Here is a 117308-nt window from a genome sequence, read left to right on the forward strand (position 1 = left end):
AGAGGTTTAGTCCACTTTCATCATAGCAGGAAGAATTGCAGGCATGGAGGCAGACATGATGCTGGAGAAGTTTCTGAGAGTTCTGCATCTTTATCCAAAGGCAGCTAGGAAGAGACGGTCTTCCAGGCAACTAATGGGGGGGGGTATCTTCAGCACTGGTAGTACTTTCAAAGCCAACCCGACAGTGATGCTCTTCTTCCAACAAGGACACATCACCTCAATGCCAAATACTTAACGTGGCATATTTAAATTTCTACATTCCACTGCCTGGCCCTCATATGATTGTTCAAACACATGAGTGTATAGGGATCATGCTTATACATAGCATAATGCAGAATTCATGAGCTCCAACTTCAAAACGCATCATCAAAAATGTTAAAAGTCCAAAGGTCAAAGACTCTTCTGAAATTAATCCTATCATGTAACAGTAATACCCTATATTTTTGTAAACAAAAAGCACAACATATACCTTGAAATTCTGATGGTGTACGTCATAATTCTTTAATGTAATCATGAGGAAATACTGGACCTAGAGAAGATCAAAGCCAGCTGAGCAATCTCCAAACTGCATCTCTATGTCTGATGTCACAATGTTCTTCAGATCTCCAACTCCTTTCCACTGAAGCACAGTTCATTCTCTTTGACTGGTTTTATTCTATTCCTGAGCAGGTATCATACAGTTCTAACATATCAAGATATTGGGGTCTCCATGGTAACTTCAATATCGCAGCTTCTTGCTTCAATGCCCGGGATCCACACATGATCTTCACTGCTCCTTCAAAGCGATTGGGTCACTTTTCCAGTTCTGTCCTCTGTATCACTTTAAGGTCTGGTTGACTGCACTCTAGTGCTACTTTCTTGCTGTTTATCCAATGGTGCATGCATTTTTAGTATACTGGGTCAGTCTGCTGCAACTAGGCTTGACCCATACCCTCCCTAATGCTCAATCAATGACGCCAAGATTCAGCTGCTCTGCATGACAACTTCATGCATTCAAAATCAGTACCACCTGGGTTATTCTTAGACATTACCAATTCCACCTGCATCACTAAGTCCAATATTAGTGATATGTATAACTCATCTTCTTTGTCACTCAGAATTTCACCTCAGTGATGATTTCTTCTTCATCCCCTCTAATTTCTTATCTATATCTAGCAAGCATCAATTATCTCAATACTTCGTTCTATTCTTACCTATGTAGGCAGAGCCACATGGACAAAGTTGCTGAGTTTTCATGTTTGATGTGGCTGAAACCTGTCCCTTTCCAGTACATTATCACCCATTTTTCGTTTTAAAAAACTTCATTGCCTAAGATTGGTGGTCCTGGAAATTGCTCATTAGATTAACCTTGATCTCATAGATCTGAAGGGCTCTGTCTCTTGTACTCTGGGATAAAAAGAATGCAACATCATACTGGAACTAAGCTTTTCCTTTTAGATCTAAAATTGAAAATACAGAATAGTATTCAAAATTCTTCTCTTGTCAGTTTGACACATACTTGTATCTTTGTATATCAACATGAAAACGACAATCAGGTAATAATAATTCCTAACATGATACAGGTCTCTTTCATACAATTGCACATCCTTATGTTTAGCTGGAAGTAATCTTGTCCTAACTTACACATTCATTTAATGTCATTGATCCCAGGATTTAGTTCATTCGACTGCCTGGTGACACTTTGTACTTTGAAATCTTTATTTTGTAGTTTTTCTTTTGAGGTATACTATACTTGATCCAAACTGTCAGGCCAAATTCTATGTGGGGATTTTTGAGATTTCCTTTGTTAATGCAATTAATATAAACCTCTTTACCCAAACCACAAGGAGACTCTTCAAACAAGGGTAAAAGTCATGAACATTCTTTGACAAAGCATCAACAGGCCAATCTCCAGAGCTGAAATAATCGTAAGCACCCAGCTCTTTCATATTCCTAACCCAATGGCCTCTTACCTTCCATTTAAATCATGATTATATTCATTAGAATTCTCTCCAGCATGTGTTCTTTTATGTTTTTGGAGACTTCTCCTTTGTGAATAGGCTTTACCACATTGATTACATTCATACAGTTTCTTTCCAGTATGTGTTCTTTTATGATAATGGAGACTACTGTGACATGAAAAGGTTTTGTCACACTGATTACATTCATAAGGTTTCTCCCCAGTATGTATCCTTTTATGTATTTTTAAATGACTGGGTTTTGCAAAGGCTTTATGACATTGATTACATTCAAATGGTTTCTCACCGGTATGTGTTCTTTCATGATATTGGAGAAAACTAGGTTTTACAAAGGCTTTACCACATTGATTACATTGATAAGGTTTCTCTCCAGTATGTGTTCTTTTATGACATTGGAGACTACTGTGACATGAAAAGGCTTTACCACATTGATTACATTCATAAGGTTTCTCTCCAGTATGTGTTCTTTTATGACATTGGAAAGTACTCTGCTGTGCAAAGGCTTTACCACATTGGTTACATTCAAAAGGTTTCTCTCCAGTATGTGTCATTTCATGTCTTTGGAGATGATAGCGTCTTGCAAAGGCTTTACCACATTGATTACATTCATAAGGTTTTTCTCCAGTATGTGTTCTTTTATGGCATTGGAGATGACTGGGTGCTGCAAAGGCTTTACCACATTGATTGCACTCATAGGTTTTCCCTCTACTATGACTTCTTTCATTCCTGCAATGATAATTAGCATATGTCAAATATTTACCACATTCATTACTCTGACCAATCATGTGATCAATATGAATTTTGCTTACAATTTGGTCTAATGGTAAAAAAGCATCAGATCTTAAGGTTTCAGCCCTTTGTATATTCATCAAGAGTTGTTCAAGACACCTGTGATGATTATTACAGAGCTCATATTTATAATATCCTCTTTTTATATGGATTTATATGTGATGTATTTCAGTTATCTGAAGAAAGTTTGAAAAACTCTGATATTTATAACACTGTTTGCATTCATATATTTTCCCTGTAGTGTGAATTACACCACATTTGACTGTGAACCAAGACACACAGAAAAATTTCCAAATTTCTAGTAACCATAATACGTTTTTACACTATTAGTTTAGGGATATTCCCCATGAAACTAGAAAAACAATTAACTGCAAATGTCTATCATATCCCTAATGTCTATCAAAGGCAGAATTCTAGATATCTTCTCATTGTTTTAGCGCAAAAAACTTTATGTTGATTCTTTCAATATCCCTATGGTCACATGGTTTTTATCCCTTGTGACACATATATACCTAATAAAAATGGATGACAAAATGAAAGGTTTACAAATTGCATTCACACTGTTTCAATTTTTTCTTATAGCATGTGCAATATAGACTAATGTTTCTCCACAACAACATTCTTGCTTCTTATAAAATGTCCTCTCATCAAACTTAAGAACATTGCTACAAGAATATGAGTATCACCAATTTTGCTATAGACTATTTGCTTATTAGAATGCTTTGGATATGAATTTATCAATATTCAATGTACAATTTATAAGTACTATGAGACTGTACAGATTTGCAGGTGCCCAGCATAGCTTTAAGGAGCTTTATATCAGATGGATATACTAATAAGATATCAGATCTTGAGTTACATAGTTTTGTAACAATATTATAATCATAGCTACACTTGAAGAACTGTTATTTTACACTTTTGCTTTTCATTGGAGATTCCAAAAGATATTAAAATTCCCTCAAAGGCAAATTTGTATCAGCTTGCATATGAAAATTACCTTTCATGTTTTCTACTACTTTGACAATTTCCTTCAAGATGATGGTCTTCCTGATAATGACCTAAAACACAGTACCAGAAAATTAATGATATGCTATTGAAAATTAGGCAAAATTCAAGGTACTGTGAATTTTCACTGTAGTATAAAATTTACAGTGAAAATTCAGTGAAACTGAGTTATTCAGCTCAGTCTTCATTATTCACAATCAATATAATAGAAGATCATCAACAACCAAAAAACATTTGTTTCCATTAGAAAAAAATGAGTCTTACCTACAGTTTTGATGCTCAGGTTGCTTTCCAACATCACATCATTGCAGAGATTCTTCTGGGAAGGATCCAGCAAATTCTGCTCTTCCCCCGTGGTGTTAACATGCACATCATCTAAAGTCACTGCATCCTAAATATCCCATATACGTGTACAACACAAAGCATCATATTAACAACACTGGAAAGGAATTATATGCTTACTTGTAAATATATTCACTCTTCATGAGGGTCATTCAACATCGGAAGCAGCTTTCCCTATAATTTCAAGCTATCTTTGGAATCTGTTCCCTTTACTGGGCTGCCATGACTTAACTCAGTGGGAAAGGAAGCATTTCAGAGAGTAGCTCAGCATAATTGTCCTCTGAGATTCTCCAACCAACACTTGACTGAAACAGATGCAGAGACCCACAGACTAACTTAGGACAGAGCCCAAGGGATCTTTTGGAAGACTTGGGGAAAGAATTGAGGGCCTCCATAGGAAGGGGAAGTCCATAAGAAGACCCTCAGTGTCAACTAACCTAGACACTAGGAGACTCTCAGACTTTACGAGCCTCCAACTTAAGAGCATGCTCAGGATGGACTGAGTCCCTACCATATATGTAGTATGTGAGCTATTCTGTCTTCATGTGCTTCCCCCAATGATTGGAGCAGGAGATGTTCTTTATGCTGTTGCCTGTCAGTCAAAACTGTTCCCCTAACTTGGCTTCCTATTCTGATCTCAGTAAGAGAGGTATGCCTAACCATGCAGAGACTTGAAATGCCATGGTTGGTGGATACTCCAGTAGTCCCCATGCTCCTTGGAGAGATAATAGGAGTTAGGGATGAAGGACAGTGTAAGGTGGAACAGAGAGATGGGAGAGAGTAGAATTTAAATTAAATAAATAAATGATGAATAAATAAGTGGGGAAAATGAACAAATACATATAAATAGAGTGAAAGTATAGAAGTAAACCCAATAATTTAAAATTTTACCTCACCCAGTATTTTGGGGTGTAAGAAAAGGAGAAAAGATTTTTTTGTCAAAATTTCACACAAATGACCTCTCATTAAAATTTAGTGTCTATTTTCCTCTGAAATGCTATGATTTCAATTTCCTCTGGCTGCATACTGTCAACACTCCAATCTCCCAAGTAATATGAGAACAACTGATTAAGCTCCATGAATGTCTTTTGATGACTTTTGCCATCACAATTTCTAATAATTTCCACATTCTTTCAAAAGACAACATAGATTCTATACAGCAGCAAAATCACTTATTGATAATGCCTTTATGGTTGTTTTTATTTTTCTAACTTGTTACTCTACCTCTGTGATGGAGTCCTCTGAGGAAACGCATCTCAGGTAATAAACGGATGTTTTGAATGTTTTTTTCAGATCACAGTTCATGATGTTGGGAATTTTGAGTAGAAACTGAAGCTACAAAGTGAAGGCAAAAGCATGGACGAACAATACATCCTGGTGTGCTCTCCTGCTTGGGCAGTCTTCCATGCTTAGGTAGCTCTCTCATCCAGCCCAGATCCACTTGCTTATTAATATTTTCACCCTCAGTGGAAGACCTTTCCCACATCAATAATCAACACTATCTCACACAGACTTAGCAATCAGCCATTCTGATGAGAGTTCACCCTCAACTTAGGCTCCTTATGATGACTGTAGCTGTGAAAATTGGAAATGTTGGCAGCTTCAACTCTCTCTTGACTATATCTCATTGTGCATTGCTAAGATTTTCTTTTCCTGCCCACTTCCTCTCCTGGGTTTCAACATTAACCAGCAATCTCTATTGAACAAAACAAATAGGTCAGTAAAAGAGGCAACACTCAGGCAACACTATGAAAATCTAGACAGTAAACTGTAACACAAGAATAAAACTCCCAAATAAACAAGACAAACTGAGAAACCAATAACTAGACCTATAATCACCACAAATGCAGATGCATAGACACCAGCATAGGAAGATAATGAATACGAGCCAGGAAAATAAGTCACCATCCAGACGTTCTCGGTCCTCTTCTTTCCCAAAACCCACCTCTTTTGTATCAGATCTCTTGAGAGATTTAGGTTCTTAGGACATGATAGAGAAGAAGTGGGGGAGGAGGAGGACCAAGAGGAGGAGGAGAAGATAAATCAGCATAAATGTCTAGAAAAATTTTCCAATAAAATCACAAATGAAAACTTTCCTTAACTAAAGAAGGTACCTGTTAATGTACAAGCATCAAAAATACCAAACAGATTGGGAAAAAGTCACTTTGCCACATAATATTCAAAACACTAAACATGCAAGTTAAAGAAATATAAAAAAACTACAGCACAAAAATAACAAATTAACAAAACAAAAACTAGTAATGTATGAAATCAGACTTATTAGGTTCATATCAGTGTTCTTTTTTTTAAACAATTAATTCATTACTTATACAATGTTCTCCCTGCTTGTATTCCTTCAGGCCAGAAGAGGGCACTAGATCCCATTACATATAGTTGTAACAAGAGATATAACCTGTGAGCCATCTATCCAGGCCTATTCCTGCCTTCTTAATATATATTATAAAAGACAAAATGGTTTGGACACAGGTGCTGCAGTCACAGAAACTTCTACAAGACAGCAACTGTTCTAGATGTTTTTAATAGAATTGCAATCAATCATGATATTGAAGTTATTAAGATGTCATGGCCTGAACTAGAAGGTAAGAAGCACCACTGGAACCCTCAGAGGAAGTCACATCTGGCTGATGCATCCAATCCAGCCCATTGAGGACCCAGCACCCCAGCATCTATTGTTTCTTCCCATTCCTCCCCATTGTGTGCAGATATCCTGTACTCACCATGTCTTGATTTCAGAGCTTCCCTGAGGTCCCCTAACAGCACCCAACAGCAGACCTCAGAGCAGGACACAGAGAACCATTGAAGCTGAACAGCCACAGTAAACACACAGAAATGCACCCGGAAGATGCTGATTCTTTGACTGGCAGGTCTGTCTGGATGCATTGATTGGCCAGTGAGATTTACTCCTCCTCAGGTTAAAGCATGTTTCCTATCCAGGGCCGGACCTTTTCCAAATCTCAGGAGTGCTTTGTACTCCAATAGCATTTGAAATAAAATTCCGAGAGGAATCTAACTCACCCAGGGCTGGGGGAGGTCACAACATTCCAGCTCAGGCTGGTCAGCTGCCTGTTCCTCTCCTCTGTTGACCATGATGCTGTGCTTAGCAGGATCTGACTTCTGACCTTGCCTGATCTTGCATCAAAGAACTTGTCTTTTCCCCATAATCAAGATGAATAGCTTACCTAGACCATTATTTGATGTGCATTGGAGGAACATATTTGACCCAGGAAAGGATGACCTAATTCATGGCCCAGGGTATTAACATTAAAAAGGGATTTTTCCTAATTAGAGTTTTAGCCTGGCAGTGGTGGTGCACGGCTGTAATCCCAGCACTTGGAAGGCAGAGGCAGGTGAAGTTCTGAGTTCCATGCCAGCCTGGTCTACAAAGTGTGTTCAGGAAAGGCAGGGCTACACAGAGAAATGCTGTCTAAAAAATAAAAATAAATTAAAAAATAAATAAAAAATAAAATAAACCAAACAACAACAACAACAACAACAACAAAAACCCAAGAGGTTTTTTTTTTTTTTTTTTTTTTTTTTTTATGGCTAAATGCTGGGATCAGGAAAAGCAACGCTCCCTTCATCGGATGACAGATATCGATCAACCCCAGGAGAAAAGACAGCAACATAATGGAATCACAGTCAGAACATTTCATCAGTGACAAATTAGTGAAAAAAGACAGTTATGTTAGTACAGATTTTCTAGATAAGCCTATCTCAAGTCATAGAGAAAACTAATCTTTCTATGTATATAGAAAGGGTAGTTAACAGAATGTCTCAATAAAGGCTGTGAATCCAGGGAAGTTAGAAAAATCAGGACTTTTTGATTTCATGTTGCAGAATATTACAGCTTGTCTTAATTATATACCGGAATTCTTAAGAAATAAGCACTTCCTAATGCCACTTGTAAAGTAAAAAAAAAAAAAATCACACAAATCACCTTTATTTTGTACAATAAAGTAGTACAAATTAAAAATAAAACCTTTCCATATGTAAGTTGTGAAAAGAACCTATAGCCTAGATCAAAGGTGGATCAGAACATCTCAAAAGATCATGATTAACAAAAGAGTTTCTCATTTCAAAAAGTATAATTAAGAAATATCCCCCACAGTAACCAGGGTTAGAGTTAGGGGATTAGAGGGTTATGGTTAGGATCAGGACAAAGGTTGTTAGAATTAAGAAGCTTAGGGAATTAAGACATTAAGATAGCATTAGAGATTTAGGATAAGTACCAGGGTTAGGCTCAGGGTTAGGGTTAAGGTGGTCACCATTATTCTTGATGGACCTACTGAATGAATAACATCCCTATTACACAAAGAAGAAATGCCAGGGTTAGGGTAATTATCAGGATTTGGTCAACAGATTTGTGTGTTTTGCTATGTGAACTCAGCTTCTATCTTTTCTGTCATCTGCCTTCCCTGTACTCTTCTTCATAATATCAAAATCTTCGTTCCTGCCCCAATGAAAGTTGAAAGTGAGTTATTCAAGAGAAATATCTTTCCATTATTATGGGACCCAATTCACATGCAACAGAAGAGTAAATATGACCCACAACAACAGTTTTCCCAAGCTCACAAATACACTGCATTTATAGAAATTCTCAATTTTGTTAAAGAATGGCAGTACAATGCCCTTGTTATTAGTTAGTACTTGCTGATCAATTTATTTTCTACTCTGAGATCAGAACATACCACATCCATCCCCAGGCTATGCAGATCTTCTTTAAAAGCAGAAGTCTAGCAGGTGAGTCACGCATACACTGCCACCACCACACACATATCATTGGGCACTTGTAAACCAGGAGACTGCAGTGAGTTCCAGCCAACATAGAAGACACAGTGAGTTCTAGAGAGGCCTTAGACTTCACAGCAAGATCCTGTCTTAAACACTCAAGTTAATAAACACCGCACAATACATGTATCCTCCTCAGAGGACTTCAGTTTGAGAACAAAGTTTGCAGGCAACATTAAAAATGACAGGAAGAAACTTCAATGCAGCAACCTCTGGACATGGGACTTGGACTCCTTTCTCACTGGCCGACCTTACACGTTTACAGTGATAACTGAAAACACAGTTTAAAAAATGGGCCAGATGTTTCACCACTGAGCTATAGGCTTGGCTGCTGAAGGCACCACCCATCTAAAACCCTCACGTATCCCTACTGCTTCAACTACACAGTAGGACAGCAAGAACAGGTTTGGCACTTAGCAATTGCCATGAGGTTTTAGGACTCGGATGGCTCTCAGTGTTAGTCTATGTCCTCCCACATTTAAAAAGAACCAGATGAGCCAGTCAGTGGTGGTAGCCAGCTTGGTCTACAGAACAAGCTCTAGGGACAGCTAGGGCTAATGATGAAACCCTGTCTCAAAAAAAAAAAAAAAAAAAAAAAAAAAGAACAAACCAAACCAAACAGACAATCAAAACCCTTAACAAGCATGAAAAATGTCCCACCTGTCTCAAACAAGCTCCAAGGCCATCCCCTTACCCATCCATTGATGACCCATCCAGATCAGCTTCCCCCACAGCCTCATCTCCCTCTGACAAGTCAACAGCACTTTAACTCCCAGCAAGATCACTGCCTGATGCCTTAAGACTGAGCCTCAGGAGTCACACTTCTCCATTTGATAGCAAGGAAAATTCCACTTCCAAATATATATTTGTTTCTTAAAATTATATATACTATTATATATAATTATATATATAATTATATATAATTATATATGTATTATATATATATTTATATATATATATATAATATATATATATATACACTTTAAGGATTTAGTTTTTGAATTAAATGCTACTCATAGTATGTCTAAACGTCAAAAATTATATCTTTGATTTTCTAGACATATGGGACATTCACTCATTTTTATTTTAAGTTAGTTCTCATTGTTAAGAGGAAAAACTGGCCTATTTCCTGTAAGAAATTTAATTTTAGGGTCTGTCAACATTTTAAACACACTGCTGTTATTTTTAATATATGCATGCATACTTGAATAAGGCCCAGCCTAAGCTTTCCATATAACCATTCCCTAGGCACTCGGTAACTGATTAGATGCCAGGCTCCTTGTTTAACACCTCAACTCCCTACCTCATTTGTTTTAACAAACAAACTCTCATCATCTCTTCCACGCCAGGCATAAGCAGCAGCCATGACAGTTATCAAAATGATATCTGTACCGGTTACTGGTGCTGTATGGAATCCCTAATGAGTAACACACATGTGCTACCCAGCTTAGCCCATGTTACTGTCAGTACAGTCATCCATCATCAATGCTGTGGGAGCTGAAGGGTCTGTCATGTGTTGTAGCACAACAGGGAAAGCCCTTATTAAGTGATGTCAACTCACATTCCTTTCTACAGGTAGATGAACATTATCTAAACCACCCAGATACTTAATTCCCATCATAACTGTAACTTAAATTTCCCCAAACATGATGATCAGCATGCCACTAAAAAAGTGAAGTGCCTTCCTCCTGAACTCTTAAGCCTGGTGGTGGTGGTGGTGCAAGTGTTTAGTCTCAGTACTCTGCAGGCAGAGGCAGGCAGATCTCTTCTGAGTTCAAGGTCAGCCTGGTATACAGAGCAAGTTCCAGAATAGCCAGGGCTACACAGTAAAAAAAAAAAAAAAAACAGTCTTAAAAATCCAAAATAATAAGAATGACGATGATAAAGTGCTTATAGACATTTTTTTCCACTGTTTTGAATTCCAGACTCAAAGGATGGGCAATTCTAGTTTTTTTGTTGTTGTTGTTGTTGTTTTTGTTTGTTTGTTTGTTTGTTTGTTTTAAAGAAATAACAAAGCCCTTCAATGATCCACCACATTCCCAATGGCAAAACTGTGTTTTGAAATTTCTCCAAAATCGATGAGAGGACAGAAAGGAAGAATACATGCAGACATAAAGAATGGTGAACCTCCACGATAAGACAATAGAAAAAAATGGGTAACTGGATCAGAACTAGCATATTCCCCCAACACACACACACACAAACACAGAGCTCTGCAACACCCAGCTTCACTTTAAAATCTCTTCAGTCCTGAAACTTCGACTGTCCCTGTGTCTTCACCTCTACACTGATCTTTCCTGGACTCTCATACTGGCAAGGCTCAACTGCTATTCATTTTCATTACCCCTTGTCTTAGTCAAGGTTTCTATTCCTGCACAAACATCTTGACCAAGAAGCAAGTTGGGGAGGAAAGGGTTTATTCAGCTTATATTTCCATGCTGCTGATCATCACTAAAGAAAGTCAGGACTGGAGCTCAAGCAGGTCAGGAAGCAGGAGTGGATGCAGAGGCCATGGAGGGATGTTCCTGAATGGCTTGTTCTCCCTGGCTTGCTCAGCCTGCTCTCTTATAGAACCCAAGACTACCAGCCCAGGGATGGGACCACCCAAAAGAGGCCCTCCCCTCTTGATCACTAATTGAGAAAATATTCCACAGCTGGATCACATGGAGGCACTTCCACAAATGAAGCTCCATTCTCTGTAATAAATCCAGCCTGTGTCCAGTGGACATACAAAACCAGCTAGTACAATTGACCCCTGGTTAACTTGACACACACACACAGACATCACTATTAAGCCTGACAAATTATTTTCTTATTCATCCTCAAGATCTTAAGAACTTTAAAAGTTCCACAGACTTTACATATTAAAAATTCAAATGGTCCAAAATCTTATGAATTCATAGTCATTTAGAAATTCAAATTTGCTAAATATAGACTCCACTAAAATACTTTCTTCCTTTAAGTAGGAAAAATATCAGGGCACAATCACAGTCAAAAGCAAAACTCAAACTTAAAAGGTTCAATGTCTTGGATACAACTGAAGAACTTCCAGGCTTCTCTGAGGGCTTGGGTCACTTCTCCAGCTCTGCCCTTTGTAGCACACAACTTGTCTTCTGGGTTCCAGCTGCCTGTTTTCCATTGCTGCTGCTATTCTTGGTGGTCATCTCATAGCACTGGCATCTCCAAAACACTGCTTTTTTCTGCCATAACTAGGATTCACCAATAGCCTATCATAGGCTCTCGTCATGGTGCCAAGCCTCAAGTCCTATGCATGACCCCTTAAGTCCTGGGCCATCAAGTGCAACTGAGATTGTAACTTCACCAATAGCTTTCCGAAGCCTCTCACAGTGCCAAGCCTCAGCTGCTCTGTATGAGCCCTTCATGCCTTCGAAACCAGTACCATCTATGTGACACTTACACATTACCTACTAAAACCACAGCACAAAGAACGACTGTGGTTATCTCTGGAACTCAGCTTCTGTGCTCTCAGAAAACACTTCCCAGATGATTTAACCCAAGTGGTGCTGGTCTCTTCTTAATCACAAGTAATTTCTTAGCTCCAGCTCAGAAGCCATAAATAGTCCCAGTAATGTAAAAAGTTTTGCTTTAGTGATTCTAGTATCTTGTTAATCACAGGTGATTCTTCATCCCCAGCAAACCTAAACCACAGAATCTACACAATCAAAACAGCAACAGCCCTAAAAAGAGTCTTAAATTTTCCCTCTGAAATTTAACAAGCCAGGCCATCATTTTCTGCACAGTTCTCAACATTATCATACAAACTCCTAAAGAACATTCCACAGAGCTCTTAACAACCAATGGCTCTTCTAGACCAAAGATCCAAAATACTTCCACAGTTCTCCCCAAAATAATGGTCAGATTGTCACAGGGATACCCCACTATGCAGGTACCAATTTACCTTAGTCAGGGCTTCTATTACTGCACAAACATCATGAACAAGAAGCAAGTTGGGGAGGAAAGGGTTTATTGAGCTTATACTTCCACAGAGCTGTTGATTATCAAGGAGGTCTGGACTGGAACTCAAGCAGGATCCAGTCCAGGAGGGATGTTTCATACTGGCTGGCTTCCCCTGGCTTGCTCAGCCTGCTCTATTATATAACCTAAGAATGCCAGTCTGGGGATGGTACCACAAAGAATGGTCCCTCACCTCTTGATCACTAATTGAGAAAATGCCCCACAGCTGGATCTCAAGGAGGCACTTCCCCAACTGATGCTCCTTTCTCTGTGATAACTCCAGCATGTGTCAAGTTGACACAAAAACGAGCCAGAACACGGGTGCTCTCACTTGGCTGCCTTGTCTTACTTCAGTAAGAGAGATATGCTTAACCATGCAGAGACTTGAAATGCCACAATTGGTTGATACTACAGGGGCCTCAGTGCTCCTTGGAGAGATAAAAAGACTCAGGGATGATGGACTCTGTAAGTTGGGGGGAGAGATGGGAGAAAGTAGAATTTAAATTAAATAAATAAATAAATAAATGTGGAAAGTGAACAAATACATAAAATTAGAATGAAAAATTTGAAATCAGCACATTCTTTTTAAAATATACCCACTCTACATTTCAGGTGTAAGACAAGGAGAAAAGATTTTTTGACAAAATATCACACAAATGACCTCTCACTAAAATTAACACTGTATCTATCGTCCTCTGAAATGCTATGATCACAATTTTCTCTGGCTGCATTTCTCTCAACACTCCATTCTTGCAAGTCCTATGTGAACAACTGATTAAGCCACTTTTACAGATTTTTATGTCTTCTGTCATCTCAGTTTCTGATATGTTCCTCATAAAAGGAACATAGAATCTGTCCAACAACAAAATCACCTATCACCTATTGATACCAGTCTTGTTGTTGTTGCAGTTGTTGTTGTTCTTACTTGCTACTCGTCTACTGTGAAGCAATCCTCTGAGAAATAGCCTCTCATGTAGCAAATGGTTATGGTGAATGGTTGTGTCAGATCACAATTCATCATTCTCGGAGCTTAGAGTAGAAATTGAAGCTACAAACTGAAGGCTAAAAAATCGGAAACATTGTCTCCTGGCTTCCTTCCATGCATGGTCAGTGTTCCATGCTCAGGTAGCTCTCCCATCGATCCAGGCCCACTTGCTTATGAATATTGTCACCCTCAATGGAAGAGCCTTCCCACCTCAATCATCAACACTATCACACACTATTGGCAACCAGAGTATTGGTACTCTGATGAGAGTATACCCTCCAATGAGACAACTTCACATGACTGTAGCTCTGAAATGTTGAAATTTTGGAAGTTTCACCTCTCTCCTTACTGTGACTCTTAGTGGATTGCTAAGATTTTCTTATCCTGCACACCTCTCCTCCTTGCATTTAACATTAAACAGCAATTTACCTTGAATATAACAAATAGATCCATCAAAGAGACAAGACACAGCCAACACTCTTAATGTCAAGACAGAAAACTGTAACATAGGATTAACACTCACACACATACAGGACAAACTGAGAAACTAGTACCTAGACCAATAATTACCACAAATGCAGATATTTAGACAACAGCATAGGAAGATAACAATACCAGCCAAGAAAATGAGTCACCATCCTCTGGTACTCACTCCTCTTCTCTCCCACAAGGAACCTCTTTTATGTCATAGCTCTTGTGTATTTTACTTTCTCAGTATATGTTAGAGAAATACGAGGAGGAGGAAGAGGAGGAGGAGGTGAAGAAGAAGAATAGGAAGAAGAAGAAGAAGAAGAAGAAGAAGAAGAAGAAGAAGAAGAAGAAGAAGAAGAAGAAGAAGAAGAAGAAGAAGAAGAAGAATCAGCATAAAGAAAAACTGTCCAAGGAAATCACAAATGAAAGCTTTCCTTAACTAAAGGAAGGTACCTGTTAATGTACAAGAAGCATCAAAAATACCAAACAGATTGGGAAAGAGATTTTGCCACATCATAATCAAAACACTATACATAATAGTTAAAAAAAACAACAAAAATTACAACAGAAAAAAATTAACAAACCAAGCAAAACAAAAACTAGCAATGTTTGAAATTAGAACTGTTAGATTCATATCTGTGGTCTTTTTTTAAGGAATGAATTCATTACTTATACTATATTCTCCCTGCATGTATTCCTGCAGGCCAGAAGAAGGCACCAGATCCCATTACATATGGTCATGAGACACCATGTGGTTGCTAAGAATTGAACTCATGGCCTGGGTAAGAACAACCAGAAGTCTGAACCTCTGAGCCATCACTGCAGGCCTAGTTCTATCTACTTAATGTATATTGTAAAAGACAAAAAGCTTGGGCACAGGCAAGGCATAGTCATAGAAACCATGCTTCTACAAGAAAGCAACTGGTCCAGATGTTTGGGACAGAATTACAATCAGCCGTGATACTGAAGTTATTAAGAGATCATTGCCTGAATTAGCAGGTTAGAAGCACCACTAGAAACCTCACAGGTGGTCACGTCTGGCAGATGCTTCCAAACCAACGCCATAGTGGACACACCACCCCAGTGCATACAGCTCAGCCACATGTTCCTCCCCATTGTGGGCAGATATCTTGAGCTCACCATGTCTTGATTTCAGTGTTTCCCTGAGGTCCCCTCACAACAAACAACAGCAGAGCTCAGAGCAGGACACAAAGAATCATTCAAGCAGCACAGCCACAGAGAACACACCAAAAGGTACCCGGAAGATCCTGCCTATTTATCTGACTGACAGGACTGCCTGGCACCCTTGATTGGCCAGTGAATCTTAGCCCTCCTCAGGTTAAAGAGTGCTTCCTATCCAGGGCTACACCTACTCAAGATCTCAGGAGAGGTTTGCACTCCATTAACATTTGAAATCAGATTCCAAGAGGTATCACACCCCACCCAGACCTGCAGGAGGGACAACATTCCAGCTCAGGAGGGTCAGCTGCCTGCTCCCCACTCTCTGAGCCAGGACTCTGCACTTACCAGTACCTGTGCCTGAGCTTTCTTCAAAACATTTGTCTTCTTCCCATAATCATGATGAACAGCTTGCCTAGACCATTACTGAAGGTGCATTGGACATATCAACCTGACCTAGGAATTGATGACCCAATGTATCACCCAGGTTACTAACATTAAATATGGATATTTAGAAACAACAATTTTAACCAGGCAGTGATTGTGCATGCCTGGAATCCTTGCACTTGTGTGGCAGGCAGGTGAATCTCTAAGTTCGAGGCCAGCCTGGTCTACAGAGTGAGTTCCAGGTCAGCCTCTGCTATACAGAGAAACACTGTCTCCAAAAAATAAAATAAAATAAAAACTAACAAAAACAAACCAATTTTTTTTTTTTTGGTCTAAATCCTGGGCTCAGGGAACCTGAAGCTCCCTTCTCAAACAACCTCATAAGAAAAGCTAGAAACATAAGGGAAACACTGTTGAGCACTATTACTAGTCAGCACATTTTCAACAGTGACAAATTAAAAAACAAAATACAGTTGGATTAGTACAGATTTTCCAGATAAGCTTATCTCAAATCATAGAGAAAATGAAGCTGTGTCCTCCCATATTTAAAAAGAACCTGGACAGACAAGCAGTGGTGGTATACACCTTTAATCCCAGCTCTTGGGGGGACAGAGGCAGGCAGATCTCTTGTGAGTTTGAAGCCAGGCTGGTCTACAGAACAAGATCTAGGGACTGCAAGGGCTAATGATGGAACCCTCTCTCAAAAAAGACAAAACAAAACAAAACAAAACAAAACAAACAAACAAACAAACAAAAAACAGAATAAGGGCCAAATGAACAAAAATCCTTGACAAGCATGCCAAATGTCCCACCGGTCTCAAACATGCTCCAAGACCATCCCCTTAACCATCCACTGAGGACCTATCCAGATCATCTTCCCCCACAGCCTCATCTTATCCTGACAAGTCAGCAGCACTTTAATTCACAGCAAGCTCACTGCCTGATACTTTAAGACTGAGTCTCAGGAGTCACACTTCTGCATTTTATTGCAAGGTAAATCCCACTACCAAATGTTTGTATTTTAAATAAAAAATATTTTAAGGTTTTAGTTTTTAATAAAATGCTATTCATAGCATGTATATTATGGGGGCCTTTAAGGAGAAAAAATGTCAAAACTCATACATCTTTATCTTTTCTAGTCATCTGGGACATTCATTCATTATTATTTTATTTGAGTTCTCAAAGTGAATAGGAAAATCTGTCCTATTTCCTGTAAGAAATTTAATTTTAGGGTCTGTCAACATTTTAAATGCACTGTTGTTATTTTAAAAATATACACATGCATACTGGAATAAGGCTCAGCCTAAGCTTTCCATATAACCATGCCCTGGGTACTTGATAACTTACTAGATGCCAGGCTCCCTGCCTAACACATCAACTCCACCATATCTCATTTGTTGAACAAATAAACTCTCATCACCACTGCAACACCAGGCCAGGCATAAGAAGTAGCCACGACAATTAATAAAGTGATTTCTGTACTAGATACTGGTGCTGTGCGGAATCCCTAATGCCTAACACACACAGGTCATCCAACTCAGCCCATTTTACTGTTAGCATGGTTTCCAACAGCAATGCTGGGGGAGCTACAGAATCTGCCATCTGTGGTAGCACAACAGGGAAAGCTTTATTAAGTGATGTCAACTAACATTCCTTTCTACAGGTAGATGAACATGATCTTAACAACCCAGATACTTAATTCCCAACTTTAAATTAAATTTCCCCAAACATGATGATCAGTATGTCACCAAAAAGTGAAATGCCTTCCTCCTGAACTCTTAAGCCTGGTGGTGGTTGTACAAGTCTTTAATGCCAGCACTTTGTAGGCAAAGGCAGGCGGATATCTTGTAAGGTCAAGGCCAGCCTGGTCTACAGAGCAAGTTCCAGAACAGCCATGTCTACAAAGAAAAAAATGTATTGAAAATAAATAATAGTAATAATGATGGTGATGATAAAGTGCTGTTATACATTTTATCATTGTTTTGAATTCCAGACTCAATACATAAGCAATTCTAGTCCTGTTTTGTTTTGATTTTTTAAGGGAAAGCAATGAAGCTCTTCAATGATCTACTAAGTTTCAACACCACATTTCCAATGGCAATACTGTGTTTCCAAATTGCTCTGAAAGCGATCAGGACATGGAAAGGAAGATTACATGCAGAAATAAAGAATGGTGAACCTCTAAGATAAGACAATAGAAAAAGAAAATGTGTAACTGAATCAGGACTAGTATTTCCCCTGACACACACACACACACACACACACACACACACACACACACACACACAAAGCTCTACAAGACCCAGCTTTGTTTCAAAATCTCTTCAGTCCTAACTCTTCAACTGGCCCTGACTCTTCACCTCTCCACCGACCTTTCCCGACCTCTCTTACTGTCAAGGTTCAACTGCTACTCATTTTTATTACCCTTTGTCTTAATCAAGGTTTCTATTCCTACACAAACATCTTGACCAAGAAGCAAGTTCAGGAGGAAGGGTTTATTCAGCTTGAACTTCCATGCTGCTGTTCATCACTAAAGGAAGTCAGGACTGGAACTCAAGCAGGTCAGGAAGCAGGGGCTGATGCAGGGGCCATGGAGGGATGTTTCTTACTGACTTGCTTCCCCTGGCTTCCTCAGTCTGCTCTCTTATATAAACTAAGAATACCAGTCCAGGGATGGTTCCAATCCACAAGAGACCCTCCCTCTTATTCAGTAATTAAAAAACATGGCCCAAAGTTAGATCTCTTCGAGGAAATTCCCCAAGCTAAGCTCATTTCTCTGATAACTCCAGCCTGTGTCAAGTTGACACACAAATCCAGCCAGTACATTTGACCCCTTGTCACTTGACACACCAACATACCACTATTAATCCTATACCCTTATTTTCTTATTCACCCCTAATAGATGAATAAGATCCAAAAGATCTAAATAACTTTACAAGTCCTGTACTCTTTACATATTAAAAATGCAATTCCTATAAAAGGTCCAATATCTTTTAAAATGGAAAGTACTTTAAAAATTCAAATTCTCTTAACTGTGGGCTCCACTAAAATACTTACTTCCTTCAAGAGGGAAAAATAGCAGGGCACAGTCACAATCAAAAACAAAACTCAAACTTAAATGCTTCAATGTCTGGAATCCAACTCAAGAACTTCCAGGCTCCTCTGAGGGCTGGGGTCATTTCTCCTACTCTGCACTTTGTAGCACACAACTTTTCTTCTAGGGTCCAGCTGCCTGTACTCCACTGCTGCTGCTCTTCTTGGTAGTCATCTCATGGCACTGGCATCTCCAAAACACTGCTGTTTTCTGCCATAACTAGGCTTCACATATAGCCTCTCATAGGTACTTTTCATGGTGCCGAGCCTCAGCTCCTATGCATGGCCCCCCTTAAGTCCTGGGCCATCAATTGCAACTGAGATTGCACTTTCACCAAAGGCTTTAGATGGCCTCTCACAGTGCTGCGCTTCAGCTGTTCTTCTTGAAACCTTCACACATTCAAAACCAGTACCGTCTGTGTTACATATATGCACATTATCAATTCCAACCACAGCAAAAAGTACAACTGTGGTTATCTCTAGAACATAGCCCCTGTAGTCTTAGAAAACACTTCCCAGAAGATTTCAGCTCAGTCGTGCTGGGCTCTTCTTAATCACTGCTAATTTCTTATCTCCAGCGAAGGAGCCATCAATAGTCCTAGTAATGCAAAAGGTTTTGCTTACATAGTTCTAGTATCTTGTTAGTCTCAGCTGATTCTTCAGCTCCAGCTAACCAAAATCACAGAATCTTCACAATCAAAACAGCACCAGCCCTGAAAAGAATCTTAAATTATCCTTCTGAAATTTCACGAGCCAGGCCATCATTTTCTGAACTGTTCTCAACGTATTATCATACAAGCTCCTACAGAAAATTCCACAGAGCTCTTAACAACCAATGGCTCTTCTAACCCAAAGTTCCAAAATCTTTGCACATTCCTCACCAAAACAATGGCCCAGGTTGTCACAGGAATACCCCACTACACTGGTACAAATTTCTCTTAGTCAGGGTTTCTATTCCTGCACAAGCATCATGGCGAAGAAGCAAGTTGGGGAGGAAAGGGTTTATTGAGTGTATACTTCCATATATCTGTTCGTTACCAAAGGAGGTCAGGATTGGAACTCAAGCAGGTCAGGATGCAGGAGTTGATGCAGAGGCCATGGAGGGATGTTTCTTACTGGCTTGCTTCCCCTGGCTTACTCAGCCTGCTCTCTTATATAACCTAAGAGAACCAGTCCAGCGATGGCACCACCCAACATGGGTCCTCTCCCCATGATCATTAATTGAGAAAATGCCCCACAGTTGTATCTCATGTTGGCACTTCCCCAAATGAAGCACCTTTCTCTGTGATAACTCCAGTCTGAGTCAAGTTCATGCACAAAACCAGCCAGTACACTCTTCCACTCACTTTGCTGCCTTGTCTAAATTCAGTAAGAGAACTATGCCTAACCATGCAGAGAGTAGAAATGCCATAGGTGTTTGATAGCCTGTGGTGCCCATGCTTCTTGAAGAGATAAAAGAGTTAGGGATGACAGACTGTATAAGGTGGAAACGAGAGATGGGAGAAAGTGGAATTCAAATTAAATAAATAAATAAATAAATAAATAAGTGGGGAAGTGATAAACAAATACATATAAATAGAATGAAAATTTAGAAATCACACCATTATTTTTAAAATTTACCCAACTCTATATTCAGGTATAAGACAAGGAAAAAGGATTTGTGGCAAAATATCACACAAATGGCCTCTCACTAAAATTTACAGTTTCTGTATTCCTCTGATATGCTATTTTCTCAATTTTCTCTGGCTGCATATTGTCAAGACTTCCATCTTCCAGGTCCTATGAGAAAAAATGATTAAATAACATCTACAGATTTCTATGACTTTCACCATCTCAATTTCTGATATATTCCATATTCCTTCAAAAGAGAACATAGATTCTGTCCAGCAGCAAAATCATATATTGATACCATTTGTTGTTGCTGTTCTAACTTGTTATTCTGCTTCTGTGCTGGAATCCTCTGGGCAAAAGGATCTCAGGTAATAAATGGTTTTTGTGAATGCTTCTGTCAGATCACAGTTTACCATTTTGGGAGCAGTGTAGAAACTGAAGCTACAAACTGAAGGTAAAAGCATGGAAAAACATTGTCTCCTGTCTTGCTGTCCTGCTTGGTCAGTGTACCATGCACAGGTAGCTCTCTCATGCATCCCAGACCCACTTGTTTATGAATATTGTCACCCTCAGTGGAAGAGCCTTACCACATCAATCATCAACACTGTCTCACACAGATAGAGCAACCAGCAATTATGGCAAAGGCACATCTTCAACTGAGGCCCGTTCAGATGACTGTAGCTCTGGAATATTGAAATGTTGACAGCTTCACCTCTCTCCTGACTACATCTCGATGTGGATTGCTAAGATTATGTCTTCCTGCCAACCTCCTCTCCTAGCTTTCAACATTAGCCAGCATTCCCTCTTGAACATACCCAACAAACAGAGAAGTAAAAGGGGAAACACTCAGTCAACACTCTGTGATAATCTAGACAGCAAACTATAACCCAGGAATAATTTCCCATCCAAACTAGACAATACTGAGAAATCTTACCTAACCTAAAATAACCACACACATGCAGATGCCTAGAGAGCAGCACAGAAAGATAAGGTATTCCAGCCAGGAAAATAATTCAACATCCTCCAATTTTTAATACTCTGCCTCGCTTCATACAACCTCTTTTGCATCAGTTAGTTTAGTTTAGTTTCTCAAGAAATATTAGGGAAGGGGGAGGAGAAAGAAAAGGAGAAAGGAGATGAGGAGGAGGAGAAGGAGGAAGAGAAGAAGAAGAAGAAGAAGAAGAAGAAGAAGAAGAAGAAGAAGAAGAAGAAGAAGAAGAAGAAGAAGAAGAAGATCGATAAACATAATGGTCTAGAAAATATTTCCACAGAAATCATAAATGAAAACTTTCCTAAACTAAAGAAGATGACTGTTAATGTACAAGAAGCATCGAAAATAGCAAACAGATTGGGAAAGTGTCTCTTTGCCACGTAACAATCAAAACACTAAACATAATTTAAAGAAATAAAAAAAAACTACAGGAGAAAAAATAATAAACTAAACAAAATAAAAATAATGTATGAAATCAGAACTATTAGATTCATATCTATCTTCTTTTTTTAAGGATTGAATTCATTATTTATACAAAGTTCTCAGTACATGTATTCCTGCAGGCCAGAAGAGGCCACCAGATCCCATTACATATAGTTATGAGCCACCATGTGGTTGGTAAGAATTGAACTCATGGCCTGTGTAAGAATAGCCAGAGCCCTTAAACTTTGAGCCATCTCTCCAGCCCTAACCCTGCCTTCTTAATGTATATTATAAAAGACAAAAAGGTTTGGACCCAGGTGCTGCATAGTCACAGAAAGCACCCATGCTGCTACAGGAAAGCAACTAGTCCAGATGTTCTGGACAGAATTATAATCAACCATGATACTTAAGGTATTTAGATGTCATTGCCTCAATTAGCAGGTAAGAAGCAGCAATAGAAACCTCACAGGAAGTCACATCTTAATGATGCTTCCGACCCAACCTCATAGAGGATCCACAACCCCAGCACCCACTGCTCAGCTGCATGTTCCTCCCCATTGTGGGCAGATATCCTGTACTCACCATGTCTTGATTTCAGAGCTTCTGTGAGGTCCCCTCACAGCACACAACAGCAGAGCTCAGAGCAGGACACAGAGAAGCATTCAAACTGCACACCCACAGGGAACACCTCAGAAGGAGAAGGTGAGGGCGAGAGTGAAGAAGATCAATCAGCATAAATGTCTAGAAAACATTTCCAATAAAATCCTAAATGAAAATGTCCTAAACTAAAGAAGGTGCCTGTGTAAGAATAGCCTGAGTTATTATAAATATATAGCCAGAGTTAATGTAGAAGCATCCAAAATACCAAACAGATTGGGGAAAAGTCTCTTTACTGCACAATAATTGAAACACTAAGCATCTAAAGAAAAGCAATTAAAAAAAAAAACTACTACAGAAATAATTAACAAAACTAAACGGGGGGGGGGGGGGAAAGCAACAACAAGTTACCCTGGGACCTAGCCCCGCCCATTCCACAGCCCTTGACCCTAGCCAGCTGCAACGTGATCATTAATGTTCCTAGGGAAAGCACCAGCCCAAACCTCTGTAAACACTACCAGGTCTTTGTCTTTTCTCAGCCCAGCCTGTGTCATTAAGGAACAGGAAGCAGTTTATTGGCCTGTGAATTCCCTACCTGTCTCACTAGCTCACAGCCAGAAGCCAGGGCCGGGCGCACAGCCCAGCGAGCCATGGCGGCCAGGCTTGGCTTCTGTTCCCACAGGAGGGTCGTGCTAGGAGGCCACTGTGCCCGCCTGGAGGAGCACAGAGAGGGTTTGCAAGCTGCCCCGCTGCAAACTTTCCAGAGCAGGAAGCCTGCGCCTTTCCCTGCCACTGTCCCCGCCTGGAGCACAGAGAGAGTTTGCACTCTGTCCCCATGCAAACTTTCCAGAGCAGAGCTGGAAGCCCATGCCTGGCCTGGCCATTGTCCCTGCCCAAAGGAGCACAGAGAAGGTTTGCACTCGGCCCCACTGCAAACTTTCCAGAGCTAGAAGCCCACACCTTGCCCGTCCACTGTCCCTGCCCGGAGCACAGAGAGTGTTTGCACTCCGTCCCCCTGCAAACTTTCCAGGGCGGGAAGCCCGGGTCTTGCCAGGCCTCTCCAAACTCACAGACCACATCGGCCGAGACGACAGGGGATAGCGTGGAGTTACTCCAGAGCTCACAGACACCCACAGCATGGAGCCCTATCTTCATCTGAATGCTCATGCGAATGCGGTCCCATTCTCCAATTCCAGGTTGGGCTGCTCAGAGCCCGGGAAGCTCAACAATCCCAGCAGCTGAAAATGCGCGCGCTCACCTCCTTCCCGCCTCTGCCAGAACTCTGACCAACGTGCACATTCAAACTCCCACCCCACTTTCATTCACAAAAAATTAAAGACGGGAAATGACGACATTCCAGGAGGCTGGATGCAGGGCGGGCGCTGCGGTGACATTAGAGGTGGGGCCAGCGGTTGCCGGGTGACAGGGACGCCAACATGGCTCCTGCCAGGGGCTGAAGTGCACTGTCATGAGGCGGGGGCGGGGCTCCGGAGACGACAGGGGGCGCGGCCAGCGGTTGCTGGGTGACAGTCAGGGAATCCAACATGGCTCCAGCCCTGGGCTAAGATAGATGGGCGAGGGGCAGGGTTGGTGTGACGTCAGGGGCAGGGCCAGCAGTCTCTGAGTGACTGACAGTGATACCAATGTTACATTTTCACTGAATTTGAAGAAATATATAAATATGTGTGTTAAAATTGAAGAATTTGATGTAAAATAATACACATGAAAGTGTGCACATAGATAATACATCAAAACTGCCTGACAAACCATGTAATAAAATTCTAAACAAATTGATGGATTTCATGGAAAATACTTCTTATAAAATTGAAGAAATATACAGAAATTTTATTTAAAATTAAGATTTGTCATTGAAAATAAATACACATAAAAAATTGACAAAGAAAACTAAATGTTCAGGCAAACTCAATTTTAGGAAAAAAATGAAAAATAAAGTGTTAAAATTGAAGAATATGTTGGAAAATAATAATGGTAAAAGATAAATCATCTTTACTAAATCAAGCACTTACAAACATTTTCTTATTAAATTAATGATTTTCATGGAAAATATTTCTGATAAAATTGAAGCAGTGTATAGAAAAGTAGTGTTAAAGATTTTTCATGGGAAATTATTCAGATAGTATATTGTGTACATAAAAACATCTCTAAATAATTGAAACATTAAATAGTAATATTTTCTGTTAAAATTAAGGTTTTTCTTAACTAATATTCAAGTAATATTGAAGAAATATATATAGATATGTGTTAAAATTGAAGAATTACTTGGAAAATAATAATAGTAAAATAGTAAACATAGAAAATATACCTAGAACATTGTCCAAGAACCTAGAAACAATTTTAATAAAATTGAAGATTTTGATGAAAATATTTCTAATACAATTGAAGTAATATACAGGAAATATATTAAAATTTAAGATATCAGAAAAGATAATACAGATAAAATATTAGACATATAAAATATTTCTAAACTAATTGAAAAAGGTAGTAGAAACTTTTACTGAAAATATTTGTGAAAAATTAAGTAGAACTTGAAATAGTGAAGGTTTTAATTGAAAAATAATACAGATAAATGGTAGGCATTGAAGGGATCTAGGATTTCTCAGAATCCATAGTTGAGGCAGAAGGCAGACTTAAAGCCTGGGCACACTGGACAAGCTTGAAGCAAGGTTGTGATTGAGTCATTCCACAAACAGACTGGACATAAAAGGTAAGAGGCATGCTTGGGAAAACTCCTATGGGTCATACACCATCTGGACTGGAGTCTCCTGTCTCCTGTCTCTTGGATGCAGTTTACTAATGTCGAAGTGACCTCCAGCTAACAAAATAAATCACCCTCTTATATTGCTGATGGCCCAAGCTGTATGTATGCGAAAAAGCCCCCTCTGCGCGCCAGAATCCCCCATCAATGTTTGGATCAGCAAATCATGTGCAACCACTCCAAAACCCCTTGACTTTTCCTATATAAACCCCTAACTTTTGAGCCTCAGGGTGGACTCCTCTGTCTCCGGTGTGAGATACATGTCGGCCCGGAGCTCGGATAATAAACTGCCTCCTGTGTTTCCATCAAGTTGATCTCGCATGTTTCCTTGGGTGTACGCTATCCCGAGAACGCAGTGGGGAACTCCCCAAAAGGGAGGTCCTACAATTGGTGGTCCGTACGGGGATATAGGTGGCACCCAGGAAGACCCCCTTGGAGGTATGCCTGTATGTGTGTGCTGGCAATGTTTTTGTTCTAAATGTCCTGAGTGTCTGAGTGTGGCACCTCTGTGTATGTGTTTTGGTTTCAGTTTGTTAACAGATAGGGGTGGAAGCAGAATTCCACTCCACAGTTTGTTTGCAGCTGCTGCTGTGGGCCGTAAGGACCCAGCTGCTGTGGAGGGAGACATCCTAGAGTCCTGGAGGCTGCAACCTTGGAGGACTCTCCAAGAGTGAGGGACAGTCAGGGGGACCTGACTGTGGTTTTCAGGAATGAAGGAGACAGAGTGCTTCTAAGGAGAAGGGAGTGGAAGCAAAATCCCACCCTGTCAGAAGTTGCGTTTGGCTGTTTAAGTCCAGACACGGACAAATGTGCTTGGACATGCTAGTGTTTATTGTTTGTGTTTGGTTCTTTTACCTTTTGTTTTTTGGTTTTGTCATGGGGAAGACAGTGACAACCCCTTTGTCTTTGACTAAGGACCATTGGATGGAAATTAGGGCAAGAGGACAGAATTTATCAGTAGAAATTAAGAAAAAAACATGGCAGACCTTTTGTGCCTCGGAATAGCCTGATTTTGGGGTAGGATGGCCAACCATAGGAACTTTTGGTTCGCCTACCATTAGGACCTTAAAGGCCGTTGTTTTTCACAAAGAACTGGGATCACATCCAGAATAACAGCCCTACATCACGGTATGGGAGGACTTGGCATGATCCCCCCCTCAGGGTGCCCAACCATTCCTCCCACCCCATTGTTCTGGCTCCAGGTTCCTGGCTGCCAGAGGAGATGCTGCAGATAAGAAAATGAAACTGAAGCCTAAGGAGGGGGCAAGCACAGCACTCAACTAGCACCTGTTCCTAAGATTTACCTTGAAATAGAAGAATCCCCTGAGTGGGCTGCTCCCCCACCCCCACTTTACCTTGCAGCCCCACTACCAGAATCCCAAACCTCAGCTCCGCTGGCCCCCCTTCTAGCTCTAGTCCCTAGGGCAGGAGGAAGGAGTCCCGTTGCAGGGACAAGGAGTCGACAGGGAGCCACCTCCGAAGGATTGGTCGACTCCACTGTAGCATTCCTGGGTATGGCGCTTCCCCTTAGGGCTGTTGGGCCACCTCCAAATCCAGATGACCAGGATGGTTTACAACTTTTACAGTATTGGCCTTTCTCTTCCTCTGATTTTTATAACTGGAAAGTTAATTCCCCTCCCTTTTCAGAAAACCCTGCAGGGCTTACAGGTCTAATAGAATCTCTGATGCTTTTGCATCAGCCTACTTGGGATGACTGCAAACAACTTTTACAAACCTTGTTCACCACCAAGGAGAAAGAAAGAATTTTCCTCGAAGCTCAGAAGAATGCCCAGGACAATACCGGATGTCCTGTCCAGACTCCAGCTGGGATAGATGAAGGATTCCCCTTGATGCGTCCTCAATGGGACTATAACATGGCACAAGGTAGGAAGCAGCTGTCCAATTACCATCGGACTCTAGAGCCGGGTCTCAAGGGTGCCACACAAAGGCCCACAAATCTGACTAAGGTAAGAGAGGTCATGCAGGCGCTGACTGAACACCCTTCAGTCTTTCTGGAGAGGCTCATGGAGGCTTACAGAAGGTACATCCCTTTTGTCCCCATGTCTGTAGGGCAGCGAGCCTCTGTGATTATTGCCTTTATTAGGCAGTAAGCTCCTGACATCAGAAAGAAATTGCAGCGGATTGAGGGATTGCAAGGTTGTACTATAAGGAATGTGGTTAGAGAGGCTGAGAAAGTGTACCACAAGAGGGAGACAGAGGAAGAGAAACAAGAAAGAGAAAAGAGGGAGAGGAGAAAAGAGAAAGCAAGAAAAGACTTTGATTAGAATACTGGCTGCAGTAGTAGACAGAGATAAACGAGACAGGGTTTGGCAGTCAGGGGACCTAGGAGACAGAAATTGGCAGGGGACAAGGAGACCCAGAAGAGATAAACCGCACTTGGAAAAAGATCAATGTGCACACTATAAAGTCAAAGGGCACTGGGCTCAACCTTTTACTCTATGGTAGTGTCTGTCTTTGTCACTGAGGTGTGTTTCCAGTATGCAGCAAAAATGGTGGGGATTGTTTGCATATCCAGTGCATTAGTCTGTCTTTTTATCGGCCATTGATATTAATAGACATTAAGGAACAGTGATTGCTGCTTCTTGTTATTTTTATGTTTGCATGGTTATCTTATTTTGGGCTTTTTGAAAGTCTACTTTATTGCTTTTTCTAGGGTGGAGTTTCAATCCTTATGTTGGCATTTTCCTTTTATTATACATTTTAGGGCTGAATTTGTGGAAGTATATAGTGTACATTTGTTTTTGTCATGGAATATGTTGTTTCTCCATTTATGTTAATGTTAAGTTTTGCTATTTATAGTTGCCTGGCCTGGCATTTGTGGTCTTAGGGTCTATATGACAACTGCCTAGGATCTTCTGGCTTTCAAATTTTCTGATATGAAGTCTGGTGATATTCTGATAGACCTGTGTGTATATGTTACTTGACCATTTTCCCTTACTGCTTTAAATAGTCTTTCTTTAAATTGTGCATTTGGTGCATTGATAATGTGAGAGTAGAAATTTCTTTTTTAGTCCAGTCTATTTAGAGTTCTTTAGTCGTCTGGTATATTCATGGGCATCTCTTTCTTAAGGTTAGGGAAGTTTTCCTCTGTAATTTTGTTGAAGATATTTACTGGCCCTTTAGTTTGGGAATTTTTGCTCTCTTCTCTATCTATTACCTTAGATTTGGACTTCTCATTTTGTCCTGGATTTCCTGGATATTTTTGGTTAAGAAATTTTTGCATTTACATTTTCTTTGACTTTTCTGTCAGTATTTTCTACAGCATCTTCTACACCTGAGATTTTTTTCTTCTCTTTCTTGCATTCTGTTGATGTTTGCCTCTATGACTCCTGATCTCTTTCCTAGGTTTTATATCTCCAGGGATGTCTCCCTATATGACTTCCTTATTGTATCTATGTCCATTTTTAGATACTGGATGGTTTTGTTCAATTCCTTGCCCTTTAATAGTTGTCTTTTTTAGAAAATCTTTAAGGGATTTTTGTGTTTCTCTTTAAGAGATTCTGGCTCTTTTCCTGTGTCCTGTATTTCTTTAAGGGAGTTATTTATGCCCTTTTTAAAGTCCTCTATCATCATTGTGAGATATGATTTTAATTTAGAGTCTTGCTTTTCTGGTATGCAGGGGTATCCAGGACTTGGTGTGGTGGGAGATCTCAATGTTGATTATACCAGTTTGCCTTGGGTTCTGTTGCTTATGTTCTTACACTTGTGTCTTGCTCTCTAGTTATCTCTAGCGTTAGCTGTTTTGTCTCTGACTGAGGCGTGTCTCTCCTGCAGACTTGTGTGTGTGTCAGTACTCCTGAGAAATGAGATCTCTAGGGGTAATTTTGGTATGGAAAGCATTGGCACATAATCAGCTAGCTCCAAGTTGCAGACACAATCCAGAAGGATCCTGTCCCCAGCTGTTCCTTGGTTCCTGTGTCCTGATGGCTGTGGGTGGTTCCCTCTTGGGCCTGGTATTTGAGCAGAAGTGGAGGTTGTACCTATGCTTACAGTGTGATGGAATTCCTGGGAGATCAGCTCTCTTCCCACAGAATTTGGATAAGAAGCACTGTGGCACAGTATCAGCTCTGGGATACTGCAGGAGGATAATGGAAGGGTCGTGTCCCAGGCTACTTCTAAGTTCATTGACGTGAGTGCTCTGTGGGGGTCCCTTTGTGCAGATGTGGTAGTCTTAACTGTAATCACAGGATTGCCATCACTCTTGGAAGACCCTCTCTCACACTGCAGTATTTGAAGATGGAGAACAGTGGCACAGAATTACCTCTCACATTTACTGTTTTGATTACTATGTGACATGAGAATTTTACTTTTGGTCTAAATTTTTTGGGGTGCTATAGGCTTCTTGGATATTTATTGCCATACTCTTATTTAGGTTTGAGAAGGGTGTTTCTTAATGATTTTATTGAATATTTTTCTAGTAGTTTGAACTAAGTGTTGAGGGATTGAAACATGATATTAGAGAGAGAGGGATAGAGGAATGGGATGGGCATTTTTTGGGATTGTGTACCATGAGAGAGGTAAGAACTAGACAAAAATATGAAAGTAATAAAAGAGTTAGAAGGTAAAAAAAAAAACAAGACTGAAAAATCTCCCATGTTCAAGGATATAGAGATTTAACAATTTTTTTCTGACATTTCAAGGACAAAGAATACAAATAACATCAAGGAAAAGTGTTCTAATAGCACTGTGGTTGCAGATCTCAGATGAACAGCTACGTGGTGCTATTTTATCCTTAGAAAATGGCTGGTTTTGACTCTAAGGAGGCTGGTTCCAAGAATGTCCACAGCTGTGCCTAAATCCAGACCAGAAGGAGTCCATTTTAACTAGCCCTGACTGTGCTCTGTCTCATGACTAAGTCAGCACTATAGTCAATTCCTTTATAGTTTCATTTTTATGTGCATGGATGTGTTGCATGTGTATATCTGTGTGCAATACCTGCAAGGCCAAGGAACATCAGATCCCTTGGGACTGTATTTACAGGACTTGATTACCTACCAAGTTGTTTATGGCACTGAACCTTATCTTCTTTCAGTTCACAATCTTCTTCACTAGCATGCTGCCTGTCTACCTGTGATTTTATTGAAAAATGATTTGACATTTTAATTGAAGTATATCTCGTTATACATTATTCTCTCTCAATGCCTTCCCCACTTCTTCCCTTCGAAGTTATTCATTTTCAGTATGTCTTAGAAAGTATGTACAAATATGAGGATACACTATGATGAGTGAATTTCTATTGGCCGTGTGTATGTGATTCAGGAATAAACACTTAGATGAACATATGAATTGGTACGCAATTTGAAAAGTCTCTCTGCCTCAGGCTAATTCTCCCAATTGCAAGACACTTGCTGTGTTTCCACTTTCATGGTCAACCTATATCCCTCTGGAATCATAAACCAAATTATAATCTCTCAGAGGTAACCTTAGACATTATAATTTATGATTACAACATAAAAGGCACTAGTACACACCATAAATTTTTACAACTGCAAAAGATCTTTCATGTAACTTAAGAGAATTGTGAAATGCATAAAGGTTTCCTTACTGTTGCCATCATGTGTCTTTTCTCAATACATGTTTACACGTGCAAATAAAATCGAGGGGCATCATAAACTCTAAATGGATTCTTGACATTTGTCACAGTTTTTTAACAAAAATAAATATTCTTGAGTGAAACAATGTAAGTGTGTTGATTCAGATCTTGACAAATTCTTTGTATTCACAGAATACATTTGGTATTCTTGATTGTTCTCAAAGACTATTGGAATATGTAAGGGCTTTAGTAGATTGATTGCATACCAAAGAGTTTCTTCTTGTACAAGGATACCAGAAAGTGCAAAACATTAACCCATCGTCTATGTTTATGGGATTTATCTGATTTAGGACTTTTTCTTATGACTTTTTCATAGTCTTTTTCTAAGACATATATATATATATATATAAATGTTGGGAACAAGCAAAATGAAATTTGTCCTAAGGACTGCCTTTTTTGTTAACAAACAACACTCATTTAAACGTAAGTTCAAACTAAATTTAAGTGCCAGGTGATAGCTGACCTTAGTACTTAACAATATCTATGTAGCTTTCATTATCCATGTTTTGTTCCCCAAAACATAACAACTATTCCTAACCATAATTTCCATTACTCTTGTTTTATTCTTCAAAATATAATGCCTGTTCCTATCCACAAAAGAACATATGATTATGATAGGAGAGAACATAACATCTATATTCTGTATTAGTTGAAATACATTAAGAATAGAAAAATGTAGTGATTGATTGGAAAGTGTAGATATAACTTGTCATTGGTATTTGTGGATTTCAAGAATTGAAGCTATATAACTTTCAGACTCTGTGTGGATAGGAGTAGAATATTTCAGATAAGCATGGGAGTGTATTTTTCTCACCAAGATTTATCAGTACTGACTTGATTACAATAATTTAATATCATTTCCATTCTTCTGATGGTTGAGTTGTGATGGATTTCAGGGGACACACAACATAAATGCTATACCACATTGCTGTATTTCATATAATTTCTCTCCAGAATGCATAATTTCATAATGATAAAGACTACAGATTTTTGCAAAGCCTTCACCATACCAAATATATTCACAAGGATTATCTGCAGTGCGAATTCTTACATGATGAAGACTGTAGAATTGTGCAAAAGCTTCACCAACCTAAATTCACTCACTTTATTTCTAAATTAGATTTTAATTACTAAGAATAGATGACATGATCAATGCAACATTTATAAAAGAAAACATTTAATTGGGGCCATCTTTCAATTTCAGAAGTTTAGAACATTTTTCCCATAGGAGGAAACATGGTACGCATGCAGGCAAACATAATGCTGGAGAAGGATATAAGAGTTCTGCATCTTGATCCAAAGACAGTTACGAAGAGACATCTTCCAGGGTGCTAAAAGGAGGGTTTCTTCAGCATTGGGAGGCTCCCCAAAGCCCACCCCAACACTGTTAAACTTCCTTCCAAAAAACCACACCTGCTATTAGTGCCATTCCCTCTAGCCCATAAATCATACCTACCATATTCCACGGCCTGGCCCCATATGATTATTCAAACACAGGAGTGTATGGGGACCATACGTAAAGAAAGCATATTGCAAAATCCATGATCTCCAATGTCAAAAGGCAGCATCATCCATCAAAGTCTCAAAAATGTTAAAAGTCCAAACATCAAAGACTCTTCTGTGATTAATCCTAACATGCAAGAGTAATCCGCCATATTTTTGGAAACAATAAAGCACATCATATACCTTGAAATTCACAGTATATACTTTATTAATTCTAAAGGTAATCATGAGGAAATACTGGACCGAAGGAAGACCAAAGCCAGAAGAACAGTCTCCAAACTCTGCAACTCCATGTCTGATGTCAAAGTGTTCTTCAGGCCTCCAACTCCTTTCTGCTTTGTTCACTGAAGCACAATTTGTTCTTTGACTGGTTTGATTCAATTCCTCATCAGGTATCATATAGTTCTAACATCTCAAAAACTTGGGGTCTGTAAGATAACTTCAATTTCACAAGTTCTTGTTTCAATGTCCTGGATCCACATATGATCTTCTCTGCTCCTCCACTGGGTCACTTTTCCAGCTCTGCCCTCTGTATCACTTTAAGCACTGGTTGAATCCATTCTACTGTTCTTTTTGTTCTTGATGTTCATCACATGGTACTTCCATCTTCAAGATGCTGGGTTCTTCTGCTAGAACTAGTCTTGACCCATAGCCTCCCTTATGCTTGCTCAGTGGTGCCAAGCCTCAGCTGTTCTGCATGACAACTTCATGAATTCGAAGTCAGTACCACCTGGGTTATTCTTACACATAACCAAGCCGAGCTGCACCATGAGGTCCAACCTTGGTGAGCTCTAGAACACACCTTTTTGTCACTCATAAAATACTAGTCAGTTTTCACCACAGTGATGCTGATTTCTTCTTCATCACCTCTAAATACTAGCTAGCCCGCATCAATTGTCTCAGTAGTTCCTTCTATTCTTAGCACTTAACACCGAGCTGCTGAGTTCTGCTGCTTACCGTGGCTGGAACATGGCTCCTTCTATTCCATTATCAGCAGCTTTCAATATTTCAAATATATAACTGCCCAATCTTGGCTTTCCTGGAACTTGCTTAGAGATCTACCTTGATCTCAAAGATCTGCATGACTCTGTTTCGTGAATGGTGGGTTAAAAAGCATGTAACACTGTGCCTGGAACTAAGCCTTTCTGCTTATATTTTAAATTCAGAACCCAGAATCCAAATCTATCTCTTGGCAATTTGACACATAATTGTATCTTCATGTGTCTACATCAAAACAGTATCCAGGTAATAATAATTCCTAACACGATACAGTTCTCTTTCATACAATTGCAAATCCATATGTTTAGCTGAATGTAATCTTGTCCTAATGTAACCATTCCATTAATGCCATTGAATGTCCTTGATCACAAGATTAAACGTCATTCAACTTCCTAATGATGCCTTGTATTTTGAAACTTTTTTTTTTTTAATTTTTCCTTTCTTAGTTTTTATGCTCGTTAAAACCTTTCAGGCCAAATTCTATGCGGTGATTTTCATGACTTACTTTGCCAATACAATTAATGTAAACAGCTTTACCTTTAACCTCAAGGAAACTCTTCAGACAAGGGCAGCAAACTTCTTTACAAAGGAATCAAAAAAAAAAAAAAAAAAAAAAACAACCAACTCCAGAGTGGAAACAATCCCAAGCACCCATGTCTATCTTATCCTACTATATCCTAATTCCAAATTAATTCATGATCATATTCATTACGATTTTCTTCAGCACACAGAATTTGGAGAATTATCCCTGGTGAAAACACTGTACCACATTGATTACATTAATAAAGTTTCTGTCCGGTGTGTATTCTTTTATGATACTGGAGATGACTGGGTCTTATAAAGGCTTTACTACATTATCTCAAGAAAACAACAACAAAAAACAAAACAACAAGAACAACAAGAAAAACAAAAACAAAAAAATCAGAGTACCCCCTGGGAGGGGGTACTGGATACTGAGGCTACATATGGAATATAAGTAAATAAAACAATTAAAGAGACAGACAGACAGACATAGAGCCAGAGAGAGAATGTGAGTGATGGAGAGAGAGAGAGAGAGAGAGAGAGAGAGAGAGAGAGAGAGAGAGAGAGAGAGAGAGAGAGAGAGAGAGAGAGAGAGAGGGAGAGAGAGATGTATGGAGGGCTACCTTCATCCAGCAAGTCTTTCCATGAGACCCTCATAGATGGAGAATGACATAGCTCCTCCTCAAACCCAGGAACATATTTGGCAGAGACATTAACAGCCTGGGGCCTAGCCCTTGGGATATTTACTCTGGCTAGGATCTTGAGCACTATATTGAACAGATATAGAGAGAGCAGGCAGCCTTGTCTGGTCCCTTATTTCACTGGGATTGTTTCAAGTTTCTCACCATTTATATTCGATGTAAATTTTCTATTGAAGGGAGCTAGGATGTCTCCGAATCCATAGTTGAGGCAGCAGGCTGACTTAGAGCCCGGGCATGCCGGAGAAGCTTGAAGAAAGGTTGTGATTGAGTCATTCCACAAACAGACCGGCCTTAAAATATAAGGGGCGTGCCTGGGAAAACTCCTATGGGTCATACACCAACTGGACTGGAGTCTCCTGTCTCCTGTCTCTTGGATGCAGTTTACTAATGTCGAAGTGACCTTCCTGCTAAAAAATAAATCGCCCTCCTACATTGCTGATGGCCCAAGATGTATGTATGCCAAAAATCCCCCTCTGCATGCCAGAATCCCCCGTCAATGTTTAGATCAGCAAATCATGTGTAGCCACGCCAAGACCCCTTGACTTTTCCTATATAAACCCCTAACTTTTGAGCCTCAGTGTTGACTCCTCTGTCTCCGGTGTGAGATACATGTCGGCCTGGAGCTCTGATAATAAACTGCCTCGTGTGTTTCCATCAGGTTAGTCTCTCATGTTTCCTTGGGTGTACACTATCCCGAAAACGGAGTGGGGGACTCCCCAAAAAGGAGGTCCTACATTTGGTGGCCCGTACAGGGATATAGGTGGCACCCAGGAACCTCGAAGACCCCCTTGGAGGTATGCTTGTGTGTGTGTGTGTGTGTGTGTGTGTGTGTGTGTGTGTGCTGGCAATGTTTTTGTTCTAAATGTCCTGAGTGTCTGAGTGAGGCACCTCTGTGTATGTGTTTTGGTTTCAGTTTGTTAACAGATAGGAGTGGAAGCAGAATTCCACTCCTCAGTTTGTTTGCAGCTGCCACTGCAACCTTGGAGGACTCTCCAAGGGTGAAGGACAGTCAGGGGGACCTGACTGTGGTTTTCAGGAATGAAGGGGCAGAGTGCTTCTTCTACCGAGAAGGGAGTGGAAGCAGAATCCCACCCTGTCAGAAGTTGCGTTTGGCTGTTTAAGTCCAGACATGGACGAGTGTGCTTGGACATGCTAGTGTTTATTGTTTGTGTTTTGTTCTTGTACGTTTTGTTTTTTGTTTTTGTCATAGGGCAGACAGTGACAACCCCTTTGTATTTGACTAAGGACCGTTGAATGGACATTAGGGCAAGAGGACGGAATTTATCAGTAGAAATTAAGAAGAAACAGTGGCAGACCTTTTGTGCCTCGGAATGGCCTGCTTTTTGGGTAGGATGGCTGCCCGTAGGAACTTTTGGTTTGCCTACCATTAGGGCTGTGAAGGCCGTTGTTTTTCATGAAGGACCGGGATCACATGCAGACCAACAGCCCTACATCATGGTATAGGAGGACTTGGCGTGATCCCCACCTCAGTGGGCCCAACCATTCCTCCCACCCCGTTGTTCAGGCTCCAGGATCCTGGCTGCCAGAGAAGATGCTGCAGATAAGAAAATGAAACTGAACCCTAAGGAGGGGGGCAAGTGCAGCATTCCACTGGCACCTGTTCCTAAGATCTACCCTGAAATAGAAGAACCCCCTGAGTGGCCTGCTTTCCCACCCCCACCTTACCTTGTAGGCCTACTACCAGAACCCCAAACCTCAGCTCCGCTGGCCCCCTTCTAGCTCCAGTCCCTGGGGCCGGAGGAAAGGGTCCCACTTCAGGGACAAGGAGTTGACAGGGAGCCACCTCCGATGGACTGGCCTACTCCACTGTAGCATACCTGAGTGTGGCGCTTCCCCTTAGGGCTGTTGGACCACCTCCAAATCCAGATGACCAGGATGGTTTACAACTTTTACAGTACTGGCCTTTCTCTTCCTCTGATTTTTATAACTGGAAAGTTAATCCCCCTCCCTTTTCAGAAAACCCTGCAGGGCTTACAGGTCTAATAGAGTCCCTGATGTTTTCACATCAGCCTACCTGGGATGACTGCCAACAACTTTTACAAACCTTGTTCACCACCGAGGAGAAAGAAACAATTCTCCTCGAAGCTCAGAAGAATGCCCAGGACAATGCCGGATGTCCTGTCCAGACTCCGGCTGGGATAGATGAAGGCTTCCCCTTGATGTGTCCTCAATAGGACTATAACATGGCACAAGGTAGGGAACAGCTGTCCAATTGCTGTCGGGCTCTAGAGGAGGTTCTCAGGGATGCACACAAAGGCCCACAAATCTGGCTAAGGTGAGAAAGGTCATGCAGGCCCTGACTGAACCCCCTTCAGTCTTTCTGGAGAGGATCATGAAGGCTTATAGAAGTTACACCCCTTTTGACACCATGTCTGTAGGGCTGCGAGCCTCTGTGATTATTGCCTTTATTCTGCAGTCAGCTCCTGACATCAGAAAGAAATTGCAGTGGATTAAGGGATTGCAAGATTGTACTGTAAGGGATGTGGTAAGAGAGGCTGAGAAAGTGTACCACAAGAGGAATACAGAGGAAGAGAAACAAGAAAGAGAAAAGAGGGAGAGGAGAAAAGACAAAGCAAGAAAAGGCTTTGACTAGAATACTAGCCGCCATAGTAGACAGAGATAAAAGAGCCAGGATTTGGCAGTCAGGGGACCCGGGAGACAGAAAATGGCAGGGAACAAGGAGACCCAGAAGAGATAAACCGCACTTGGAAAAAGATCAATGTGCACACTATAAAGTCAAAGGACACTGGGCTCAACCTTTTACTCTAAGGTAGTGTCGGTGTTTGTCACTGAAGTGTGTTTCCAGTATGCAACAAAATGCTGGGTCTTGTTTGCATATCCAGTCCCTTAGTCTGTCTTTTTATCGGCTATTGATATTAATAGATATTAAGGAACAGTGATTGCTGCTTCCTGTTATTTTTATGTTTGCATGGTTATCTTATTTTGGGCTTTTTGAAAGACTACTTTATTGCTTTTTCTAGGGTGGAGTTTCCCTCCTTGTGTTGTAATTTTCCATTTATTATGCATTTTAGGGCTAAATTTGTGGAAGTATATTGTGTACATTTGTTTTTGTCATGGAAAATGTTGTTTCTCCATTTATGTTAACACTGAGTTTTGCTGGGTATAGTAGCCTGGGCTGGCATTTGTGCTCTCTTAGGGTCTGTATAACACCTGCCCAGGATCTTCTTGCTTTCATATTTTCTGATATGAAGTCTGGTGAAATTCTGATAGACCTGTGTTTATATGTTATTTGACAATTTTCCCTTACTGCTTTAAATAGTCTCTCTTTGAATTGTGCATTTGGTGCATAGATTATGTGAGAGTAGAAATATCTTTTCTCATCCAGTCTATTTGGAGTTCTTTAGTCGTCTGGTATATTCATGGGCATCACTTTCTTAAGGTTAGGGAAGTTTTCCTCTGTAATTTTGTTGAAGATATTTACTGGCCTTTTAGGTTGGGAATTTTTGCTCTCTTCTCTATCTATTACCTTAGATTTGGCCTTCTCATTTTGTCCTGGAATCCTGGATATTTTTGGTTAAGAAATTTTTGCATTTACATTTTCTTTGACTTTTCTGTGAGTATTTTCTATGGCATCTTCTACACCTGAGATTCTTTCTTCTCTTTCTTGCATTTCATTGATGTTTGTATCTATGACTCCTGATATCTTTCCTAGGTATTCTATCTCCAGGGTTGTCTCCCTTTATGAATCCTATATTGTATCTATTTCCATTTTTGGATCCCAGATGGTTTTGTTCAATTCCTTCCCCTTTTTATTTGCCTTTTTCTGAAAACCATTAAGGGATTTTTGTGTGCCTTCATTAAGGGATACTGGATGTTTTCCTGTGTTCTGTATTTCTTTAAGTGAGTTATTTATGCTCTTCTTAAAGTCCTCTATCGTCATCATGAGATATGATTTTAAATCAGAGACTTCCTTTTCTTGTGTGTTGTGGTATCCAGGGCTTGCTCTGGTGGGAGAACTAGATGTTCATGATACCAATTTGCCATGGGTTCTGTTGATTATGATCTTGCCCTTGTGTCCTGCTCTCTGGTTATCTTTGATGTTAGCTGATCTGTCTCTGATTGAGGCTTGTCTCTCCTGCGAATCTGTGTGTCAGTACTCCTGAGAGAACAGTGCTCTCCAGGAGAAATTTTTATATGGAAATAATTGGCACATAATCAGCTACATCCAAGGTGCAGACAGAATCCAGAAGGATCCTGTCCCCAGCTTTCCCTTGCTTCCTGGGTTCTGATGGCTCTGTGTGGCTTTCTCATGATCCAGGGATTTGAGCAGAGGTGGAACTTACAGGTGTGATGGAATTTCTGGGAGATTAACTCTCTCCACATAGAATTTGGATATGGAGCACTGAGGCAGGGGATCAGTTCTGGGTGCAGGCAGAGAATAAAAGGATCATATCCCAGGCTCTTGCTCAGTTCTTTGCAACTGAGTGCTCTGTCGAGGTCCCTTTGAGCAGAAGTGGTATTCTTACCTCTACCCACAGGCTTGTCAGAACTCCTGGGAGACCCGCTCTCTCACTGCAGTATTTGGGTCTGGAGACCTGTGGCACAGGATCAGCTCTCACACTTAGTGTTTTGATTGTTATTGGTCAAGAAAATTTTATTTTTTGGCTGAAATTATTTGGGGAATCTATATGTTTCTTATATATTTATGGCCATTTTTTAATTGAAAAATGATTTTTAAATGATTTTATTGAAGTTTTTTTCTAGTACTTTGAGCTGTGTGTTGGAGGGTTGAGACATGCTTTTGGAGACAGAGTGGAAAAGGAATGGGATGGGGAATTTTGGGATGGTGGACCAAGAGAGAAGTAGCAAGTGTAATGAAAAAATGAAATAAATAAAAAGATAAATAAATAAATTAATAAATAAATAAGACTGAAAGATCTCCCGTGTTCATGAAAACATAGACTTAACAAAACATGCAGATGTCAGATGAACAGCTGTGCTGAGCTATTCTATCCTTAGAACATGGTTGGTTTTGACTCTAAGGAGGCTGGTTCCAAGGATGTCCACAGCTGTGCCTAAATCCAGAACAGAAGGAGTCCATTTTAACTAGCCCTGACTGTGATCCATCTCAGGGCTAAGTCAGCAGTACAGAGAATTTCTTTTTAGTGTCATTTTTATTCTATGTGCATGGATGTGTTGTCTGTGTATATCTGTGTGCAGTACCTGCAAAACCAAAGGTGCACCAGATCCCTTGGGACTATATTTACAGGGCTTGATTACCTACTAAGTAGTTTCTGGGAATGAAAGTTGTCTTTTCTCTTTCAGTTCACAGTGTTCTTCACTAGCATGCTGCCTGTTGACCTGTGCTATTATTAATTTATTATTTGACCTTTTAATTAAAGTATATTTTTTATGCCTTGACCTCTCTCAATGTCATCCCTTCTTCCCTCCACGTCATTCATTTTACGTATATATTAGAAAGTTTGTACAAATATAAGAATGAAATATGCTGCATACATTTCTGTTGGTTGTGTGTATATGATCCTGGGATGAACACTTACATGAACACTTGCATCAGATATCCAATTTGAAAGCTCTCTCTGCCTCAGGCCAATTCTTCCTCTTGTAAGACATTTGCTGTGTTTCTATTTTCATGGTCAACCCATGTCCCTCTGTAATCATAAACCAAATTAAACTCATTCAGTAGTTGCCTTAGACATTATATTTTATCATTACAACATAAAATACACTAGTACACACCATAAATTCTTCCACCTGCAAAAGTTTTTTCATGTAACATAAGAAAATTGTGAACACTAAAAAGGTTTCCTTCCTGTTGAATTCATGTGTCTTTTATTGATACATTTTTACAAGTACAAATAAAATCGTGGGACATCATAACATTTGAAGAGTATGTTGTCACTTGTCACAGTTTTTTTTTGTACAAAAAAATCTTGACTAAAACAGTGTAAGAGTGTTGCTTCAGACCTTGCCAAATTCTGTGTAGTCACAAGTTACTTTTGATATTCTTGAATGTCTTCAAAGACTACTATAATATGTAAAGGCTTTAGTAGATTAATTGCATACCAAAGAATTTACACTTGTATAATGATACAAGAAAGTGGAAAACATTAATACATCATCTATGTTTATGGGGTTTATCTGAATTACAACTTTTTCTCATGCCTTTTTCAAAATCTATTTCTAAGACTACTGTAATATGCAAAGGCTTTAACACATTGCTTATGCACAGCATTTCTTTCCAGGGTGAGTTCTTTTATATATTCATAGAAAATGTGCTATGAAATAGTTTTATCACATTTATTATATTCCTAACACTTCTTGTCAATATGTGTTTGGTTGCAAATTTAAACATCACTATGATATTTAAATGTTGGGATGAAGGAGAATAAATTTGTCGTAAGAACTGCTTTTTTGTTACCAACTTCAATTTAATTATAATTTCAAACTAAATTTAAGTGCCAGGTGATAGTTGACCTGAGTACTTGACAGTATCGAGCCAGCTTTCATTATTCATGTTTTGTTCCCCCAAACTTAACAACTGTTCATAACCATAATTTCTGTTACTCCTGTTTTATTCCTCAAAATATAATGCTTGTTCCTAACCAGAAAATAACATATGGATATGATAGGCTAGAACATAATAACTATATTCTGTATCAGTTGACATAGATTATGAATACAAAAAAGAGTGATTGAGGGGAAAATGTAGATGCAACTTGGGACTGGTGTTTGTGGTTTTCAAGATTAGAAGCTCTATAACTCTCTGGCACACTGTGGGTAGGGGTGGAATGTTTCAGTAAGCTTTGGAGTATATTTTTCTGGCCCTGATTTACCAGTACTTACTTGATTAAAATTATCAAGTTAATTATTAAGATAATTATTAAAAATTATCTTATTTGCATTTTCCTGATGTTTGAGATGTGTTGGAGCTCAGTGGACATCATAACACAAAGGCTTAGTCACATTGCTGTAATTCATACAATTTCTCTCCAGCATACATAATTTCATAATAATAAAGACTACAGAGGTGTGCAAAGCTTTACCATACTAAAAGCATTCACAAGGTTTCTCTGTACTTAAATAATGAAGAAAACTGCAGAATTGTGCAAGAGCTTCACCACCCTTATTTGACTCACTGTGTTTTCAAATTTTATTAATTTTATTTTCTATGTTTCAACAGCTTCCCGGCCTATGCTTGGCAGTCCTGGACCTTACTTTGTCTATGAACCTTGAACTCCAAGAGCTGCACAGCTCTGTCTCCTGAACCCCAGCATCAATGGAACACTTGGCCTGCGGCTGAGCTTGTCTTTTCCTAAAATCTGTTCTGGATCAGGATAACGTGAACCTGAAGTCTACTGGACACTCCTGTCCTTGGATTAAAATGTCGATGTCACATAAGCGTGTTCCTCCTCGGATCTACATGCAAACAATAGGCATGTAATAATAATGAGAGGTTAGAGAGGGTGGGAGGAGTCAGTGTGTGGTTAGCATATTCATGAGGGGGCGGGCTCGCCTGCCTCGTTTACATAGCGCTCTTGCTCAGATGTGAAGCGGACTGATTTGCATAGATTTGAATAGAAATGCATAAACCATTTCTATGGAGACTCCCCTGTGCTGAGCACTGTACATTAGCATATTCCTGAAAAGTCATGGCTCACCCGCATCCTTGGCATAACTGAGTCCTGGGAAACCATCGAGCCGATTTGCATAAATATAAATCCAATGAAATAAATCATTTCCAGGTGAGAGCCGTCACGATTAGCATAATCATGAAGGGCTGGGCTCGCCCGCCTCATTTGCATAAACCTCAGCCTCAGAAACAGCAAGCCCGGCCGATTTGCATACACACAGCTTTAAAATGTGAATCTATTTGGAATAAATTATGATGTAATGGTGACGTGTGACATCACACAGTTCACTGCAGCTGCAAATTCATTTTATATCTTCGATCCCCGGATTCGGATTCTTATTTCCTGCTTCGCCTTTGCGCGTCAGAACTCACAGTTTGTTTTATTTTATGTCTCCTAAGATGACCACGTTTCATCCAAACAGACATCTTTAGAGTAAATTCTTGCTCAGCCCCGCCCACACACCTCCCTGTCAGTCACCCAGGCCACGCCCACTCCCACAGTAACAGCCAGTCAATCTTAGCCCCACCTACACTCATCCCGCCCACACATGCCAATACTAAGGGTCAGTCATGCTAAGCTCCGCCCAGCTCTCCCCTGCACACCCCCCCTTCAGTCACTCTGGCCCTGTCCACCTCCCTCTGTCATTTGGGCCATGCCCACGCGGAAAGTAACCACCAGTCGCGCCCTACCCACAGTAAAGGCCAGCCTTGCTAAGCCCCGCCCACGCTCCTCTGATTTCATTGCCATTTTGTTCATCACAGATAGAAACTGGAAAAGACTGCAGATTTCCTTGCAGGAAAATACAGATGTGTAAAATACAGTCGTCCACATGATGAAGTTCACTTATCAAAATCAAGGACATCGTGAACTTTTCTGACAAAAAATAATAATAATAAAATCAATAAATAAAACAGTAAAAACAACAAAATCAATCAATCAAAATAATATGAGTAATATAAAGAAAATAAAAAATATATAAAATGCAAAAAATAAATATAAAAATATAAATATGAATCTCCCATCTACCTAATTGGCTAGACTTGCATTCTCCTGTCCCTATTTAATTATTCCAAAATATAGCATGGGGCCTGAAACTAAAAGCATTAACCAAAGCTGAATTCATGCTGCCACTAAAGAGATTTTAAAGTAATCTTTAATTGTGTGTAGAGTGATTTCTCCCAGGGAAGGCATATTAATTCTAAGACAGCTGTGTCTTCAGCCTTTTAGAAAACAGTTTCCAAGACAAGCTATGGAGACTCAGGTCAATTTGCTGCCCATTTGTTTATCCCCAGAAAATGATCATGTTTTCCTCTTGATTAAAATTCTGCAATACTTCAGTTTAAAGACTGTGGCACCACGGAGTTTTACAATTCCCCACTGGAATCAGTTCCCCAATGGAACTGTCCATTGCAGCAACAGGAAGTGGATTTGCATGTGAACCATGGCTTCTGCCTTCAGTCTAGAACATGAGGAACATCAGGGTGGACAACACACAGTGAAACATGAGAGGCAACAGCTACATCACAGATCAAAATTTAAGGGGGTCAGTGGCAGGGGACACAGTTATGAAGAAAGACCTGATACAAGCCGACTGTGTGATTTTGTAATTTCCCACTTTGTATTAATTCATCTATGTGAAGGAAAACAGAACAGATTGTGGGGGTGTACAATTTGGGTAGGTAGGTTTTCTTGAGCCAGTGAATAATGAATTTCTAATTAGGGGATTCTCTTGTAGAGATATGTGGAATGCTCACTGATATAACTAAGTCAGCACAGACATTTGAGACACAAACCACTGGCTGTGCTGTGATTGTCCAGTTACATTTCCCATAGGGACAAAGTCAAAAACTATCTTCTTACTGTCATTCCATCTACAAGCGAATGTCTGTTCTATTACAAAGTTAGTATATCTATCTGCCTCTTTTAAACATATTTATCTTTTTTAAAAAAAATCATTGGTTCCTATTACTTTTTGACTTTCATTTTCACTTAGAGGTGTAACTTTTTTAATCACTTGTTTCTATTCTCCATAGTAACCACATCATTAAGACTTTCATTCCTTTTACTCAGAGGCTTTGTATTTGATTTTTTTTTTTCAGCTTAAAGCAGTGTGTTCTGTAGCTGAGACTTGGCTTATCATATGTAAATAAGACTTGCTTTGAAGACTTAATCCTGCATCTTCTGCACTGTGATTTCCTGACAGTCATTCACCTCCCCTAAGGCTGTGCCCTACTGCACACTGTGAATGAAAAGACATTAGTGAATGAGTGTCCTCTAACCTCCATATATTTTTTTAGGAATCACAAATACTCAGAGCTATGTGTCTTCTTAGTAGTACGTTCATTGTGTGTCAAAGGTTTGTGTATGTTGTGACTCCATTTTCATAAAATTCAAAAAAGTCTTTAATATCTTTATTACTGCCTTGAACAAGTTATCACTTAGTAGTAGGGTCTTGTTCAGTTTCCATGTTCATGTGGGATTTCTGTTTTTGGTTTGTTCCTTTCTTTTTGTTGTGTTTTCAAACCCTGCCTAAATCTTTGGTGATGTGATTAGATGCATGGGATTATCTTCAAACATCTTGTATCTGCTGAGGCCTGTTTTGTGATTGATCATGTGGTCAAATGTAGAGAAAGCACCACGAGGTGCTGAGAATAAGGTATATTCTTTTGCTTTAGGATGAAATATTCTACAAATATCTGATAGATACATTTGGTTCATAACTTCTATTAGTTTCACTGTTTCTGTTTCCATGATCAGTCCATCTCTAAGAGTGGGTTGTTGAAGTCTCCCACTATTATTGTTTGGGGTACAATGTGTGCATTGAGCTTCAGTAAACTTTCTTTTATAAATGAGGCTTCCCTTTTATTTGGAGCATAGAGGTTCAGAATTGAGAGTTCATCTTGGTAGATTTTTCTGTCCTTCCCTATCTTGTTTGATAACTTTTGGTAGAAAGTCCATTGTATTCACTATTATAATGTCTACACCAGCTTGTTTATTGGTACCATTTGCTTGTAAATTATTTTCCAACCTTTTACTCTGAGGTAGTGCCTGTCTTTGTCATTGAAGTGAATTTCCTGCAAGCAATAAAATGCTGGTTCCTGTTTGCTTATCCAGCCATTGGTGTTTTTATTGGCCATTGATGTTAAGAGATATTAAGGAATAGTAATTGTTGATTCCTGTTATTTTTATATTTGTATGGTTATCTTCTTTTGGATTTTTTAAAGATTAATTTATTCGCTTTTTCTAGGGTTGGAATTTTCTTCCATGTGTTGGCATTTTCCATTTTGTAGGACTGGATTTGTGCTAACATATGATATACAATTTTTTTTCTGTCACGGAATATTGTGTTTTCTCCATTTATGGTTACTGAGAGTTTTGCTGGGTATAGTAGTCTGGGCAGGCATTTGTGTTCTATATGACTCCTGCCCAGGATCTTCTGGCTTTCATAGTTTCTTTTGTGAAGTCGGGTATAATTCTGAGAGCCCTGCCTTTATATGTTACTTCACCATTTTCCCTTACTGGTTTAAATATTCTCTCTTTGAATTATTAATTTGGTGCTTTGATTATTATGCTGCAGAAGGAATTTGTTTTCTAGTCCAGTATATTTGGAGTTCTGTAGGCATTTCTTTCTTTAGGAAAGATTTCCTCTGTAATTTTGTTGAAGATATTTACTGGCCCTTTAGGTTGGGAACTTTTGCTCTCTTCTCTATCTATTACCTTAGATTTGGCCTTCCCATTGTGTCCTGGATTTCCTGGATATTTTTGGTTAAGAACATTTTGCATTTTTCATTTTCTTTGACTTTTCTGTCAATGTTTTCTATGGCATTTTCTACACCTGAGATTCTTTCTTCTCTTTCTTGCATTTTATTGATGTTTGCATCTACGACTCCTAGATCTCTTTCCTAGTTATTCTATCTCCAGGGTTCTCTCCCTTTATGAATTCTTTATTGTATCTATTTCCATTTTTAGATCCCGGATGGTTTTGTTCAATTCCTTCTGCTTTTTATTTGCCTTTCTCTGAAAACCATTAAGGGATTTTTGTATGCGCTCATTAAGGGAGACTGGATGTTTTCCTGTGTTCTGTATTTCTTTAAGAGAGCTATTTATGCTCTTCTTAAAGTCCTCTATCGTCATCATGAGATATGATTTTAAATCAGAGACTTCCTTTTCTTGTGTGTTGGGGTATCCAGGGCTTGCTCTGGTGGGAGAACTAGATGTTGATGATACAAACTTGCCATGGGTTCTGTAGCTTATGATCTTGCCCTTGTGTCCTGCTCTCTGGTAATCTCTGATGTTAGCTGATCTGTCTCTGATTGAGGCTTGTCTCTCCTGTGAGTCTGTGTGTCAGTACTCCTGAGAGAACAGTTCTCTCCAGGAGGAATTTTTGTATGGAAATAATTGGCACATAATCAGTTATCTCCAAGGTGCAGACAGAATCCAGAAGGATCCTGTCCCAGCTGTCCCTTGCTTCCTGGGTTCTGATGGCTCTGCGTGGACCTCTCATGGTCTGGGGATTTGAGCAGAGGTGGAGCTTACAGGTGTGATGGAATTTCTGGAAGATCAACTCTCTCCACACAGAATTTGGATGTGGAGCACTGAGGCAGGGGATCAGCTCTGGGTGCAGGCAGAGAATAAAAGGATCATGGCCCAGGCTGCTGCTCAGTTCTTTCGAACTGAGTGCTCTGTCCGGGTCCCTTTGAGCAGAAGTGGTATTCTTACCTCTACTAACAGTCTTGTCAGAATTCCCGTGAAACCCAATATCTCACTGCAGTATTTGGGTATGGAGACCTGTGGCACAGGATCAGCTCTCACACTTAGTGTTTTGATTATTATTGGTCAAGAAAATTTTATTTTTTGGTTGAAATTATTTGGGGAATCTTTATGTTTCTTATATATTTATGGCCATTTTTTAATTGAAAATGATTTTTAAATGATTTTATTGAAGTTTTTTTCTAGTACTTTAAGCTGTGTGTTGGAGGGTTGAGACATGCTTTTGGAGACAGAGAGGAAAAGGAATGGGATGGGGAATTTTGGGATGGTGGACCAAGAGAGAAGTAACAAGTGTAATGAAGAAAAAATGAAAGAAATAAAAAGATAAATAAATAAATAAATAAATAAATAAATAAATAAATAAGACTGAAAGATCTCCCGTGTTCATGAAAACATAGACTTAACAAAACATGCAGATGTCAGATGAACAGCTGTGCTGTGCTATTCTATCCTTAGAATATGGTTGGTTTTGACTCTAAGGAGGCTGGTTCCAAGGATGTCCACAGCTGTGCCTAAATCCAGAACAGAAGGAGTCCATTTTAACTAGCCCTGACTGTGATCCATCTCAGGGCTAAGTTAGCAGTACAGAGAATTTCTTTTTAGTGTCATTTTTATTCTATGTGCATGGATGTGTTGTCTGTGTATATCTGTGTGCAGTACCTGCAAAGCCAAAGGAGCACCAGATCCCTTGGGACTGTATTTACAGGGCTTGATTACCTACTAAGTAGTTTCTTGGAATGAAAGTTGTCTTTTCTCTTTCAGTTCAGAGTGTTCTTCACTAGCATGCTGCCTGTTGACCTGTGCTTTTATTGAAATATTATTTGACCTTTTAATTAAAGTATATTTTTTATGCCTTGACCTCTCTCAATGCCATCCCTACTTCTTCCCTTCCAAGTCATTCATTTTACGTATGTATTACAAAGTTTGTACAAATATAAGAATAAAATATGCTGCATATATTTCTGTTGGTTGTGTGTATATGATCCTGGGATGAACTCTTACATGAACACTTGCATCAGATATGCAATTTGAAAGCTCTCTCTGCCTCAGGCTAATTCTTCCACTTCTAAGACGTTTGCTATGTTTCTATTTTCATGGTCAACACATATCCCTCTGTAATCATAAACCAAATTAAATTCATTCAGTAGTTGCCTTAGACATTATATTTTATCATTACAACATAAAATGCACTAGTACAAGCCATAAATTTTTCCACATGCAAAAGTTCTTTCATGTAAAATAAGAAAATTGTGAAAACTAAAAAGGTTTCCTTCCTGTTGCATTCATGTGTCTTTTATTGATACATTTTTAGAAGTACAAATAAAATCGAGGGATATCATAATATTTGAAGTTATGTTGTCACTTGTTACAGGTTTTTTTTTACAAAAAATAATCTTAAGTAAACAATGTAAGTGTGTTGCTTCAGATCTTGCCAAATTCTTTGTAGACACAAGCTACTTTTGGTATTCTTGAATGTCTTCAAAGACTACTATAATATGTAAAGGCTTTAGTAGATTAATTGCATACCAAAGAGTTTACTCTTGTATAAAGATACAAGAAAGTGGAAAACATTAACACATCATCTATGTTTATGGGGTTTATCTGAATTACGACTTTTTCTCATGCCTTTTTCAAAGTCTATTTCTAAGGCTACTGTAATATGCAAAGGCTTTAACACATTGTTTATGCACAGCATTTCTTTACAGGATGAGTTCTGTTATATATTCATAGAAAATGTGTTATGAAAATGTTTTATCACATTTATTATATTTGTAACACTTCTTGTCAATATGCATTTTGTTACAAATTTAAACATCACTATATTTAAATGTTGGGATGAAGGAAAATAAATTTGTCCTAAGAACTGCTTTTTTGTTACTAACTTCAATTTAATTATAATTTCAAAGTAAATTTAAGTGCCAGGTGATAGTTGACCTGAGTACTTGGCAATATCAAGTCAGCTTTCATTATTCATGTTTTGTTCCCCCAAACTTAACAACTGTTCATAACCATAATTTCTGTTACTCCTGTTTTATTCCTCAAAATATAATGCTTGTTCCTAACCAGAAAATAAAACATGGATATGATAGGCTAGAACATAATAACTACATTCTGTATCAGTTGACATAGAATATGAATAGAAAAAAGAGTGATTGAGGGGAAAATGTAGATGTAACTTGGGACTGGTGTTTGTGGTTTTCGAGCTTGGAAACTCTATAACTTTGTGGCACAGTGTGTGTAGGGGTGGAATGTTTCAGATAAGCTTTGGAGTATATTTTACTGGCCCTGATTTACCAGTACTTATTTGATTAAAATAATTTCTTATCATTTGCATTTTCCTGATGTTTGAGATGTGTTGGAGCTCAGTGGACCTCATAACATAAAGACTTACTCACATTGCTGTAATTCATACAATTTCTCTCCAGCATGCGTAATTTCATAATGATAAACACTACAGAGGTTTGCAAAGCTTTACCATACTAAAAACATTCACAAGGTTTCTCTGTACTTAAATAATGAAGAAAACTGCAGAATTGTGCAAGAGCTTCACCACCCTAATTTTACTCACTGTTTTTTCAAATTTTAATAATTTTATTTTCTATGTTTCAACATCTTCCCGGCCTATGCTTGGCAGTCCTGGACCTTACTTTGTCTATGAACCTTGAACTCCAAGAGCTGCACAGCTCTGTCTCCTGAACCCCAGCATCAATGGAACACTTGGCCTGCGGCTGAGCTTGTCTTTTCCTAAAATCTGTTCTGGATCAGGATGACCTGAACCTGAAGTCTACTGGACTCTCCTGTCCTTGGATTAAAATGTCGATGTCACATAAGCGTGTTCCTCCTCGGATCTACATGCAAACAAAAGGTCTGTAATAATAGTGCGAGGTTAAAGAGGGTGGGAGGAGGCAGTTTGTGGTTATTCATGAGGGGGCGGGGCTCGCCTGCCTCATTTGCATAACGCTCTTGCTCAGATGTGAAGCGGACTGATTTGCATAGATTTGAATAGAAATGCATAAACCGTTTCTATGGAGACTCCTCTGTGCTGAGCACTGTACATTAGCATATTCATGAAAAGTCATGGCTCACCCGCATCCTTTGCATAACTGAGTCCTGGGAAACCATCAAGCCGATTTGCATAAATTTAAATCCAATGAAATAAATCATTTCCATCTGGGCTCTCCCAGGTGAGAGCCGTCACGATTAGCATATTCATGAAGGGCTGGGCTCGCCCGCCTCATTTGCATAAACCTCAGCCTCAGAAACAGCAAGGCCGGCCGATTTGCATACACGCAACTTTAAAATATGAATCTAGTTGGAATAAATTATGATGTAATGGTGACGTGTGATATCACACTGTTCACTGCAGCTGCAAATTCATTTTATATCTTCCATCCCGGGATTCGGATTCTTATTTCCTGCTTTGCCTTTGCGCATCAGAACTCACAGTTTGTTTTATTTTATGTCTCCTAAGATGAGCAGGTTTCATCCACACAGACATCTTTAGAGTAATCTCTTGCTCAGCCCGGTCCACATACCTCCTTGTCAGTCACCCAGGCCTCGCCCACGCCCACAATAACAGCCAGTCAAGCTTAGCCCCACCTACACTCATCCCATCAGTCAACCGGGCACCGCCCACACACGCCCATACTAAGGGTCAGTCATGCTAAGCTCCGCCCAGCTCTCCCCTGCACACCCCCCTTCAGTCACTCTGGCCCTGTCCACCTCCCTCTGTCATCTGGGCCACGCCCATGCGGAGAGTAACCACCAGTCATGTCCCGCCCACAGTAAAGGCCAGCCGCGCTAAGCCCCTCCCACGCTCCTCTGATTTCATCGCCATTTTGTTCATCACAGATAGAAACTGGAAAAGACTGCAGATTTCCTTTCAGGAAAATACAGATGTGTAAAATACTGTCATCCACATGATGAAGTTCACTTATCAAAATCAAGGACATCGTGAACTTTTCTGACAAAAAATAATAATATAAAATCAATAAATAAAACAGTAAAAACAACAAAATCAATCAATCAAAATAATATAAGTAATATAAAGAAAATAAAAAAATATAAAATGCAAAAAATAAATATAGAAATATAAATATAAATATGAATCTCCCATCTACCTAATTGGCTAGACTTGCATTCTCCTGTCCTTATTTAATTTTCCAAAATATAGCATGGGTCCTGAAACTAAAAGCATTAACCAGATATGAATTCATGCTGTCACTAAAGAGATTTTTAAGTAATGTTTAATTGTGTGTAGAGTGATTTCTCCCAGGGAAGGCGTATTAATTCTAAGACAACTGTGTCTTCAGCCTTTTAGAAAACAGTTTCCAAGACAAGCTATGGCGACTCAGGTCAATTTGCTGCCAGTTTGTTTACCCCTAGAAAATGACCGTGTTGTCCACTTGATTAAAATTCTGCAATACTTCAGTTTAAAGGCTGCTGCACCACGGAGTTTTACAATTCCTCATTGGAATCATGTAGTGAACTGTCCATTGCAGCAACAGGAAGTGGATTTGCATGTGAACCATGGCTTCTGCCTTCAGTCTAGAACATAAGGAACAGGTCAGTGTGGACAACACACAGTGAAACTTGAGAGGCAACAGCTACATCACAGACCAAAATTTAAGGGGGTCAGTAGAAGGGGACAAAATTATGAAGGAAGACCTGATACAAGCCGACTGTGTGATTTTGTAATTTCCCACTTTGTATTAATTTATGTATGTGAAGGAAAACAGACCAGATTGTGGGGGTGTGCAATTTGGGTAGGTTATCTTGAGCCAGTGAATAATGAATTTCTAATTAGGGGATTCTCCTGTAGAGATATGTGGAATGCTCACTGATATAGCTAAGTCAGAACAGACATTTGAGACACAGACCACTGGCTGTGCTGTGATTGTGCAGTTACATTTCCCATAGGGACAAAATCAAAACCTATCTTCTTACTGTCATTCCATCTACCAGCGAATGTCTGTTCTATTACAAAGTTAGTATATCTATCTGTGTCTTTTAAACATATTTATCTTTTTTTTTTTAAAAAAAAATCATTGTTTCCTATTACTTTTTGACTTTCATTTTCACTTAGAGGTGTAACTTTTCTAATCATTTGTTTCTATTCTCCATAGTATCCACATCATTAAGACTTTCATTCCTTTTACTCAGAGGCTTTATATTTGATATTTTTTTCTGCTTAAAGCAGTGTGTTCTGTAGCTGAGACTTGGCTTATCATATGTAAATAAGACTTGCTTTGAAGACCTAATCCTGCATCTGCTGCACTGTGATTTCCTGGCAGTCATTCACCTCCCCTAAGGCTGGGCACTACTGCACAGTGTGAATGAAAAGACATTAGTGAATGAGTGTCCTCCAGCCTCCATATATTTTTGTAGGAATCACAAATACCCAGAGCTATGAGTCTTCTTAGTAGTACTTTCATTGTGTGCCAAAGGTTTGTGTATGGTGTGTCTTCATTTTTATTAAAGTCTAAAATGCATTTAATTTCTTTCTTTATTTATTCCTTGGCCAAGTTACCATTGAGTAGGGTGTTGCTCAGTATCCATGTTTGTGTGGGATTTCTGTTGTTCTTCTTGTTTTAATGACTTCTTTAATGCATCTATGGACATTTTATGATGTTGTTCAATTCCTCTACCATTTTAGTTTTGTTTTGTTTTTTTCCTGAAAATGTGTAAGGGAATTTTGTGTTTCCTCGTTAAGGGATTCTAGCTGTTTTCCTGAGTTCTGTATTTATTTAAAGAAGTAATTTATGCCCTTCTTAAAGTCTGCTATCATCATAATGAGATATGATTTTAAATAAGAGTATTGCTTTCCTTGTGTGTTGGGATTTCCAGGGATTACTCTGGTGGGAGAACTAGATTTTCATGATACCAATTTGCCTTGGGTTCTATTGCTTATGATCTTGCCCTTGTGTCTTGCTATCTGGTTATCTCTGGTGTTAGCTGGTCTGTCTCTGCCTGAGGCTTGTCTCTCATGCAAGCCTGTGTGTCAGTACTCCCGAGAAACCATTTTTCTCCAGGAGGAATTTTGGTATGGAGTTCATTGGCACATAGCGCCAAGGTGCAGGCAGAATCCAGAACAATCCTGTCCCCAGCTGTTCCCTGGTTCCTGGGTTCTGTTGGCTCTGCATGGGTTTCTCTCTGGCCTGGAGTTTGAGCAGAAGTGGAGTTCTTACCTGTAATCACAGGTATGATGATACTTCTGGGAGATTAGCTCTCTCCGGACAGAATTTGTGTACTGTGGCACAGGATCAGCTCTGAGTGCAGATGGAGAATGGAAAGATCATGTCCTCAGCTCTTTTGAACTCAGTGTTCTGTAGGGGTTCTTACCTGTGAGCAGAAGTGGTATTCTTGCCTGTACTCACATGCTTGTCAGAACTCCTGGGAGACCCTCTCTCACACTGCAGTATTTGAGTATTGAGTGTTTTGAATTTTGTGTGACAAGAAAATTTTATTTTTTAGTCTAAATTGTTTGGGGATCTATAGGCTTCTTGTATATTTATGGCCATCACAAGGTTTAAGTCGGAGAAGGATTTTTTAATGATTTTATAGAAGATCTTTTTCTAGTACTTTGGACTGTGTGTTGTAGGGTTGAGACATGCTATTGGAGACAGTGGGGAAGAGGAATGTGATGGGGAATTCTGGGATAGTGTGTAGGGAGAGAAGTAACAACTGGACTGAAAAAAATGAAAGTAATAAAAACAAAAATAAATAAATAAATTAAACTGAAAGATCTCCCATGTTCAAGAATATGTAAACTTAACATAATATGAGGTCAGCAAACTAAAAGCAATCAGCAGATTTAATACAAGCCCCCTCAAAATTTCAACTCAAATTTTTGTATACTTTTCAAGGACCATACTCAATTTCATAGGTAAAAACAAACAAGCAAGAAAACAAATATCTCTCGGATAATTATAACATTCCTGGACTATATATAAATGAATTCCAGGAAATAAGACCATCTTTTATTTTAAGCTTTCTCATGTCCCTGAATGGATCTTTAAAAAATGATGCAGTTCAGATTGAATGTCTACATTTCGGAATGATGCAAACATGTGTATGATACTAAATTAATCTGAAGTCTATGTGGTTCAAAGATCTTAACAGCAATGTGGTAGAATAAATAGTGGAGAACAAACTTCCACTCACTGCCACAGGAAACCAGTTTCTGAAAAGGACACTAAGACTGCAGGCACTAAGAACACACACAGGCAAGTCCTCTTACTCTGCTCTGAAGGCAGAAACCATGCTCCACATGCAAATCCTTCTCCCATGACCAGTTTATATGATTCAATAGGTAAATGAGTGCTGACAGAACCATTTAATCTAAGAATTTATTTAGTTTAATTAATATAAATGCACAGTCATTGACCTAGGTTACAAAATTGTGGAATCAAGGCCTCCTGAGCCAGCCAAATATAGGACACCTTGTCTCAGATTCATTTTTCTAAACTGATGCAGGTATAGCTGTTCTAGAATAATATCCCTACTCAAGTAGAAATCACTGCATGGTGGCTTGTGCTTTTAATCTCAGAAGGAGGGAGTCAAAGAAACAGAGACCTTTGAAGTGGTAGTAATCTTGGTCTACAAAGTGATTTTCAGAACAGCCAGGGTTACACAGAGTAATACTATGTGGTCACTATTCTTTGTTGTCAACTTGATTAAATCGCAATTTAAGCAAAATCCACAACTTGAGGACACACATTCAAGGGATTTTGTTTAATTTGTAGAAAGTTATCAGTGGGGTTAGACAGTTGGCTCAATGGTTAAGAGCACTGACAGCTCTAATAAAGGTCCTGAGTTGAAATCCCAGCAACCACATGGTGGCTCACAACCATCTGTAATGAGATCTGACAGCCTCTTCTGGAGTGTCTGAAGACAGCTACAGTGTACTTACATATAATAAAGAAATAAATCTTTAAAAAAAGCAAGAACATTATTAGTGTCTTTGAAGTAGAAAGACTAAACTTAATGCAGATATTTTTGAGCTTGAAAGAAACAGACCTTAACCCAGACTCAAAAGATGAATCATGGTATGCACTCACTAATAAGTGGATATTAACCTAGAAAACTGGAATACCCAAAACATAATCCACACATCAAATGAGGTACAAGAAGAAAGGAGGAGTGGCCCCTGGTTCTGGAAAGACTCAGTGAAACAGTATTCGGCAAAACCAGAACACGGAAGTGGGAAGGGGGGGTGGGAGGACAGGGGAAGAGAAGGGAGCTTACGGGACTTTCGGAGAGTGGGGGGGCTAGAAAAGGGGAAATCATTTGAAATGTAAATAAATGATATCGAATAAAAAAAATTAAAAAAAAAAAGAAAGAAACAGACCTTAATCTGGATATAGAGCAAGAAAGCCACAGATTTTTGTTATTATGGTTATTGTTGTTGTTGTTGTTGTTGTTGTTGTTATTGCTATGAGCCAGTATTTGTCGGTAAATACCACTGGCTCTCCCAGAACTCACTTTGTAGACCAGGCTATTCACAGAGATCCACCTGCATTATTCACTCTCAAAATGATTGGATTAAAGGTCTGAGTCACCACACGCAGCAGAAGAAACTCACCTTTAATCCAGAGATTAAATCTGAACACACACCTTTAGGTTGAGCCATGCCTTCTTCTTGAGAACTATATAAGAACACAGAGGAAGAAAGTTTTCACATTGCCTGCTTCATCTCTTCTAGGTAGCAAGTCTTATTACTTTGTGGGCATCCTTTAGAGTTAATTGTATGTGATTCCATCTTCTACTGAAGACCAGTTGAGATGTCCAGGCTCTGGGACTGATAACTTCAGGATTCTTGGATTTTGCTTCCAATCCAACTGTTGTGGAATAAGGCAGACTGCATTCTGTAAGTCATTCTAATAAAATCCCCTATCAGAAAAAAGACACTGAGTGAGAGACCATTCTACACGATCTTTTAATCTCTAAAACAAGCACTCCAAATAGATTTGCTGTTCCATGAGCACTTTAACCTTTTCCTGTCTCATAAGTGCACTATAATGTTTAGTTCCAGACAAATGCATCCAGAGTAATAGCATCTTATGTTAAGGTGATTCACTCTTTTATTGTTTGCTTGTTTTGTTCTTTGAGCCTAGGATTTCCTGTGTAGCACTGGCCATCCTGAAGCTAAGTCTGACAACCAGGCTTGCCTTGAGCTAGAGAACCACCGACCTCTGCTTCTGTGCCTTTCTGCTTCTTTCCCTAGCATTCTGAGATGAAAGTTTTTTGCCCTTAGATTGTGTAGAATCTTGCCTCTATAGGTAATGCAAATAGATGCTAGGATTGTGAGAGTGTAAGCTGTGTTTAAACCCCAGTTTCCCACCGTGTATTTGTTGGAAAAGGCCATGAAGTATAGAGTATAATCCACTAACTAGAGTCTTCTCTGAATCAGAAGGTCGTAGACTAGCCCACCGAGTTCCATGGATAAAGCCAAGGAGATGATGCAGTCCTCTCCCAGTTTTGTCAAAGATACATCAGATTCTGAAGAACATGCATTGCCAAGTGCACCTTGTATTTCCAGCCCTGAGTACAAGGTGTTCCAAGTCTGAACCACATTGTTTCTGTGGGAGTCAAGCCATTGCTCTGAGGATGGCTTGTTTGAAGATTGGGATCTCTACTCCTTTGTGTATTTGAGAGCTTCAACTACCTGAGATACTACCCAAGATTGAACTGTGACATGAAGAAGGGCACAGAAGTTTTGAAGAATGAGATTCAGAAGGGGCCACATGTGGCTTCTGGAGATTTGGACAACAATCAAGACAAAGCTATAGAGGATCCAGATCAACCCTCATTCAGCTTGCTCAGTAAGAAAGGGCTGGAACATGAGACCTGTGGTGGTGGAGATTGCCCTGACCAGGATCCTGCTTCTGACAGTCCCTGGAACCTAGGATGCTGGGCATTGCTTCAAAAGCTTTTGGCCAAAAGAAGTGAACAAGTCCCCCAGAAATTTGTTTGGAATCCAGGAGGTCTGATGCCTACTAAGACCTGCAATTAGGGGATCTTCTGTCAGCTCCTCTATTAAAGCAAATGCAGACACAAGGAAGTTGTATCTTTCCAGCCATGTAGTGTTTGTTTGGTGTTTCTGTAAATCTTTCTTAACAAAAGTGTTAAAAAGCTGGAAATTTGTGTTCTTATTGTAGTTTCCCAAGGGAAAATATGTGGGCTAGAGTGGACCTAGATGAGGATATTCTAATCTTTCCTACCTTCAGTTAAAGGAGTAACTGTTTTTTTTTTTTTTTTTAAGTCCTTAGGAGACTTTGACATGCTGGTTTTCATGTGTGCTGGGAAATAAAAGAATGAGAAAATGGTGAGCAACCTTCAACACTTTGGTAAACCACTCTGCTTAATCAACATGGTTGAGGAGTGATCTACCCAGTGCTTCCTTTACAAATTAGTCTAGGGGCCACCTGCAATTTCCATTTTACCCCTTCTTCCTTCTATGTAGACCAGGCTAGCCCTGAACTCAAATTTGCTTTGCGATGTCTCTCTAGTATGGGGATTAGAGGCCTGTGCCATGAATCCTGCACAGGAGATTCTATTTTCAACAATTCCCTTTGGAAATTTCTGCTTCACAAGGGAACTCACCTGCAGAAACCGGACAGGCTAAGTTGGAAACTCAGTGATGGCCCTGACACAGAAAACCCAGCTCCCTATCCTCTAGAGTGTGTCTTTTAAGTGCTTCCAGTCTTAAGATATCCCCTACCGTACTTTATGAGTATATGAAATAATATGTTCTTCCATGTCTCACAAATAATATTCCATAGCTTCTGTTTAGTTTGTGGTACCTTTATTTTGTGTTGATATCAGATATCTGATTCCATGTTGTGCTATGTGGAAGATGAGATAGTCTCTACCCCATTTTCATTTCATAGAATAATCTCTAAAGTATGGGTGGTGTAATCAAATATAATGTTTGATATTCTGTATTAGTAAAACCTTCTTGCACTGTTTGTTTCCCATTAATCAGATACTGGTCTTTGTTTCTTCAGTCATTTGAAACAAGGTTTGATGTGGCACAGAAATGTGATTTATTCCAGGCATTGAAGCAGTTTTGAGATCTGCATTCATCACTCTACATGGATGTAAAGACTCTGCACATCTCTCATGTCTCTTCCAGATTTTGATACTGTTACCCTTATTTACTTCTCACCCTTTCTCACTCCCTTGTCCCACTCAGCCAGTCGCGCTAAGCCCCGCCTACGCCCCATCATCCATATCAATCCGCAAGGGCAGTGAGGCAACACTGCCTGATCTGAATGAATCAATGCTGTGATCAAGACCACCCAATATTCGGGCTTTACCAACTGGAAGTTCCATGAAAGCACTGACCACTGCGACATAGTTATTATTTAGTAATGGTTTCCCATCTGGAAGGAATGGATATCCTGTCTGCAATCAATGGGAGGTTGTGAGTGAGGAGAATGCGGAGGAGAAAGCAGACAGATAACACATAATCCTTACACACACATATTTTCACATATATACTAATATCTGTGCAATTAGGAGACTTCTCTACCTACTATCAAGAAAGCACACAGCGTGAGCCCGGGCTGCAGCCTCAGATGGGCGGGGTTTGAAGACAGAGGAGGCGGGGCTGGGGCCGTGTGGGCAGGGTTTGGACCCGGTGGGCGTGGCATGTTCTTAGAGTGGCCCAGAATTTGCCTAGACTAGTGCTAATCCCCGCCCACTCACCTCCCCTTCCGAATAATGCATAAATGCATAAATGAACAAATGTAAGAATGAACACATAAATGAATAAATGAGTAAATGCATAAAATGCATAAATGCACAGATGTACGATGAATAACGAATAAATGAATAAGAGAATAAGTGAATAAACGAATAAACGAATAAACGAATAAACGAATAAACGAATAAATGAATAAATGAATAAATGAATAAATGAATAAATGAATAAATGAATAAATGAATAAATGAATGAATGAATAAATGAATGAATGAATAAACGAATAAACGAATAAATGAGCAAATGAATAAATAATGAATAAATGAATAAATGAATAAATGAACAAATGAATAAATAATGAATAAATGAATAAATGAATAAATGAATAAATAATGAATAAATGAATAAATGAATGAACGAATGAACGGATAAGCGGATAAACGGATAAATGGATAAATGAATAAATGAATAAATGAATGAATGAATAACTGAATAACTGAATAAAGGAATAAATGAATAAATGAATAAGCGAATAAGCAAATAAGCAAATAAGCGAATAAATGAATAAATGAATAGATGAATGAATGAATGGATGAATGAATGGATAAATGAACGAATGAACGAATGAATGAATGAATGAATGAATGAATGAATGAATGAATATGTGAATATGTGAATATGTGAATATATGAATACATGAATATATGAATACATGAATACGTGAATATATGAATACATGAATGTATGAATATATGAATGCATGGATATATGAATACATGAATGTATGAGCACATGAATGCATGAATACATGAATACATGAATACATGAATGTATGAATGTATGAATGTATGAATGTATGAATGTATGAATGTATGAATGTATGAATGTATGAATGTATGAATGTATGAATATATGAATATATAAAAATGTGAATGTGTGAAAATGTGAATGTGTGAATATATGAATATATGAATATATGAAAGGATGCGTAGATGAGTAGATGAACAGATGAACAGATGAATAAATGAATACATGAATAAATGAATAAATGAATAAATGAATAAATGAATGAATGAATGAATGACATAGAGGCTCAGCTACACATGTAGCAGAAGATGACCATTTCAGACATCAATAAGAGGAGAAGCCATTGGTCCTGTGAAGGCTCTATTCCCCAGAATAGGGGAATGCACGTCAGGAAAATGGGGCAGGGCAGGGGGTTGAGTAGGGAAATGGGGATGGGACAGGGGGTTTTCAGGGGTAGCTTACTGGGAAAGGGGATCCTATTTGACATGTGAATAAAACAAAAATTTTTATAAAAGGAAAAGTAAAAGAAAAAAAGTGAGGCAAGGCCCGTGCTTTTTACCCAGCATCCTTTTCTTTCACAGAGCTGGCTTGTGCTAGAAGCTCAGCTGACATTGTGTGAATGCATGAAAATTTCATTTAAATACTACTGGACTCAGAAAACCTCCCTCAGCTGCTCTCGGTCTGCAAGGTGACTTTAATGTAATGCAATCACAACAGTGCAACTCTTCCTATGTAGCCACAGATGCTGGGTCAATTTAATTGTTGTTAAGGGGAGACTTGTATAAAAGTCTGCGTCTGCGGGGAAAACGTAATCATACGGCCTCCTTCCAATCTCACTTTGTGTTTTCATCAGCTCTGTTGACCCTCAGACTGCTCAGAGTTTGTATTCTATGTCACACATACACAACTGTAAGTTTTTGTTGTGTTTTATCCTGACATTTCTGTCAGATTTTAAAATTGTGTCATTAATCAACAGCGTGGGACTGTCTTTTACACAGAGAAGCTGTGTCTTTCTCGTGAATGGTGGGTTAAAAAGCATGTAACACCATGACATGAACTAAGCCTTTCTGCTTATATTTTAAATTCAGAACCCAGAATCCAAATCTATCTCTTGGCAATTTGACACATAATTGTATCTTCATGTGTCTACAACAAAACAGTATCCAGGTAATAATAATTCCTAACATGATACAGTTCTCTTTCATACAACTGCAAATCCATATGTTTAGCTGAATGTAATCTTGTCCTAATGTAACCATTCCTTTAATGCAATTGAATATCCTTGATCACAAGATTAAACTTCATTCAACTTCCTGATAAAGCCTTGTATTTTTACCCTTTCTTTTTTTATTGTTCCTTTCTTAGTTTCTATGCTTGTTAAAAACTTTCCAGCCAAATTCTATGCGGTGATTTTCATGACTTACTTTGTCAATACAATTAATGTAAACATCTTTATCTTAACCTCAATGAAACTCTTCAGACAAGGGCAGCAAACTTCTTTGCAAAAACATAAAAAAAAAAAAATCTGCAGAGTGGAAATAAACCCAAGCACCCATGTCTATCATATCCTACTATGATACCCTCCTAATTCCCACTTAATTCATGATCATATTCATTATGTTTCACTCCAGCACACAGAATTTGGAGACTTATCCCTAGTGAAAACACTTTACCACATTGATTACATTAATAAGTTTTCTGTCCGGTGTGTGTTCTTTTATGATACTGGAGATGACTGGGTCTTGTAAAGGATTTATCACATTGATTACATTCATAAGGTTTCTCTCCGGTATGTGTTCTTTTATGTCTTTGGAGATGACTGTGCTGTGCAAAGGCTTTACCACATTGGTTGCACTCATAACGTTTCTCTCCAGTATGTGTTCTTTTATGTCTTTGGAGAGCACTGAGCTGTGTAAAGGCTTTACCACATTGATTACATTCATAAGGTTTCTCTCCAGTATGTGTTCTTTTATGTGTTTGTAGATTACTGTGACATGCAAAGGCTTTACCACATTGATTACATTCATATGGTTTCTCTCCAGTATGTGTTCTTTTATGATATTGGAGATGACTGCGCTGTGCAAAGGCTTTACCACATTGATTACATTCATATGGTTTCTCTCCAGTATGTGTTCTTTTATGATATTGGAGATGACTGCGCTGTGCAAAGGCTTTACCACATTGATGGCACTCATAAGGTTTCTCTCCAGTATGTGTTCTTTTATGTCTTTGTAGATAACTGTGAGCTGCAAAGACTTTACCACATTGATTACATTCATCAGGTTTCTCTCCAGTATGTGCTGTTTTATGATATTGGAGATGACTTGATCTTGTAAAGGCTTTACCACATATATTACACTCATAGGGTTTCACTCCAGTATATCTTCTTACATTCCTGCAATGATAATTAGCACATGTGAAACCTTTACTACATTCATTACTCTGATCAATCATATAATCAATATGAATTATGTTTACAATTTGTCTAATGGTAAAGAAGCATCAGATCTTAAGGTTTTAGCACTTTATATGTTCATGTTGTTCTCCCTCATCATGAGTTGTTCAAGACACCTGTGATGGTTATTACATGGCTCATATTTATAATACCCTTTTTTTATATGATGTATTTTAGCTATCTGAATAAAGTTAGAAAAACTCTGATCTGTATAACACTGATTGTATTCATATTTTTCCTCTAGTGTGAATTACAACACATGTGACTGGGAATCAGGACACAAAGAAGAATTTCCAAATTCCTAGTACCCATAAAGATTTTTTACACAATGAGTTTTGAAATAGTCCCTGTAAAGCTAAAAAACCAACTAATTGCAAATGTATTTCATATTCCTAATTTCTTTCAAAGGTAGAATACTACATATTTTCTTGATTTAGAACAAAATTTTTATGTTTCTTCTTTCCATATCCCTATGCTCACATGATTATTATCCATTGTGACACATGATATACCTAATAAAAAGAATGATAAATGAAAGGTTTACTCATTGCATTCACACTGTTTGAATTTTTGTTTCTCATAACATGTGCAATATGGACTAATTTTTCTCCACAACAATATCCTTGATTCTCATAAAATTCCCTCTCACCAAACTGAACCATATTTCTACAAGAATATGAGTATCACCAAATTTTCTATAGACTATTTGCTTATTAGAATGTTTTGGATATAAATTTATCACTATTCAATGTGCAATTTCTAAATACTATAAGACTATACAGATTGGCAGATCCACAGCACAGGTCTAATGGATCTACTTATCAAATGGATACACAAATCAGATATTGGATCTTGAAGTACATGGTTTTGTAAGAATATTATAATCATATCTACACTTAAAGGACTGTTATTTTACACTTTTGCTTTTTGCTGGAGATTCCATAAGATATTAAAATTTCCCCAGAGACAAATTTGTAAGAGCTTGCACATGAAAATTACCTTTCATGACTTCTATTATTTTGAAAATGTTCTTCAAGATGATGCTCTTGGCAATTATAACCTAAAACACAGTAATAGAAAATGAATGATATAGTATTGGAAAATAGGCAAAATTAAAGGTACTGTGAATTTTAACTGCACCGTGACAGTTACAGTGAAAATTCAGTGAAACTGAATTATTCAGCTCAATTTTTATACAATTAAAATAATAGAAGATCGCCAATAACCAAGAAACATTTGGTTCCTTCAGAAAAAAAAAAATAACAGTCTTACCTATAGCTTTGAGGTTCAGGTAGGTTTCCAACATCACATTTTTGTAGAGACTCTTCTGGGAAGGATTCAGCAAATTCCACTCCTCCTCAGTGAATTTCACATGCACATCATCAAAAGTCACGGCATCCTAAATATCCCATAGATGTACAACACAAAGCATGATACTAACATCACCAGAAATTAAATATATACTTTCTCAAATATATATTCACATAATTCTCGTGCTTGCTCTGCTTATTTTCTGACTCAGAATTTATAATCACTGTGTCATTTTAGAAGGATCTTTAATTATAAGTTACACCTCTGTCACTTTTGAACACTTTGAATAGGACACAGCCTTGCTAGAGAAATGCCAACTGAGAGGGACATGCAGGGGAAACAGATCCACAGTACTGAGAACACACCTGAAAAATTGTATGAACAATTACTAACTACAAACATGATGGGCAAGCTGGGTGTATTTGCTCATGTCTTTAATCACAGAGACACAGGCTGGTGTATGTCTAATAACTTGACACTGGCATGACCTTTGTAATGTGTTCTAGGAGACTAAAAGTTATATTTTAAAACCCTCAATCCATACAAAAATCTTAGGGTAGGAGAGAGAGCTCAGCATTGGAAAGTACCTGCTGGTCTTCCACATAATGGTGGAAAATTCCTGGTAAACACATGGGGGACCAACAGCTACTCATTACTTCAAGATCAGGAGTTCTGAGGCTATCCTGTGACAACACTAAAGATGAGACAAAGATGGTATTCATATATATGCACACAGGCAAAATATTTCCATTTATTCAAACATTTGAGAACAAACACAAGACTGAGAAAGAACAGCATTCATGTGAAACCTAACGAACCTGAATCCTCAGATAATATTGATGTCATGAATATATGCGTTTCTGAGAAATAGAATATAGTCAATATATTTGGCCAAATTTCAACACTAAAGATGTGGAGGAAAAACCGCACAAAAATATGCTTATATTACAAGCACAAGACATGTGTCTTTTGCGGTTTCTCTTCCTACATTAAGGACAGACAAGGTTCACAGAGAAATATGTTTTAGAAAAGAAAAGCAAAAAATAAAATAAATATAAAAATATAAAACAACTAGACTTGTAAAATAGATTATCACTGATTAGCAAATGTATCTATTGTATTTTATATAATATAAGGAAATAGATTATCGTGAATATATGGGAGCATGAGAAGAAAGCTGAAGGGTCAGTTTCAACCACAACACAGAACACACCAAGGACACAATGTTTTCCCTCTAAAAGAAATGCGGGGGGAAATCTCGAGCAGAGACTGAGGGCATGGCCAATGAAAATTTGCCCCACTTGAGAGTAACATCCTATGGACAAGCACCAATCCATGACATTATTAATGACAATCTGTTATGCTCCCACACCAAAGCCTTGAGTAATTGTCCACTGAGTGGATCCACTCCCCAGCTGAGTGAAAAAGCTGCAAAGATCCAGAGTCAAACCTTGCATGGACCTTGGGGACTATTATGGAAGAGTTGTGGAATGATTGAAATCCCTGAGGAGGATAGGAACTCCACAGGAAGAGACTCAAGTAACAAGCACCCTTGGAGACACTCAGAGACTAAGCCACCAACCAAATAGCATACACAGGATGAATTAAGGCCCCTGGCACATGTATAGCAGATGTGCAGCTCAGAGGTTCAGAAGGTCGTCTAACAACTGAGGAGTGGATTTCCCTATACCTGTGGGGGGCTATCTATTTCCTTAACTGGGCTGCCATATCTGACCTCAGGGAAACAGTATGCACTTAACTCACAAGGGACTTGATGTACCGATTTGAGGGTTACATGGGGGCCCCAAAACCTCTGAAATAAAAACAGAGGAGACTGGTAGAGAGGCTCTGCCATAGCAAGAGACATATAAGAGGCATAGTGATAAGTGTGACAATGAATATATAAATAACTGGAAAAACAAAAAAAGAAAAAAAAAATTTTCATTCTATAAACACTATCCTCTAAGGTATCTGGAAAGGCTCCTCCTTCATGATCTTCCCCAAGCTCCATAAAGAAAGCCAGACAGGACAAACAATCTGCAAAAGTCATCATCCCATCTAGAAGCTTATTGTTTTTTGTGGGTTTTTTTGTTTGTTTGTTTGTTTGTTTGTTTATTTTCTTGGATTATTTTTTTTTTTGAGACAGGGTTTCTTTGTATAGCCCGTTCTGTCCTGGAACTCACTCTGTAGACAAGGCTGGCCTTGAACTCAGAAATCTGCCTGCCTCTGCCTCCCAGAGTGCTGGGATGGCAGGCATGTGCCACCACCGCCCAGCGGAGCTTTTTGTTTCAATCAACTGCATCCTGACCCTTGACACTATAAGCAAATGTTCATCCTGTGATGTAAATGCATTCAGTCATTCTTCAGGGATCCTAACAGTCTCCATGAACTCCTACACTGTTCAAACATGTAAAGTCTCTTCTGACACACAAGGCAAAATCTTGAAGGTCGACTCTTGTAACAGCTTGGGTACATTCTCTCCTTGTATACATCTCTCCATGGCAGATTTACCAATGCCTTAGTTATCTCAACAAGCTGTGGTCGCAAAATGCAACTTAAGAATCATCCTCATAATTTCAATGCAATGAACTCTCTTGGAGTCTTCCCATGGCTCTGACTCTGCCAAAAGATGGCTGGAATCGGGCCAAATTGAAACCATACAGGAAGAATCCAGGAACTCGAATTTATCATCTATCAGTTTTCAGAAGCCACACCATATAAAAGATCCTCTTAAGTTTGGCGTCTAAGGTGATGGACTCTGCCTCACTTGGTCCATATTTGCAGCAGGTTTTATTTAAAGTTCCTTCTTGGGACTAGGAAACACATTGCCTACTCCTTCCATGAATTTAAGATTTGGCAGGAGGACATGTTACACTTAGGATATGTTCTTAGGACATCTACCCACTAGAGCATGTGTTCCACTAAGTTCATATCTATTTTACTTATAACAGCTGGAAACTGAAAAAAATCAATAAGGCCGCCAACCAAAATTTGGATACAGAATATGTGGTTCATATACAAAATGGAATACTTTTCAGCTAGTAAAAAGAAGAACAATATGAATCTTATTATTATTCAGAGATTATGGCCTGAACTATGAAATAAATAGCACCACTAGAAACCTCACAGGAAGTCACATCTGGCTGATGCTTCTGATCCAACCCCATAGAGGACCCACCACCCCAGGTCCCACTGCTCAGCTGCATGTTACTCCCCATTGTGGGCAGATATCTTGTACTCACCATGTCTTGATTTCAGAGCTTCCCTGAGGTCCCCTCACAGCACACAACAGCAGAGCTCAGAGCAGGACGCAGAGAAGCATTCAAGCTGCACACCCACAGGGAACACCTCAGAAGGAGAAGGTGAGGGTGACAGTGAAGAAGATCAATCAGCATAAATGTCTAGAAAACATTTCCAATAAAACCCTAAATGAAAATTTCCTAAACTAAAGAAGGTGCCTCTGTAAGAATAGCCAGAGTTATTATAAATATATAGCCAGAGTTAATGTAAAAGCATGCAAAATACCAAAGAGATTGGGGAAAAGTCCCTTTACTGCACAATAATTGAAACACTAAACAACTAAAGTAAAACAATAAAAAAAAAAAACTACTACAGAAATAATTAACAAAACTAAAAAAAAAAAAAAAAAAAAAAAAAAAAAAAAAAAAAAAAACCAAGTTACCCTGGGACCTAGCCCTGCCAAACCTACAGCCCTTGACCCCAGCCAGCTGCAACTTGATCATTAATGTTCCTTGGGAAAGTGCCAGCCCAGACCTCTGTAAACTCTACCAGGTCTTTGTCTTTTCTCAGCCCGGCCTGTCGCGTTAAGGAACAGGATGCAGTTTATTGGCCTGTGAACTCCCTACCTGTCTCAGCAGCTCACAGTCAGAAGCCAGGGCCGGGCACACAGCCCAGCGATCCATGGAGGCCAGGCGTGGCTTCTGTTCCCACAGGAGGGTCGTGCCAGGAGGCCACTGTGCCGGCCTGGAGGAGCACAGAGCGGGTTTGCACTCTGCCCCACTGCAAACTTTCCAGAGCGGGAAGCCTGCGCCTTGCCCGTGAACTGTCCCAGCCCAGAGCACAGAGAGGGTTTGCACTCTGCCCCGCTGCAAACTTTCCAGAGCAGAGCAGGAAGCCTGCACCTTGCCCGGCCATTGTCCCTGCCCTGAGGAGCACAGAGAGTGTTTGCACTCGGCTCTGCTGCAAACTTTCCAGAGCGGGAAGTCTGCGCCTTGCCCATCCACTGTCCCTGCCCAGAGCACAGAGAGGGTTTGCACTCTGCCCCACTGCAAACTTTCCAGAGCGGGAAGCCCGCGTCTTGCCCGGACTCTCCAAACTTACAGACTGCTTCTGTGGAGACGACAGGAGGATAGCGCGGAGTGACTTGAGAGCTCACAGACACCCGCAGCATGGAGCACTATCTTCATCCGGATGTGCATGCGAATGCGGTCCCGTTCCACAATTAGAGCCCCGGGAAGCTAAGCAATCCCAGCAGTCGCTAAATGCGCGCACTCACCTCCTTCCTGCCTCTGCCAGACCTCCGACCAACGCGCACATTCAAACTCCCAGCCCACTTTCATTCATAAAAACTAAAGACAGGAAATGACGACATTCCAGGAGGCTGGATGCAGGGTGGGCCCTGCGGTGACGTCAGGGTTGGGGCCAGCCTTTGCCGGGTGACAGACAGTGAAGCTAACATGGCGCCCACCAGGGACTGAGGTGCAAGGTCACAGGGCGGGGTTGGGGCTCAGGGAACATCAGGGGGCGTGGCCAGCGGTTGCTGGGTGTAAGTCAGGGAATCCAACATGGCTCCTGCCCAGGTCTGAGATAGATGAGCAAGGGGCAGGGTTGGCGTGATGTCAGGCGCAGGGCCAGCAGTCTCTGAGTGACTGACAGTGATGCCAATGTGACATTTTCACTGAATTTGAAGAAATATATAAATATGTGTGTTAAATTTGAAGAATTTGATGTAAAATAATACACATGAAAGTGTACACATAGATAATACATCAAAACTGACTGACAAACCATGTAAAAAATTCTAATCAAATTGATGGCTTTCATGGAAAAATACTTCTTATAAAATTGAAGAAATATACAGAAAATTTATTTAAAATTAATATTTGACATTGAAAATAAATTCACATAAAAAGTTGACAAAGAAAACTAAATGTGTAGGCAAACTCAATTTTAGGAAAAAATTGAAAAATAATGTGTTAAAATTGAAAAATATGTTGGAAAATAATAATGGTAAAAAGATAAATTATCTTTACTAAATCAAGCACCTAGAAACATTTTCTCATAAAATTCATGATTTTCAAGGAAATTGTTTCTGATATAATTGAAACAATATATAGAAAAGTAGTGTGAAATTGAAGATTTTCACTGGAAAATATTAAGACAATTTTGTGTACATGAAAACATCTCTAAATAATTGAAAAATTAAATAGAAATATTTTTTGATAAAATTAAAGTTTATCTTAACTAATATCTGTAGTGATATTGAAGATATGTGTATTCCAATTGAAGAATTAATTGGAAAATAATAATAGTAAAATAGTAAACATAGAAAATATACCTAGAATATTGTCCAATAACCTAGAAAAAAATTTTGATAAAATTGAAGATTTTGATGGAAAATATTTCTAATACAATTGAAGTAATATACAGGAAATGTATTATAATTGAAGATATCAGAAGAGTTAATACAGATAAAATATTATTAGACATATAAACTATTTCTAAACTAATTGAAAAAGGTAGTAGAAACATTCACTGAAAATATTTGTGGAAAAAAATTAAGTAGAAATTGAAATAGTGAAGGTTTTAATTGAAAAATAATACAGATAAACAGTAGACATAAAAAATTCCTAAAATGATTGAAAAGTAAACTAGAATCATTTTCTGATAAAACTGAGGGTTTACATGTAAAACATTTCTGAGAAAATTGAAGTAATATATAGAAAAATGTGTTAAAATTGAAGAATTTGTTGGAAAATAATGTTAAAAAATGTAGATAATTTTAATTTTACTGAATGACCAAAGACATAGAAAAAATTGGGATGAAAGGGAAGATTTTCATGGAATATATTCCTGATAAAATTGAAGAAATACATAGAGAAAAGTGTGAAAGTTGAAGATTTACAAGGAAAGGGATGCTTCTAAAATGATAGAAATAAAAATATTTCTAAGTTAAATAATGAGAGAATTAGAAAATTTTGATAAAATTGGAGATTTACATGGAAAATAATCCTAGCACTGGACCTTTTTCTAGTTCCATTTAGCTTTGAATTTCATAATTTATTCATGTAAATGTCTATAGTAAGCTCCGTTTTTGAGACATGTTGAACACAGAGTCACTGCCCATAGTAAGGAGGAGCGGACATATGAGCAGTGGGTGCAGTGGTGGTTGGTTCTCCCTAGAGCTGCATGGGAAGTGTCGGCCAGGTGTAGCCAGATGTTTGCACCTGTGAGGTCCCTTGTGGTGCTCCTCCCTTGCTAGATCAGGCCGTGACCTCTGAATAACTTCACTATCAGGGCTGAATCTGCTCAAAATACTTGGACCAGGGGCTTGCTTGAAGAAATGCGATGGGCAGGATGCGAAACTTGGACAGCCCTAGTCTGTGTTTTGCTTGCTTGATTAAGCACGGCCACATTCTCTGTGACAATTATTTTTCCTTTTAAAGGTGCTTTTGGTAGTTCAATCATAAATACAAATTTACAATCACAAAAGAGATTTTTATGAACCATACCTGAACGTGTGTCTGTTTAATCATTGATAATTTAGACGTGAATTGTCACATGTCACTATTTTTCATTTGTCTGGTGGGCATTAGTTTTTAGGAAATGATTTCTACATACAGGATGCCATCCTGGAGGATTTCATGAAGGGATTGATGCCGAGATTTGGTGTTGTCGTTAATGTCACAGAGCATTTTATTTGATTCATCACAGGAAAGGAGTGGTACAATGTTCATTGATGATCTTCTCTTTTATCTCTCATTTTTCTATTATTGAACATAGATATCTTTCATGCACTATATTCTAATTACCTCTTTCCTCACCCAACTATTTCCAGATTTCCCTATCCCATGCCACTTGTTCAAATCCCTACTCTTCCTTTCTTTACCCTGTTAATAAACTAAACATCTAAACTATTCTATTATTATTATTATTATTAATTATAGAAAACAAAACCTCTAATAAAATAAAATGAAAAATATACAGATGAAAAGATAAATAAAAGAACTAAGAAACCTCAACATACACAAACTAATATTCATAAAATGAAATTACATAAAAACACAATTATAAGCCACAATACACTTAAATAGGAAGGAACTTTGTGGAATAAAAAACAAAAACAAACAAACAAACAAAAACAAAAAAAAAACCAAAGACATGATGAGCACAGGGTCACTGAAGAAGAAGAGGAGCAAAAACAAGGTAATTGCATTTCAATTAAAAATGCCATGATTTCAAAACTCAATCTTTTAAATTCAGAGTAAATCAGTGTGTGTGTGTGTGTGTGTGTGTGTGTGTTTGTGTGTGTGTGTGTGTGTGTCTGTGTGTGTGTTTCTGTCAGTTTGACCTCTCTTTCACCAGCCCCTCCTCCCTTGCTACACTCTCTGACCAATCTGGCCTTGAATTCATATTGATCTGCCTGACTCTGCATCCTGAATGCTGGGTTATAAGGTTTGATTTCCCACACCTGGCTCAGGGTAACTCTTTAAGTAAAGTGAGTTCTTTAAGTAAACGGTAGGTGATCTTCTAAAATGGGTTCATTGTTACAAGAGTCAGCTCTTTTGAGTAAAAAATCCAGCTAATAAACAAAATGCTATCATTACCCCCCTAATTTCATAGTTCAATAAACTATCGTTTTCATACATTTGCCTTTTGATAGTAGTCCATGTTGTGAAGAAAAGCGACTCTAAGAATGTCATACTAGGCTTATAATCCTTGACAAAATCTCCAGTCTGAATTTATTTGGCAAGCACAAAGGTGTCCTGGAATCTGATCAAGTTCTTCCTGCTTCATGTTTAGTTTTCCGTGCTTTCCCTGAAATAGAGCTACGCTAGCCAAAGGCAACCTTTCTATTTGTTGTGAAACTGCAGAAATTAAACCATGCCAGCAAGAATTACTTAGCCTGGTTCTGCCCCTTTGCAGAATGGACCACTGAGCCCTGCACAGCAAGGAGGCAGCCAGAGCTGGCTTCTGGACTTCTCTGGGTGTTTATTCCAGGGACCTGACTATAGAGCAGAGGAACTAGGGTCCCTAAGTCCAGATCAGCCCTGGGCCAATAGGAGGCCGGTATCACTGGGCAGCAGTCTCAGTCCTTTCCACAGCCTTCCTTAGGGTGGACCTTTCTAGGTGCTTTTGGGTTCGTAGAGCTCAGCTTTGCCTTTCCTTTCCTTGGTTGACAGGATCACTGATTCCTCTTTCAGGGCCAAGCTTCATTTCTTTTTTTTGTAACAATATAAATTATGCCGTTTTCTTTGTGCTCTTTGCGAAATTTTGTTTTTCCTCCTCTTAGCTGATGGGCTCCCTGTTTCCTTTATGAGGCCAAATTTGTTTTCTGTAAAGACATAAAAATTATAATGTTTTTTTTTTCTCTAAGTGTTCTTCTCTGCACTTGGCTGTTGCCCCCAACCATCTCTCTGCTTGGAACAGAGGATTAGCATCTGCTCAGGTGTCCAGTTAAAGAAATGACACTTAACAGGATTTACAAGCAGGACACTGTGACATGTGCCTTTAATCTCAGTATGAAGGAGGCAGAGGCAGGGAGATCTTTGACTTGGTGGTCCACAAAGTGACTTTCAAAACAGCCAGGGTTACAGAGAGTAAGACTCTGTGGTCGCTATTCTGTGTTGTTAACTTGATTAAATCTTGAATTAAGCAAAATCCAAAACATGAGGACACTCCATCAAAGGGATTTTTGCTTACTTTGTAAAAAGCAATCAATGTCTTTGAGGTAAGAATGCTCCACTTTAATTCAGACTGTTTGAGCTTGAAAGATCCAGGCCTTTAATCTGTATATGGAGTAAAGAAGCCAACTAACTTTGTTATTGTGACTGTTGTTGTTGTTGATATTCTGAGCCAGGGTTTATCTGTAATACCTCTGACTGTCCTAGAACTCACTTTTTAGACCAGGCTACTAACAAAGTTCCACCTGATTCACTTCCATACTGCTTGGATTAATGGTCTGAGTTGCCACACTTAGTAGTAGACACTCATCCAGGGGCTTTAATCCAGGCTTTAATCCAGAGATTATATCTGGAACACACACCTTAATTTTGGGCCACACCTTCATCTTGAGGCCTATATAAGGACACAGAGGAAGAAAGATTTCACATTACCTGCTTGCTCTCTCCTAGATAGCAAGTCTTATGACTTCCCTGACATTAGAGTCCACTTGTCTGTGATTCCATCTTCTATTGAAGACCAGCTGAGACATCCAGCCTTGGGGACTGAGAACTTCTGGATTCTTGGACTTTGCTTCCTATCCAGCTGTTGTGGAATAAGGCAGACTGCATCCTGTTAGTCTTTCTAATATATCCCCTTTCAGGACAGAGAGAGGGAGTGAGAGATCATTCTATGTGATCTTTTACTCTCTGAAACAAGAACCTCAAGTAGACTTGCTGGCCCATGAGCACTTTCCCCATTGCCTGTCTAATCAGTTGCCTACAATGTTTAACTCTAGACAATTGCATGTCTTTGGAAGGTATTTCTCATGCATACACATTGAGGTGGTGAGAGGCTAGTGATTAGAAGGGAGTGAGGAGGAGGGCTCAGGAGAGAGACACAGGGAGCTGCTTGCAGGAGCCACAAGAGGGAGATGGGAGAGATGCATAGCATACTAAGATGGAATCAGAGGTAAATATATCTAAAGGTTAGAATATTGGGATAGAACTCTTAATATAATATATTTGGTTTCTTATTACCTTAGTGGCATCTTGTACATGTGTTTTAAATATATTTAAATCTAATTGGCAAATTAACTACGTGTTGAGAGTCTGTCCTTCTGGGTAATTTGGGGCACCTTGGTTGAGGAACCAAAGGGACTGGTGGCCCTGGTGTAGTGTGACATTTGTGAAATGTGGGTCTGCTGCCAATGGTGGAGAGAGAACTCAGTTGAAATGCTTAGAAGCTGGAAGAGATTTTCTCTGAAGCAACAGTGAGAGCCCAGCTGATTGAGACTCTGTGGAGACCTGGTGAGTGTCAGGTGAGGCAGAAGAGATGCTAAGAGTGGCACAGACTGCTCTAGAGAGTCTGAGGCAGTGACCGGATTCTTGAGAGCATGGTTTGACCCTACCAAAGGATTAGATTGCTGCCTCTGCCAAGGACGTCACTGAGAGGGATGGTTACTTCTCTTGCAGTTATAGTGGGTGAGGAACATGTTCACTCATTTTTTTAATTAAATATTATTACAGCATCCAGAGTGATAGCATCTTATGTTGAGAAGCTTCACTCCTTTTTTGTTTGTATGTTTTGTTCTTTGAGCTTAGATTGTCCTGTATGGCCTAGCTGTCCTGAAACTAGGTCTGACTACCAGGCTGGCGTTGAGGTCAAAGATCCCTTTGCCTCTGATTCTGTTGTTCCAGATCTGCTTCTTTCCCTTGGGTTCTGGGGTGAAAGGATTTTGCCACAATAATGGACAGAATCTTGCCTACTTAGGCAATGCACACAGATGCTAGGATTGTGGGCTTAAAACCCAGCTACCCACAGTGTAATGGTTGGGAAGGGCCATGAAGTGTAGAGTATAATCCACTAACTAGAGTCTTCTCTGAATCAAAGGTCAAGGTCTTGCCCAACGAGTTCCATGGATACATCCAAGAATATGATGCAGTTTTCTCCCAGTTTTGTTAAAGGTACATCAGATTCTCAAGAACATTCCCTGCCAAGTGCACCTGTATTGCCAGCCCTGAGTACAAGAGTTTCCACGCCTGAGGCACGTTGTTTCTGTGGAGAGTCAAGCCACTGCTCTGAGGATGGCTGGTTTTCAGACTAGGATCTATAATCATTTTGTGTATTTGTGAGCTTGGACTACCTGAGATACTACTAAAGATTGAATTTTGCCATGAAGAAGAGCACAGAGGTCTCCCAGAGTGTGGCTTCAGGTGATGTGGAGGACAACAAGAACCCAGACAAAGGTATAGAGGAGCCAGATCAATCCTCACCAAGCTTGTTGAGGGAGAATGGGCTGGCACTTGAGACCTGTGATGGTGGAGACTGCCCTGACCAGGATTCTGTTTCTGACAGTCCCAGGAACCTAGGATGCTGGGCATTGCTTCAAAGGGCTTTTGGTCAGAAGAAGAGAACAAGCCACCCAGAAATCTGTTTGAAGATCAGGAGCCCTGATGTATGCTAAGAGTTGCAATTAGGAGATTTTCTGTCAGCTCCTCTATTATAGCAATGGCCCAAACAAGGCAATTTTGTCTTTGCAGTCATCTGGTGTTTGTTTGCTTGTTTATTTACAGCATTCTTAAAAAGTGATAAAGAGCTAGAAATTTGTGTTCTTTTGAAATGACCCAAGAGAAAAGATGGAGGGTAGAGTGGACCCAGATGAGGATATTATATTCCTTCCTACCTTCGGTTACAGGAGTAACTGGTGTTTTGTTTTAAAAAAAAAAAGTCCTTAGGAGACGGTGACATCCTGGTTTTCATGTGTGGTGGGACATAAATGAACCAGCACACAGGGAGTAACCTGGACCACTTTGGGAAAACTCTCTGCTTAATCAACATGGTTGAGGAGTGATCTACCTAGAGGCTTCCTTTACAAATTTATCTAGGGACCACCTGCAACTTCTGTGTAGACTAGACTATCCCTGAACTCAGATTTACTTTGCCTTGCTTCTCTAGCATGGGGATTAGAGGCCTGTGCCACCACTTCTGCAAAGGAGAATGCTTCTGTTTTCACGTGTGAAAAGACCTGCAGAAACAGGACTGGCTAAGTTGGAAGCTCAGGGTAGTGCTGGCTCTGACACAGAAAACCCAGCTCCCTGGCCTTGAGAGGGTGTCTATCTTTTATGCGCTTGCTCTCTTTGAAGAGGTTTGTGTTTTACAAGTCTGACTTCTGCTTTTGGTCTTCCTTAAACTTTAATCCCTCAGTAGGCTAAGCCATGTACCAGGCTAAAGAATGATTGCACAGCTCTCAGTGTCAAGAGGACAATTAAGTATCATTTCTTACACTTGGTTTGCTGAACTTCATTTTTTAGGAAGTATATGTAGGAAATAAAATAAACACTGCACAGAAATACCGAATAGCATGTTTTCCTTTGAATATTCAAAATTTTCAATACTTCACATCACCTAGAACTTTCAACCAAGGTGGGATCTTGCATACACTCAGAGAATGACTCATCCCTGGGCACCAGGCTGTTCTGTCAGCATTTAGGAGCACACCCTGGTTCGAATCAATTCCCATTGCAGCTTGCTGGGCATAAACTGATTTGGTTGACAAAATGAAAGCACCAAGATATAACATCACGGATGCTGTTGGAAATGATTTCAGCTCGCACAAGCCAACAGCCAAGCAGGACTTGGTTGTGTGGAAAATTCGCAGTTAATAGAGCCCTGAGCTTCCAAAGATGTGCACAGTCCATTGGCATTCCTCTATGGAGGAAGAGCAGCCCCACAGCGACACCTGCTGTGAAGAAGTGGCAGCACCTGGACCTCAGAGGCTGAGCTCTGGATCTATGGATCATTGTAGATACTGGCTTCTTGGTCCCAGTTGAGCTGTGGCCTCTACAAGTGTAGACAAGCCAACAGGGGTACTAACTATGGACCTGCCCTGCCAGGATTCCAAGACTCTCCTAAAATTCGATGTGTATGAATGAGTCAACTGGGGTCGTCCCTGTCTGTCAAATGTACTCTTTGACCATGGCCCCAAGGCAACAGGGAAACTACAGTTAGATGAAATGACCAGCTGAGACAGAATACCAGTTGAGCACTTGTCTGTGCCATCTGGAAAATCTTAGGCAAACAGAAAGGAATGCAACTGCAAGGAGATCTGTGTTTGCACGGAGTTTATTACATTGCGTGAGAGGGGGACAGTGTGGGAAGTCTTAGCACACTTGTAGGGCTGAAGGTGTCATTTACCTATGGTAGACACAATAAAGTCTGCTTTTTGAAATGTCAGAAGGCTGAGCTGTCAGGAAAAAAAAAATCTCTGCACCTGCAATGAATCTCCATCCTCGAACCTGGGCACTATGTGTTTTGGTCAGTCTTTAGGTGCACAAGTTCCAGAACCAGAGCTCCTGCGGAATTCTACCTCTGCCTGCCTGTCACACTCCAATCCTGTCAGCACAGCAAATGCTCAGAGGAGCAAAAACACATATGAGGTTTCAAATCACCTTTGAAAAACAACTCAGGCCTGATGACAGCCTAGCAGAACTTGGCTTGGGGGACAAGTCAAAGCTACTAGAGAAGGGGATCCAAATTGTGAGCCCTGAGATAATCACCACCTGGAGCACCAGTGCCTCAGCGCCCTCTGTGGTGAAGAAGTCGCTGGGCTGCAGCTCTGTAAGAGAACTGAGGATCTGCAAAAGGAGACTTGAAAAAAAACATGAAAGAATTCTTAATTATCTGGAATTTTAGAGGAATAATCTCGAGCAAGAGATTACAGCAGTGATGCTTTTGAAATTAATTATTGACTTACTAAACAAATAAAGATAGAATGGATTAGGTAGTATTCATTCTGTTTCTATCATGGTTTCATAGGTGGTCCCCACAACAAATTTCTTTGTATGGAAACAAACAGAATATCAATTTCATCCACATGAAAAGGAACTTTTCATTTCGAGAAGTGATAACACCATCCTATTCCACAATGTTGGCAAAAGATGATGTAATAAGGACCAACTTTGATCCCTCTCTGGTTAATGACTGTGAGTCCATTTATATTACCAAAGAGGGTCTTAAATATCCCAACATTGCTGCATTATAAGACAAAGGCTTTGAAGCCAACTATAAGAAGTTCCTGGAGGTCCTTAAAGAGGAAATGGCTAAGTCACTTACAGAATTCCAGGAAAACACAAACAATTGGAGGGAATTAATAAATACCTCAAAGACACCCAGGAAAACAGAAAAAAAAAGTGGATGAAACCAATAAATTCTATAAATAAAGAAATCATAAACCAAGTGTTGAAGGAAACAAACTATTAGAGACCAAGAAATACAAAAAAATGAAGCAAACACAAACTGAGGGAATACTGGAAATAAAAATTTAGGAGTGCGCATTGGAACTAGAGGCAAGGTTCAGTGAGAGAATACAGAGATGGAAGACAAATCTCAAGCACTGAAAATAAAATAGAAGGGATGGACGCATCAGGAAATAAATGTTGTATCTAATACTTCCTGACATAATATCCACAAAATCCAGGACAGTGTGTAAAATAAAAGCATTAGAATACTAGCAATAGAGGAAGAACACTAGATCAAAGTCTCAGAAAGTATTGACAACAAAATCATACAAGAAAAAATTTTCTAACCTAAAGAGTGAGGTACCTAACAAAGTACAAGAATCATCAAAACACCACACAGAATGGACCATAAAATGAAGTCTCTTCCCTGATTAATAATCAAAACATACAATGCAAAGGACAAATACTAAATGATGCAATGGTATAAAAGCCAAAAAAAAAAAAACATATAAAGGAAGATCTGTTGAAATCACAGAAAACTTCTCATTGGAGTCTGTTAATGCCAAAAGGGTTTGCACACACGTGTTGCAGAACGTACACATGCCCAGATTATTATATGTAGAAAATATTTAATTACCACAAATGAAAAATAAGATGTCTATGATAAAGTTAAATTTGAACAATATCTGTCTACAAATACAAACCTTCACAAAGTAATCGAAGAAGAATCTAACCCAAAGGATTTAATGATACACAGGTAGTCAAAAGTCTCGTGTTATCTACAAAAGAAGGGAAAGCACACACACACACACACACACACACACACACACACACACACCAATACCAAAACACCCTGCAGTATCAAGAAGAAGAAGAAGAAGAAGAAGAAGAAGAAGAGGAGGAGGAGGAGGAGGAGGAGGAGGAGGAGGAGGAGGAGGAGGAGGAGGAGGAAGAGGAAGAGGAAGAAGAAGAAGAAGAAGAAGAAGAAGAAGAAGAAGAAGAAGAAGAAGAAGAAGAAGAAGAACAACAACAACAACAACAACAACAACAACAACAACAACAACAACAACAACAAATTCCAGGAGTAAAGTATTCCTGTTCATGAACCACTCCAATATCGATAATCTCAGTGCACCAATGAAAAGACACAGGCTTACAGAATGGATATTAACACAAACCTATCCTTCTATTGCATACACAAATTAAAGCTCAACAGCAACAATAGGCATTGCTTCAAGATAAAGGTCAGTAAATATATATTCTAATAAAATGGACAAAAAACCAGGCTGGTGTAGCCATTTTAAAAATTAGCAAAATAGATTTTGTTCAAAGTATAATCAAAATAGTTCAAGTAGACTACATATTCCTCAAAAGAATAAATATTACTATAGATGGCATCGTATTTTTTTAATATTTGCCTTAAATATATGGTCACCAAGCTATGTAAAAGAAACATTTTAAGGCCAAAATGATGTATTAAACCTCATACGCTTAAAATCATTGATTTCAATACCCCTCTCTTACCAAGGGACACATTCTCCAGACCAAAACTAAACAGAGAAATATTCAAACTAACTGAGAGCCAGGACATGAATCCAGCTGATATTTTGAAAACATTGTACTGAAATATAAGATAATATACCTTCTGTTCACCACCTCACAAAACTTATTCATAAACTGACCACATATTCAGACACATGGAAAGTCTTTACACATACAAGGAAATTGAAACAACACCGTGTGTCTCATCAAACCACCAAGAATTACAGCTCCATATCAACAAAACAAGAGAGAACACAAGGTTTACAAACTCATGGGAACTGCACAACACACAACTGAATGAAAAATAGGTTAAAGCAGAAATAGAGGAAGAAATAAGAGATTTTCAGGAAGTCAATGAATATGAATATGCAACATGCACAATCCTATTTAAAACAAAGAAAGATAAAAGTGGTGCTTAGAAGAAAGTTCATTGCACAAATGCCTACATTAAAAAATGGGAGAACTCACACCTATTGGCAATTTAAGAGCAAAAAATTTAAGTCTAGAACAGAAAATAGTGAATGAACTATTATAAAATGGAGTACACATCAAGAAATTATCCAACTGGGGGGAGGCTGAAATCAATAAAATAGAAAGAGAAGCAAACAAGGAAACAATGAAACATGGAGTTGATCCTTTGAACATTTTATTAGAAAAGACAGGCAATCCCTTATTGACAGATAGAGAATATCAAAATTACTGAAATCTAAAATAAAAATGGAGAAAAAATAAAAGACAATAAAGAAATTGAGAGAATGATAAAAACCTAGACTTGAAAAAAAAAAAAAACCTGTCTTCCACTGAGTTGGATATTCTAAAAGAAATGAGAAATTTCCTGGATAGCATCCACTTACCATAATTAAATCAAACTATGACAAGCAATTTTTAAAAAGATATATTTCTTTATCTATCTATCTATCTATCTATCTATCTATCTATCTATCTATTTAATATATATGAGTACACTATCACAGACTTCAGACACACCAGAAGAGGGCATTAAATCCAATTATGGATGGTTGCTAGTGATCATGTGTTATCTGGGAATATAACACAATACCTTTGGAAGAGCAGTCAGTGCTCTTATCAACTGAACTATCTCTCCAGCCCTAAGATAAACAACTTAGACGTAAACATCTAGAAAAAGAGAAGGCACTACAAATCTGCCACCAAAAGGAACCCCGGACCGTGAGTTTCAGGGTAGAATTCTACCAGACTTCCAAAGAAGAGTTAATGAGAATACTCCTTAAAGTATTTAACAATATAATCACAGAACAAACATTAACTGGTTTATTTTGTGAACCCATGGTTGCTCAAGTAGCCAGTCAAAAAAGACTAAGCAATAAAAGAGAATTACAGAGCAATTTTCTTTAAATCCACAAATGCAAAAATACTTAATGAAACAAAACAAATAAAAAAGCAATCTTTACACATTACCTAGGTCAAATATTGGCAATTTCTGGAACACATGTTCTTTGCCACTAAGAAAACACTACCCAGAAGATTTAACCTCAGAAATGCTGATTTCTTCATCATCACCTCTAATTACTTAGCTGTAGCTAGCTTGCATCTATTGTTCCATCAGTTCCTTCTATTCTTACAACTAAGACAAAGCCACATGCACAAAGCTTCTGAGTTCTGCTACTTCCTGAGGCTGGAATATGGATGGCCCCTTCTAATACATTATCATCAGCTTTTTTCCCCAAAAACTTCACTGCCTAAGCTTGGGTGTCTTGAAACTTGCTCAGAAATCTAACTTGACCTCAGAGATCTCTATGGCTCTGTCTCATGAATGCTGGAATAAAAAGCATGTAACAAAATGCCTGAACCTAAGCTTTTCCTTTTAGAACGTAAATTGAAAACAGAATAGCAATCAAACTCATCCCTTTTCACTTTGACACAAATTTGTATCAACATATGTTGACATGAAACCGATAACCAGGTAATAATAATTCCTAACATGACACATTTCTCTTTCATACAACTGCAAATCTGTAAGATGAGATGGATGGAATCAGGCCCTAATATAACCATTCTTTTAGTATCTTTGAATATCCTTTATTACAAGATTTACCATCATTCAACTTCCTGGTGATGCTTTGCTTTTTGAAGCTTAAATTTTGTATTACTGCGTTGGGAGATTGCTATGCTTGATCAAAACAGTCAGGCCAAATTCTATGTGGGGATTTTTGAGACTTCCTTTGTCAATGCAATCAAAGTAAACTTCTTTACCATAACCTCAAGAAGACTGTTCAGACAAGGGTAATAGGCAGCAACATTCTTTACCAAAACATCCTAAAAAACAGATAAAGGTAATCATGAGGAAAAACTGCACCGAAGGAAGACCAAAGCCAGCAGAACAATCTCCAAACTCTGCATCTCCAAGTCTGATGTCAAAGTGTTCTTCAGATCTCCAACTCCTTTCTGCTTTGTTCACTGAAGCACAATTCGTTCTCTTTGACTGCTTTGATTCAATCTTTGAGCAGGTGTCATACAGTTCAAACATCTCAAAAACTTGGGGTCTCTAAGATAACTTCAATTTCACAGCTTCTTGTTTCAATGTCCTGGATCCACACATGATCTTCTCTGCTCCTCCAAAGAGATTGGGTCACTTTTCCAGCTCTGCCCTCTGTATCACTTTAAGCTCTGGTTGACTGCATTCTCCTGCTCCTGTTGTTCTTACTGTTCATCCCATGGTACTTCCATCTTCAAGATGATGGGTTCTTCTGCTAGAACAAGTCTTGACCCCATAGTGTCCCTTATGCTTGCTCAATGGTGCCAAGCCTCAGCTGTTCTGCATGACAACTTCATGAACTCAAATTTAATACCACCTGGGTTATTCTTACACATGACAAAGCCCAGTTGCACCATTATGTCCAACCTTGGTGATCTCTAGAGCACACCTTTTCTGTCCCTCCGAAAATAGCAGTCAGTTTTCACCACAACGATGCTGATTTCTTCTTCATCACCTCTAATTACTAGCTAGCCAGCATCAATTGTCTCTGTATTATTACCATTTAAGACCAAGCTGCTGAGTTCTGCTGCTTACTGGGGCTGGAACACAGCTCCTTCTGTTACTTTATCAGCAGCTTTCAATATTTCAAATATATCACTGCCTAATCTTGGCTTTCCTGGAACTTGCTTAGAGATCTACCTTGATCTCAAAGATCTGCATGACTCTGTCTCATGAATGGTGGGTTAAAAATCATGTAACACCATGCCTTGAACTAAGCTTTTCTACTCATATTTTAAATTCAGGACCCAGAATCCAAATCTATCTCTTGGCAATTTGACACATAATTGTATCTTCATATGTCTACATCAAAACAGTAACCAGGTAATAAAAATTCCTAACATGATACAGTTCTCTTTCATACAACTGCAAATCCATATGTTTAGCTGAATGCAATCTTTTCCTAATGTAACCATTTCTTTAATGCCATTGAATATCCTTGATCAGAAGATTGAACTTCATTCAACTTCCTGATGATGCCTTGTATTTTGAACCTCTCTTTTTTTTATTTTTCCTTTCTTAGTTTCTATGTTTGTTAAAAATTTTCATGCCAAATTCTATGTGGTGATTTTCATGACTCACTTTGTCAATACAATTAATGTAAACATCTTTACCTTAACTTCAAGGAAACTCTTCAGACGAGGATAGCAAGCTTCTTTACAAAAGCATAAAAAAAAAAAATCTCCAGAGTGGAAATAATCCCAAGCACCGATGTCTATCATATCCTACTATGATACCCTCCTAATTCCCACTTAATTCATGATCATATTCATTATGTTTCTCTTCAGCACACAGAATTTGGAGACTTATCCTTGGAGAAAACACTTTACCACACTGATTACATTAATAACTTTTCTGTCCGTTGTGTGTTCTTTTATGATACTGGAGATGACTGGGTCTGGTAAAGGCTTTACCGCATTGATTACATTCATAATGTTTCTTTCTAGTATGTGTTGCTTTATGTCTTTGGATATCACTGGGTCTTGCAAAGGCTTTACCACATTGATTACATTCATAAGGTTTCTCTCCAGTGTGTGTTCTTTTATGAATCTGGAGATTACTGTGCTGTGCAAAGGCTTTACCACATTGATTACATTCATAAGGTTTCTCTCCAGTATGTGTTCTTTTATGAATTTGGAGACTACTGTGCTGTGCAAAGGCTTTACCACATTGATTGCACTCATAAGGTTTCTCTCCAGTATGTGTTCTTTTATGTCTTTGGAAATGACTGCGCTGTGCAAAGGCTTTACCACATTGAATACATTCATAAGGTTTCTCTCCAGTATGTGTTCTTTTATGAATTTAGAGACACTTGTGCTGTGCAAAGGCTTTACCACATTGATTGCACTCATAAGGTTTCTCTCTCCTGTGTGTTCTTTTATGTATTTAGAGACGACTGTGATATGCAAAGACTTTACCACATTGATTACATTCATAAGGTTTCTCTCCAGTATGTGTTACTTTATGATATTGGAAAGTACTGTGACATGCAAAGGCTTTCCCACATTGATTGCATACATAAGGTTTCTCTCCAGTATGTGCTCTTTTATGAATTTGGAGATACCTGTGCTGTGCAAAGGCTTTACCACATTGATTGCACTCATAAGGTTTTTCTCCCGTGTGTGTTCTTTTATGTATTTGGAGATGACTGTGATATGCAAAGGCTTTACCACATTGATTACATTCATGAGGTTTCTCTCCAGTATGTGTTCTTTTATGATATAGAAAATTACTGCGCTGTGCAAAGGCTTTACCACATTGATCACATTCATACGGATTCTCTCCTGTATGTGTCATTTTATGTGTTTGGAGATGACTGGATCTTGTAAAGGCTTTACCACATTGATTACATTCATGAGGTTTCTCTCCTGTATGTGCTATTTTATGATATTGGAGATGACTTGATCATGTAAAAGCTTTACCACATATATTACACTCATAGGGTTTCACTCCAGTATATCTTCTTACATGCCTGCAATGATAATTAGCACATGTGAAATCTTTACCACATTCATTACTCTTATCATTCATGTAATTAATATGAATTATGTTTACAATTTGTCTAATAGTAAAGAAGCATCAGATCTTAAGGTTTTAGCACTTTATATGTTCATGGTGTTCTCCCTCATCATTAGTTGTTCAAGACACCTGTGATGGTTATTACATGGCTCATATTTATAGTACCCTCTTTTTACATTATGTATTTTAGCTATCTGAATAAAGTTAGAAAAACTCTGATCTGCATAACACTAACTGTATTCATATTTTTCCTCTAGTGTGAATTACAACACATGTGACTCTGAACCAGGACACACAGAAAAATTTCCAAATTCCTAGTACCCAAAAGATTGTTTTACACTATGAGTTTTGGGGTATTCCCTGTAAAGCTAAAAACCCAACTAATTACAAATGTCTTTCATATTTCTAATTTCTTTCGAGGGCAGAATACTACATATCTTCTTGTTTTAGAACAAAAATTTTATGCTTCTTTCCATATCCCAATGCTCACATGATTATTATCCATTGTGACACATGATATACCTAATAAAAAGAATGATAAATGAAAGGTTTACACATTGCATTCACACTGTTTGAATTTTTGTTTCTCATAACATGTGCAATATGGACTAATGTTTCTCCACAACAATATTCCTGATTCCCCTAAAATGCCCTCTCACCAAACTGAACCATATTACTACAAGAATATTAGTATCATCAAATTTTCTATGAACTATTTGCTTATTAGAATGTTTTGGATATAAATTTATCACTATTCAATGTGCAATTTCTAAATACTATGAGACTATACAGATTTGCAGATCCAGAACACAGGTCTAATGGAGCTACTTATCAACTGGATACACAAATAAGATATAAGATCTTGAGGTACATAGTTTTGTAAGAATATTATAATCATATCTATACTTAAAGGACTGTGATTTTATACTTTTGATTTTTGCTGGAGACTCCATAAGATATTAAAATTTCCTCAGAGACAAATTTGTAACAGCTTGCACATGAAAATTACCTTTCATGACTTCTATTATTTTGACAATGTTCTTCCAGATGATGCTCTTGCAATTATAGCCTAAAACACAATAATAGAAAATGAATGATATACTATTGGAAAATAGGCAAAATTAAAGGTACTGTGAATTTTAACTGCACCGTGATAGTTACAGTGACAATTCAGTGAAACTGAATTATTCACCTCAATTTTTATGCAATTAAAATAATAAAAGATCGTCACTAACCAAGAAACATTTGGTTCCTTCAGAAAAAATATAGTCTTACCTATAGCTTTGAGGTTCAGGTAGGTTTCCAACATCACATTTTTGTAGAGACTCTTCTGGGAAGGATCCAGCAAATTCTACTCCTCCTCAGTGAATTTCACATGCACATCATCAAAAGTCACTGCATCCTAAATATCAAATACACGTACAACACAAAGCATGATACTAACATCTCCAGAAAATAAATGTATGCTTTCTCAAATATATATTCACATCATTCTCATGCTTGCTCTGCTTATTTTCTGACTCAGAATTTATAATCACTGTGTGATTTTAGAAGGAGCTTTAATTATAAGATACACCTCTGTCACTTTTGAACACTTTGAATAGGACACAGCCTTGCTAGAGAAATGCCAACTGAGAGGGACATGAAGGGGAAACAGATCCACAGTACTGAGAACACACCAGAAAAATTGTATGAACATTTACTAACTACAAACATGATGGGCAAGCTGGGTTTATTTGCTCATGTCTTTAATCACAGAGGCACAGGCAGGTGTATGTCTAATAACTTGACACTGGCACGACCTTTGTAATGTGTTCTAGGAGACTAAAAGTTATATTTCAAAACCCTCAATCCATACAAAAATCAACCAAGGAAATAAAAGTTATAGTGAAATTACAGTTCTTTACTAAAGTTCCTGCAAAGAATTATACATTCACTGCACATCTGAATTCATCTGGCAGAAACAGGAAGTGTAACAGTTTAAACTATAACATTAATAAAATTTTACTAAAAGAGAATACATGATTAAGTTGTTACAAATGGACAGATGAAAATAATAGTAATATAAATGTTGATCATAAATAAGCAACTTAGGGTAGGAGAGCGAGCTCAGCATTGGACAGCACCTGCTGGTCTTCCACACAATGGTGGAAAATTCCTCGTGAACACATGGGGGACCAACACCTACTCATTACTTCAAGATCAGGAGTTCCAAGGCTATCCTCTGACAACACTAAAGATGAGACAAAGATGTTATTCATATTCATGCACACAGGCAAAATATTTCCATTTATTCAAACATTTGAGAACAAACACAAGACTGAGAAAGAACAGCACTCATGTGAAACATAACGAACCTGAATTCTCAGATAATGTTGATGTCATGAACATATGGCATTCTGAGAAATAGAATATAGTCTATATATTTGGCCAATTTTCAACACTAAAGATGTGGAGGGAAAAACTGCACAAAAATATGCTTATATTACAAGCACAAGACGTGTCTTTTGCGGTTTCTCTTCCTACATTAAGGACAGACAAGGTTCACAGAGAAATATGTTTTGGAAAAGAAAAGCAAAAAAAATAACATAAATTTAAAAATATAAAACAACCAGACTAATAAATAGATTATTATTGAATAGCAAATGTATCTATTGTATTTTATATAATTTAAGAAAAGAGATTATAGTGAAGGTTTGGGAGCATGAGAAGAAAGCTGAAGGGGCAGTTTCAACCACAACACAGTAGACACCAAGAACACAATGCTTCCCCTCTAATAGAAATGGTGGGTTAAATCTGGAGCAGAGACTGAAGAAATGGCCAATGAAAATTTGCCCCACTTGAGAGTGCCATCCTATGGACAGGCACCAATCCATGACATTATTAACGACACTCTGTTATGCTCCCACACTGAATCCTTGAGCAATTGTCCATTGAGAGGATCCACCAAGAAGCTGACTGAAAAAGCTGCACAGATCCAGAATCAAACATTGCATGGACCTTGGGGACTATTATGGAAGATTTGTTGGAAAGATTGCAATCCCTGAGGAGGATAGGAACTCCACACGAAGACCAAGAGACTCAAGTAACAAGCACCCTTGGGGACACTCAGAGACTAAGCCACCAACCAAATAGCATACACAGGATGGACTAAGGCCCCTGGCACATATACAGCAGATATGCAGGTCAAAGGCTCAGAAGGTCGTCTAATAACAACTGTAGCAAAGGCTTTCCCTATAGCTGTGGGGGTGGGGGGGATATCTTTTGAATCTGTTTCCTTAACTGGGCTGCTATGTCTGGCCTCAGTGAGAGAGGATGTACTTAACTCACAAGAGAATTGATGCACCAATTTGGGGATACCTGGGGGCCCCACAACCTCTCAAAGTAAAGCAGAGGAGACTGGGGGAGGGACTCTGCCATAGCAAGGGACATATAATGGGGATAGTGATAAGGGTGACAATGAATATATAAATTATTGGAAAAGCAAAAAAAAGGGAGAAAAAATAAAATTTTCATTCTATAAACACTATCCTGGAAGGTATCTGGAATGGCTCCTACCAGAAGATCTTCCACAAGCTTCACAAAGAAAGCCAGACAGGACAGACAAGCAGCCAAAGACATCATCCTATCTAGAAGCTTTTTGTTTCAATCAACTGCATCCTGACCCTTGACACTATGGGCAAATATTCATCCTGTGATGAAAATGCACTCAGTCTTTCTTCAGGGATCCTAACAGTCTGCAGGAAGTCCTACACTGTTCAAACGTCTAAAGTCTCTTCTGACACAGAAGGCAAAATCTTGAAGGTCACCTCTTGTAACAGATTGGGTACATCCTCTCCTTGTATACATCTCTCCATGACAGATTTACCAATGCTTTAGCTACCTCAACAAACTGTGGTTGCAAAATGAAATTCAAGAATCATCTTCATAATTTCAGTGCAATGAACTCTCATGGAATCTTCCCATGGCTCTGACTCTGCCAAAAGTTGGCTGGAATTGTGCCAAATTGAAACCATACTGGAAGAATCCAGGAACTTGAATTTATCATTTATCAGTTTTCAGAAGCCACACCATATGAAAGATCCTCTTAAGTTTGGCTTCTAAGGTGATGGACTCTGCCTCACTTGGTCCACTTATAACAGCTAGAAAGTGAAAAAAATCAAGATGTCCCTCAACCAAAATTCGGATAAAGATTATGTCGTTCATTTACAAAATGGAATTCTATTCAGCTAGTAAAAACAAGAACATTATGAATCTTGCAGGCAAATGGATACAACTAAATACTATCATCCTAAGTGAACTATCCCAGACGCAAAGGGACATGCATGTTTGTACTCACTTCATCCTTCAGATGACTGTAGCTCTGAAAGGTTGAAATGCTATCAAATTCACCTCTCTCCTGATTATGTTTCCTTATGGATTGCTAGGATTTTCTTACCCGGCCCACCTCCTCTCCTAGCTTACAACATCAACCAGCAATCTCTCTTGAACATAACAAACAGGTCAGTAAAAGAGCCAGAACTCAGCCAACACTCTAAAAATCTACAAAGAAAACTGTTACACAGGAATGAAACTCCCACAAAAACAAGAAAAACTGAGAAACAGTACCTAGACCAATAATCACCAAAAATGCAAATACCTAGGACCAGCATAGAAAGATATGCAATACCATCCAGGAAAATAAGTCACCATCCTCAGGCTCTCACTCCTTTCCTTTTCCACAAACAACCTCTTTTGTATCAGAGCTCTTGTGCGTTTTACTTTCTCAATATATGTTATAGAAAGAGGAGGAAGAGGAGGGGGAAGAGGAGGAAGAGGAGGGGGAAGAGGAGGAAGAGGAGGGGGAAGAGGAGGAGGAGGAGGAAGAAGAGGGGGAGGAGGAAGAGGAGGAGTAGGAGAAGGAGGAGGAGGAGGAGGAGGAGAAGGAGGAGAAGGAGAAGAAGAAGAAGAAGAAGAAGAAGAAGAAGAAGAAGAAGAAGAAGAAGAAGAAGAAGAAGAAGAAGAAGAAGAAGAAGAAGAAGAAGAAGAAGAAGAAGAAGAAGAAGAAGAAGGAGGAGGAGGAGGAGGAGGAGGAGAAGGAAGAGGAGGAGGAGGAGGAGGAGGAGGAGGAGGAGGAGGAGGAGGAGGAGGAGGAGGAGGAGGAGGAGGAGAAGAAGAAGAAGAAGAAGAAGAAGAAGAAGAAGAAGAAGAAGAAGAAGAAGAAGAAGAAGAAGAAGAAGAAGAAGAAGAAGATCAGCATAAAGAAAATATTTCCAAGAAAACCACAAATGAAAGCTTTCATTACTAAAGGAACGTGTCTATTAATGTACAAGAAGCATCAAAAATACCAGATTGGGAAAGAGACATTTGCCACATCATAATCAAAATAATAAACATATTAAAGAAGCAAAAAAATTACAGTAGAAAAAAATTAACAAACCGAGCAAAAGAAAAACTAGTAATGTTTGAAATCAGAAATAGTAGATTCATATCTGTGTTCTTTTTTTTAAGGAATAAATTCATTCCTTATGCAATGTTCTCCCTGCATGTATTACTGCAGACCAGAAGAGGGCACCAGGACCTATTACATATGATCATGGAACACCATGTGGCTGCTGAGAATTGTACTCATGGCCTGTGTAAGAACAGCCAGAGCTCTTAACCTCTGAGCCATCTCTCCAGGCCTAATCCTGCCTTCTTAATGTATATTGTAAAAGACAAAAAGCTTTGGACACAGTTGCTGCATAGTCACAGAACCCACCCAAGCTTCTACAAGAAAGTAAATAGTCCAGATGTTTTGGACAGAATTACAATCAGCCGTGATACTGAAGTTATTAAGAGGTCATTGCCTGAACTAGCAGGTTAGAAGCACCACTACAAACCTCACAGGCGGTCACATCTGGCTGATGTTTCTGATCCAACCCCATAGAGGACCCACCACCCCAGTGCATACAGCTCAGCCGCATGTTCCTTCCCATTGTGGGCAGATGTCTTGTGCTCACCATGTCTTGATTTCAGAGCTTCCCAGAGGTCCCCTCACAGCACACAACAGCAGAGCTCAGAGCAGGACACAGAAATCATTCAAACTGCACAGTCACAGGGAACACACCAAAAGGCACCCAGAAGATCCCACCTCTTTTTCTGCCTGGCAGGTCTGCCTGGTGTCCTTTAATTGGCCAGTGACTCTTAGACCTCCTCAGGTTAAAGTGTGCTTCCTATCCAGGACCACACCTACTCAAGATCTCAGGAGTAGTTTGCATTCCATTAACATTTGAAATAAGATATCAAGAGGCATCACACCCCACCCAGTCCTGTGGGAGGAACAGCATTCCAGCTTAGGCTGGTCAGCTTCCTGCTTCTCCCCCTCTGATGCCAGGACCCTGCATTTACCAGTACCTGTGCCTGAGCTTTCCTCAAAGCACTTGTCTTCTTTCCACAATAATGATGAAAAGTTTGCCTAGACCAGTACTGAAGGTTCATTGGATGTATCAATCTGACCCAGGAATTGAAGACCCAATGTAACACCAGCCTGGGCTACAGAGTGAGGTCCAGGTCAGCCTCTGCTATACAGAGAAACACTTGTCTCCAAAGGAAAAAAAAAGAAAGAAAGAAAAATCACAAAAACAAACCAAGTGGGGTTTTTTGTTTGTTTGTTTTGTTTTGGTTTGGTTTGGTTTGTTTTGTCTAAATCCTGGGCTCAGGGAAACTGAAGCTCCCTTCTCAAACAACCCCATAAGAAAAGCCAGAAACATAAGCGAAACATAATGGAAACACTCTTGAGCACTATTACTAGTCAGCAAATTTTCAACAGTGGCAAATTAAAAAACAAAATACAGTTGGATTAGTACAGATTTTCTAGATAAGCCTATCTCAAATCATAGAGAAAAATGAATCTTTCTATGTGTATAAAAAGGGTAGTCAACAGCATGTCCTTATAAAGGCTGTCAGCCAAGGGGAGTTAGAAAAATCAAGGACTGGTGGATTTCATGTTGCAGGATATTACAGCTGATCTTCAGTGTATACCAGTATATTTAAGAAGTAAGTACTTCCTAATGCAAGTTTAAAAAACAAACAAACAAATCACCTTTGTTTTTTAAAATAAAATAGTACAAGTACCAAAACAAAAGAACTGCTTTTTCATGACACTTCTATAGGTAGGTTGCAAAAAACACATATAGCCTAGATCAAAAGTGGATAAGAACATCTCAAAAGTTTAAGATGAAGAAAGGGTTTCTCACTTCAAAAGGTATAATTAAGAAACATCCCCCAGAGTAAGCAGGGTGAAAGTTAGGGTTAGGGGATTAGGGGGTTATGGTTAGGATCAGGACAAGGGTTGTTAGGGTTAGGATGCTTAGGAAATTAAGGGGTTAATATAGGATTAGAGATTTAGTAAAACTCCCAGGGCTAGGCTCATGGTTAAGGTTAAGATGGCCACCATTATTCTTGATGGTCCCACTGAGTCAATCGTATCCCTGTTACACAACGAAGAAATGTTAGGGTTGTGGTCAGTCTCAGGATCAGGTCAAAGGATTTGTTTGTTGTTGTATGTGAACTCAGTTTCTATCTTTCTGCTCATCTGCCTTCCTAGTCCTCATTTTTTATACTATCAAAATCTTTCCTGTCCCAGTGAAAGTGGAATGTGAGTTATCCATGAACCTATAATTCCAAGATGGGAAATATCTTTGCATTATTATGAGGTCCTGTTCACAGACAACAGAAAACCACTACTCCTTTAGTTTTTCTAAGTTTCATCTGGGGATCCTCATAAGATGTACAAAATCATGGGACTTGGTGCCCCTCTTTGGTAATATCATAACTATTGCATGGGCCATTTGTCTTCACCACATCTTTAGTAAATATAACCAAATGGTACAAGACAAAATGGTCTCCATCATTACTCTTGCTGGTCTCACTGAGTCAATAGGAACCCAATTGCACAAAATACCACAACTATAAGTTATTCATTTTATATACAACTATAAGTTTAATGGTTTGTTCTGTTCTTACTCTGATAGCGTCTACCTTATTCACTCAATGGTTTCTCTAAAGAACCTAAATGTTTATCCATACCACTTCCAAACTAGCATACTGAAAAAGGAAGTGATGACTCTGATATTCACAAAATCAAACAGATAATCAAGGGACAAGTTGCCAAGGGCAAGACCGACTGCTTCCAGCAAAGAATACCTGTGCTACTCTGTGTTGGGTGTCAGTGTCAGTTATTTATTTATGCAGCTTATTCCCTTTAGTGATAAAATGGCCTTCAGTACTCTTCTGCTCTAGATATGTATGGTTACTTTCTGTCCAAATTAAAAATATGCTTACTAAAGATTTTTTGTGAAGTTTTCACAAAATAATCAATGAAAATTATGGAAAAAAATCTTACACAAGCAATAAACATAAATTCGTGGCTTAATGAAATTTGTCTTTTATTACTTATTTATAGAATATACACATGGGATCATGATTTATTCTTCACATCTTTTTCTTAATACCAAATAGATTACAAGTAAAGTAAACTGGTTAACTTAGACTAAGATATTTTTATTCAGAATAAATAAAAATTAAAAATTAATATGAATAGATAAATGTATTTTTAATCAGTAAATCCCCACAGGTAAAATAAATATGAAATGATATTATGTCTCTGAATCTTTATTTGTGATGGGTAACATGAGGATATATATTTAAATTGTAATGTCTACTTTTACGTACCTAATATATGTAAACATACAGATCTGGTCACAGTGATATCTCTATGAACCCTATCCCAATTCTAGTACACAACATGGTCACTATCCCTTAGGGTTCTAGATTAGTTTTAAAGATTTTTGTTTTCCTAGAGCAGGATTTGTTTTTTATATTGGATATTGTCTTCACTTATTGTAAGAATGATACATGAGTGCTTTTGAAAATGAAATATACATGTGTAAATATTTATATAGACAAAAACACTTTAATAATTTTAACAATATTTATTTCCCAAAAGGCTTCACTAAAAACCAATAAATATACTAAGATAGAAAGATCAGCACAGGGCTTCTGACTTATTGTCTAAATTAAACAACAACCATTTTCCTATCTTCAACTCTCTTGAATTAATATAAGCACAGAAGGTCTTTTTAAATGTTATTAAAACTCTGTGAAATGAGAGGACATGGGTGGCCAATATTTCTATAACTTGTAGGGGAAATAACTAGTTAGGTCATGTGAATTTGTCTAAAGATATCCTGAGTAAATTGTTTTTGATGTATAGAATGTACTTCAGGGCTGGAGAGAAGGCTCAGCATTTAAGAGCACTAGCTGCTCTTCGAGAGGTTCTGAGTTCAATTCCCAACAACCACAAGGTGGATCACTACCATATGTCACTGGATCATATGCCCTCTTCTTCTGTGTCTGAAGACAGGGATATTATGCTCCCATACATGAAATAAATAAATCTTTTTTTAAAGAAATGCTTTGTCAATTTTCTTTAGGGAAAAACAATAATTTTACCTTTTATCCTTTGATAAACTATGATACTTTTAAAATGTGGTATCATTGAAACATAGAAATAGGAAATAAGGCCGGGCGGTGGTGGCGCACGCCTATAATCCCAGCTCTCTGGGAGGCAGAGGCAGGTGGGTTTCTGAGTTTGAGGCTTGCCTGGTCTACAGAGTGAGTTCCAGGACAGCCAGTGCTATACAGAGAAACCCTGTCTCGAAAAAACAAAATTAAAAAAAAAAAAAAGAAATGGGGAATAAAATTATTTTATTCCCCACTCCTGAATTAATATTCTGACAATAAATTGTGGATTTATTTGTCAAAACTATTTTAACTCATGGTGTTAACATTTAACAGTCTTTAAAAAGAAGTATTTATATATAGAGACTTCTATGTCTTCTACTCTGATCCTACATAGTTGGAGTTCAAGGTCATCCTTTTATCTTCTTAAAAAGCTTTCTGAAAGCACATTTTCTAGAAAGAAAAAGAGCCAGGACTACTGAGTATCATTGGCCATCTTATTTTTCATTCCAATCATTGGACAGAAAGAATAATTAAAGCCACCTTGTTGGGGTAAATATTATTATATTTTTTTTTACCACAATTGAATGATAAGGATTCCAAGTAAAAGACACAAAAGACTTGGTGCTTATAATAAGATTTAAAGCACTAGAGTTGGATGGACTATTTTGTATAGTTCCTGTTAATAACTGTGAGATATTTGTCCGCAATGGGGGAGTTAGAGAAAGAATCCAAGGAACTGAAGGGCTTTGCAGTGCCACAGAAGGAACAGCAATGAGTCACCCAGTACTCCCAGAGCTCCCAGGGACAAAATCATCAACCAAAGAGTATACATGGAATTACTCATGTCTCCAAACACATCGCCAACAGAGGACGGTCTTGTTAGAGACACCAAAAGGAGGAGAGGCCCTTGACCCTGGAAAGATTTGATGCCACAGTGTAGAGGATTACCAGGATAGAGGGCGGGGGAGGGTTGATTGGGGAAGCGAGATGGCTTAATGGATTTTCAGGAGAGGGGGGCTCAAGGACAGCAGACAAAGTTTGAAATGTAAGTAAAGAATATATCTAATTAAAACAGAAAAAAAAATAGATACAATGGTCAAAAAATCTGTATTATAAACTTTCCTGGTACTAACCCACAAAGAGTTCTGCAACTTATGAGAAGGCAAAAACACAAACGATTGGAAAAAGGAAGGAGGAGGAGGAGAAGAAAGAGGAGGAGAAGGAGAAGAAGGAGGAAGAGGAGGAGGAGGAGAAGCAGCAGAAGCAGCAGCAGAAGAAGAAGAAGAAGAAGAAGAAGAAGAAGAAGAAGAAGAAGAAGAAGAAGAAGAAGAAGAAGAAGAAGAAGAAGAAGAAGAAGGAGAAGGAGAAGAAGAAGTTGATGACGATAAAGGTCTGGAAAACATTTCCAATAAAATCATAAATGAAAACTTTCTTAAACTAAAGAATATGCCTGGTCACTTACAAGAAGCATCAACAATACCAAACAGAGTGAGAAAAAGTCCCTTTGCCACGTAATAATCAAAACATTAAACATATCATAATTATTAGATTCATACCTATTGTCTCATTTTTAAGGAATTAATTCATTACTTATACAATATTATCTCTTCATGTATTCCTGCAGAGCAAAAGAGGGCAAAAGATTCCATTTCCTTTGGTTATGAGCCACCACGTTGTTGCTAAGAATTGAACTCCTGACCTGTGTTGGAACAGCCAGAGCTGTTAACCTCTGAGCCATCTCTCCAGGCCTATTCCTGCCTTCTTAATGTATATTATAAAAGACAAAAAGGTTTGGACACAGGTGATGCATAGTCATAGAAGCCACCCATGCTGCTATAAAAAAGCAAATGGTCCAGATGTTTTGGACAGAATTACAATCAGCCATGATACTGAAGTTATTCAGAGGTCATGGCCTGAAATTGCAAGTAAAAAGAACCACTAGAAACCTCACAGGAAGTCACATCTGGCTGATGCTTCTGATCCAACCCCATAGAGGACCCACCACCCCAGCTCCCACTGCTCAGCCGCATGTTCCTCCTCATTGTGGGCAGATATCCTGTACTCACCATGTCCTGATTTCAGAGCTTCCCAGAGGTCCCCTCACAGCACACAACAGCAGAGCTCAGAGCAGGACACAGAGAAGCATTCAAGCTGCACAGCCACAGGGAACACCTCAGAAGGAGAAGATGAGGGCGAGAGTGAAGAAGATCAATCAGCATAAATGTCTAGAAAACATTTCCAATAAAATCCTAAATGAAAATTTCCTAAACTAAAGAAGGTGCCTGTGTAAGAATAGCGAGAGTTATTATAAATATATAGCCAGAGTTAATGTAAAAGCATCCAAAATACCAAACAGATTGGGGAAAACACTAAACATCGAAAGTAAAGCAATATAAAGAAATAAAAAAAAAAAACCTACTACAGAAATAATTAATAAAAACCTACTACAGAAATAATAAAACTAAAGGAAAAAAAAAAAAAAAACAAGTTACCCTGGGACCTAGCCCTGCCCAACCTACAGCCCTTCAACCCAGCCAGCTCCAACCTGATTATTTATGTTCCTTGGGATAGCGCAAGCCCAGACCTCTGTAAACTCTACCAGGTCTTGGTCATTTCACAGCCCAGCCTGTGTCATTAAGGAACAGGATTCAGTTTATTGGCCTGTGAATTCCCTACCTGTCTCAGCAGCTCACAGGCAGAAGCCAGGGACGGGCACAGCTCAGCGATCCAGGGCGGCCAGGCTCGGCTTCTGTTCCCACAGGAGGGTCGTTCTAGGAGGTCACTGTCCCTGCCTGGAGGAGCACAGAGAGGGTTTGCACTCTGTCCTCCTGCAAACTTTCCAGAGCAGAGCGGGAAGCCTGTGCCTTGCCCAGGCACTGTCCCTGCCTGGAGCACAGAGAGGGTTTGCACTCTGCTCTGCTGCAAACTTTCCAGAGCCGAGCCGGAAGCCCGTGCCTTGCCCGGCCATTGTCCCTGCCCAGAGGAGCACAGAGAGGGTTTGCACTCGGCACCGCTGCAAACTTTCCAGAGAGGGAAGCCCGCACCTTGCCCAGCCACTGTCCCTGCCCAGAGGAGCACAGAGAGGGTTTGCACTCTGCCCGGCTGCAAACTTTCTAGAGCAGAGCGGGAAGCCCGCGCCTTGCCCGCCCACTGTCCCTGCCTGGAGAACAGAGAGGGTTTGCACTCTGTCCCCCTGCAAACTTTCCAAGGCAGGAAGCCCGCATCTTGCCCGGCCTCTCCAAACTCACAGACCAAGTCTTTGGAGACGACAGGAGGATAGCCCAGAATTACTCCAGAGCTCACACACACCCGCAGCATGGAGCACTATCTTCATCTGAATGCGCACACAAATGCGGTCCAGTTCCACAATTCCAGGCCCGGCTGCTCAGAGCCTGGGAAGCTCAGCAATCACAGCAGTCGCTAAATGTGCGCACTCACCTCCTTCTCGCCTCTGCCAGACCTCTGACCAACGCGCACATTCAAACTCCCAGCCCACTTTCGTTCATAAAAATTAAAGACAGGAAATGACATCATTCCAGGAGGCTGGATGCAGGGCGGGCACCACAGTGACATAGGGGGTGGTGCCAGAGGTTGCCGGGTGACAGACAGGGCCGCCACCATGGCGCCTGCCAGGGGCTGAGGTGCATGGTCATGGGGGGGGCGAGGACCTGGGGTCGTCAGGGGCGCGGCCAGCGGTTGCTGGGTGACAGTTAGGAAATTCAACATGGCTCCCAACCAGGGCAGAGATACACGGGCGAGGGGCGGGGTGGGCATGACGTCAGGGGCAGGGCCAGCAGTCTCTGAGTGACTGACAGTGATGCCAATGTGACATTTTCACTGAATTTGAAGAAATATATTAATATGTGTGTTAAAATTGAAGAATTTGATGTAAAATAATACACATGAAAGTGTAAACATAGATAATACATCAAAACTAACTGACAAACCATGTAAAAAAATTCTAATCAAATTGATGGCTTTCATGGAAAATATTTCCTATAAAATTGAAGAAATATACAGAAAATTTATTTTGAATTGAGATTTGGCATTGAAAATAAATAGACATAAAAAGTTGACAAAGAGAACTAAATGTGTAGGCAAACTCAATTTTAGGAATAAATTGAAAAATAATGTGTTAAAATTGAAAAATCTGTTGGAAAATAATAATGGTAAAAAGATAAATTATCTTTACTAAATCAAGCACCTAGAAACATTTTCTCATAAAATTCATGATTTTCAAGGAAATTGTTTCTGATATAATTGAAACAATATATGGAAAAGTAGTGCTAAATTGAAGATTTTCACTGGAAATTATTCAGATAATTTTGTGTACATAAAAACATCTCTAAATAATTGAAAAATTATATGGAAATATTTTCTGATAAAATTAAAGTTTATCTTAATTAATATCTGTAGTGATATTGATGATATATGTGTGTGTTCAAATTGAAGAATTAGTTGGAAAATAATAATAGTAAAATAATAAGCATGCAAAATATACCTAGAACATTGTCTAATAACCAGAAAAAAATTTTGATAAAATTGAAGATTTTGATGGAAAATATTTCTAATACAATTGAAGTAATATACAGGAAATGTTTTATAATTGAAGATATCAGAAAAGATAATACAGATAAAATATTAGACATATTAACTATTTCTAAACTAATTGAAAAAGTTAGTAGAAACATTCACTGAAAATATTTGTGAAAAAAAATGAAGTAGAACTTGAAATAGTGAAGGTTTTAATTGAAAAATAATACAGATAAACAGTAGACATAAAAATTCCTAAAATGATTGAAAAATAAACTAGAAACATTTTCTGATAAAATTGAGGGTTTACATGTAAAACATTTCTGATAAAATTAAAGTAATATATTGAAAAATGTGTTAAACTTGAAGAAATTTTTGGAAAATAATGTTAAAAAATGTAGATAATTTTATTTTTACTGAATGACCAAGGACATAGAAAAATTTGGGATGAAAGGGAAGATTTTCATGGAATATATTCCTGATAAAATTGAAGAAATACATAGAAAAATGTGTGAAAGTTGAAGATTTACAAGGAAAGGGATGCTTCTAAAATGATAGATATAAAAGTATTTCTAAATTAAATAATGAGAGAATTAGAAAATTTTGATAAAATTGGAGATTTACATGGAAAATAATCCTAGCACTTGGCCTTTTTCTAGTTCCATTTAGCTTTGAATTTCATAATTTATTCATGTAAATGTCTATAGTAAGCTCCGTGTTTGAGACATGTTGAGCACAGGGTCACTGCCCATAGTAAGGAGGAGCAGACATATGAGCAGTGGGAGCACTGGTGGTTGGTTCTCCCTAGAGCTGCATGGGAAGCGTCGGCCAGGTGTAGCCAGATGTTTGCACCTGTGAGGTCACTTTTGGTGCTCCTCCCTTGCTAGATCAGGCCGTGACCTCTGAATAACTTCACTATCAGGGCTGAATTTGCTCAAAATACTTGGACCAGGGGCTTGCTTGAAGAAATGTCATGGGCAGGATGCTAAACTTGGACAGCCCTAGTCTGTGTTTGGCTTGCTTGATTAAGCACGGCCACATTCTCTGTGACAATTATTTTTCCTTTTAAAGGTTCTTTTGGTAGTTCAATCATAAATACAAATTTACAATCACAAAAGAGATTTTTATGAACCATACCTGAAAGTGTGTCTGTTTAATAATTGATAATTTAGACGTGAATTGTAACATGTCACTATTTTTCATTTGTCTTGTGGGCATTAGTTTTTAGGAAATGATTTCTACATACAGGATGCCATCCTGGAGGATTTCATGAAGGGATTGATGCCAAGTTATGGTGTTGTCCTTAATATCACAGAGCATTTTATTTGATTCATCACAGGAAAGGAGTGGTACAATGTTCATTGATGATCTTCTCTTTTATCTCTCATTTTTCTATTATTGAACACAGATATCTTTCATACACTATATTCTAATTACCTTTTTCCTCACCCAACTATTTCCAGATTTCCATATCCCATGACATTTGTTCAAATCCCTACTTTTCCTTTCTTTCCCCTGTTAATAAACTAAACATCTAAACTATTCTATTATTATTATTATTAATTGTAAAAAACAAAACCTCTAATAAAATAAAATGAAAAATATACAGATGAAAAGATAAATAAAACAACTAAGAAACCTCAACATACACAAACTAATATTCATAAAATGAAATTACATAAAAACACAAGTATAAGCCACAATACACTTAAATAGGAAGGAACTTTGTGGCATAAAAAACAAAAAAAACAAAACAAAAACAAACAAACAAAAAAAAACAAAGTCATGTTGAGCACAGGGTCACTTAAGAAGAGGAGCAAAAAACAAAGTAATTGCATTTCAATTAAAAATGCCAAGATTTAAAAACTCAATCTTTTAAATTCAGAGTAAATAGGTGTGGTGTGTGTGTGTGTGTGTGTGTGTGTCTGTGAGTCTATGTGTGTGTGTGTTTCTGTCAGTTTCCCTCTCTTTCACCAGCCCCTCCTCCCTTGCCACATTCTCTGACCAATCTGGCCTTGAATTCATATTGATCTGCCTGACTCTGCATCCTGAGTGCTGGGATATAAGGTTTGATTTCCCACACCTGGCTCAGAGTAACTCTTTCAGTAAAGCCAGTTCTTTAAGTAATGGTAGGCAATCTTCTTAAATAGGTTCATTATTACAAGAGTCAGCTCTTTTGAGTAAAAAGTCCAGCTAATAAACACAATGCTATCATTACCCCCCTAATTTCATTGTTCAATTATGCATATCCTTTTAATAAACTATCGTTTTCATACAATATTTGCCTTTTGATAGTAGTCCATGTTGTGAAGAAAAGCGACTCTAAGAAAGTCATACTAGGCTTATAATCCTTGACAAAATCTCCAGTCTGAATTTATTTGGCAAGCACAAAGGTCTCCTGGAATCTGATCAAGTTCTTGCTGCTTCAAGTTTAGTTTTCCATGCTTTCCCTGAAATAGAGATACGCTAGCCAAAGGCAAAATTTCTATTTGTTGTGAAACTGCAGAAATTAAACCATGCCAGCAATATTTACATAGCCTAGTTCTTCCCATTTGCAGAATGGACCACTGAGCCCTGCACAGCAAGGAGGCAGCCAGATCCGGCTTCTGGACTTCTCTGGGTGTTTATTCCAGGGACCTGGCTATAGAACAGATTAACTAGGATCCCTAAATCCAGATCAGCCCTGGGCCAACAGGAGGCCGGCATCACTGGGCAGTGTCTCAGTCCTTTCCACAGCCTTCCTTAGCGTGGACCCTTCTAGGTGCTTTTGGGTTCGTAGAGCTCAGCTTTGCCTTTCCTTTCCTTGGTTGACAAAATCACTGATTCCTCTTTCAGGGCCAAGCTTCTTTTCCTGTTTTTCATAACAATATAAATTATGCCGTTTTCTTTGTGCTCTTTGCGAAATTTTGTTTTTCCTCCTCTTAGCTGATAGGCTCCCTGTTTCCTTTATGAGGCCAAATTTGTTTTCTGTAAAGACATAAAAATTATAATGTTTTTTTTTTCTCTAAGAGTTCATCTCTGCACTTGGCTGTTGCCCCCAACCATCTCTCTGCTTGGAACATAGGATTAGCATCTGCTGAGGTGTCCAGCTAAAAAAATGACACTTAACAGGATTTACAAGCAGGACACTGTGACATGTGCCTTTAATCTCAGTATGAAGGAGGCAAAAGCAGGGAGATCTTTGACTTGGTGTTCCACAAAGGGACTTTCAAAACAGCCAGGGTTACAGAAAGTAAGACTCTGTGGTCGCTATTTTGTGTTGTTAACTTGATTAAATCTTGAATTAAGCAAAATCCAAAACATGAGGACACTCCATCAAAGGGATTTTTGCTTACTTTGTAAAAAGCAATCAATGTCTTTGAGGTAGGAATGCTCCATTTTAATTCAGACTGTTTGAGCTTGAAAGATCCAGGCCTTTAATCTGTATATGGAGTAAGGAAGCCAACTAACTTTGTTATTGTGATTGTTGTTGTTGTTGATATTCTGAGCCAGGGTTTATCTGTAATACCTCTGACTGTCCTGGAACTCACTTTGTAGACCAGGCTACTCACAAAGTCCCACCTGATTCACTGCCATACTGCTTGGATTAAAGGTCTGAATTGCCACACTTAGTAGTAGACACTCATCCAGGGGCTTTAATACAGGCTTTATTCCAGAGAATATATCTGGAACACACACCTTTATTTTGGGCTACACCTTAATCTTGAGGACACAGAGGAAGAAAGATTTCACATTACCTGCTTGCTCTCTCCTAGCTAGCAAGTCTTATGACTTCCCTGACATTAGAGTCCACTTGTCTGTGATTCCATCTTCTATTGAAGACCAGCTGAGACATCCAGCCTTGGGGACTGAGAACCTCTGGATTCTTGGACTTTGCTTCCTATCCAGCTGTTGTGGAATAAGGCAGACTGCATCCTGTTAGTCTTTCTAATATATCCCCTTTCAGTACAGAGAGAGGGAGTGAGAGATCATTCTATGTGATCTTTTACTCTCTGAAACAAGAACCTCAAGTAGACTTGCTGGCCCACGAGCACTTTACTCATTGCCTGTCTAATCAGTTGCCTATAATGTTTAACTCTAGACAATTGCATGTCATCGCAAGGTATTTCTCATGCATACACATTGAGGTAGTGAGAGGCTAGTGATTAGAAGGGAGTGAGGAGGAGGACTCGGGAGAGAGACACAGGGAGGTGCTTGCAGGAGCCACAAGTGGGAGACGGGAGAGAGGCATAGCATACTAAGATGGAATCAGAGGTAAATTTATCTAAAGGTTAGAATATTGGGATAGAACTTTTAATATAATAGATTTGGTTTCTTATTACCTTAGTGGCATCTTGTACTTGTGTTTTAAATATATTTAAATCTAATTGGCAAATTAACCACGTGTTGAGAGTCTGTCCTTCTGGGTAATTTGGGGCTCCTTGGTTGAGGAACCAAAGGGACTGGTGGCCCTGGGGTAGTGTGACATTTGTGAAATGTGGGTCTGCTGCCAATGGTGGACAGAGAACTCAGTTGAAATGCTGAGAAGCTGGAAGAGATTTTCTCTGAAGCAACAGTGAGAGCCCAGCTAATTGAGACTCTGTAGAGACCTGGTGAGTGTCAGGTGAGGTAGAAGAGATGCTAAGAGTGGTCCAGACTGCTCTAGAGAGTCTGAGGCAGTGACTAGATTCTTGAGAGCGTGGCTTGACACTACCAAGGGGTTAGATTGCTGCCTCTTCTAAGGACCTCACTGAGAGGGATGGTTGTTTGTCCTGCAGTTATAGTGGGCGAGGAATGTGTTCACTCATTTTCTAATAAAATACTATTACAACATCCAGAGTGATAGCATCTTATGTTGAGAAACTTCACTCCTTTTTTGTTTGCATGTTTTGTTCTTTGAGCCTAGATTGTCCTGTATGGCCTAGCTGTCCTGAAACTAGGTCTGACTACCAGGCTGGCCTTGAGATGAAAGATCCCTTTGCCTCTGATTCTGTTCTTCCAGATGTGCTTCTTTCCCTTGGGTTCTGGGATAAAAGGATGTTGCCACAATATTGTGCAGAATCTTGCCTACTTAGGCAATGCAAACAGATGCTAGGATTATGGGCTTAAAATCCAGTTACCCACAGTGTAATGGTTGGGAAGGGCCATAAAGTGTAGAGTATAATCCACTAACTAAAGTCTTCTCTGAATCAAAGGTCAAAGACTTGCCCAACGAGCTCCATGGATAAATCCACGAATATGATGCAGTTTTCTCCCAGTTTTGTTAAAGGTACATCAGATTCTGAGGAACATTTCCTGCCAAGTGCACATGTAATGCCAGCCCTGAGTACAAGAGTTTCCACACCTGAGCCATGTTGTTTCTGTAGTGAGTCAAGCCACTGCTCTGAGAATGGCTGGTTTGCAGACTAGGATCTATAATCCTTTTGTGTATTTGAGAGCTTGGACAACCTGAGATACTACCAAAGATTGAACTGTGCCATGAAGTAGAGCACAGAGGTCTCCAAGAGTGTGGCTTCAGGTGATGTGGGTGACAACAACAACCCAGACAAAGGTATAGAGGAGCCAGATCAATCCTCACCAAGCTTGCTGAGGGAGAAAGGGCTGGCACTTGAGACCTGTGATGGTGGAGACTGCCCTGGCCAGGATTCTGCTTCTGACAGTCCTAGGAACCTATGATCCTGGGCATGGCTTCAAAGGGCTTTTGGTCAGAAGAAGTGAACAAGTCACCCAGAAATCTGTTTGAAGATCAGGAGCCCTGATGTATGCTAAGAGTTGTAATTAGGAGATTTTCTGTCAGCTCCTCTATTATAGCAATGGCCCAAACAAGGCAATTTTGTCTTTGCAGTCATCTGGTGTTTGTTTGCTTGTTTATTTACAGCATTCTTAAAAAGTGTTAAAGAGGTAGAAATTTGTGTTCTTTTGAAATGACCCAAGGGAAAAGATGGAGGGTAGATTGGACCCAGATGAGGATATTCTATTCTTTCCTACCTTCGGTTACAGGAGTATCTGGTGGTTTGTTTTAAAAAAGCCCTTAGGAGACTTTGACATCCTGGTTTTCATGTTTGCTGGGACATAAAAGAACCAGCACACAGGGAGTAACCTGGAGCACTATAGGAAAACTCTCTGCTTAATCAACATGGTTGAGGAGTGATTTACCCAGAGGCTTCCTTTACGAATTTATCTAGGGACCACCTGCAACTTCCATTTTACCCTTCTTCCTTCTGTGTAGACTAGATTAGCCTTGAACTCAGATTTACTTTGCCTTGTTTCTCTAGTATGGGGATTAGAGGCCTGTGCCACCACTTCTGCACAGGAGAATGCTTCTGTTTTCTGCAATTTCCTCTGGAAATTTCAACATCATGCGTAAACAGACCTGCAGAAACAGGACTGGCTAAGTTGGAAGCTCAGGGCAGTTCTGGCCCTGACACAGAAAACCCAGCTCCCTGGCCTTGAGAGGGTGTCTATCTTTTATGTGCTTGCTCTCTTTGAAGAGGTTTGTGTTTTACAAGTCTGACTTCTGCTGCTGGTCTTCCTAGCAGTTGAATCCCTCAGTAGGCTAAGCCATGTACCAGGCTGAAGAATGATTGCACAGCTCTCAGTGTCAAGAGGATAATTATCATTTTTTACACGTAGTTTGCTGAAATTCATTTTTTAGGAAGTGTATGTAGGAAGTAAAATAAACACTGCACAGAAATACCAAATAGCATGTTTTCCTTTGAATATTCAATATTTTTAATACTTCACATCACCTGAACTTTCAACAGAGGTGGGAAGACTCAGGTAATACATCTTGCATGCACTCAGAAAATGACTCATCCCTTGGCACCAGGCTGTTCTGTCAGTATTTAGGAGAATATCCTGGGTTCGAATCAAGTCCCATTGCACTTGCTGGCCATAATCTGATGTGGTTGTCAAAGAAAAAGGACCATGAGACAAAATAACTCACACAGTTGGAAATGGTTTCAGCTTGTGCAAGCCAACATTCAAGAAGAACTTGGCTGTGTGGGAAATCAACGGTTAGTAGAGCCCTGAGCTTCCAAAGATGTGCACTGACCATTAGCATACCTCTCTGGAAGAACAGCTGCCCCACAGCGACCCCTGCTGTGAAGAAGTGGCAGCGACTGGAGCTCAGAGGCTGAGCTGTGGATCTAGGGAGCTTTGGATCTTCTGGCTCTTTCCTTGGTCCTTGCTACAGCTGTAGCCTCTGTAAGTGTGGACAAGAAGAGAAGAGGATTAACTGTGGACCTGCCCTGCCAGGATTGCAAGACTCACATAAAACTCGGGGTGTGTGAGTGAGTTACCTGGGGATGTCCTGTGTTTTCCGTGTCTGTCAAGTGTACTCTTGGGCCATGGCCCCAAGGCAACAGGGGAACTACAGCTAAATGACAAGACCAGCTGAGACAGAATACCAGTTGAGCACTTGTCTGTGCCATCCGGAATATCTTAGGCCAACAGAAAGGAAAGCAACTGCAAGGAGATTTGTGTTTACACTGAGTTTATTATATTGCTTGAGAGGGGGACAGTGTGGAAAGTCTTGGCACACTTGTAGGGCCGAATCGGTCTTTTACCTATAGTGGACAGAATAAAGTCTGCTTTTTGAAATGTCAGGAGGCTGAGCTGTCATTAAAAAATCTCAGCACCTGCAATAAATCTCCATCCTCGAGCCTGGGCACCATGCGTTTTGCTCAGCCTTTAGGAGCACAAGTTCCCGAACCAGAGCTCTCTGCGTAATCCCACCTCTGCCTGCCTGTCACAATCCAATCCTGTCAGCACAGCGAATGCTCAGAGGAGCAAAAACACATATGAGGTGTAAAATCACCTTTGAAAAATAACTCCGGCCTGCTGACAGCCTAGCAGAACTTGGCTTGGGGGAGAAGTCATAGCTCCTAGAGAAGGGGATCCAAGGTGTGAGCACTGAGATCACCACCACCTGCAGCTCCCTCTATGGTGAATAATTCGCTGGTCTGCAACTCTGTAGGAGAACTGAAGATCTGCAAAAGGAGACTTTAGGCTTCTATCCAGGCCTCATTCCATGGTTCTGGCTCTTGCATTGCCCTCAACCACCACAACCACCCTGCATGATAGTGGTTCCGTGGAGGGGACCAAGCTAATTCAAATAAAATAAAATAATAAAATAACAACCCTACTATGAGTTACAGTATCGGCTCCTATCTGTTATTTTGTAGATCACTAAAATTTCCCTAGCACTATACTTTTCTTCTCACCTTGTTGGAACTCACTTTGTAGACCAGGCTACTAACAGAGATCCACCTGCTTGATTCACCTCCATAGTGTTTGAATTAAAGGTCTGAGTCGCCACACCCAGCAGAAGATTCTCACCTTTAATCCAGAGATTGAATCTGGAACACACACCATTAATTTGGTCCACACCTTCATCTTGAGGCCTATATAAGAACACAGAGGAAGTAAGTTTTCACATTGCATGCTTGTTTTCTCCTAGATAGCAAGACTTATGACTTCCCTGGCATTATTGCTTACTTGTCTGTGATTCCATCTTCTACTGAAGACCAACTGAGACATCCAGCTTCGGTACTGAGAACTTCTGGATTCTTGGACTTTGCTTCCCATCCAACCGTTGTGGAATAAGGCAGACTGCACCATGTAAGTCATTCTAATATCATCCCCTATCAGGAAAGAGAGAGTGAGTGAGAGATCATTCTATGTGATCTTTTGCTCTTTAAAACAGACACCCCAAGAAGATTTACTGACCCATGAGCACTTCCCCCATTGCCTGTTTCATCAGTCCACGATAATTTTAACTCTAGACAGTTGCACCCAGAGTGATAGGACGTTAATTTGAGAAGCTACACTCCTTTCTTGTTTGCTTTTTTGTTTTTTGAACCTAGGTTTTCCTGTGTAGCCCTAGCTGTCTTGAAACTAGTTCTCACTACCAGGTTGGCCTTGACATCAGAGATGCACCTGCTTCTGCTCCTATTCCCAATCTGTTTCATTCCTTGTAAGGGTGGAGATTAAAGTCTTTTATTTGAGGCAGGGTTTCTCTGTGTAGCACTGGCTGTGCTGGAACTCACTTTGTAGACTAGGTTAGCCTCAAACTCAGAAATCCCCCTGCCTTTGCCTCCCAAGTGCTGAGATTAAAGGTGTGTACCACCACTGCCTGGCTGAGAGTAAAGTCTTGCACCACTAGACTGGGCAGAATCTTGTCTCCTTAGGCAATGCAAATAGATGTTAGTATTGTGGGTTTAATACCCAATTTACCACAGTGCAATGCTTGGGAGGGTGTAATCAACTAACTGGAGACTTCTCTATATTAGAATGTCAAGGACTTACCCTCAGCATTCCATGGATAATCTGAAGATTCTGAGGGAGTACTGTCTTAGTTTTTTCAAAAATACAGTGGATTCCAAAGAGCATGGACTGTCGAGTGCACGTGATTTGCAAGCTGTGAGTTCAGGATCTTACACGTCTCAGCCACTTTCTTTCTGTGGTGAGCCAAACCACAGCTTTGATGATGGCTGGAATGTTGATTGGGCTCCACACCCCTTTTATTATATATTTGAGAGCTTGGACAACCTGAGATACAGCAGCAGATCGAATTGTGCCAAGAAGGGCACAGAGGTCTTTCAGACTGAGAGTCAGAGGGAGCCACAAGTGTCCTCAAGAGATGTGGACAATGACAAAAACAAAGGTATAGAGGAGCCTGACCAATCCTCGCCAAGTTTGCTCAGGGAGAAAGACCTGGAACTTGAGACCTGTGATAGTGGAGACTGCCCTGACTAGGGTCCTGCTTCTGACAGTCCCAGGAACCTAGGATGATGCATGTGGCTTCAAAGGACTTTCAGCCAGAAGAAGAAGAAGAAGTGAAAAAATTCACCCAGGATTCTGTTTGAGGCCCAGGAACCCTGATGCCTGCTAAGATTTGCAATTAGGAAATCTTCTGTCAGCCCCTGTATCACAAAAAAAGAACATACAAAGGCAGCCAGGTTTCTGCAGCCATCTACTTCATGTTTGGTTTTTTACAGCTTTCTTAATAAAAGTGTTAAAATGCTGGAAATTTGTGTTCTTCTTGAAATGGACTTAGGGAAAAGGTGAAGTGTAGAGTGGATACAGATCAGGATACACTGTTCTCTAAACCAGGCACCCCAAATAGATTTGTTGGTCCATTATCCCATTCCCTTTGCCCATCTATTGAGTCACCTATTATGCTTAGCTCTAGACAATTGCATCCAAAGTGAGGGGATTTTATTTTGAGAAGTGTCACATCCCACTTTTTTCCTGCTTGTTTTTTATTTTGAGCCTAGGTCACAGGAATAAATGGTGTTTTTTATTTGTTTGTTTGTTTGTTTGTTTTAAGAAGTCTTCAGGCAATCTTAGCAAACCTGGTTCTCATGTGTCCTGGGCCATAAGATAACCAGCACACCGGGAGTAACCTTGAGAACTTTGAGAACCCCCTGTGCTGAATCAATGTGGATGACAACTGTTTTGAGAGTGTAGAGATCCAACGCGGCCCAGAGATACTGAGAAACAATGGCAGCTGAGAGGACCTAAAAACAAAATGAAACTGGGTCGGTATCACATTTCTTATATAATCACACATAGGCGCCCAGGGATTTTGTCCAGTATTTCCTCCACTCTTTCTGGACTCTAGGTTTTTGCAAAAGATCCTAGTACAGCCTGGAAAAGTCGGGTTCCGTTGGAAAACTAAAGCACCTAGAAACAAAATCAACTATGCTGTTTGCAATCAAGGTGTGATTTAGGTTCATACTGCTGACAGCACAGCATCATATCTCCTGCACACTCATACTCTAATGCCAAGAATTTTGGTTGGTGTCTAGGCACATGGGGTTAGATCTTGGGTTCACACACAATCCCACTGTAGCCTGCCTGGCAGTGTCTGATCTCGTCGGAAAAATAAAAGCACAAAATCATGTATGAGGTCTGAAATCACTATCAGATTTCAGCTCAGAGGTTGTTGACAGCCTAGTGGAAATTGCATAAGCAGAAAAATCTCAAGCACTCAAGGATAAGGATGACCAGGGGGAACTGTCACAGTGCATTGTTAGCTCCTGAGCGCCCTCCACTGGAAGCAATCACAGGCTTGCAGCTGGGAGCCAAGAAACATTCATACTTCTGGCTAGATTTATTCATTGCCCAGGCTCCTCTTCTAGCTACTGCAGGTGTGGCCTTGAGATGCCAAATCTTTTAAGTTCAGCTCCATTTTAGAGAACCTGACCTATGTTTGAACACAGGTAAAGTAACTGGCTGGTACCTAACATTAGTTTCCACATTGCCCCACAGCAAAACTCTGTCTCGAGGCTAATCCCCAACAAGACCAGCATTTCTGGGTTAAACCTTCAAAAAGACCTCTATCTCCAGGTCATTCCTCCAACAAACACCCCCCCCCCCAGGTTACAAGCCAACCCCTTGCCTAACCTTCACCAATTCAGAGGAGAACAGAAATTAAGTTTATAACTCCCAGCACCAGGCAACTTATTAAAGGCCACAAAAGCTTTCCAATTAGATGTTTACACATGGACTCCCTGCTCACAGCTTTCTATAAAGCCTTGCCCTGATGGATATATGGGGTTAGCCGCCAAATACACACACAAACTGTCCTGAGTGAATGAGGTGCGAAGCAGGGATGACTGCAAGCTAGCTGGAATAAATACCCTGCTGTGAGGTGCATCAATCAGCTCCTGTCTGTGTTTTGGAGATCACTAACATCTCCCTGACACTACAGATAAAGGAGTGGGCAGATTAATTATGGACGTAACCAGGATCACAAAGCTGGCCCCAAACCCTGCATGTGTGAGTGAGAATCCATCAGTTAGCATCTTCTGGCATGTTACACACTGGACAAGTGTTCACCAGGAAGATAGCCATGGAGCAACTGCAGAAACGAAGCCAAGTTCGAGAAAGTCAGCTCAGAGAGCAGAGCTTTGGTGTCCTGGACTGTGCTGTCCTGGAAAAACCTCTTCACAAGGAAAGAAATGCAGCTCCAGTTGAGATTCTGGCAGAGAGCAGTTTTGTCGACCTCCAGAGGTGGGCAGTGAGGCCGTTCGTCAGCTGATTCTGTACAAGTGCAGAGCCTAAAGGGTGCCTTTGTCAAAGACAGCTTTTCCATGTATTCAACAATGGAAAGAAAGTGGATGAATTTTCAGCATTTAGAAACCACAGGGTGCAAAGATTGTTGTAACTCAACAGACCCCCCCCCCCCAGGGATTGAGCTCAGGTGCACAACCCCTCAGCACAGAGCTTGATGAAAGATTGATGCAAGAGCATGAGGTTTATTTTTCCATGTACTTGGGGTCACTCACCCTCGCAGGGAGAGTTCCCCCTGAACACAGAAAGCAGACATCCACATACCCACTGTAGTTCAGGGAAGCCTGGAGCCCAGCTATTCCAGGAGATCCCTGCCTGCCTTCTGTGCAGACAGAGACTACAGGATGTAAAAGTTATGTTTATTCATTTCAAAGGCAGGACATAAAATGTGAGACAGACAGAGAGGCTGGGTAGTGGGGTGTGCAGAGGAGAGTCTGTGTCCTGAAGCTTCATCTCTACACTTAGCTGTACCCCCTGACTATCTCTCTCCTGGGAATACAGGATTATCAACTGCTCATGATGCCAGCAAAAGAAAGTACACTTAACAGGACTTCCAAGCAGATCATGTTGACATGTTCCTGTAATCTCAGAACCAGGGAGGCAGAGGCAGGAAGATCTTTGGTTGGTCACTTTAGTCTACAAAGCAATTTTCAGAATAGCCATGGTTACACAGAGAAATACACTCTGTGATCTCTATTCTGTGTTGTCAACTTGATTACATCTTGAATTATGCAAAATCCAAAGCATAAGGACACACCTTCAATGGATTTGTTGTTTAATTTGTAGAAGGTAATCAAGGTCTTTGAAGTAGGAACACTCTCATTAAATGCATGTCTCTGTGACCTTGAAAGACAGAGGCCTTTAATCTGGATATGGAGCAAGAAATTGACATAACTGTGTCATTGTGATTGTTATTGTTTCTATGAGCCATGGTTTGCCTGCAATACCACTGGTTATATAGGAATGCATGTTGTAGACCAGGCTATGCACAGAGATCCAGCTTCCTGATTCACTCCCATAGTGATTGGATTAAAGGCACGAGTCACCACACCCAGTAGAAGACACGCACCTTTAATCCAGAGATTGAATCTGGAACACACACCTTTAACTTGGGCCACAACTTCATCTTGAGGCCTATATAATGACACAGAGAAAGCAAGTTTTCACATTGCCTGCTTGCTGTCTCCTAGCTAGCAAGTCATATTGCTTAGCTGGCATTAGAGCTTGCTTCTCTGTGATTCCATCTTCTACTGAGGACCAGCTGGGACATCCAGCTTCGGTGACTGAGATCTTATGGATTCTTGGACTTTGCATCCTATCCAGTTCTTGTGGAATAAGGCAGACTGCATCCTGGAGGTCAATCTAATATATCACCCTATCAGGAAAGAGAGATTGAGTGACAGATCATTTTATGTGATCTTTTGCTCTCGAAAAAAGGCACCGCAAATAGACTCCCTGGCCCATGAGCACTTTCCCCATTGCCGGTGGGGAAAAATCACTTGCCTATAATGTTTAACTCTAGACAATTGTGTGATGTTGAAACATTTTTTTTCTATCCATTCACATTGAGGTGGTGAGAGGCTAGTGATTAGAAGGGAGTGAGGAGGAGGAGCTAGGGAGAGAGACACAGGGAGATACATGCAGGAGCCATGAGTGCGAGAGGGTAGAGATACAGGGTGCCAAGGTGGAATCAGAGGTAAATATATCTAAATGTTAGACTATTGGGATAGAACTTTGACTATCATAGATGGCTTTGTTATTACCTTATTGACATCTTGAACTTTTTAAAAAAATATATTTCAATATAATTAGCAAATTAACTAATTAAGTGTTGAGAGTCTGTTCTTCTGGGTAATTTGAGGCTCCTTGATTGGGGAACAGCAGAGCTGGTGTCCCACAGGTAGTGTGAAATGTGTGAAATGTGGGTCCCCTGCATATGGCAGAGAGAGAACTCAGCAGAGGTGCTAAGAAAGCTAGTTGGAAGAGATTACCTCAGAGGCAAAAATGAGAGCATCTCTGAAGGTGGAGCAGCTGTGGAGACCTGGTAAGTGTCATAGGAGGCAAGAGTGGCCAAAAAGTCTGGGCCCAAAGTGGCCCCGACTGCTCTAGAGAGTCCGAGGCAGGGACCAGATTCTTGATAGCCAGGCTTGACCCTACCAAAGAGCTAGATTGCTGCCTCTGCCAAGGACCTCACTGAGCAGACTGGCTGTTTCTCCTGCAGTTGTTGTGGGTGAGGAATGTATTGGCTCATTTTTAAATCAAATACCATTACAGCATCCAGAGTGATAGCATCTTATGTTGAGAAGCTTCATTCTTTTTTGTGTTTACATGTTTTATTCTTTGAGCCTAGGTTATCCTGTATAGCCCTGGCTGTCCTTAAAGTAGGTCTGACAACCAGGCTGGTCTTGAGATTACAGATCTACCTGCTTCTGCTTCTATCCCCAATCTACTTCATTCCTATAGGTGCTGAGATTAAAGTTTTACACAACCAGACTTTGCAGAATCTTGCCTCCTTAGACAATGCAAATAAATGTTAGTATTGTGGATTTAACACCCAATTTACCAGAGTGTAATGCTTGGGAGGGTGTAATTAACTAACTGGAGACTTCTCTATATCAGAAGGTCAAGAACTTACCCTCAGCATTCCATGGATAACCTGAAGGTTCTGAGGGAGTACCTTCTCAGTTTTGTCAAAAACACAGCAGATTACGAAGAACATGGACTGTCGAGTGCACGTGATTTGCCAGCTGTGAGTTCAGGATCTTCCACGTCTCAGCCACTTTCTTTCTGTGGAGAGCCAAACCACAGGTTTGATGATGGCTGTATTGTTGTTTGGGATCTATAACCCTTTTACTATGTATTTGAGAGCTTGTACAACCTGAGACACAGCAGCAGATTGAATTGTGTCATGAAGGGCCCAGAAGTCTTGCAAACTGAGTGTCAGAGGAAGCAATAAGTGTCCCCAAGAGATGTGGACAACATTTAAGACAAAGGTATAGAGGTTCTAGACCAACCCTCGGCAAGCTTGCTCAGGGAGAAAATGCTAGAACTTGCGACCTGTGATGGTCGAGTCTGCCCTGTCCAGAATCCTGCTTCTGACCGTCCCAGGAACCTAGGATGCTGGGCACGGCTTCAAAGGGCTTTCAGTTAGAAGAAGAAGTGAAAAAGCCTCACCCAGAACTCTGTTTGTAGTCTTGGAACCCTGAAGCCTGCTAAGACTTGTAATTAGGGGATCTTTTGTCAGCCCATGCCAAAGCATCCCTTCCTCCTGAGGTTACCAGACACAAGACAAGGTATAGTACAGAGTAGAGTTTATTCAGGGCATGGAGAGGGGAGTTAAGAGGGAAGTAGAGGCAGAGAAAGGTAGAGAGGGGGAGAGAGTAAAGAAGCAGAGGTGGCCATGACCATGTGGAGAGAGGGGGGAGGGGAGAGGAAGGGAGGGGAGCCCAAGAAGGGGCAAGAGAGAAGCTGAGAGTGAGAGAATAAGAGAGGGGGAGGGGCAAGCAGCCCCTTTTATAGAGCGCCAGACTGACCTGGCTGTTGCCAGGTAACAGTGGGGAGGGGCATAGCTGGCTGTTGCCAGGTAACTGTGGGGTGGAGCTTAGACAGAATCCTAACAAGGGGGAGGTGCCTCGGGGCGTGGCTGTAAGGGACTGCCTTGGTTATATTAACTGGTGTGGGAAGACCCACCCACTGTGGGCAACACCATTCCCTGGCTAGGATCCCGGGCAGTGTGTGGAAAGGGGCTGAGCAGCAGCAGGCGTTCATTGCTCTTGGCGTCCTGATTATTTACACACCTGATGTGAGTGAGCAGCTGCTTCACACTTCAGAGTGGCATTGCCACCATGAGGGACTTTACTGTGAACCGTGAGCCGGAATAAACCTGTTCTCCTGACAGAGTATTTTATCAATGCAGCAGCAGTGATTAAGATACTTGTGAATTGACCTTTATCCATTCAAGGTGGTAACAATGAGAGGTAATGTTGTGTTTTGTTTAAAGAATTTTTTAATTAGATAATTTCTTATTTACATTTATTTTTTTCTTTTGGTTTTTTGAGACAGGGTTTCTCTGTGTAGTCCTGGCTGTCCTGGAACTCACTCTGTAGATCAGGCTGGACTCGAACTCAGAAATCCACCTGCCTCTGCTTCCCAAGTGCTTTTTTTTTTTTTTACATTTTTATTTTTATATTTATTTATATTTATATATATATTTTATATTATATATTCATATGTTTATATTTATATTTTATTTACATTTCAAATGTCCCATTTCCTCATTTTCCCTCTGAAAACCCTCTATCCCATACCCCCTCCCCATGCTCACTAACCCACCCACTTCTGCTTCCCTGACCTGCTATTCCCCTACCCTGGGGCAATGAGACTTCACGGGTCCAAGGGCCTCTCCTCTCATGGATGTCCGACCAGGCCATTTTCTGCTACCCATGTGGCTGGAGACATGGGTCCCTCCATGTGCACACTTTGGTTGGTGGTTTAGTCCCTGGGAGCTCTAGGGGTACTGGTTGGTTCATATTTTTGTTCCTCCTGTAGGGCTGCAAACACCTTCAGCTCCTTGGGTCCTTTCTCTAGTTCCTCCATTGTTGACCCTGTGCTCAGTTCAATGGTTGACTGAGAGTGTCCCCCTCTCTGTTTGTCAGGCTCTGGCAGGGCCTCTCAGGAGACAGCTATATCAGGCTCCTGTCAGCAAACACTTGTTGGCATCCACAATAGTGTCTGGGTTTGGTATATGAGCTGGTTACTGGCCCCAATATGCTTGCATTACCCTAACTCACCCAAACTGTTATTGCAACAACACTGAAGGTAAGAGGAAGCCTTTTGTCCACAGTCCGGCTATGCTGGCAGGTCTCGAGGTAGCCACAAGATGGCTCAGAACTTTGGCCAGAGTGAATAATATTAGGCAGAGAGAAAAATAAAAGCCCTGCGGATTTTTTTAGACAGGGTCATGGAGACATTTTTGACAGTACACACCCATGGACCCTGAATCACCAGAAGCAAAGGGAGCAGTAGCTTGAGTTTTTGTCAATCAGGGAACACCAGCTATGAAGACAAAGCCCCAGAGGGTGGAGTAGTTAGGACAGAGTTGTCTAAGAGATTTAAGGACAGTGGCAAAGAGAGTATTTAATGGAGGACAGACTGCAGAGGAGACGCAGATGGGAGGACAGAAGCAACAGCCTGGAGACCTGTGAAAGACCCTGTTGTCAGCCAAGGCCAAATCAGAAGATCATAAGTGATGCCTAAAAAGGACGTAAGGGGGCCCTGAGAATCAAAAGTTCCTCCACTACAAGACCAGGGTTACCCTAATTGCAAAATAGAAACCCACCAGCTTTTGTTGATAATGTTCAACATTTTGTTTTGCTAAAACCTACAGACAGAGTCTCTTCATCAGTTTATAAATGACTTCCCAATGGCTACAGAAACAAAACAAAAATGCAGGACCTCTTAGATGCCTTGAAAAATTCAGAGTGTTTAATCCTGTGCTTAAAATATTCTTTCTCTGCCAACTGGAGGTGACCTTTGTAGACTTGGGGAATTCATACTCAGATCCTGGAATTATCCAATGGCCAATGTGTCACCAATCAATCAATCAGTTCACAACCAATAAATAAATAACTGAGTCAGATTTTGGTCCAGCAAAGACCAATGTAATTGGATAATTGTCGTTTGTTTAATTATATTGATTGTTGATTAATTATTGAGACATCAAGAAGTTTTCAAGTTGGGGGATGAAATTGATAAAATAGAAAGAGAATAATTCAAAGAATTAATGAAACATGGAGTTGGTCTTTTGATCCTTTTATTAGACAAGATAAACAAACCCCTATTAAAAGATAAAGAATATACAAAATAATGAAATCTAAAATAAAATGGGGGATTAAATAACAGATAATGAAATCCAGAGAGTCGTAAAGACATAGTTTAAAATGGGTGCATTCCACCAACTTGGAAATTCTAAAAGAAATAGCTGACTTCCCCAATAGATTCCACATCCCAAAATTAAACTAGAGAAAAACAACTTAAACTGACATAAACATGAAGGAAAACATAATTCATTAAAAATATGTCCCCAAGATGAGCCCACGTCTATGAGTTTTAGGGTAGAGTCCTACTGGACTTTCAAAGAAGATTTAACAAGAATTCAGTGTACTCAACAATATAGAAACAAAATAAATATTAGTCAATTTATTTTATGAACCCCTGATTACTCATATATCCAGTCAGGAAAGACTGAGCAATTAAAGAGAATTACAGACCAATTATCCCTAAAACCACAGATTCAAAAATACTTAAAAGATAAAACACATAAAATAAAATATAAAACACATCAAAAGATCATCCACCACTAACAATGAGTAAGGCTTCATTCTAGAAACATTGATGGTTCAACAAAATGGGATTAAAGTTTAAGAAAAACCAAGAATTGATCATCTCATGAGGTAATGTAAAATTCTCTGACAATATTCATCACCACTTCATGATAAAATTCTCGGAGTTCTGGTGCTTACTGGGGCTGGAACATGACTCCTTCTATTCCATTATCAGCAGCTTTCAATATTTCAAATATATCACTGCCTAATCTTGGCTTTCCTGGAACTTGCTTAGAGATCTACCTTGATCTCAAAGATCTTCTTGACTCTGTCTCGTGACTGGTGGGTTAAAAACATGTAACACCATGCCTGGAACTAAGCCTTTCTGCTTATATTTTAAATTCAGAACCCAGAATCCAAATCTATCTCTTGGCAATTTGACACATAATTGTATCTTCATGTGTCTACACCAAAACAGTATCCAGGTAATAATAATTCCTAACATGATACAGTTCTCTTTCATACAACTGCAAACCCATATGTTTAGCTGAATGTAATCTTGTCCTAATGTAACCATTCCTTTAATGCCATTGAATATCCTTGATCACAAGATTAAACTTCATTCAACTTCCTGATGATGCCTTTTACTTTGAAACTTTCTTTTTTTATTTTTCCTTTCTTAGTTTCTATGTTTGTTAAAAACTTTCAGGCCAAATTCTATGCGGTGATTTTCATGACTTACATTGTCAATACAATTAATGCAAACATCTTTAC

General features: G+C 39.5%; 1 pseudogene; it reads right to left on the bottom strand.

Annotated features, from left to right (window-relative positions):
• Positions 1–2086: 2086 nt before the first annotated feature.
• On the bottom strand, positions 2087–61874 carry LOC127672340 (zinc finger protein 431-like; annotated as a pseudogene).
• Between the last annotated feature and the right edge of the window lie 55434 nt (positions 61875–117308).

This window comes from Apodemus sylvaticus, chromosome 22 (genome assembly GCF_947179515.1).
Source record: "Apodemus sylvaticus chromosome 22, mApoSyl1.1, whole genome shotgun sequence".
NCBI lineage: Eukaryota > Metazoa > Chordata > Mammalia > Rodentia > Muridae > Apodemus > Apodemus sylvaticus.